The sequence below is a fragment of the Theobroma cacao genome, chromosome 7, assembly GCF_053813885.1.
Source record: "Theobroma cacao isolate CCN51 chromosome 7, ASM5381388v1, whole genome shotgun sequence".
NCBI classification, from domain to species: domain Eukaryota; kingdom Viridiplantae; phylum Streptophyta; class Magnoliopsida; order Malvales; family Malvaceae; genus Theobroma; species Theobroma cacao.
The window spans coordinates 8,634,007-8,778,185 of NC_142645.1; the positions used below are offsets into that span (position 1 = coordinate 8,634,007).

The following is a 144,179-nucleotide window of genomic DNA, read 5'->3' on the forward strand; positions in this document are numbered from 1 at the left end:
TATTGTTGACCAAGATCTCGATGTGTTAAACCATCCCATCTTTTTAAAAGACCAAATTATCATTTGGCTCATCCAAAATCATTTCAAACAGTAATCATCAATTTTTAAGAGATTTAAACATCACATGTTTTTTCCAACTTAGATATTTTATCACTTCAACAAGAAAAGTGTGGAAGTGATCCATTCCTGCTCCAACATTCAGCTACTTTGATCATGAAAATAATTGCATGGGGCAATTTTGTTATGATTTTATCAAAATCAAGATGTCTTTGAAAACAAAAGAAAAATAAGAGTCTTTACGATCTTTGTGAGGAAAATACTTCAATCATTTTTTAAAAAACAATGTGAGGAAGAGCTTTCATGATCAAAAGGCATGGAAGCATTAAAACCCAATTTGAATTGGTGATCTTTTGTCGACAAGGAAATTGGCAACTGCACAAGAACGTCGTCAAAATATGCAAAGCCAAGAATAATGATCTTCCAAGTGAGGAATGTGTGGTGCAAAACAAAGGGAAGCAATGCATCATTTGTCCATCATTCAATCATGTATACATGTCCAATCATGCACATGACCATGCATCATCAAAATTAAAAATTTTCAAACAAATGTCAAGACTAATGCATTCAAGCAATTAAGTAAAGAAAGATTTGAGTTTTAAGCCCAATTTAGCTGACATCCAAGATGTTTAAGCCTAGTTATATTGGCACTGAGATGTTTAAGCCCAATTTAGCGGGCATCCAAAATGTTTAAGCTTAGTTATATTAGCACAAAGATGTTTAAGCCCAATTTACCTGGCATCCAAGATGTTTAAGCCTAGGTATACTGGCACCAAGATATTTAAGCCCAATTTAGCTGGCATCCAAGATGTTTAAGCCCAGTTATACTAGCACCGAGATGTTTAAGCCCAATTTAGCTAGCATTCAAGATGTTTAAGCCCAGTTATTTTGGCATCGAGATGCTTAAGCCCAATCTAGCTGGCATCTAAGATGTTTAAGATCAGTTATATTGGCATTGAGATGTTTAAGCCCAATTTAGCTAGCATCCAAGATGTTTAAGCCTAGTTATATTGGCACAAAGATGTTTAAGCCAAGTTATACTGGCACCGAGATGTTTAAGCTCAATTTAGCTAGCATCCAAGATGTTTAAGCCTGGTTATATTGGCACTGAGATGTTAAGCCCAATTTAGTTGGCATCCAAGATGTTTAAACCCAATTATATTGGCACAAAAGATGATTAAGCCCAATTTAGCTGGCATCCAAAATGTTTAAACCCAGTTATATTGGCATAAAGATGTTTAAGCCCAATTTAGCTAGCATCAAAGACGTTTAAGCCCAATTATCTTGGCACAAAAGAATTTAAGTTACGTAGCCTCATTTTGAGATGAGGAACAACCTTTTCTTCTAAAACCTTAGGGTACATCTTCAAGACCTCCGGGTAATTAGTTTTAAGATTTCTTCAAAGTTACACTGCCTCATTTTGAAATGAGGAACAACCTTTTCTTCTAAAACCTCTAGGTATATTTTTAAAACCTCCAAGTTCATTCCCAAAAACTTCGGGTAATTAATTTCAAGATTTCTTCAAAGTTACAGTCTCATTTTGAGATGAGGAACAACCTTTTCTTCTAAAATCTTCAGGTATATTTTCAAAACCTCTGGGTACATTCCCAAAACCTCTGGGTAATTAGTTTTAAAATTTCTTCAAAGTTACGTGACCTCATTTTGAGATAAGGAATAACTTTTTCTTCTACAACCTCCGAGTAATTAGCTTCAAGATTCTTTTTAAGTTACATAGCCTTGTTTTGAGATAAGGAGCTTTTCTGATTATTTTAAAAGAAAACAGAAACTTAATCTGATCCAAGGAAGGTGTCTACATTTTTGCACTATTCTTGATTCTGAAGAATGTACAAAGAGGGGCAACTGTAGACAACCATTCAAAATTAACCAAAAAAATAAATAATAATATAATATAATAATAATAAAAAAAACAAAGAGGCCTCCATTGTCAAACCGCCTTCGAAGCATTCAATGCTCTCTAAGGCAACTGATTTGGGGGTCACCTCCTAGTGTTTTTCTTTGACTTGAAGGTCGCCCATCCGAAAATCATGCTGAGGAGAGCATGATTGCTTATGACAATTGGTTCTATAAAAACCCTTGTAAACACTAAAAAAAAATCAATAAAATAAAATAAATAAATATAAAATAAAATAATAATAAAAAAAGGAATGGCTGGGTGTACGCCCAACCATCCCTTCCCCCAACCACCTTGAATGATGGGGGTTCTGACTACCAACTCCTTGGTGCCAGAACCCCATTATCGGGTTGTCCAAATTTTTGGACAACTTGGCTTTTAAAGATTGACAACCTTCAAAAAGAAAAATAGGGGAGGGGGAATCAAAAAACCCTAGCAGCAGAAAAACAAATAGCAACCAAAAATCCTTAGTCTCTAACAGCCAACAATCTCTATCTACAATAGCCAAAAATAAAAAAAAAACCAGCATTCAAAAACCCTAGAAAAAATCCCCAGGCAGCCAAGAAACCACAATCGGCAATCCTAAAAAACCCCAGTAACCTGCAAAAATCCTAGTTCTCTAGCAGCCAGAAACAATCCACAAAAAATCAAAAAAATACTAAACAATACCCAAAAATACAAAAAAAAATGTGTGCAGTGAGAATGGGTTGCGCCGCCGGTTGGGGAGTAAACTATAGAGAAAGATTTGGGTCTTTGGGTTGGCCTAATCGGCGTCGAAGAGAGAGAATGGGCCAAAGATCGATCGGCTTCCAAAAGGGAAGCCGAAGGGTAGTCGGTTGGGGTGTCGCCGGCTGTAGAACTCGGATCCGGCATTGGGGAAGCCAAATTCGATTTTTGGGAAACCTGAATCATAGGTGAATCGCCGGTATTGAGGAGAAAAAAATTTAGAGAGGGAGAAGAAAGAAACTGGAATAGCGGTGAGAGAGAGAGAAAAGATTTGGCCGACGAAGGGAGGTCCGGTGTGGGGTAACGGTTGGCGGTAAGAAGAGAGAGGCAAAGAGAGTCCCGTTTTGAGGTGGTCGACAATTTGGTAGAGAGAAGGGAGAGAGTTTAGGTTTTAGAGAGAGAAACAAGAGGGAAGAAATGAAGAAAGAATGGAGGGAAGAGAGTTTAAATACCTAGGGTTAGAAGCATTAAACGACGTCGTTTTGGGCAATAGGTGGACAGTAGGCCTTGGAGCGGATCCGCGGGCTTCTAGTGACGGGTTGGCTAAAGTGGTTTGGTCATTTGGGCCAGTTTAGCCCAATCAGGTAAAAATTTTAACCTTTTTATGGAAATGTTTGTGTTTTAGGCAGACCCATTTTATATGTTTTTAGGAATATTAGGCAGAATTAATTAATTATTATAGTGTAATGTTCTAAATTTTTAGATGATATTTTAAACTAGGAAATTTATACAGATATGAGAATATGGAAATAATAAAGCGTAAAAAAAATAAAAAATTAAATAAGAAAAGAATAAAAAATAATATATATATAATATTTTAGTAAATGTTTAGTTTTACAAAGAACTTATGTTTAGGAAAATATTTATTACAAATGTATAATAAAAATATAAAAAAATAATGATAAAAAAATGGGCAAATGATAATAATATTCCATGACATTAACTATAAGTACTATGAACCGATGATGGGATGATTGGTCGGGACGCGAGAAGTCGCAATTCCGAGCTAATTTTCCCTAGGTTCGAAATCTGAATTAAGGCTCCACCAATATGATGGGAGGGCCTTGATTTTGAGGTTTCGAGATTTTTAATTTTAAATAAATAAAAAATATATATAATGAAAAAATAAAAAAAAATTAATAAAATAAATAATAAAATAAAAATAAACTTCAAAAGCATATCATATATTTCTATTGAATCATGCATATCATTGCATATAGATATTTTTGTTTGCGAGCATAAGTCCCGATGATGGGATTTTTCGGAGATCTTGCGAAGGTGAGTTTCTCTGGGAAAGATCCCTAGGTGAAAGGATGTTCTCGGGTCCCACCAGTATGATGGAAGGGCTCGGAAAACATCTTTAATAAAAGGCTTTCACTCGTATTAGGTTCATTATTCACGAAAACATTATTTTTTAAAGAAAAATGTATGATAACCCCGATGATGGGATTTATTCGTCGAATTTACAAAGGCGAGTTTCTCGGATAATTCCTTAAGTGAGAGAACACCCCAGATCCCACTAGTATGATGGGCGGATTCGAGAGAATATCCTCGATAAAAGGTTACTCGTCCGACATTTTTATCTCACGCCATACATTTCATCTTGCTTCACATTTACATTCCATTTTAGGTTGAATAGGAGAAAAAAATAAGTGAATAATAGCTAAGGAAATAAAATGAACTTAAAAAATAAAGCCTAATAGAATAATCTAAAAATGGTATTGTTCATGAAACGGGCGTTCCGGGGGTGCTAATCCTTCCTCGGGAGTGACCGTACTCCAGAACCTAGATCCCGAAAAACGTAGACCAGTTTAAAATTCTTTCGACGGGTTTAAATCTAATTAAGATTTTGTCCATTAGAATCGAGTCAATAGGTGGCCAATCACACCTAGTAAAAAATATTGATGGCGACTCCTAGTTTTTAGAGTTTCACTCGTGTCTGGCAGTCCGGTTCTCGGACCCGCACGTTACGACAACCCTAAAACTCTAGTTCAAAAGGTGGATTTTGTGGGAAAAGCCAAGAAACAACCCAGAAAACCTAATCTTTCAAAAGAAACCAGATAAAAAAAAAAAACAACCAAACTATCCCATTCTCTAAACCAACAAAACCACAAAATCAGATAAAAAAAAAAACTACCAGCCGACTACCTAGCCACAATAAAAAAATCACAACCAAAAAAAGAAACCAAAACACTCAAAGAAAACCAAAAATGAGAAATGGGCTTTTTGGGTTTTGAGAGAGAGTAGGAGAAGGCTGAAAGTTTGAGGGAGAAAAAGGAAGATCTGAAAAAGAAACGAGAATAGAGAAGAAGGAGAGGGGAAGAGAAAGGAAAAGTCACCGGCAGTGAGAGAAGACGCCGGTGAGGAAGAAAGAGGAAGAGAGTAGAAGAAAGAGGGAAAAAAAAAGAAAAAAGAAAAAGGGGAAGAAAGGACAATCGGGAAGAGAGAGAATGAAAAAAGAAAAAGAAAAGAAAGAAGTGATTGGAAGAGAAAGAGGAATAAGAAAAGTAAAAAAAAAAATAAAAAAATTAGCTTGGGAGAGCACCTAAACGGTGCCATTTCAAAGGAAGAAAATGTTTCCTTTTAGGCCTCCCACGATGCAACCTGCAGAGTAAGCTTGATGGGCTGTGCACAGATTATTTGGGTCATTATTAGAACCCAAGTAAGGTAAAAATCCAATCCTTTTCTTTATGGACTCATTATGGATTCTGTTGTTTAGATTTAGTCCAACTCATTGGGTTGAATATGTAATTAGATGATATAAAATTAAATTAGATTACTTAGTATAGTGTCCTAAAATTTTTAAATAATTTTTTTTTTAAATATGGAAGTTAGTGTAAACAAGAAACATAAAGGTGAATGTTGATAGTGAAAATAATATAAAATGTTCTAAATAGTTTGTTAGTCATAAAAAATTAGGATTTAGAAGAACATATATATATGTAAAAATAAGTAAATAAATAGTAAGAAAACCAATAATAGATTTAGTTTAGTTAAAAAAATCATAATAATAATAAGTGAATGATAAGAATAAGATAAAAAAAAAGAAAGAAATGTTTATATTTTAAATATATTTAAATACTTGTCAATATAATATATATAAAAAACTATTGCATGACACAACTATAAAATTATAAGAAAAATGAAATGATTATTTGAGAGATTCCACTTAAGAAGGGCAAAGAGTTGCCTCTTTCTGGTGGATTTCTTAGGTGCAGAGTTCGAGACAGATTTTCACCGAAGCGTCGGATAAATCCGAATTCTAAACTCCAATACCCGTTAACTCAAATAATCGTTGTCAAAATATAATAAATAATAAAATACATGATGTAAATATAATTATTATAAAAAATAATGAAATGATTATTTTGAGTGATCCGAGGATAGAATTTCACCTAAAAAGGGGCAAAGAGTTGCCTCTTTTGGGTTGATTTCTTAGATGCGAAGTCTCACAAACCAAATATCGGGCCATGACCGGTGCATGGGCCCAATAGGCATAGCCCAGTAAGCCCAAGCAAGCCTTTTTATGCAAACCCTATCATCATTCCCAACCATCATTTCTAAAACCACAGATTGAAATTCTGAACTAAAAATATTTCAGTAATATTCTATAGTGACCAAAAACTCACAATTTTATTATGTCAAAATAATGTCACCTGTTTGCCAACTCATAGTGGCATCAATAATCAAATATGCATAATCGACTTATAATATGGATCCTAGCGGATTACATTACATATACGTGTTCACAGGTAACAGACCCTGACCGTCAGCGGAGTGACCTGGATGAAGGTATAGCTATTGAGATGCCATAGTACCTACCAAGAAGGTGAGCATACGTGGACAACTCAATCTAAGTCCCAACTGCCTCCAAATATGAAAACATGAAGTTTAAAAACGTGAGTATAAAACTCAGTGAGTGAACATAAGATGGGAACAAGCAATCGATAGGAAGAATTTGGAAATCATGATGCACTTGTTTCAAAAACAATGCAATTGATTTAATTTCTTACTAAAAAACCCCTCCTTTCAAACTTTGATTAATGACCTCATAGTGTTGCAAAAATCCATGATCATTCCATGAAGTTAAATGGGTGAAAAATATGTCAAAATCAAGCAAGGTGGCAAGCATGTTAGCAAGTTTCTCGCTGCGGTGAGAAATAGTGTCAGTTTGCATATGTTTCAGTTTTTCTATTATATGTCCCACTACAGAAGTCTAATTGACCTGATTTTTTACCATTAGAAAGATAAGAGGCAGGGCTACAACTTTGATGTTTACCACTTTTCCCAGTTCAGATGGAAAGGTGGTCAAAATCTTTATCAAAATGAAAGCACTGTACCAGAACCTGAAAGTTTCTCGCTGCAGCGAGAACCAAGCCAGTGTAACCCTCCTCCAACCCGAGAGTTTCTCGCTGCAGTAAAAATGAATCTCGCTGTAGCAAGAAACAGAGCATTTTAATGAAAATTGGTCTTGTTACATCAAAAGCCATTTTCTTGTTGAAATGAAAACTAATTTGGGAGCAATTAATAATGCCAACACACAACAAAATCATAATTATTTTCACAAACTTTCTATAACATAAATATATATACATATTTGTATATACATACATCAGCATGCATATCATCCCGCCACACTCAGCTCATGTGCATCCCCCCACATCGTGCACATAGCTAGAGTCATCGTGTGCATCCCCCCACATCGTGCACAAGTAATATTATTGTGTGCATCCCCCCACATCATGCACAAGCAATATCATCATCACACTCCCATACCTCGTCATCACTGGCATGTGCATCCCCCCACATCGTGCACACACACAGTTATAATTATCACACAATATCCAATATCAATGCATAACATATATATATATATATATACCAACATAATGTAGTAGTACATGAAGCCATAACAGCCACATGTCACAACATAGAGAAAATTTATTAAGGGCTTGTTCCCATGCATAATTTAATGAAAAGTCAAGTAAAATCATTTAAATGCTTCATCCCAACACATATGTATTCCCCAAAAATATTTTGATGCAAGTTCACTCACCGGTCTTGTGGATTCTTTTGCTTGACTCTAACCTCAACTAATACTCCAAATGGACATGTGAGGCCTTGTTGGAACCTATACACACACAACATCACAACCAACCCAAATTGGCATTAATATAATCCAAAAGCTCTTTCCTAATCAAGTTCCACTAGTTATTCCTAGCTAGCTTCCAATTGCCATTAAATGGCTAGTTGTTCACACTACTCTAGTCACTTTAAGAGTGAATAAACAACCTCAATGATAAAACACTCAAAACCCTATTGTTAGCCATTATCAACAACTAAAGAAATTTACCCCTCACTTATACTCACCTTGATGGTCTTTGTAGTTGAATTCTCTTTCAAAATTCTTCAAGCTAACAAGGGAAATCACTCTCTCCCTCTACATGTCTAGCTAGTGAGAGGAAGATGAAGTAAGACTTTTTAAGGGTTTTAAGGTGAGAGAGTGAAAGAGCACCAAGGGTTCTATGAAAAAAATGCTCAAAAGCATGAAATTGAAGCTAGAGAAAGAAAGTTATGGAAGCTTTAAGGGAGGCTCCCATGGAAGAAACGTGAGAGGGGAAAGGAAGAAGAAATGGCTGGAAGCTATTGAAAATTGCTAGAGCTTTAGATATTTATATCTAAAGTTTATCCATTTCTCACATAACTTACCAAAATGCCCTTAACATGGTGACTTTGTCTTTCTCTCATCCTTTGTGCAACCTTTTACTCTTTTGACACTAGGGCAAGGTCCATAATAGTCTAGAAATACTCGAGTTCACAAAAACATAAAAATTTAGACCCGAGATGCAAAATGACCATTTTGCCCCTATCATGGAAATTATCATTATTTTGATCTTCTTCATTTATTTACCATCATAAACATCATTTATTCATTCCTTAGGCCTATTTAAAGCTTAGTAGCATAAAACAAACCCACTCGTAAGAGCTTACCAAGAGAAATTACGAAATTACCCCTGGTCCACATTATCACGTCTACTTCTAGTTATGTGTCTATGGAGATCAAGATTTCACAAGTTCACTTCTGAATTACCCTTTTTAACTCTGTAATTAACCTCAATTGGCATCCGTAAACTTTATTAGCCACCGTATCAAAATACGGGATACTACACGGAGTTCAAGACGGATTTTCACCGAAACGTCGGGATAAATTCGAACTCCATACTCCAATATTCATTAACTCAAATAATCGTTGTTTAAAATATACATTAGAAGAAAAATAAAGTTGCATAATATTGCATTTAAACCTAAATTAATATAGCTAGTTAATTAGCTTAAATAAACATCATTAAATAAAATTAATTTAACCAATAAAAAATAAATTAATGGTTTGATAAACTATATAATTCAGTAAAATACTAATCAATAATGTTAATTAAAGAATATAGATTTAAATGGAAAACTATAAGAAAACAATAAATTAGAAATTAATTAAACCAAGTTTAAGCATGTACATGTAGATATCATCGATAATTTTATTCTGTCATAGCATGCCACATTTATCTTGTTAATAGGGTGGGAATTTCGATGATGGGATTTCCTCGAAGAGCTCGTAGAGACGAGTCTTTCCCGGGATATCCCTAGGTGAGGAAAACTTTGAGACTTCACCAAAGCGTTGGGATGGTCTACGAATGATTTTCCAATAAAAGATTGCCAACCTCATCATTTAAAATTGGACAAATCATAACATCATTTTACTACTGTATCCCATGCATCCGCGAAACCAACTAAAAGATTCAATCAGATAACATAATAAAGAATTAATTAATAAGAAGGATTAAGGAAATATAGGAATAAATCAAGGTAGGCTACAATAGGATAACTTAAGATTAAATAGTACCATTCGTGGAACGGGCGTCACGAAGATGCTAACCCTTCTCCGTGCGTAACCGCACTCCCAAACCTATCTCTGAAAAACGTGACCAATTCTCGTTCTGTCAACAGACTTAAAATTAATTTAAGACTTCGTTGATTAGAATCGGGTTAATAGGTGGCTAATCACATCTAAATAAAAAAAATATTGTTGGCGACTCCAAGATATTTTATTTTCACCGAAGTCTAGCGATCGGTTCCTGGACTCGGCACGTTACGACACTTGCAAAGTACAGATAGCTAGCAGGGAAACTACTCTACATAACATTCACAAGACCTGACATATCTTATGCAGTGCACACCTAAGCTCAGTTCATGGACAAACCATCCAATGAACATTATATGGCAACCTTAAAAGTGTTGAAGTATTTGAAGGCAGCACCAGGCCAAGGGATACTTATGAAAGCAGATTCCAATTTAGAGATCTCAACATACTGTGACAATGACTAGGCTAGATGTGCAGACACCAGAAAGTTAGTTACTGGTTCTTGCATATTCATTGGATAATCATTGGTAAGCAGAAAGTCAAAGAAGCAACAAATAGGGGCACGAAGTTCAATTGAGGCAGAGTAAAGGTCTATGGCAGCTACATGCCATGAAGTCATCTTGATAAAAGGCTTACTGGCTGACTTTGGAATTAAGCATCAGAATGCTATAAGACTCTACTGTGATAACCGATCATCAATCTACATCATCAAAAATCCAGTCTTTCATGAAAGGACAAAACATATAGAGATTGATTGTCATTTTATTCGTGAAAAGATACTAAATGGTATGATTGAGCCTGTTCACATATCAACAGAAGTCTAAGTTGCTGATGTATTTACAAAAGCTATGCAGCCTGGACAATTTCAGAAGTTCTTATCGAAGATGAACATTCATAACGTTCATGGTTCATCTTGAGGGAGAGTGTTAAGCACAGGAATTGATTGAAGTTACAGTTAGCAAATAGCAAAGTAGGAGGAATAAGTGAAGCAGAGATGTCTGCATACATGGAGGAAAAGGGTACTTGTAAGTAAGAAAGGGAATAAATATTGAAACGCATCGTTTCAGTATTGTTTGAGCAAGAAAAAGAGAAAGGCACAAAGTGCACCGTTTCATTAAAAGGATGATGTGGAGAAGCTTGCCGCTTGTTACTGTTAAGTATTTTTTTAATTTGTAGTTAGTTAGTTAATACTGTAATTAGTTACATCTCTTTTGTCCTTTTCTTATTCCTTTGTAAAGGCAAAGTATAAAAGGCCTTCTTTTCTGTACAGTTTTCCTTTAAGGTGAATAGAATGAATCATTCCCCAAAACATTCTCCGTACCACTCTTCACTGTTCATCAACAAGTGTATTTCTTTCAAATTATAAAATTTTGGATCTAAGATGATATTGTTTTCCAGCCCCCACTATTTTTCTCCATGTTTATAAAATTTAACGATGCCAAATGAGCTTCAGATCATGTAAGAAGGTAAAGTGGTTGACTAAATTGAAAGTTCAGGCGAGGCTATTCAACCAAGCTGAAGGCTATTGGTCTCAGCCCATGTCATTCGTAAAAGCTTTTTAGATAATGGAAGAATTTTCAAAAGCTTGCCGGCCAGCCTTTGCAAAATTCCTAGGTCCAGACACTCGAGCAAACTTAGTCTCTAGGCGAATAATCAACAATTTTCTCTCTAATCGTTGTACAAGTTACAATTTTTTATTATTGATTATTTTCTTTTATATTCATTTTCTAGCTGGTCTCTGCTTTCATTAGCTTCCACCAAACTGTTGAAAAAATATTCCTAAGAAAATTATTCCAACACGCGGATTAATTTCAAATAATATTAAAAAGGAATATAAAAAAATAAAAATGAAAGCAAGTAACTATACAAAAATAAATAAAATAAGAAGAAATTAAATTTTGAATAACTTATAGAATGTATCACTATATATTTGTTTACATCATATGCATTTTAATTATACAAGTAAATAAAAATCTTACCAATGATAAAATTTCAAGAAAACTGTAAAAGGTCTTTTTTTAAAAAAAAATTTAAAGGAGGAGATATTTTAAAATTCCACCATTTTAAAAAATTTTCAATAGATAAATTTTCATTTGCTGCTAAACAAATTGACAAGTGTACAACAAAAGAAACAAAGAAATAATAAAAGGGGAATAAAATAACCAAGGATAAGAAAGCTAAGATGAAAATTAAAATTGTCACATAAAATCTTAAAACGAGAAAAATATAAAATAAAAGTAGGAAAATAATACCTTTACATTATGCTTAATTAAAATTATTACATTTAAGTGTTGATGATGATTCACTATATCATGCTTAGTTTTATATTTTATAATTCATCGATGTACAAAAGTCTTGAAAGGGTTTCAAATATTTATTTGAAATCCACAAAAGTATTCGATAAAGAAAGTCTTGAAAGGAATATAAGCGTTCTAAACCTAATAGATTTCCAATCGTGTGAGATACATTTGACTATGGGGAAAAAGAATGGTAATTTTCATACCTTTATATGCATGGGAAGTAACTTTCAAAAAGGGGCTGCCATTTTTCTCCTTTGACACTAATTCATCTCTTAACTTTCTATCACTTTATTCATTAATTTAATAGCCAGTTACTATGAATTCCAATTTCTTAGCAATTTAAAAAAGATGACTTCCACTGACTGGGTCCTTTCAATTAGACTTTGTTAGACTTGGACAGCTTAGGGCTTGTTTTTCTTGGCAAGACACACAAGTGTAAACACTGGGAAAATGGAAGCATTCAAATATTATTAAGTACTTCATCAGCTCATTGCCCACTCTTGTACAGAAGAAGAGAACGTTAGTCTTCGGTCTTTGTCAATGTTGGAAATTGGCAATGAAGAGGGGAAAAAAATATAAGATTCTTATAGGAATTAATTCTTTAAAACACATATAATAAAGCTTGGATAAAAATTAAAATTATTAAATAAAATCTTAAAAAGGAGAAAAAATATAAAAAAATGAAAATGATACATTTACATAATGCTTAATTAAAATTATTACATTCTACGTGGTGATGATGATTCACTATATTATGTTCTTTTATAATTCATTAATACATAAAATTTGACCACACCTTGAAACAATGCCCAAAAATTTAAAATCCACAAAAACATTTGATAGAGAAAGTTTTGAAAGGAATATAAGGATTTTTGATTTAGTAGGCTTTCAATCGTGTGGGATACTTTTGACTATGAGGGAAAAACATGTAATTTTCATACCTTTATATACACGGCAAGTAACTTCCATAAAGAGGTTCAAATACTATTAAGATTTAAAATCCACATAACTATCTGATAAAGAAAGTCTTGAAAGGAATATAAGCATTGTAGACTTAGTAGGTCTCCAATCGTGTGCAATACTTTAGACTACGAGGGATAAATGTAATTTTCGTACCTTTATATACACAGTAAGTAACTTCCATAAAAGGGGCTCAAATACTAGGAAGACTTAAAATGCACATAAATATCTAATAAAGAAAGTCTTAAAAGGAATATAAGTGTTATAGACTTAATAGGTCTCCAATCGTGTGCAATAATTTTGACTATGAGGGACAAAAATAATTTCCACACCTTTATATACAATGTAAATAATTTTCTTAAAAGGGGCTCAAATACTAGTAAGACTTAAGATCCACATAAATATTTGATAAAGAAAGTCTTGAAAGGAGTTTAAATGTTATGGACTTAGTAGGTCTCCAACCGTGTGCAATACTTTAGACTATGAGGAAAAATGTAATTTCGTACCTTTATATACACTATAAGTAACTTCCATAAAGGGGACTCAAATACTAGTAAGACTTAAAATCCACATAAATATCTAATAAAGAAAGTCTTGAAAGGAATATAAGCGTTATAGACTTAATAGGTCTCCAATCGTGTGCAATAATTTTGACTATGAGGGATAAATGTAATTTTCGTACCTTTATATAAAATGTAAGTAATTTTCATAAAAGGGGTTCAAATACTAGTAAGACTTAAGATCCACATAAATATTTGATAAAGAAAGTCTTGAAAGGAGTATAAGCGTTATAGACTTAATAGGTCTCCAACCATGGGCAATACTTTGGACTATGAGGAAAAAATGTAATTTGCGTACCTTTATGTACACAGTAAGTAACTTCCATAGAAGGGGTTCAAATAGTAGTAAGACTTAAAATCCACATAAATATCTAATAAAGAAAGTCTTCAGAGGAATATAAGCATTATAGAGTTAGTGGGTCTCCAATCGTGTGCAATAATTTTGACTATGAGGGACAAATGTAATTTTTGTATCTTTATATACAATGTAAGTAATTTTCATAAAGAGGGCTCAAATACTAGTAGGACTTAAAATACACATAAATATATAATAAAAAAAATCTTGAAAGGAATGCAAGCTTTATAGACTTAGTAGATCTCCAACTCTGTGCAATACTTTAGACTGTGAGGGAATGATAAATAACTTCCATAAAAGGGGCTCAAATACTAATCAGATTTAAAATCTACATGAATATCTGATAAAGAAAGTCTTTAAAGGAATATACGCGTTATAGATTTAGTAAGTATCCAATCGTGTGTAATAATTTTGACTATGAGAGACAAATGTATGACTTCCACTAACTGTGTCCTTTCAATTAGACTTTGTTAGACTCGGACAGCTTAGGGCTTGTTTTCCTTGGCAAGACACACAAGTGTAAACACTGGAACAAAGGAAGCATTCAAATTTTGTTAATTACTTTATCAGCTCATTGCCTACTCTTGTACCGAAGAAGAGAACATTAGTCTTCGGCTTCTTCGGTCTTTGTCAATGTTGGAAATTGGCAATGAAGAGGAAAAATATGTAAGATTCTTAAATTACTTTATCAGCCCATTGCCCACTCTTGTACCGAAGAGAAACTTTATTTTTGTTAGTCTTTGGTCTTTGTAAATGAAGAGGAAAAAAATATAAGATTCTTGTAAGTATTAATTCTTTAATTAACAATGCTCATTATAACCTAGTACTTTTACCTTTATTATTTTTCTCTTTGACAATTTCAGAAGTTACAAAAGAGTTGCTTATGGATTGGTTGAGCTAAACAAGATTACCAGTTTCAAGTGATTTATACAAATTAGAATATACTTTGAGTTAAATCTAAAAATTCAATTTAATTCTAACTTAATTATTAAATATTTATTTTTAATATGAGTTCTTAAAATGTAAAAGTTTTAATTTGTTACATGAAAAAGGCAGTCAATTGGAATATTTTTCCCTTTTTTTCCCATTTTTCATCATCAATTTGATGATATATGGGTAGAGGGGGCCCTCAAAAGGTTACTTTTAAGATCTATTCATTAATATAGAATTTGGTAAAAGAAAAAGTATTAATATAGAAATAAAAAATCAAATGGATGCAATAAGTATAAAACTTGATAAAATGTGGAACACTTATAATTTTGTTCAATTGGTTGACAAAAAAGCTTAAATTCTTGCCTACAAAGCTCACTTGCATTGATTATATTTAAAGGTGCTAGAATTAGTCTAAAGCCCATTGTACTAGTCCATTATAGATATTAAATTAATCTTTCCTAATATAAAAATGAGAATCAATTCATGTTTTAAAGGTTTCGTTTGGTTTGGTGTTTTTATTATCTGTCTTTAATTATTTATTTATTTTATTAATTTCTATAATAATTTTAAAAAAAAAAACAGAAAGCGAAAATATTAACCAAAAGAGCTTAATTAAGCTCCCAAACATGAACTAGAGGGCATGCTTCACGCTTTTCCTCTCGGATACGGCTATCTGTCCATTCTGCTTTTTGCTTTTCTTGATTTGTAGGAACTTTTTACAATCCAAAATCTATAAAAATATATTTCATTAGGTGTAATTTTCAATGAGATTATGATAAATTAATGTTTAGATTTTCTGTAATGACTTGATTTGAGGTGAAGTTTATTGAAAGATGGATGTTAGATTGAAATTAATTAGTTGATATTGTTACCTATTATTCATTTTAATAAAAATGAACTAGGAGGGACATAGTCACATAGTATTTAAGTTTCATTTTTGGACAATCTAGGAATTTGAGTCTGAATTATTTGAATAGGAAATGTACACTTACTTTTGAATCAAATGCTTAAACACTAATACAGAATTTAACTTTTAATCACCTCATCTTATACCAAAAAATTTTATAAGAAAGAAACAAACAACGATAAGTGTATTTCTTTCAAATTATAAACTTATAGATGTATGTCTTTAATTATAAAATTTTAATGATAAAATTTTCCTGCCCTTCCAGCCCCCACCAGTTTTCTTGATGTTTATTGGCATTGTGGATCCCAATTATATTATCAGTAATTATGAGACCAATAAATTATTAAGTTCCCATGACTTAATTCAACCAAGCTGGGTACTACTGTTCTCTGCCCATGTAATACGAAAAAGCTTTTTAAATAATAGAAGAATTTTCAAAAGCTTACCAGCCAGCCTTTGGAAAATTCCTAAGTCTAGACGTGATATTTGCTTGCATTATGCTTACAATTATGCAATTATATGAAAATCTTATCAATGATAGAATTTCAAGACAATTGTAAACAATAATTTTTTAAAAAAAATTTAAGGGAGGTGTTTTTTTTTAAATTCCACAAATGTGTTGAGCGAATTCAAAAAAATTCAATAAATTGACTAGCGTTCAACAAAAGAAATAAAGAGATAATAAAAAGGGAATCAAATATAACAAGGATAATAAAGCTTGGATAAAAATTAAAATTATTAAATAAAATCTTTAAAAGGAGAAAAAATATAAGAAAGTAAGAAAATAATACATTTACATTATACTTAATTAAAATGATTACATTTTACGTGCTGATGATGATTCACTTTATCTAATGTTTAATTTTATATTTTTATAATTCATTGATAAATATAAATTGACCACACCTCAAAATGGTGCCCAAAGATTTAAAATCCACAAAAATATTTGATAAGGAAAGTTTTGAAGGGAATATAAGCGTTCTAGATTTAGTAGGCTTTCAATCATGTGGGATACTTTTGACTATGAGGGGAAAAATGTAATTTTGATATTCACGATAAGTAACTTCCACAGAGAGGCTCAAATACTAGTAAGATTTAAAATCCACATAAATATCTAATAAAAAAAGTCTTGAAAGGAATATGAACCTTATAGATTTAGTAGGTCTCCAATTATGTGTAATACTTCGGACTATGAGGGACAAAAGTAATTTTCATACCTTTATATATACAGTAAGTAACTTTCATAAAGGGGGCTCAAATACTAGTTAGACTTAAAATCCACATCAATATCTAATAAAGAAAGTTTTAAAAGGAATATAAGCATTATAAACTCAGTGGGTCTCCAATCGTTTGCAATAATTTTAACTATGAGGGAAAAATGTAATTTTCATACCTTGACATACAATGCAAGTAATTTTCATAAAAGGGGCTCAAATACTAGTAAGACTTGTAAACTTAGTAAGTCTCCAACCGTGTGCAATACTTTGGACTATGAGGAAAAAATGTAATTTTCATACCTTTAAAAACACGGTAAGTAACTTCTATAAAGGGGGTTCAAATACTAGTAAGACTTAAAATTCACATAAATATCTAATGAAAAAGTCTCCAAACGAATACAAGTGTTATAGACTTAGTGAGTCTCCGATCGTGTGCAATAATTTTGACTATGAGAGACAAATGTAATTTGTCCCAGTACGCACCGTTTGGTGCCTGTATGTCCACTCCAGATGGTGCCGTTTGGGTTTATTTTTATGAAAATAAATTTATTACAATCGAGTTTTTAATCAAAAGTCAAGTCGTCGACCGAATTGAAAGTTCATAGGAGCCTATTCAACCAAGCTAAAGACCCTTTGGTCTCTGCCCATTTCACACACAAAAGCCTTTTAAATAATGGAAGAATTTTTCAAAAGCTTAATTGCCAACCAGCCTTTGCAAAATTCCCAAGTTCACATACTTCAGCAAACATAGTCTCTATCACTAACCGAGGGAATAATAATCAAAAGTGTAATAATCAAAATATTTATATGTTTCTTTTCTTAATTTGCAGGGCCTTTCTACAGTGCCAAAATCTATAAAAATATTGTCTTACATGGACTCATCCGCATAGCAGCGTAAAGAATGCTTCAACCAATTGCGAAACATGCATGTACTAGTATTTTAAGACTAGTATTTTAAGAGCATCAACCAACACAATGATGCAACACACTCAGTTGTTTCTTTCTTAAAGTGCCTCAACCAAAAATATAACCTTATGGGAAACACTAGCTTCCTTCTCCCTCTCATGGTATTTGTGGCGGTGTTGTGCAACTTTGTGGTTGCTTTGTCAGCAGAATCACCCAACATCACCACTGACCAATTGGCTCTTCTTGCACTAAAAGCCCATGTCACTCATGACCCTCAAAACATATTGGCAACCAACTGGTCTACCACTACCTCCGTTTGCAATTGGATTGGTGTCACTTGCAGATCCGATCATCAAAGAGTCGTCACTCTTAATCTTTCAGACATGGGTCTTATAGGCACCATCCCACCTCACTTGGGAAATCTCTCTTTTCTTACTAAGCTTAACATCCCAAACAACAATTTTCAAGGCTCGTTACCCATGGAGTTGGCTAATTTGTCTTCCTTGCAATATATAAACTTTGATAACAACAGTTTCAGTGGGGAAATCCCATCATGGTTTGATTCCTTCACTCAACTTCAGAGTTTGTCTCTATACGGTAACAACTTCTTTGGTGTTATCCCGTCTTCTTTGGGTTCTTTGTCAAACCTTAAGGAGTTATTCTTATATGACAACGATCTGAAAGGGCATATTCCTGTAGCAATCGGAAATCTTTCTAACTTGAAATATTTGCGTTTGGGACAAAATCAACTTTCAGGTCACATATCTTTCTCAACCTTCAATATATCTTTATTGCGAATATTGATTTCAACACTAACAATCTCATTGTAGGTCAACTAGCATAGGCTATATTTGATCAACTTTCTAAATTACAATCTCTAATTTTGGGATTAAACAACCTTTCAGGTAGAATTCCAACCAGTTTATTCAAGTGCAAAGAGTTAGAAGTTTTATTCTTATATGATACTGCCTTGGAGGGAAGTGTGCCTGAGGAAATTGAGAATTTGACAAGATTAAGCGACTTAGCCCTCAATGGGAATGATCTAACAGGTATGCTTTCTGTTGGCTTTTCTTTAGACAAATTAAAAAGATTAGTTAGCAAATTATTTTTATTCATGAGTTTAAACTTTTTATTTTAGTTTTAATTATACGAGTAAATGAAAATATTATGAATGATATACAAAAACCAACCACATTACTAAACAGGATTCAAACACTAGTAAGATTGAAAATTCACAAAAATATCTGATAAAGAAAGTCTTGAAACGAAGTTTTAGAGGTAGTAGGTTATCAAAAAAAATCTGATAAAAAAATATTTGTATATTTGTTGAATTTCTTCTCAGGATATCTAAATGATATATAATATCATGAATTGATGATAATTAAGTTAGGAATGATATAGTATTAACTATGGAATTTAACTTTGGTTATAATATTATATAAAATTTTTATTTTATATAGTCATTTATGTTGTTATCTATTTAAAAATCTACTTTTCTTTCTTTCCTCAGTACTCAATGATTTTTAATTTTTAATTTATACTTTAATTATGATTTTTGAATTCTTTTTTGGGATAAGTAAAAGTTTTATTTATCCAGAAAAGCAGAGAAAGCACTACTCCAAAGATAAAATCTTGTTGTTTAACAAGAACAAGATAAGAGAAATGGGCCTAATCATTGACATTAGATTAAGGAAATCAATTAATGCACCTCTGAAAAGGAAAAGATTTGTTGAAGAGACAAAAGTATATACTTTCTCTCTTTTCTTTACCCCAGAGGACTAGCATCACCAAACAATTAAAATCTTGTGTACTCAATGCTGAATGGGGCCATATTACCATCAAGCATTTGAGAAGGAATAAAAGAATGTGTAGAAGGTAATAATATCTATTAGTGATTCCATCCTCCTATATGCACCGTATAGACTGCAGAGAACATGTTCGACTGCATCTCGTAGATAGGAATTAAGACATATCTTGGTGAATTTTGCCGATTAATTCCAAACAAGAAAAGGAAGAGAACCTTATACCTTACAACTGTATGTTGTGTCAAGCAACTCAATTTAATGGGTTTATGTTTATCAATTATTTAATCTATCTAATTCATTAGGTATAGTTTTCAACGAGATTATGAGATTATTAAATCTTTATTCAAGTATTGCCATTGAAAATCATAATAAATCTTTCTTTATTTTTATGATTGAAAATAAATAATTACAATCGAGTTCTTGATCAAAAGTCAAGTCGTCGACGGAACTGAAGGTTCAAACGAGCCTATTCAACCAAGTCTTGGATCAAAAGTCAAGTCGTTGACCGAACTGAAAGTTCATAGGAGCCTATTCAACCAACCTGCAAACCTTTTGGTCTGTGCCCATCTCATACGTAAAAGGCTTTTCGTAGCTAAGTGAATTCCAATTTCGTCCCTCTGACACTCTCTGTCAAGCCTTAACATTTGAAATTAGACTTTTTAAGACTTGGACAGCTTAAAGTTTGTTTCTGTTGGCACGACACAGAAGCGTAAAGAATGGAACAAAGCAAGCATTCCTGGCACGTTTATTATACTCTGTCTTTTTGGCTAAGAGAGAAGTGTAAACACTGGACCAGTTTCTGCAATCGCAGGAGCATTGTACAGATTTTCATGTGCAATAATGCCAAGCAGATGCTCTTTGTGAAATACAGCCAATATGTGTTTGGTGTCCCACCTCACTTGGGAAATCTCTCTTTTCTTAGTCAGCTTAACATCCGAAGCAACAAGTTTCAAGGCTCATTACCCATGGGGTTGGCTAATTTGCCTTGGTTGCAGTATATAACTTTTGGTAACAGTTTTAGCGGAGAAATCCCATCATAGTGTGATTCTTTCAATCAACATCAGAGGTTGTTTGTACAATAACAACTTCTTTAGGTGTTATCCTGCTTTGTTCGGGTTCTATGTCAATTCTTAAAAGAGTTGTTCGTATATGACAATGATTGTAGCAATTAGAAATCTTCCTAGCCTGAAATATTTATATGTGGTACAAAATCAACTTTCAGGTCACATACCTTTCTCAACCTTCAATATATCTTTATTGCGAATATTGATTTCAACACTAACAATCTCATTGTAAGTCAACTTGCATAGGCTATATTTGATCAACTTCCTAAATTACAATTTCTAATTTTGGAATTAAATAACCTTTCAGGTAGAATTCCAACCAGTTTATTCAAGTGCAAAGAGTTACAAGTTTTAATTTTATCTAGTAATGCCTTGGAGGGAAGTGTGCCTGAAGAAATCGGGAATTTGACGAGATTAAGCTACTTGTCCCTCTATAGGAACAACCTAACAGGTATGTTTTCTGCTGGCTTTTCTTTAGACAAATTAAAATGATTAGTTAACAAATTATTTTTATTCGTAAGTTTAAATTTTTTATTTTAGTTTTAATTATACAAGTAAATGAAAATATTATGAATGATATACAAAAACCGACCACATTACTAAACAGGATCCAAACACTAGTAAGATTTAAAATTTACAAAAATATCTGATAAAAAGAAAGTCTTGAAACGAAGTTTTAGAGGTAGTAGGTTTTCAAGCGTGTGGGATACTTTTGAATATGAGAAAAAGAATGTAATTTTTATACCTTTATATACACGATATGTAACTTCCATAAATGGGCTCCCATTCTTCTTCCTTTGACACACTTTATGGCTTATGTTTCTATCACTTCATCCATTGCCCCTCTACATTGATTTGATAGCCGGTTGCTATATGAATTCCAATTTGTTAGCTCCAGCCTTTCTTACTGTCTCTGTGTCATGCCTTAACATAACATTTGGAAAAATATGACTTCCGCTAACTGGGTCCTCTTAGACTTGGACAGCTTAGGGCTTTTTTTTTTTTTTTTTTGTAAGATACAGAAGTGTAAGCCTTGGAACATGAAAAGTTTATTATACTTTGTTTTTGGCTAAGAGAAAAGTGAACAATGGACTAATTTTTGAGATTGGAGGAACATTGCCCAGATTTTCCTTTGCAATAATGTAAAGTAGACATGTCAATCACACATGGTAGAAAGAAACTAAATGTCGATTTAAGTGATTCAACGAACACTTCATGCAATTTCATTGAATTTTCTCACTATATTTTTAATTTTGTTGATTTTTCGACAATAAGTAATGGAATTTACTAAAATTTGTCACTTACATTGTCGTAACGTGTGAGTCCAATAGCTCAACCATTCGACGTAAAAAAGAATCACTATCAATTTTTGTTTTTTTATTTAGGTGCAATCGACTACCTAAATGAATCTATCTTTCTTACTGATATCTTAGACTTGACTTAGGTTCATTAAAAAGATAGGTTATAATTTACAAAACAGATTGAGTTCAAGAGTACAAGGACATGTGAGGAAGGTGTTAGCACTTTCACAACTGGTACATGGGAGTATGGGTACATGTGAGGAAGCTTTAGAGCATGAGTTGAATGGTTTGTGTTTTGTGAAGTTTTAGCATAGCCTTGACACTTATCAAACTATCAAATTCAGAATTTTTTATGGGACTGCCTTATTAATTGGTTTTTTCGAAAGGAATCTAGCAACTTAACATTTTATTTCATTGATCATTACCTAGACAAAAATTATCAACTTTTGGTATCATGAAATTTCAGAACTTTTTCTTTCTTTTGGATTTAGGTGCTTGATTGGCCTAGGGTGTGAGAGTGTTTGGAGAGTTGGTTTGGGGTATTTATTAGAATGTGTTCATTCCAAATAGTAACCATCAATTTTTTTGAAATCATTTTCATCATTTTTTTTAAAGAAAAAACATCTTTTTTTGTCACTTGATTTCTTATTCCCAAAATCTAAAATTTAAATTTTCAAACAAAATCTTACACATGCATATGTAAAAAATGTAAACTTAAAAGAGTTTAAAAATTCTCCCATATTCTTTCAAATAAATTGTTTGAGGCTTGAGGCTTTCATTGCAATTTCTCTTCTTCAACCAAAGGTTCAATCTATGATAAAGTAGATTTCTTGCACATACTTTTACCCTCGCGTTATGTTGGGGAGATATTGTTGTACTGTAAGTTTTAATGAAAGCAATACGAAAAAATTTTTACATATCATAATAATGGTATGAAAATATTTTTAACATTAAAATCTTAATAAATATATTTACAAACAAAAACAGCTGATGCATTCACAAATGCAACCTACAAATGTAATGGTTAACATATATTCTCAAAGGAGTATTCTAATGTTGGTTGGAATGGAAGCTTTACAATAAATTTCAAAGTGTTTAGGAGTGCAGATAAATTTTGAACTCCAATATATATACATCACTATTATAAAAAATTAATATTATAAGAAAATATTATAGGAGCTATGAGTGTGTTTAGGAGTGCTAATTTTTCCGAAAAATTTACAAACAATCTTAATGGGGAGTTGACAATAAGTAGTGTTTCTTGTCAACAACCCATAAGAGAAGAAAAGTAAAAGAAAACCAATAAAGCGAGAAAAAGGAGCTGCAAAAGAGAGAAGAAAGACACGAAAGTGAAAAAAAGAGAAGAGATCTTCAGAACTCTAAGACGATGGAAAGGACCAAAAGAGCATGGACATATATTAAAAATCCGAAAATGCCCTCAAGAGGAAAAGAAAACTTATCATGAAGAGGCAAAATGGCCCCAAAAATTCCACAATCACCCAAAAAACCATTAAAAAATCTATTGTTCACAAACCCTTTAAACCTTGCAAATACCTAACATGTCCCGGATAGGTGTGAACCGACCACCTGCTTCGGGACAGTTTTAATACAGTGTTATAGATATTTTAAACTACATTAAATCAATTTTTTTCTCAGGAATGTTTTTTCTAGCCTTTTTGTCTCCCTGCCTGAAATCAATCCAAAAAAGGATACCCAACAATTATCCTCAATAAAAAAAATACCATATATGTCCCAATCAAATTAAGCCACCTTGTGTTAACCAATTGAGCATTCCAATACAACTCCTCCCAACCCAGTTAATCAGCACGTGTCACTCAATTACACTCACCACATGGCTCTCAAATGAACTCCTTCGGGGATAATTTTAATATATAGGTATAGATGGTTGAGGTATCGGCTTTTGATTAGTAGAGTCAAAAGATTAGGAATTGGTCTTCGGATTTGGAAATGGTTGACACATACATGAAGATTGGTTGTGAAACCAACTGATAAGAGTATGGATTTTTTTTTCTCAGCCATAAAAATTTGTATTAATAATCACTGAAAGTTATATAGTGAGTTCAGCTTAAAGGCTCGGGATAATCTGCTATTACATAGAAAATACAACATAACCAGAATGTAACACATTACATAAAATGATCAACATATCAAATCATAGGGACATAGAGCGAAACACTACACAAAAAGTGACAACCAAAGATTTAAGAGAAATGAAGCCTGATGCAGGGCAAATTATAACATGCATTCAGTGTTACCACCAAGCAGAGAAAAAGAATGATTTGTAACTTGAAATGGTTGTATTTGGAAAATAATCAGATTTCAGGTTGCCTATCTTTCTCAAGCATCAACCTTATCTTATCGCAAATATTCATTTCAACACTAATAATTTCATTGTAGATCAACTTACATCGACTATGTTAAGTACTGTCTAATTAGGTTTTGTTTGAGCTGTAAATTTGAGATTCATCCTCGTAATAACCATTTTGAGCTATTTAACAAGGATCTTGGAAAAATACCAGGCAAAAGTACGATTTAAAGAAGATAAAAACAGGAAAATGAGAGCACCCTGTTTTGTCAAAAAATAAAGATAAATAAAATAGATGCCTAGTGCTCAACAAAGAAAGGGATAGGTAAAATTTTAACTTAGTTTGAGGGATTAAATTTTATGTTTCTGGTGAAATTCCATCAGTTGTTGGAAGCCTGACTTCTATTATGCACCTTGATCTTTCGGAAAACAACTTGACAGGTATAGTATTATCTTTCTTCTCCTTTATATGATATATTTATAATATATATATATATATATATAGCATGTGTGGGTTTTTATTTTTCATTTCAAATACTTAAAAAGGATAGCAGATTGATATGAATAGGATCTTCGTAAAATTCCATGCAAAAGTACGATTTAAAGAAGACAAAAAAGGGTAATGAGAGCACCTGTTTTGTTGAATAACAAAGATAAATAAAATATATGCCTAGTGCTCAACAAAGAAAGGGCTAGGTAAAATTTCAACTTAAATTGAGGGCTTGAATTTTATGTTTCAGGTGAAATTCCATCAGCTATTGGAAGCCTGACTTCTATTATACGCCTTGATCTTTCGAATAACAGCTTGACAGGTATAGTATCATCTTTTTTCTCCTTTTTCATATGATACGTGCATATTAATCTGCTATCCTCTTAAGCATTTGAAATGAAAATTAAAAACACACACACGCATAATTTATATTAAAGATCTTCGTAAAATTCCACACAAAAGTATGATTTAAAGAAGACAAAAACAGGAATATGACAATACCTGTTTTGTTGAAAAATAAAGATAAATAAAATATTTGCCTAGTGCTCAACAAAGAAAGGATCTAGTACAACTTTAAATTAAGGGCTTGAATTTTATGTTTCAGGTGAAATTCCATCAGCTGTTGGAAACCTGTCTTCTATTCAGCATATTGATTTTCGGATTAACAACTTGGCAGGTATAATATCATCTTTCTTCTCCATTTCATCTAATACATGCATATCAATCCGCCATCCTCTTAAGGTATTTGAAATGAAAATTAAATACACAAATAATATATATATATAGGAGAGGATCTAGGAATTTTTTGAGTGGTGTCAAAATTACTTTTAAGAAGGTCATTGCGGATCTAAAGAGTAGGACTTGAATTTTTTAAGAGTGAGAGTAGTTTAGGTTTTGACTTTTTTAATAAAATCTTAAATTATAGAAGAAATTTTTTTGTCTTTCCATGTAGTATTTAAATATTAGTATATAAATTAGTTTTTGATAAATTTAGTTTGATTTGGGGTCTTTAACCCTACTCCCTACAAAATTGTAAAAAAATTTGTGGGTTCATTAATATCATTAATTATATAAAGCTCTAACATATGTAATATAACAAATACAAATATTTGACACTTCAATGAATGAGTGGTGTCATGTGACACCACTTTTCTTAATGTAGGTCCCATGTATATGTATGTATGTATGCATATATGTATTTATATTATACTTTCTTAATTGTAAAAATTATTAATTACTACAATGCTTTGACACATAATTTAAGAAAAGCGTTTTTCACATTAAGATTTTTTATTAACTGATTTTTAATACGACAATATAACAGAAAAATGAAAAATTAATATCAAATACAAAAAAAAATTAAGAATTGTAGTTATTCATAAAAATAAGAAAGAGCCTAAATTTAGAACATTTAAAAAATGTGAAAGTAAAGACTCAATCTAGCAAGAACTTTGGGCCTGCCACTACCCTACTCACTTCTTTTGAAATTTTTAGAATACAACTATTGCCTTTTTGTTGTAACGTACGGGTCTAGAAACTTGACTCCTAAATGTGAAAAATTTAGAGAGTAGCCACCAATCTTTTTCATCTAGGTTCGATTGACCATATATTAAATTTGTTCTTCTTGACGAAGTCTTAATTAATTTTAACATTGCTTAAAGAACAAGACTTGCCCTATGTATTTCAGAGTTGGGTTCAGGAGTACAATTACGCATGGGTAAAGAGTAGCACCCTTGTGATGCTCGTTCCACTAACATTAGCACTTAATCATATGTTATTCTATTAACATCAACTTTTTAATTTTATTCTTATGTTTTCCTAATCCTTGTTTATTTATTTTATCTTTTATTTTATTCACAATTTAAAACATTTTATTTGGTTTTACGGGTGAGACATGCACATGATGCAATTGTGAAATGCATGGCATAAAATCTAGATAATACCAAATGAAAACCATCTATTAAGTGTACTTCTGAATACACCCATCATACTAGTGGGATCCGACACTATTCTCTCACCTAAGGAAATACTCGAAAAACTCACATTCGTAAGTTTAACGAGTAAATCCCATCATCGGAGTAATCATTAACATTTGAAAATAATATTTTTTGTGAATGCTTACAAGCAGAAGCCCTTATTAAAGACATTCTCTGAGCCCTCCCATCGTACTGGTGGGACTTAGAAGTATCTTTTTACCTAGGAAATTTTTTGAAGGAACTCACCTTCGCAAGCTCTTTCAGAAAGTCCCATCATCGGGGCTTTGACTCGTGCACACAGTACATCTATATGCCATGACATTTAATAAAGCAATAATGATGCGTGATGTGCTACAAACCCCAATGTCCACTACGGATTATTCTCTATATTCATTATTATTATTATCTTACCATCTATAAGAAAGTTTTATTATCATTATTTATTTATTTATTATCATGAGTATCCTTATTCTTCATGATATTATATATTCTTGAAACTATAAATATATATACCATTTATTCTCTTGTATTTATTATTGTTACTATTATATTTATTATTTTCATTATTTCTTTACTTCTTTTGTTTTTATATTTTGCTTAATTAATAATTAGGTTAACATATTTTCATTTATTTAAGATTAGAAACATAGAGATTCAATATTGAGACCTTCCCATTGTATTGGTGAGATCTTAATCGAAATCCCTAACCTAGGAAAATTCATTCGGAATTGCGACTTCTAGCATTCTAGATGAACATCCCATCATCGATATAATTTGATATTCTCTTCATTAGTAATATTATACTTGTACATACATTTTTTTTTTTTACATACACATATGTTCTACTTTCGTACCTATAGACTAAGTGTTATTTATCCTTCTCTATTTTATTTTTTTCTATGCCTATTTTCTATAACTAAATATTTACTCTTATATTTTAATTGGATTCATGATTGTTATCTTAGAACTAAATAATTTTTATATTATATATTTCTATTTTTTTACCCACTAAATGCATTTCCCTTGCAACTAAATATTTATCCCATTATTCTTCACTTACCTAGGAGCTAATTTTTTAGATACATTTTCTTCTCTCTTTTTTTAATATATTTTCTGCTTTTTTCTTCTTAAACCTGTTTTTATATTGAGATGTATTTTTTTCTATTTATTATTCTTTCTATCTATTTCACATGAGGGCCTATTTTGCTCCCATTTGACCACATTATTTTATGCCTATATATATATATATATTTCCTTATTTTGATAACTTCATTTCCCCTATTTCTAATATTCATACTACAAATACATTTTTCCCTATTTATTATTTCATAAATACATATTTATCATGCAAAACTATATTAAAAATGCTCATAAAATAAATACTAACATCAATATACAAGCCCAAATAATCAAAGGTCCAAAACATACCCAAAACTTTGGACCCTAGATAGCCCAAATCAGATCAAACCACAAGAGAGCCCACGAGCTTGCTTCAAGAAGCCTAACTCCCTCTTGTGAAATGTACCGTTTGAGGGCCCAAATGAGTGGTCTCACTCTCTTTAAAATGGTGCCGTTTTAAGCCTCCCTTCAAACTTAACTACTTTGGCCAAAACGGTGCCATTTTGTGCCCTATCCCTCACAACCCTAGGTATTTAAACTCTCTTTTTTGCCTCTCGCTTCATTTCTCCTTTCCATTTTCTCTTTAGCCGCCAATGTTCTCTCCTCTCTTTACCCGATTCTTCCCTTCACTCTTTCTTCAAAACCCTAACTATTCTTTCTCTCTAATCCTCTTTTCTTGATCATCGCTTCTCACCGTTGAACCATGGGTCCTTCACACCAATGACACCCCACACATTTCAAACCCCAAAAATTTCAAGACTTACCTCATTAAGCCTAAAACTCAAAACCCGAAACCCTTTTCTTTTCCTTTCATTTTTGTGCCTTTGTTTTTATTTTTTCTTGGTGATTTCCTTTGGGTATTTTACCAGTTGCTAGAAAAGGTGAAACTAGGGGTTTTAGAAAGGTTTCTTTGTTTTTTTTTTTTTGTGGTATTTTGTCGGCTAGTAGGATAGGAAAGTTAGGATTTTTGGCTTTTGGGTTTTTTTGTTAACACGGATTCTTGGGATTTTCAATAGGCTTTCTAGGATTTTTTTTCGAGACCTGGCTACTGCTAAAATTTTTTCTCTCCTCCTTTTTTTGACATCTGGCCTCCTTTATGGTCCTCACCCATTAGAAGCTTTAACTAGACTAGGTTCAATTTGAGTGGGAGTTTTCACTAGCCTATACGAAGGTTATCACCTCGCAAGAGCATAGCTACTAAACTTCCTCCTAATAAAAGATAGAGCCCAAGCTAAAGGCTTATACATGAATGCAGAATGTGTCGTGTGTGTGAAGGAACGTACCAACCTTTGATAGACAATCTCACATCCCTCTATCTTAAATTCCTTAAAATTAATAAAAACAATAAAATAACGACGATAAAACATAGTACATAAAACAAATGCTCAAATTTAATGGAAACACTAAATTATTTAAGGCTTAGGATAACCTATGATTAATTACGGCTCGACTTTCATTCATCCCTAGTGGAGTCACCAAGCTGTCATAATATGCGAGTTCGAGAATTTGACCGCTAGACGTGGAAAACTTAAGAGCCACAACCAATCTTTTTGGTCTAGGTGTGATTGGCTACTTGTTAAATTGGTTCTATTTGACGAAGCCTTAAATTGATTTTAAGTTCGTTTAGAAAGCAATAAGCTAGTTTGCAAATTTTTAGAGTGGGGTTTGGAAGTACGGTTATGCATGGGGAAAGATTAGCGCCCTCTATGATGCCTGTTCTACAAACGGTACCATTTAATCATATGTTATCCTATTATAGCCTAAATTATTGATTTTATTCTTATATTTCCCTAATTATTATTTATTTACTTTATTCTTTATTTTACTAGCAAAGTAAACATTTTATTCGATTTTATGAGTGTGACGTGCACATGATGCAATTGTGAAATGCACGGCATAAAATCTAGATAATGACAAACGAAAGCCATTTATTGAGTTTATTTCTTGAATCTGCCCATCACATTACTGGGATCCGAGAGTATTCTCTCACCTAGGAAAATACTTGAGAAACTCGCCTTCATAAGTCTAATGAGTAAATCTCATCATCAGGGTAATCATTCACATTTGAAAATAATATTTTTAGCGAATGCAAACTTATTATGAGTAGAAGCTTTTATTAAAGACAATCTCAGAGCCTTCCCATCGTACTGGTGGGACTCAGAAGTATCCTTTCACCTAGAGAATTTTTCAAAGGAAGTCGCCTTTGCAAGCTCTTTCGAAAAGTCTCATCATCGGGGCTTTGACTAGTGCACACAATACGTCTACATGCCATGATATTTAACAATGCAATAATGAGGTGTAATATACTCGTAAATTTCAATATTTGTTTATTAACCTTCCTACAACTCTTTCATCATTTCTTTGAAATTTCTTTTTATTATTTTTCTTTGTATGCATATATATCATGGATAAATATTTTATATTTATTATTTTCATCTAACTATATTTTATTTTATTATATATTTTTTATATTTAAGTATTTATCTATTTTTGTTATATAAATTCTCTTTTTAGCTAAATGCTATTTTTTAATCAAATATTTTATTTCAGAATTATTATTATTTATATATATTTTAATGACTCAACTTCTTTCCTAAATTTTTGATTAACCTCTCCTAGTTTTCTTTTTGACTAACTATTCTGTTATTTATATATATATATTACTAATATTATTATTTTTATCGAGACTCAAAATTAAAACCCTCCAATCATACTAGTGGGGTTTAATCGAAATCATTTATCTAGAAAAATTTATTAGGAATCGTGAATTCTCCCTCTCCGCAAGAATATTCCATTATCATTATAATTTATATGATTTTCGCAGTTATTAATATTATAACATTTTTGAATCCAAACCTAGGTATTTTCTTACCTATTAATATTGATCCTAAATATATATATATATATATATATATATTATTCTCTACCTTTTTGGGAATAAATATTTTTTCTACTTTTTTTAAATATTCTCTTTTTACTTATTTTTCTAACCTATTTTTTTATGACTAAACATTTCATTACTTTTCATATTTTCCATCGATCTAAATTTATTTCTCTACAACTACATATTTTTCTATTCTTTCCTATTTAAATATTTTTTTTGCTAAATTGTTATTTATTTTTATAACTTTCTACCTAAACCTATTACCATTTATTTTCTTTTTGTATATTTTACCTATCTAAACCTAAACATTTATAGCTAAATATTTATTTACCTTTTTCATTTTCAGATTTATATTTAATATTATTATTTATATCCTTTTTACTATTTCTTTGATTCTTATTCAAATAATACTTTACATATATATTTTTGTTCCTACATCATTTATTAATATGCACAACCAACAAAAATGCAAACAAGCCCCAGCACATGAAAAATAAGAAAGGATGAAAGGAGCCCATACCAAGTGAACACAAATAGGCCCAAAGTCAGCAAACTGTATTAATACTTACGTGGGCTAGTTGCAACCCACCTCTTCCAGCCCTCTCCCTTTTTTTTTTTTTATGTTATGCTCCAAACGGTACTGTTTAGCACTTTGCTCTTTACAACCCTAACTATAAATTCCTTTTCTCTCTCTCTCTTTCTCATTTTTCATTTTCTCTCTCTAATGGCTACAAAACTCTTCCTTTTCTCTAGCCAAACACTCTCTCTTCTTCCTCAATTGAAAACCTTAGCCTTAAAACCTTCAACCTCTTTTTTTCACTTTCTCAACCCACGGCTCCTCCCTTCTTTAAAACCCAAAAATTGAACCTTAAACCCTATCTGCTCTCCTTTTTAAAATCCAACTCTGTTCATATATTTTTTTTGTTGCTTTTTGGTGATTTTTGCTTTTATTTTCCGATTGGGATTGTGGTATTTCACCAGTTGGTAAAGGCTAGGTTTTTTTGGTTCTTAGGGTTTTTAGCCTAAGGATTTTTTAGATTTTTTAGGCTTTTTTGGATACTTTTTTTTCTTTGATTGAGATTGTGGTGTTTGGGCTGCTAGAAACTAGGATTTTTTTATGGTACTAGGTTTTCAAAAAATAAGAAAAGTTTTTAGGATTTCTGTTTTGGGCTCTTGGCTGTTAAGGATTTTTAGGTTGGTTGCTAGGGTTTTTTTCCTTTTTTGTTTTTACCGATTCTACTCTTTAGGTTTTTGCACTCTGGACTCCTTCATATAATAAAAAATTTTGAGGGTTCCTATAAAACTCGATTGTCCAAGTTCTTGGACAACCAGAAAGTGAAATCATGCTCTTTTGAGCATGATTTCACAAGTGAGGGCTTTTAAGTCAAAGAAATTTCTGGGTGGTAGTTGAAGGTGGCCTAAATCTAGTTGTCCAAGGGGCATTGAATGCTCTATGCAAGTTGGTTCCTAAAGTTGACTATGGAGGCCACGCGTCTCAATTTTTTCTTCATTGTGATTTATTTATTATTATTATTTTTATTTGAAAAAAAATAAGTCTATAGCTCTCCAGAGTTCTTTTCTTTTAATTTTTGAAAGCTATTTCCGTTTTCTATTATTATCATCCCCTATTATAGCCTCCTCTACCTTAGTTATTTCCTTTTCAATCCCAACTATCCTCTTCTTAAAAGCTCCAAATTCTCTCTGTTGCCATTCTCTAATAATAGCTTTACACCTTTTCCTTTCTCTTATTCTCCTTCTCTGAGCTTTCCGAAGTAGCCCTAAACATAGCATGAAAAGATTTTTCATCTAACCAGTGATTAAAAATCTAAAAGGTTTAGGGCCCCAATCTAGGTCAACTTCACCCAAAACAATAGGTTGTCATCTTAGATCAAAACTAGTAGCCTTTTTTGCCTTCATTCTTTAAGCTTACTCAAATAGTCCCCTACAACCAAGAATCTATCAAGCTTGCTAAACGCCTCCTTTTCTTTGAAGTTTTTATAAGTGAAGGCTCCTCTAACTAAAGGAAGATTCTATAACTTATAGCTGTCAATAAACTCTTTGAAAGTTACCACAAAGCTTTGGTTGCTACTCCTACCTATTCTTTCCTCTGTAATCTTAGTGACATTGAAATCACTGTCTAGACACCATGGGACATCCTCAAAACTCATCACTCTACCAAGCTTCTCAGAAAGAATCTGACACTCATTATCTAATTAGAAGCGTACCCATTTCCAAGGCCACATTTGAAGTTATGGCTTTTGATCACACCCACTATCAAGATGAAATTTCTATCTACATACAATTTATCGAACTGGGAAAAATCTTTCTTCCACATACTCAACAACCCACCTGATGGACCAACTGACAATACTGCTCTATGTTCACACACCCCATTCCCCCACACTGATCTAATTGTCCTGCTCTCAATTGTTTTAGCTTAGTTTCCTGAATATGAATAATATCTTGTTTTTCCTGCCCCACTAATTGCCTAACTACTTTCTTTTAATTGAAGCTCCCTTAACCTCTAACGTTCCAAAAGATCTTCATTAACAAATCAAAACACTAAAGGTAAAGCAAACGTGCTTGACCTTTAAATTGGGTACGTGCTACTATTGGTAGCATTGCTCCTCTTTCTCTCTTCATCCACCTTTTCAAAGTCCACTAACTTTTGAATTACAACTTCCTCATTCTTATGGAATGACTATCTTAGCCTTTTCATCAATTTCAGAATTTCTTCTGCTTCATCTCTGATTGTTGAGTCCTTTAAATGCATATTTGAATAGAAGATGATATCCATATCATGTAGGTTAAAATCAACGTCCATCAACCCTTTTTCTTCCTCTTCCTCCATTTGATCTTTTAGGTTTCTCTTCCTTCCACTTGAATCCCTCCCCTTTGGTGTTGAAGCCTAAACCTTGACAACTTTTTTTCTAGATTTCCTACTAGTCTTCTTTTTGTTTGAGCTATTCTACCCTAATCTCTAGTCAGGCGAATATTTCTTGAAAGAATTTCTTCGTCTCTTACTTCTGTGGGACAGATACGGTGTACCTTCATCCTTTTCAAGTGACCTATTGTCACTTTAGACTCTATTCCTTTCACTTTGATCAGACACCTTGAAAGTTACCCTTCCTTTGCCTTTCAAGCCAGCAAAGATATCGGCTCTCTTTTCTCTCAATAAATTTTCAATCTTGGTTTGTCGTTGCACTTGGGCTTTCGTCTTCTACTTAGGAGTTGAACATTTTCTTTTGCTGCCATTAACAATATCATTGTCTAAGCAAAACTAGGGATAAAATTCTACATTCCTATTTTGGGTTTCTATTTCTACGAGTTCCCTTTCTATTGACTTATTTTACTCTTCAATAGGCCCATCTTCAATTAGCCTATACTCCATTCCAGACCAGCTCATTATGTTTTCATCAAGTTCAACCCAATCCTTTTTCTCTAGCCCATAATTGAATTGTGGTCTACCCAAACTAATGGGTTAACCTTAGTTAGTGATTAAAGGCCAACCCTTAAACTGGGTCTTCACGAGCTTACTCTTCTCAAGGATTTTATTCTCTCTTAGACCTGAAACCATATCCCTAATTTCCTCCCTTGGTAACCTAGTTTGACGTTCTGACAAGTCTCTATCCATCATCGACGTTTCAACTCTTTATGACTTTCTCCTCTGTTTAAGGTCTACCACTTGCCTATTGCTATGATTCCCATCAATTTGGCATGCTCCTTTGTTGCCTTTTTTAACTACCAGATCTTCAACCCCTTTGTCAATTGGATCTTGTTTTCCTTTTTTCTTTCATTCCTAGCTAAAAGTGTCATAAAATCCCATTTCCATTCCTTTTATCCTTGACACCAAGTTGCTTCCACTTCCTTTATACAGCATTTTTAAAAAAAAAAAAATTGTAAACACTTTAGTCTTCCTCGTGCCTTGGTCCCTTTGTGGACTGTTCCCCATCACCTCTGTTTGCAGTTCCTTTACCGAATCACCACCAAGAGCCTCCAGGTTATCGTCGTTCATCTCTTTAACTAGGCTCTCAAATTTGATTTCAAGATTTACTTCTTTATCTTTGGAATAAACCTTTAATTTTTCATTGTCTTCATTTCCTACGATATTGACACAGACCTTAAAAAGATTACCCCTTTTCTTAATTTCCACATAATTGGGAATTAAAAACCTACTCTTAACCTTAACCATAATATGTGCCTAGTTAAATTTTCCCATAATACATGTGCTTTTATCAACACCAAGCACTTCACTTTAACATTCACCAATAGCTTTAAATGTATTGGAATGCCATAAATGTAGAGGTATTTCTGAGAGTTTCACCCAAAGTCTTATGTCCCTTTCATATCTAGCAATATCAATCGGGATTAGTGATTCAAAGAACATGTCAAACAGCTCCCAGTAATTTTCCAATAAGGTTATCATTTTATCACAATCTCCTAATGAAAAAACTATTGTCAGACCTTCAAGTATTCTTACTTGAACATGAATCCCCTCCTGCTAGACACTATCTTGGATAAAGCTACATGGCACAATTGCTCTCAGCCTGCCTATCACACTGCACTTAACCCAATCTTGCTCCTCATCCGTTATAACTATTTTTATTATAGTCTTTCTAACTTCTTTCTGATCCACCTCATTCCTTTCAATGTTTTCGGTAATAGTCTTACAAGCTGAGGGTCCATGAGATATGCTTAAAGCTTCATCCTTACCATTCAACTTGGGTAATTCTCCCTATGGATTCCCATGAGAAGAGATTCATTCCTTAGGCCCTTCCTTATCCCGATGGCTAATGTTACTAGCAACCACATCTTTATAAGTTCATTTATTTAAACGTGTGGGTTGAGTTCTATTATGTTGCTCCTGTCCATCCTATTTTTTCTCAATCCTGCTTTGTCTTTGTAATGGTTGCACTATCCTAACTATGATCTATTTTCCATCCATCCACTAGTGATTACCCCGCTTCAGTGCATTCTTCAATTCTTTCTTTTCCCTATAGCAAATGAAGGCAAAGTTTGCTCTTCTATTCTTATCTAGAGTGGCTTTGCTAAGGATGAAGACATCCATGACTCTGTCGAACTCTTCAAAAGCCCCTCGGATAGCTTCCCATGACAACCTTCTACTAAGATTATCAATAAAAACAAAGTGCAAACCGTTGAGCCACCATCATCCACCTTTGGCAATGTCGTCTTTCCTCTTACTCCTCGACCTTCCTTTCATTGTTCTTCTCCTTCTGTCCAAAGAGAAATCAATCTAGAGATCCCTTAGTGGGAACAACTAAACAAGCATGCTTCTAGTGGGTCTTTAGATAAACTAAAATGTTTGATTAGTAGGAAAATTTATTCTTATATGTGATTTCAAATTTATTGTTTTTGCAATCTATTTTAATTAGTTTTCATTTACATTGCATTGGGAAAAAAATCAGCTTTTAGGTTGCATATCTTTTTTGTTGGTCAATATATCTTTATTGCAAATATTAATTTTAACATTAATAATCTCATTGTATGTCAACTTTCGTCGATTATATTTGATCAGCTTCCTGAATTAAACCATCTAGATTTGGGAATCAACCATCTTTCAGGTAGAATTCCAACCAGTTTATTCAAGTGCCAAGACTTAGTATTTCTAAGTTTATATAGAAATACCTTGGAGGGAAGTGTGCCTCAAGAAATTGGGAATTTGACTGGATTAAAATACTTTTCTCTCGGAGAGAACAACCTACAAGGTATGTTTATTGTGGGCCTTTCTTTAGACAAATTGATATGATTAGTTAGCAATTTATATTTATTCATAGGTTCATATTTTGGATTTCGTTGTTTAGATTGAACTTGAAAACTTGAATTTATAAGAAAAGATTTAAAATACAAATTTACTGTAAATGTAAGTGATATAACTTATGAAAACATGACGTTTTTTTATTATTTTGAACTCGTTGGATTTGTGAGATCTCCATTTAGTGGTGAGGGTGAACTATGATTTAGACAATTTGATATTCAATTATTTATACCCTCTCAAATATTTGTATTGAATTTTAACAATATTTTAGGTAATTAGTGTTTGATCACCGTCCTAATTTATAACTGCTTGATTTGAATCGGAATTTCAACAAGTTTATTTAAATGCAAAGAGTTACAATAAATACACTTGTTTCGTAATCAATTGGAGGGGACTGTGCCTTTAAAAGTCGGGAATTTGACTTGCTAATATATTGTTTTGGTGTGGCTAAAAAGAAACTGACATAATAAGTAAGTGGCATCCATGATTAGTTAAAAATTTATACCCCTTTTGTAATTTTAGATTTTTTTCTTTTAAATTTCAACTTTCCTTTAAGAATTTGTAACAAAAACTTTAACATTTTCACTTATAAACTTGAGATTTGTCCTCATAACAACCATATTGAACCATTTAATTATAAAAAAAAAAACCATATTGAACCATTTAACAAGGATTTTCGTAAAATACCATGCAAAACTACGATTTAAAGAACAAGAAAATAAGAGCACCTGCTTTGTTGAAAATAAAGATAAATGAAATAGATGCCTAGTGCTCAAGGAAGAAAGGAACTTGATTTGAGGGATTGAATTTCATGTGTCAGGTGAAATTCCATCAGCTATTGGAAGCCTAACTTCTATTAAGGAGCTTGAGTTTTCGCATAACAACTTGACAGGTATAATATCATCTTTCTTCTCATTTTCATACATATTAATCTGCAATCCTTTTTAAGTATTTGAAATGAAAATTAAACACTTCATAAAATACCACGAAAAGCTACGATTTAAAGAAGATACAAAAGGAAAACGCGAGCACTTGTTTTGCTGCTCCAAGAAAGGTCTAGGTAAAATTTTAACTTAATTTGAGGAATTGAATTTAATGTTTCAGGTGAAATTCCATCAGCTGTTGGAAACATGACTTCTATTGTGAATCTTGATTTTTCGCATAACAACTTGACAGGTATGATATCATCTTTCTTCTCCTTTTCTTCTGATATATACATATCACCCTAAACACACACACACACACACACATAAAAAAGAAGCCAAAAAACAAAACAATAATATTTTTTGCTACTATACTTTCATAATATGCTTGTTTTACATTTCTGCTTGAATTCCTTTGATTATGTTATCGCTAGTGCTTTTATCGTTCTTTATTATTTCTCTTTTTTTCAGTTTCGACTTAATATGAAAATTTTTTAAAAAATGTTTTAGTTTTAGTGTATTTAATATTGATATATTATAATTTTTAATGACAAAAAGTAGAAAAAGTTAATAAAATAGTCAAGTACCTTAGTAGTCCTTATACTTATGCATTTTCTTCACTTTAGTCTCTTTACCCAAAATCGTAACAATTTAATCTTTTAATTTTGAAAATTGTTTCAATTTAATCCCTTTTAACACTTTTCTTCCAAAATTACCCTTCACAAAATGGACATGGCATGTGAGGTGGATTGCCTTGTGTCTTTTCATTGTTTTCTCCAAAAATATTAAGTACTTGTTGAGTTTTGAACCCCAAAACTCATGCAAACATGACAAACTTTGTACTACTTACTCGAAGCCCTTACTTATTTTCTTTTCTTCTTTACTTTCCTCTTTTCCTTTTTTTTTCTTTTTTTCTCCATTTTTTTTCTTTCCCTTTCTCCTCTCACCTCCTCCCTTAAGGACCAATAACTAATTGTTGGTCGATGGTCATCAGTCACAATCATGGCATGGCATGTCCAATGACCGTCGCTCGACCATCGACATCCGATAACAGGCAACTGATGATCAACGATGATGTTCGGTGATTGGTGGTCGGTCCTTAAGGAAGAAGGTGAAAAGAGGGAGAGAAAGAAAAAAAAAAGAAAAAAAGAAAAAAGAAAAAGAGGAAAGAAAGGAAAAAAAGAAAAAAAAAGTAATATATAATTAAAGGTGAGGGCTTAAAGTAAGTGGTAAAGAGTTTGTTGTGCAAAACTCAGCAAGCATATAATATTTTTAGAGAAAACAAGGAAAAGACACAAGGCGTCGTCTTGACACGCCACATGTTGCTTTCTTGTCATGACACATGGTGCTTTCCTTGAAGTGCCACGTGGCATGTCTACGTCAGCATGTTAGTGCCACGTGGCACTGTCAAATCTCAAAGTGATATGGCACTATCGAGTCAACATTTTCAGTCCACCTCAAAGACACAAGGCGCATGTTAGTATCACATGGCATTGTCACATCTCAAAGTAATATGGCACTATTGGGTCAACATTTTCAATCCACCTCACATACCAAGTCAACAAGCAATGACATCAATTCTATGAAGGGTAATTTTGAAAGAAAAATGTTAGAGGAACTAAATTAAAAAGCACCTTCCTAACACGTCAAATATTACTTTCTTATCATGCTACGTGTCAACCTCTAGACATGCCATGTGGCATGATATGGATGGGTGTTGAAATAGAGTGTGACACATGGTGCCTTCCCTAACATGCCACGTGGCATATCTACATCAGTATGTTAGTGCCACATGGCACTGTCACATTAGCATGTCAAAATGATATGGCATTACCGCGTCAGCATTTTTGCTCCACCTAACATACCAAGTCAACAAGTGGTGCCATGTCAATGCCAAGTCAGCAATGACGTCAGTTCTAAGAAGGGTAATTTCGTAAGAAAAACATTAAAAGAACTAAATTGAAGCAATTCTCAAAATCTTTCACCCTCATCATTAGGCATATACATATTCCCCTCATCATCATCAACATTAAGACCTTTAAGTTTTCCAATCATCAAAATGTACCAGCTATCAATAATGAAGTGCTCCATAAACAAAAGAATTCTCGCATCAACATGTGATCAAATACCAACCAACCCCCCACCCCTCCCTCTCCAAGGCACCAACAGCCCCCCGCCCCTCAAGGCACTAACAAATAGCATCTGAAGACTACCATTTACACATCCTTCTTCCCCGTAAACTTTCCACTAGTCTTGAATTGGCCTCCCTTAGCTTAAGTCTTTTGCAAGAGAAGAAAACGTTGTTTAAACTTCATCGATAAATTTTTTACGGCCCTTTTCTTCTCTGGTATCCCCAGCCCTCTCACATTTTAATTAATTGCAATCATATTAAACATAATCAACACATAAAAATGATTGCAAAACGCCTTTACCAAGCCCAACCATAGCTCGACTATACCTATCCCATGTTTGTCTTCTTCTTCCACTGGACAAAGACCTCCACCATATCTCTGTCATCCAGATCAAATACCATCCTAACATTCCCCACCACCTCCAACGTACTCTTCACTTCTTTTAACAACATCGCATTCCTTTTAGCAATATCGTTGTCCGTAATCAAATTCCCAATAATTTCCTACTGTAATCTTTGCTCCTTTCTATTATTTTTGACAGCTTTCTCACTAGGCTTCCTTTCTCTCCTCTTTTTAACCCCCACGGACCCATCCTGTTGTGTGGGTTGCTTCAAGATGGGAGTCTTCTAAATGCTGTCACTCTATTGCTCCATGGTCCCTCTTATCTTCTCAATCAATCCCTTATCCCTTGCTTTATTGCTCACTTGCTTCGAGATTTGCTCCTCTGCATCAAGCCTTTGCTGAGTGTATACTGCCTTCACCAAGCCACAACTCAACTGTTCTCTGACACATTTCGGCCATAGCAAGAGTATCATGTAATCGCCCAAGCTCTTTAATCTTACCAAATGAAGAAACTTCTTTAATCTCTTTTCCTGGTACACCTTGGAAGACTACAGTAGTATTGATACATGATGTCACCCTCAAAATCCTATATTCAACCACATCTATGAGAGCTCTGTGTCCATTCTCTCCTGATACTTCTGCTCAGGATAAATCAAGCCTAGGTCTAGACTCTTCAAACTACCTGTCAACATTACAAAGCCAAAAATCAACAATCATACCTTCCCATGGCCCATTAAACTTGGGTCAAGATATTCCACTCATGGAATGCCCTTTAATTATAAGTCCAACCTTAGCATTCTCAAAGTGGGCGTGATTCCCATTTTCAATTTTAATCTCTTCCAATGGCCCACTTGGCTCATCCCCACTTAAATGTTTCCCTTGACTTAACCCAAGCCCGAAAGAAGACCCAAAACCATCTTGCAATAGCTGATTGACAGACCGCTGCTCATCACAAGAAAACTCCTTAAGCCTCGACGTCCTACCCATCCTGCCCCTCGCGGATGGCACGTTGCTCAGAGGAGACCGTTGACCCTTTTCGAATTCACCCATTTAAAAAGGCGAAACTGTCCCTTTCCCTTCCACGTATTCTGACCTCAAAAAAGCCACACCCACCTACTTCGAATCACCTCCCAACATATAATTCTCATTCTCTGCCTTGCTCTCTGACGAGCTATTCTTGCTCTTCTTACTCTCAAGCTCTCACTCCAATTTTTCTTCAATAGAGAATTTCAACGCCAGTTTATTCTCATTAATAACCATCTCTTGCCATTGAAGTATCTTCATGCCAGGATCTAATGAAACCAACATATGAGCAAAATCAAATCTCTCCAATCTACTCGTAACCATAAATAAATTGCTTTTCCTCATGTGCTTTCTACGAGAGTGAAAACTGTCACATTCTAGAGATGGACTAAAAGATTCTCAATTTTGACCTACACAAACATGACATTCCTTTCCAGCACCTTCGCAAAAGGAATAATTGAGTCGAAGCAAAGCGAAAACATCTCAGGATATCTTTCCAGTAAAACTTTTATCTCCTGCTCATCACTAAAAGTTATCAATGCCTCTTAACTCTCACCAAAGTTCCTTTCCTGAATTAACTAGATTGAATTCCACTCAAGGAGAAAATCTCCTTCATATTGGCAACAGCACTTCTCCTTACGCATTCGAGTTCACTGTCAGGTATCACATCATTAACGACCACCACTCGCTTCTCCTTATTCATTCCACCCTCATTGCTGTTCCTACAATCCTTCTCCTCAAGCCAATCACTTCTTGCATTAACCAGGGCTTCCTTATATGACCATTTAGGCAACCTTTGCCTCTGGTCGCGAAGCAACACATCCCACCTCTATTCCTCCCATTCTCCTTTCCACCATTAAAAGCCCTATTAACAACAATTTTGCGCCCATCCAACACTCTCATGTTCCCCCTAGCGATGTCTTTTTGCATTTCCTCCAAAGAATCATACTTGACAAGGCCAAAACTAGCCTTGACCCTATTCATTTCCTTCTTGGATCTAGCAATAAATGCATCAACCACAACCTTGCACTTTTGAATCGCGTCTTAGAGGCCTTTCCACGTGATTCTCAGGCTTAAATTTCCAATGAAAACGGAATGAAGCCTCTCTCTCCATCGACAAATATCATCGTTGAAAGAGAAACCCTTTTTCTGCGATCCACCATCGTCCTCCTTCTACCCCACCTGTCGTCCGTTCGTATTCTTCCTCTCTCTGCCTAACATTCTCTCTCCACTAATATTTTTGTTTGAAGTCTAAAATGTTATAAAAGAAGTCGTGAGAAATGACCAATTTCATAAGATCAATTTAAAATTTGTTTTTAATATAAAGTTAATTATTTTTAACAATTTGCATTTCGATTTCGAGATAATTCCAAACATTGATGAATTGAAAAATTAAGAGGCGGTGGATGACTATGGCTTACCCCCTGATTTGTCGAGAACGTTGGAACAGGAAGAAAGGGAGATTTTACCTCATCAGGAACTCACAGAAATGATTAACCTCGGAAATGGGAAAGAAAAGAAAGAGGTTAAGATTGGCACCTCGTTATCATCTGATGAACGACAGAAGCTAGAAGAACTGCTCCGTGAATATGTGGATGTGTTTGCTTGGTCATATCAGGATATGCCAGGTCTCAATACTGACATTGTCATCCATAAGTTGCCTTTGAGATCAGACAGCAAGCCTATTAAACAGAAATTGAGAAGAATGAAGCCAGAAATGTTACTGAAGATTAAAGAAGAAGTAAAGAAGCAATTTGATGCTGGATTCTTAGAGGGGGCTAAATATCCTAAATGGGTGGCTAATATAGTTCCAATTTCTAAGAAAGATGGAAAAGTTCGAATGTGCATCGATTACAGGGATTTGAACAAAGCGAGTCCGAAGGATAGCTTCCCTTTGTCACATATTGATACTCTTGTGGATAACACAGCAAAGCATGTTTTGTTCTCATTTATGGATGGTTTTTCTGGTTACAATCAGATCAAGATGGCACCCGAAGATATGGAAAAAACAACATTCGTAACCATGTGGGGAACGTTTTGTTACAAAGTAATGCCATTTGGATTGAAGAATGCAGGTGCCACCTACCAAAGGGCAATGGTAGCTTTGTTTCACTATATGATGCATAAAGAGATAGAGGTATATGTGGATGACATGATTGCAAAATCTCATACAGAAAGGGATCATACTATCAATCTCAAGAAGCTATTCGAGAGATTGCGAAAGTTTCAGCTCAAGTTGAATCTTGAAAATGCACTTTTGGTGTAACTTCTAGGAAATTGTTGGGGTTCATAGTAAGTGAAAAAGGAATTGAAGTGGACCCAAATAAAATATGAGCTATTCAAGAGCTGCCACCTCTCAAAACGCAAAAAGAAGTGAGAGAATTTTTAAGGAGGTTGAATTACATTGCTCGATTTATATCCCAACTCACCTGCAAATGTGATCCAATCTTCAAGCTGCTTCGAAAACAAGACCCAGGAGAGTGGAATGAAGAATGCCAAATAGCCTTTGATAAAATCAAAGAATATCTCACAAATCCACCGGTGTTGGTGCCACCGACGGTTAGAAAACCTCTTCTTTTGTATTTGACTATGAACAAGAATTCTATGGGATATGTATTAGGACAACATGATGGAACTGGGAAGAAAGAACAGGTCGTATATTACTTGAGCAAAAAATTCACGGAGTATGAGTCCAAATACTCTGGCTCGAAAAGATGTGTTGTGCGCTAGCATGGCCCGCCCAGAAGCTCAAATAATATATGTTGTATCACACAACATGGTTGGTGACAAAATTAGATCCCATCAAGTATATTTTTGAAAAACCCTTCTTGTCTGGAAGAATAGCTCGATGGCAAGTGCTATTGTCTGAGTATAATATTGTGTATGTGTTCCAAAAGTCAATCAAAGGGAGCGTCATCGCTGATTTCCTCGTAGATTGAGCTAATAAGGATTATGAATCTGTAAGTTTCGATTTTCCAGATGAGGATTTGATGGCCGTCTTGCACATAGAAAAGGACATTTCCAATGAATTTAATCCATAAAAGATGTATTTTGATGGAGCATCCAATGCTTTGGGGCACGGAATTGGGGCAGTGTCGGTTTCTCCAAATAGAAAGTACTATCCAACCACGGCGATATTAAATTTCAATTGTACTAATAATATAGCGGAGTATGAGGCGTTAGTAATGGGATTACAAGCAGCAATCGAGATAAAGGTCGGCGCGATAGATATTAACGGAGATTCGGCTTTGGTGATATGTCAAATGAGAGGTGAATGGGAAACTAGAGATTCTAAACTAGTTCTATATAAAAAGCTGGTTACAGAATTAAGCAAACAGTTCAAAGAAATCAGCTTCAACCATTTGCCTCAAGAAGAGAATCAGATTGCTGATGCTTTGCCCACTCTCACAGTAATGTTTAAAATAAAAGAAGCGACTGATGTACGCCCTTTTGATTTAGAAGTCCGTGAAGTCTTCGCACACTGCTTGAATGTTGAGGAAGAGGTTGATGGTAAGCCGTGGTATCATGATATCATGCAATACATCAAGCACCAGGCATATCTTGAGAATGTCACGAACAATGACAAGCAAACTCTTAGAAAATTAGCAATAGGTTTCTTCTTTAGCGGATAAGTGCTCTACAAAAAGAGTCGAGATCAAGTACTTTTGAGATGTGTGAATGTTACGGAAGCCAACAAAATAATGAAAGAAGTCCACAAAGGAACTTGTGGAGCTCATGCTAATGGACATATATTGGCTAGATAAATTATGAGAGCTGGTTATTATTGGTTGACATTGAAATCAGACTGCGTAAACTTTGCTCGAAAATGCCACAAGTGTCAAGTTTATGCAGATAGAATCCATGCTCTACCAGCCCCATTGCACGTTTTCATAGCGCCTTGGCCATTTTCAATTTGGGGAATGGATGTGATTGGGCTTATTACGCCAAAAGCCTCTAATGGACACCAATTCATATTGGTGGCCATTGATTATTTCACGAAATGGGTAAAAGCAGCTTCCTATGCCAATGTGACACAAAAGGTGGTGTGCAGGTTCATCCAAAGGGAGATCATATGTCAGTATGGGCTTGCAGAAAGAATCATTACTGATAACGTAAGCAATTTGAATGGTGCGATGGTGAAGGAGGTTTGTGCTAAATTCAAGATCAAGCACCATAAATCAACAACTTACCATCCGAAGATGAACGGAGCGGTTGAGGCAGCCAACAAAAATATCAAAAAGATTGTTGAAAAGACAACTGAAGTTTATAAAGACTGGCATGAGAAACTTCCTTTTTCCTTGCATGCATATCAAACTTCTATGCGTACCTCCACCAGGGTAACTCCGTACTCATTAATATATGGTACAAAAGCAATTCTACTTGTTGAAGTAGAAATCCCATCATTGAAGGTGTTCATGGAAATAGAATTGGAAGATGTTGAGTGGGTCCGCTCCCGCTACGAGCAATTGAATCTGATTGAGGAGAAAAGGCTTGCGATTCTTTGTCATGGCCAGATGTACCAACGAAGGATGATGCAGGCATACGAGAAAAAAGTTCGTCCCAGGCAGTTTCGAGAAGGAGAGTTGGTTCTCAAGAAAATTCTCCCTAATCATATCGATTTTCAGGGAAAATGGATGCCAAATTGGGAAGGGCCATATGTGGTAAAAAAAGGTTTTTTAGGAGGAGCTTTGATTTTGGCTGACATAGATGGGGAGGATTTGCCTAATCCGATAAATACGGATGCGGTAAAGAAGTACTATACTTAAAAAAAAAACGGAAGGGGTTCGTGCTGAAAACTTGAAAAGGATAACTCGTACCTAAAGGAGAAGGCTCATGCCGAAAACCCGAAAAGGGCGGTTTGAGGTAGAAAAGCAGGAAGTTAGATTGAAATTTAAATATGTCAGCCTAAATGGAATACAAGATTGAGGTAGAAATACACTATGAATGGAGCTCCACAATTTCGCAAAACAAGGGAAGTCAGGGAGTCTGTGATCTACAGATTTGCTCAAAGCACCAATCAAGGACAATTCTTGAAATCGAATATCAGATTGTTTTCTCTGAATGGTCTGAGTGTTCATCACTTAAAGATCTAATGTTTGCTCTATAAGTTCTCTTTGCCTTGAATTATTTGACTTCTCATATATGAAATTCTCCTTCGCCTCTTTATTTTAACCATTTTGTTATTTACCATCTCATGATTCACATAGTGATTGTCATAGAAATGAATGATGACTGGTAAAAGAAATAAACTAATTAAGCAAGAAATTACACTCATTGCTCAGCAAAAGGCTTAATGATGAGGAAAAGGAATGGTAGAGCCTTGAACTTGAAGCAAAGTCAAATGTCAAAAAAAAGGGTGCTTAGGGAAAATACGGAGTTACCTAAAGCCTCCAGAAGGGAAGTAAACAGGCAAAGAAGATCAAAAGTTGCAATGAAAAATCGGATGAAGCAAGAGAAGGGTCTTAGAACCTTAATGAATCATAAACATGAAAACACTTCATCATTTCAATCATGCATACATGCCTAGCCATACACGGTCATTTTCAAAACAAGAATCCAAATTAATTCATGTCTCAAGCTTCAAAAGTAGGAATCCACCTGGCCTAAAATGTTGAGGTTGTAGAACTTTGATAAAAAGATTTGAGTTTTTCATTGTGAAGTTAATCCAATTAAGTTGGCATTTATGAATTAAATTGAACCTGTTTTGAAATGGGTCGAGTCTAGATTAAGTTTGAGAATTTTAATTTTTAAATCGAACCTGTTTGTGAGATAGGTCGTGCCTAAATTAAGTTTAGGAATTTCAATTTTGTTCAAATCGAACCTGTTGTGAGATAGGTCGAGCTTAGATTAAGCTTAGAAATTTCAATTTTAAATTGAACCTGTTGTGAGATAGGTCGAGCCTAAATTAAGTTTAGGAATTTCAATTTTATTTAAATCGAACCTGTTGTGAAATAAGTCGAGCCTAGATTAAGTTTAGGAATTTTAATTTTTAAATCGAACCTGTTTGTGAGATGGGTCGAGCCTAGATTAAGTTTAGGAATTTTAATTTTTAAATTGAACATGTTGTGAGATAGGTCGAGCCTAAATTAAGTTTAGGAATTTCAGTTTTGTTTAAATCGAACCTGTTGCGAGATAGGTCGAGCCTAGATTAAGCCTAGGAATTTTAATTTTAAATTGAACCTGTTGTGAGATAGGTCGAGCCTAAATTAAGTTTAGGAATTTTAATTTTGTTTAAATCGAACCTGTTGTGAAATAGGTCGAGTCTAGATTAAGTTTAGGAATTTTAATTTTTAAATCGAACCTATTTGTGAGATGGGTCGAGCCTAAATTAAGTTTAGGAATTTTAATTTTTAAATTGAACCTGTTGTGAGATAGGTCGAGCCTAAATTAAGTTTAGAAATTTCAGTTTTGTTTAAATCGAACCTGTTGTGAGATAGGTCGAGCCTAGATTAAGTCTGTGAATTTTTATCGAATTTGTTCTAATATGGGTCAAGCCTAGATCAAGTCTAAAAATTTTAATTTTGTTTAAATCGAACTTATTTTGAGATAAGTCGAGCCTAGATCGAATTGATTAAATCAACTGGCTTCGAGATAAGTCAAATGTGGTGTCTACGTCTTTGCACTATTCTTGATTCTCAATAATGTACAAAGAGGGGCAACTGTAGACACCTTTAAAATAAAAAATAATAATAAAATATAAAATAAAAAATAAAAAGAGAAAGGAATGGCTGGGCGTATGCCCAGCCATCCCTTCCCCAACCATCATGAGTGATGGGGCTCTGATTACCAACTCCTTGGTGCCAGAACCCCATTGCCGGGTTGTCCAAATTTTTGGACAACCTAGCTTTTAAGGATTGACCACCTGCAAAAAAACGGAAGGAGAAAAAAAAAACGTTTTCAAAACAAAAAACCTAAAATCTCTATCAGCCAGAAACAGCCACAATCAACAGAAAATAAGAAATCACAACAAAAAAAAAAACAAAAAGAAGAAACGAAAATCTGAGAGACCCAGGGAGTGTGGATCTATTCAGCGAGGGAAGGAGAGATAGGGGGTGAGTGGTGCCGGATCTTAGCTGCGCACAAAAGGTTTAGGAAGCCGCCGACTTAAAGGGGGAGAGAAAAAAGGGTGAGAGCAGTACCAGCGCCAGATCCGACGATAGTGAAGGTGGGGCTACCACCGGTTGGTTAGATTTGAAAAAGAAAGAGGAATAAAGAAGAGAAAGCCGAAGGAGAGGGAAAGAGAGGGATCTGTCGACCATAGGAAAAGTTAAAGAGAGAAAGAAACCAAAAAGAAGAGATAGAGAAAAAGAAAATTTTAAAGAGAAGGAAGAGGGTGACCGACTAGAGAGAGAATGAGAAAGGTGAAAATAAGGAAGAAAAAAAAAAGCTTTTATACTAAACAGAGGAGAGCAAAACGATGTCGTTTTAGTGGAGTGGGGGAATTGAAAGGTCAAGGCCTAAACGGTGCCGTTTCGAGTGGCTCTACAAGCACCAAACGGTGTGTTTTGAATTCTGCCTTGTGGGCCTCAGGAAGCAGATCGGGTGTAGCAGATTTGGGCTTCTGCGGGCCATTGAGCTGGGCTAATCTGAGCCTAGAAAGGTATAACCCTTCTCTTTAGTTTGGGCTTATTTCAATTGATTTTGGGTTAGCTCATTTTGTTAAATAAATTACATTTTTTTGTTGTTATGATTTAAATCATATTAGGAAAAGTTATTTATATATACGTATATATATATTATGAATGCTTCTTTAAATGCTAGAAAAATAAAAAAAATAATGATAGTAGTAATAAAAAATAATAGTAAAGATGCATAGTTTAGAAGAATATATATATATATATATATATATATATATATATATATATATAAAATAATAAGTAAATAGATAGCAAGAAAATTCATAATGGATTTAGTTTTTTTAAAAAATATATATATAGTAATAGTAATAAATAAATGAGAAGAATAAAAAAAAATGAAATGATTATTTGAGAAATTCCACCTAAGAAATGTAAAGAGTTGCCTCTTTTAAGTGGAATTTTTTTGAATACGAAGTTCGAGACGGATTTTCACCGAAGCGTCAAGATAAATCCGAACTCTAAACTTCAATACCCGTTAAGTCAAATTATCGTCGTAAAAAAATAAATTTACATAATGTTGCATTTGAACTTAAATTAATATAATTAGTTAATCAGCTTAAATAAATACTACTAAATAGAGTTAATTTAATCGTTAAAAAATAGATTAATTAATTGTTTATTTGATAAGTTATATAATCAAGTAAAATATTAATCAAAAACGTTAATTAAAGGATATGGATCTAAATAGAAAACAAAAAAAATAAAATAAACAAATAATCCACAAAAAAATAATAAATAGCAATAAACGTATAAATAAGGTGATAAATTATTAAACACATAATTGGATGAATTATGAACCACGTAAGTCAATAAACGCGTGCATGTAGACATCATCATTTTATCCTGTCATAGCATACCACATTTATCTTGCAAATGGTGCGGGAGTTTCGATGATGGGATTTCCCCGAAATGCTTGTAGAGACGAGTTCTTCCGAGGATATCTCTAGGTGAAAAAAATTTCGAGACTTCACCAAAGCGTTGGGATGGTCTTCGAATGATTTTTCAATAAAAGATTGCCGACCCCATTATTTAAAATAAACAAGTCATGACATCATTTTACGCTTGCATCATGTGCATACGTAAAACCCAATAAAAAAATCAGTTGGCCAATTTAATAAAAAATTAGTTAATAAGCAGGGATTAAATCAAAAGTAGGCTATAATAGGATAACTTAAGATTAAATGGTACCGTTCGTGGAACGGGCGCCACGGAGGTGCTAACCCTTCTCCGTGTGTAACGGCACTCCCGAACCCATCTAAAAAACGTGGATCAGTTCTCGTTCTTTCAACAGACCTAAAATTAATTTAAGACTTCGTTAATTAGAATCGGATTAATAGGTAACCAATCACACCTAGATAAAAAAGATTGGTGGCGACTCCTAAACAACATTTAATTTTCGCCGGCGTCTGGCGGTCGGGTTCCCGAACCCGCACGTTATGACACTTTCAGGCATGCCCACCTCTTTCTTGGTAGGTAAAATAGCAGAAAAACCAAAGGATGACATGTCCTTCAGGGAATAGCTAGCTAAGAGTAGAGAACAAGAAAGAAGAAAGATGCTAATACAATTTAGTGAGAGAAAAAGAAAGGAGCACAAGGACAAGCAATGGAACTTTAGTTGTTCAGCTTTAAAGATGATGAATTTCTATTGAAAAATGTCTGCATTGTTGAATGCGCATAAAGAGAATAAGCTATTTAGCAATGTCTAAACCAATGTCTCGTTACGTTGTAACAGTATGGCATTTCACCAAAGACGCTTCAGGATAATCAAAATCTATCCAGCTTCTTCAAGATTTTAACAAGCACAGATGAAAATAACAAGGTCCTGAACTTTACCATCAGTAACTGATGTTTACTATGCCATGGGACATGCCTAACTTAATTTATCTCATTACCTTTTATGGTTGCTTTAAGAATCCTTATTTCTGTAAGAGTGTTAATAACAGGTCTACGTCTCCACTGCACAAGCGCATGATTATCCTGTCACTGCCTTCCAGTGGCATCCAGAGGTACTTCTTTTAATGTGCTTCCCGATCATCTTCATGTTTATGCCTCCCAAAATTCATGGTTTTCTGTTAGATATTTTACAAGTACATGTTGATTTGCTGGATATTACTTCAATGGAAAGAGTTCTGATAAATGAATGAATCTGTTTCAAAATGAAATGATCTCTAATGTTCACACACTTGAGTACCAACCATGACTGCTGAAAACTAAAGTTTGCTTCTACATTTTTGAAAAGCTGTCAACAGCTTCCTATTAGACTTCCTTTCTTTATGCATGTTTGACACAACAATCCTCAATCAAATGCTACAATAGTTGTTTCCACTGGATGCTTGACTCTTTCAGAAACCTCCTAAGTTTGCTTACTAGGAATATTTCTCGTATTCTTTGAATTTCTGGAAATATGATTTTCTTGATCCCCCTCCCTTGTGGCAACCTTCTATTCCATCTTAATGGTTTTTATCCCATAGTCAAGAACACTAATAGCTATCCAGTTGGAGCTCAAGCTGCCAGTTTTCCCCTTGAGAATCTCCTTCTGTTGCTTCCCAGATTTCCAAGGAAGTAAAATAAAGAAAATGCATATACTCAGTCTACACCATTTAGTACAGAAAGGATCTCCCTAATTTGTTTGCCCATCAGTTATCCAAATCACATATTTGTTACTCATGGAAAACCGTGTGGGAGTCCTTGGAGACACAAAGGTAAATAGGATTAAATTTTTTTTACAGATGAAGTACTATATTCATTCCTTGCTTTTGATGACTGCATGCATGTATTTGGTAAAGGAATGGATTCAATGAAAAGCATACAACTATAATTCACATCTTTAAAATCTTTGAAAGGATACAATCAGAGTAAGAATGGGTTTTTGGGGCATGCCTCTGCAGGGTACTTGGAATGTTTTATTTAGTATAATTGTTTTATTTCGACTTTTCCTTTAGGAGAAAATGCTGTAATTGGTTTGAGTAATTTCTGCCATTTACTCAATTTTGGTATGAGATTTGACTTCCACTGTCTTCCAGTAACTTTTTTTGTTTCTCGTGCTCATATCTCTCTTGGTCTCACTTTGTTTGCAAATGTATTGCTTCATACTTTGACCCAGCAATATTACTCCTGACCACATAAATTGCAGAAAAATGCTTTTGAATGGGGATCGAAAATGATTCCACACTCAGAAGATGCCGTTCAAGTGACACAACACGTTGCGAACTTTTTAATCAGGTAAGGAATGTGAAGAACGGGAGTTTTTAATAGTTTGTTCTCTATATTGTTTCTATTCAGTTATCAGCAAATTGAATTTGTGACACCATGCATGGAGTGAGGCACAGGCGAACTTCAAATTTCAACGTTAAAGACTGCAAGTAACATTCTGGCCGAAAAAGAAATGCCAGTAGTTTTTCGAACATAGGAATGATGAAAGGAGAAGAAGTCATGGAGTACTAAATTCAAATCTAAGAAGCTAAATCAAGTTTTGGTATTGAGTTATTATCATTTACCCGGTGCAGTGAGGCTAGTAAGTCATTAAACAGGCCACCTGTTCGAAAAGTGCTTGATAACCTCATTTATAATTACAGCCCTACCTATTGTGGGAAGGCTGGGTAAGCTGACACTACCCTTTTGAGACTATTAACAGCTAGCCTCATATTTGAATGTTAAAGCTACGAACATGTTCCTTGTATTTGACTGCACGCAGGAAGGGATACGATCAGGTCTACATCTTTACGCAGCCTCAACCTTTGCAATCAGGTCCACGTCTTTACGCAGCCTCAACCTCTGCAACACGTTCCTTGAATTTGACTGCAGGAAGGGATACGATCAGGTCAGGTCTACATCTTCACACAGCTTCAACCTTGAATTTGAAAGGGTTGCGCCGGGTACATAGCCATTGTTATCTGATGTGACAGATGTATGTTGTGTAGAAATATATATACGTTGATCTTATGTAAATATTTTGTGTCACCTGTTCGAGCTCTGAATCTGAATGTTCCCTTCATGTCTTTAAGATTGAGCTGTGCTCAGGAACAATCTTTTATCAGACATGAAGGGCTATTGAATGATTGTCATCCCTCAGCATGTAACATATATAATCGTAAGCTACATGTACTGCTGCCACTTTATTTGGGTTTTTTAGAAAATATTTAGTAATTTAATTGTATTAGTGCGAATTACAATTAAAAAAGAATTTCATTATATTTTAAGACTATTCAACAAATTAAACACGTTGCACAACATAAATGATAAGGGTAAAATAAACCTAAATGAGGGTGACATTTTGCAGCACATATTGAAGTCATTTAACAACACAACTTTGGGTTTCCCTTTGAATTGCAAGAAAAACCATTCACTTCAACTTAGAGATGTATATAACATTGAAAATAGCCCTTTTCTTTTTATTAATCCAAATTCAAATGAACACAATCGTAAAACTATATAATATATAGTCGTGACTCGTGACTTTCCATAGCAATGTTGCTTAACATATAAACTTCAATATGTAAGGCTAAGGCCAAAAACAATGACTAGAAAATATATATATATATATATATATATAAATTCAAGGTGACATTTTCAAAGTATATGTGAATATATATATTCTAAGATTGCGGCAAGCTTTGAACTTATATGATACATCTTTGAATTAAGTTTCAAATATAATCTGTTCTTTTACCATTCTCTACATAAAAACTTTACAAATATCCTTTTTTTTCCATAAGTATTTAATACTGTAAGAAATTATATATTTTATATATTTTTTCATTGCATAATATGTAGTGGCGGCTCAAGAGTAAAGCCACCAAAGCGGTCGTTTTAGGCCCCAAATTATATTAAAAATATACAAAAATTAAGATAATTATTAAAATATTTACCTATCTCTTAGGCCTAATAAATATTTATTTTCTCTCCATTTCACATACTTATTTATTCTCAACTATTTAACTCATTTTTCATGTAAAAGTCAAGATAATTAATAAAATAATATATTTTTTTACTTTTTTAATTATGTGCTTAATAAATCTAAATTTTTTATCACTTCTCAATTCTTATAATACTATTAATTCTCAATTATTTCTCCTATTTCCAATCAAGTAATGGTAATATATATTTAATGATCTTGAATGGCTTTTTTTTCTCAACTATTTCCTCTATTTACAATCAATTAATACTAATATGTATTTAATGATCTCCAACAATTATCTTTTTCATATATATAAAACCAATTATCTTTTTTTATTCAATTTATAATATCTACTTTTAAATTTTTTTTTCTTCATTTGCTTTATCTTCTTTTACCTTCAATTTTTTTTCAAAAAATACACAGAAAGTCTGTTATATTATTATCTTTATAATAAACCGTAAGCTTCATTTACTGTTTACAATAAACATTCAATAATTAGGTATTATCATTTTAATATTTACAAACTTTTTAACTTTAATTTAAAATTTATATTATATTGTTATATTGTCTCTATTTTATGTGATAGTTAATTTATTGAATTATAAATTTAATTAAAAATTTTAATAATTTTTTTTAATTTTAATAAAAAAATTTTATTTAAATATTTAACTTTATACTTTCAAAGTTATTGAGCCGCCCCTAATAATATGCAATGGTGCCAATAAATCAAATGTGCAAATGAATCATTCAAGCTTGACTTTGTAAATAATTGAACTTAATTCACACACTTAATTTGTTTTTGAACATTTTATTTGAGTTTTAAATTCGAAATCAAAATTAAATTGAACTTCGAAATTAAATCGAGTTAGGGTAGCTAGGCCCATAGCCCATAGCCCCTAAGTTACTGCTTTAACCGTCAGTACCAGAAATTAGTATATTCACGCCAACGGTTAAAAGCTCCCTCCGTTTCTGCGCCGTACCAAGCTTTATAAGAATCCTTCGTTTCCTTTTCCTTTCCTTAACTTTCTCTCTCCATGTCACTTCCCCAAAATGCCCTCCCTCTTTCTCTCTAACCCCTCCTCGCCCTCTTCCTCCTCCGACCCTCCAAACGACGCCGTCCCTTCCCCTTCCGCTTCTTCTTCCTCCTCCTCCGACATGTGGAATTACCTTATTGTACCCATCCTCTTCTACCTCTCCAAAGACCTTTCCCTCGCTAAAGCTGAAACCTCCACTCCACTCCTCCTCCCGAGTCAACGCAGAGACAACTCCTCCGCTGAAACACTGAGTTCCGCTTCTAGTTGCACGACTCTTGACCCGAAGCTCTATTATCGGCCGGTGATCGGGATACTGAGTCATCCGGGGGACGGCGCGTCGGGGAGGCTGAACAATGATACGAACGCGTCGTATATAGCGGCGTCGTATGTGAAGTTCGTGGAAGCGGCTGGGGCTCGAGTGATCCCTCTTATTTATAATGAGCCTGAGGAGATTCTTTTTGAGGTAAACACTCTAGTATATGTTCCTTTTTAAAAGAAAAGGAATGTTTATTTCAGCTGTACAAATGCTGAACTATGACTTAGGTTTTTTGGGGTTTTAACTTTTAAGTTAAGTTTAAGAAATTAGACACTTTGTCTTGGAAGATGAGCTAAGATTAATATATTTTTGGTAAATCTTATTTTTGGGTCATAACTTTTACTAATGGTAATAAATTTGCTAGATTAATAAATACTAATAATTTCTCTTGTTTTTGTTAATAAATTAGTTAGTTATGACTCTTCATTTAGTCTTGATTCTCTTGCATGATGTGCAATTTAGTTAATAATGGCAAATGCTAGAGAGTGTGCAAGGGCACTTGTTTATTTTTAGTACATTTAATGTAGTGAAATGTGATGATTTTCCACTTTATAAGTGCCCTTGGGGCATTCTTAGCAACACCCTATTACACTCTCTCATTGTTTTCCATTTTAGCAATGATACGGGTTGTGATTTTGTAAATGTGTCAGGATGGTGGGATGGTGGGTTGCATTTTTGTGGATGTTCTTCTGGATATATCGTCTAGGTTCTTAATATTTGAAAAGTTATTTTGATTCCCTTGTTGATCGCTATGCATTTCATTTTATTGCTTTGGTTTGCTATGATTAGACACTGGTATGATGCTACGATACCTGCTTTAGCATTCTTGTTGTCTTCCTTTTCTGGAAAAAATTGTCATCTTGCTAAGTCTCATCACTGTTGTATTACAGAAGCTTGAATTAGTCAATGGCGTGCTTTTTACAGGAGGGTGGGCTAAAGCCGGCTTGTACTATGAGATTGCTCAAAAAATTTTTAAGGTAATTCATATTTATTTCCCTGTTGATTTTTTTTTTTTTTAACAAAATTCAGATGAAATCAACACAAATATAGACAAGAGATTGATTTTACCAAGTGAGGTTATTATTTCTTCATGCTAAATGTTCTATTTCCATGCATTAATTACAAAGAAAAATAAATCAAGTTGCTTGTTCCCCCTACACATTAATGATCTCACTCTAAGAATTCTTCACTTTATACAAAATCTTCATTTCACTGTTTCTTGCAGAAAGTTCTAGAGAAGAATGATGCCAGAGACCATTTTCCATTGTATGCCATTTGCTTGGGTTTTGAACTTTTAACAATGATTATCAGCGAAGTAAGCATCCCTTTCATTATCTTACCTCTTTTTTTTTTTTTATATAAAGGGAAAAACAATTTACTCTTCCTAGGATTTTTATTATTAATAAGGATTTTCTTAATGGAGTTAACCTTGCTCCTCTATGTTGTAATTGGTATGCCGTACTTATATTCATTCATTTATCATGGCAAAATGACAAAATAAGATGTTTTTTTTTTTTTATTTTAAGCACTTTGTTATGTGTTTTTGTGAGAGATTACTCTCAGCCTCACATGTCTAAACATGGCCAACTCTTGCCTGTTCACCTTATTGTGAAAACTGCAGTATTTAATCGGTTAGGATTTCATGATTACCTTCTTGGTGGCAACCAAATCAATGGTTGACCTTGTTGAGTATTTCATAATGAATTTGAAATCATCCAAATCTCATCTCATCACTTTATTATCTTCGGCCCTATGGTTAACTATTTCTCTCTTATGCAATCACTTCATTATAAATTAGCTTAATGCTAGCCATGTCTACTTTGTCAGACAAACTATTTTAGTTTGGGATTTTTTTTGGTTAAATTGTAAACAATTTAACAAAGTCTTAATTTAATCAAGACATCAACTTTTTCTTCTTGATGATAGGACAGAAATATTCTTGAATCATTTAGTGCAGCAGATCAGGCATCTAGTCTCCAATTTGTGAAAAACATTAATATCGAAGGAACAGTATTTCAAAGGTACGAAAGAAAATTTATCATTCAAGGTCCATTCATATTGTTTTGTTTTGGTGTCATTACTTTTTATGATATCAATGCTACATATTATATATAATTATCCTAACTGGGTAAAATATTTGTGATTCCTAATGTGTTTTGCTGGTAGTCATTAGATGCTCAATAGGAAAGTTCAAAACAGTTAAACTGTGGATGCAATAAAGGCCAATGCATTTGCATTGCTAAGAAGGCAAAGAGTTTAATTGTACATATGCGTTTAACACTCTGTCTGAATGGTCTAGCAATTTCATGTTAAGGCTATGGGCCTGCCGCTTTTGTCCTTGTTATGTTAGGCTTAGACCGTGAGACACATGGCAATAAGATGGTGCCAGTACCAGCCAATGCTGAAGCATGTAGTCAAGCACCACTAGCACTATTAAAACCTTGTTAGGAAGAGAATAAATGTGTGCTTCTTTAGTTGCCTCGTTAGTAACATTGAATCTGATGTCCTTAGCCTACTAGGCTAGTTTTGAAATAGATTTTGAGTATATCCTTTTTTGAACTTCAGGTTCACACCTTTGATGAATAACAATAGCTAAGAAAGCTAATAATAAACTTTTAAGCACTTATTGATAAATAACAATAGCTACAATAATATCCTGTTGTCTTTGCATTAGAGGGTTTTATGCTTGTTGTTGGTATATATGTTTATGATATTTAACCTTTCAATCATTGGGTGGATATGAAGTGATTTTCAGCCAATAATTTGTTATTTGGTACGAGTTAATTGCTATTACATTTTGAATGACTAAAAAGATAGGGATTGTCCCAAACTTTCTATTTTAGCCCAACCTGACTGAGATCTATTTTGATGAGAGCTTATGTAATTTCTTATAGTTGGTGTAATTATATGTTAATATGTTAATCTCATTGATCACAGCTTTACAGCTCGAAATTTACATTCTTTTTACAGATTTCCGCCAGATTTGCTGGAAAAGCTAGGTGCAGATTGCCTAGTCATGCAAAACCATCATGTGAGTTTCATGGCTCCTTTTTTTTTTTATTGTTTAAATTATTCATGCAATGTATTATTTTTAGTTTTTTCTTCTCTAACATGGCCTTCATGGTTAATTGCTAAAAGCGAAAACTAATAATCAAGCATCTACATTCAAATTTATTTTGATGTTTTCTAATCAATATTTTCTTATTTGATTCTGTTCCTGGTTGCCTGGTTTCCTCTAATTGGCAATTTTAACAGCTTCCTACTTGACATCTTATGCATATTAGCATATATGAGAGATGAAATGAATTTTAAATTATAACTTTACAAACTAATTTGTTCATGCCTTTTGTTTTCTTAATCTTTAATTTGATTTCCTTGAAGGAAAAAATTTGCTGGGGTTTCAGGCATGTCCACCTCTTTCTTGGTAGGTAAAATAGCAGAAAAATCAAAGGACAAGATGTCCTTCAGGGAATAGCTAGCTAAGAGTAGAGGCCTAAGAAAGAAAAAAGATGCTAATGCAATTTAGAGAGGGAAAAAGAAAGGAGCACAAGGACAAGCAATGGGACTTTAGTTGTTCAGCTTTAAAGATAATGAATTTCGATTGAAAAATGGCTGCCATTGATGAATGCGCATAAAGAGAACCTCTGCCCCCCTCTCTACTGGCACATTGTCAGTGTTATGCTTAGATCTACAAGCTAATTATCAATGTCTAAACCAATGTCTCATTATGTTGTAACAGTATGGCATTTCACCAGAGAGACTTCGGAATAATCCAAATCTATCCAGCTTCTTCAAGATTTTAACAACAAGCACAGATGATAATAACGAGGTACTGAACTTTACTATCAGTTGCTGGTGTTTACTATGCCATAGGACTTGTCTAACTTGATTTATCTCTTTACCTTTTATGGTTGCTTTAAGAATCCTTATTTCTGTAAAAGTGTTAATAACAGGTCTATGTCTCCACTGTACAAGCGCATGGGTATCCTGTCACTGCCTTCCAGTGGCATCCAGAGGTACTTTTTTTAATATGCTTTCCGATCATCTAGCTTCATGTTTATGCCTCCCAAAATTCATGGTTTTCTGTTAGATAGTTTACCATTAAATGTTGCTTTGCTGGATGTAACTTCAAAGGAAGGAGGTCTGATAAATGGATGAAATTTATTTCAAAAAGAAATTATCTCTAATGTTGACACACTTGAGTACAAACCATGACTGCTGAAAACTAAAGTTTACTTGTATATTTTTGAAAAGCCTGTCCAACAACTTCCTATGAGCCTTCCTTTCTTTATGTTTGTTTGACACATAAATACTCAATCAAAGATTACAATAGTTGTTTCCACTGGATGATTGAATCTTCCAGAAACCTCCTAAGTTTGCTTAGTAGGAATATTTTTCGTATTCTTTGAATTTATAGAAATGATGATATTCTTTATTCCCCTCCCTTGTGGCAACCTTCTGTTTCATCTTAACGGTTTTTATCCCATACTAAAGAATATTAATAGCTGTCCGGTGTGAGCTCAAGTGACTAGTTTTCCCCTTGAGAGTCTCTTTTTGTTGCTTCCCTGATCTACAAGGTAGTAAATAATGAAAATGCATATACTCAGTCTACACCAATTAGTACAGAAAGGCTCTCTCTAATTTGTTTGCTCACCAGTTATCCAAAAAACATAATTTTTTACTCATGGAAAAACCATGTGGGAGTTATTGGAGACACAACAGCAAATTGGATTAAATTTTCCTTATAGGTGAAGTACTATTCGTTACTTGCTTTTGATGACTGCATGCATGTATTTGGTAAAGGAATGGAGTTCACTTTGGAGGTGCCTCTTTATTCAATGAAAAGCATACTACTATAATTCACATCTAAAATCTCTTGAAGGATGCAATCAGGGTAAGAATGTGTTTTTGGAGCATGCTTCAGCAGGGTACTTGGGATGTTTTATTTAGTATAATTGTTTTATTTCAACTTTTCCTCATAGGAGCAAATGCTGCAGTTGGTTTGAGTAATTTCTGCCATGTACTCAATTTTGGCATGAGATTTTGACTTCCACATAATTTTTCTTGTAAAATAATAGTCAAATGTATGACCCATTATAAAGAATCAGTGTCTCCTTTTTCTTCTTATAACTTTTGTTGTTTCTCCTGCCCATGTTTCTCTTGGTCATTTGACTTTGTTTGCAAATTTATTGCTTTATACTTTGATCCAGCAATATTACTCCATTTCAAGCTGAATAGCCTGACCACATAACTTGCAGAAAAATGCTTTTGAATGGGGCTCAACAATGATTCCACACTCCGAAGATGCCATTCAAGTGACCCAACATGTTGCTAACTTTTTAATCAGGTTAGGAATGTTAACAACAGGAGAAATTAATAGTTTGTTCTCTATATTCTTTCAATGCAGTGAGTAGTAAATTTAATATATGACTCGATGGAGTGAGGCACAATCTTGCACTTCACACACATCATAGAGTGTTGTGTAATTGTTCCTATGTGGATATGCTCTGCTTCATGCTATGGCATACGTATGGAAGAAATATTCAAAGGAAAATTTGATGAAATTTAGTTTAATAAGGTATAAGAAGTAAATTGTTTATTATGAAAGAAAAGGAAAGAAAATAGGTGAACTTCAATTTTCAACATGCAAGACTGCAAGTAATATTCTGGCCGAAAAAGAAAATCCGGTGGTCTTTTGAATATAAGAATGATGAAAGGAAAAAGGAAGTGTATTTCTAAATTAGGTACAAACCAGCTGATTTAAAAGATACCAAGCCATTGTGGAGTAGTAAATGCAAATCTAAGAAGCTAAATCAAGTTTTGGTAGTGAGTATTTTTGACTACTACTTGTAGTACTACATTATTTGTTTGCAATTGAGTTAATATCATTTTCCTGGTGCAGCGAGGCTAGGAAGTCACTAAACAGGCCACCTCCTCGAAAAGTGCTTGATAACCTCATTTATAATTATAGCCCTACCTATTGTGGGAAGGCTGGGTATGCTGATACTATCCTTATGAGACTATTAACAGCTTCATATTTGATTGTAAGGCTACCAACGTGTTCCTTGTATTTGACTGCAGGAAGGGATTCGATGAGGTCTACATCTTTACACAGCTTCAACCTCGAATTTGAAAGGGTTGCGCCGGTATCTGATGTTACAGATATGTTGTGTAGAAATATGTATACATTGTTCTTATGTAAGTGTTTTGGGCCACCTGTTCTGAGTTCTGAATCTGAATGTTCCCTTCATGTCTTAATATCAAGCTGTGCTCAGGAACAATCTTTTATCAGACTTGAAGGGATATTGAATTATTGTCATCAGTCAGCATATAACATATTCATAAGCTACATGTACTGCTGCCACCTTATGTTTCAGTTTTCCTCTTCACTAAGTGAGGAAGTCTATACATTCAGTGGCTAATATCACATGCTTATCTATTTATTTATTTTATTATCCAAAAAAGAAAAAGGAGAACAGAAAAGATAACAACAATCAAGAGGGAGCACTAAAAAAAAGACAGAAAATTCTACAAATCACATGTTTTCAGACAGTCCCACTAAGATGCTTGACTACAAACTTGAGAAAGTAAGAATGAGAAATAAAATCCAATCTCTGACTATTTCTGTTAGTATCGATGATTATTTTTTTTTTTTAGCAAGATTGAAAATATTATTATACATGTTACAGTAAATGTGTCTATTTTAATAGGTACTTGAACATTTAATTCAATGATAAGTGAATGCATTTTCTTTCATATTTGAATCTTCCAAAGATACCTTATAATCGTATATCTTGTATTATTCAAGATTACGATAAGGTTTGGATAGTAAAACCATTACCTATCACGGGTTTGAATATATATATATATATATATATTATTTTTTGTTTGTAAATTTTTATAATTAGTGTAATATTAAAATTAATTAATTATTATAAATATGATTTTAAACTTAAGTTATTTTTTATGAATTAATTTTAATTTGCTAATTCAATTTTCAGTGAAACTATACTTAAAAATTGATTTTAAATTTATTTTAATTAAGTATTTAACTGAGTAGATAATACATAAAATATTAAGATATAAGATCGGACAGTAATTAAAAATTTAATCTGATATTTATAAGATTCGGATACCCTATCAAATAATCAAATTCAGATTAAAGTACCTCAAACTTGGTTTTTTTCCCCTTCCTTCCCATGATTTATAAAAGTTTATTTTGACATATTGATTAAGAAAGTAATATTTAAAAAGAAATTCCAAAAACTCTACTTTGAACCCAAAAAAGGTCCATTAAGTAACAAAGTGGGTCCATCAGAATCAATATCCTAGGCCCCATTAAAACTTTCACACTTAGCCCAAGGCCTACAATCCAGAGTCATGAGCCCATTGTGTCCAATTTGGTCCTCCATAGTCACGTGCAAACCCCAATCGTCACGTGCGAACAACAGCCATTCGTCCATCCCTATTCCCCTAGCCCTTTATATAGTCCCCCGTACCCATATGGAATGGCGGGAAAGTCAGTGTCCTTCGTAGAGGGAAAATCTCCCAAAGCTGACTTCAAAACCCTTCCAAAATAAGGACAATGTCCCAAATTGAAACCCTAGGTATTCTCGAAGAGATCCAAGCTCTCGTCTCCGATAAACTTCAAGTAGTAAGTTTTATTTATGTTGGATTTTATTTGAATTTAGATATTGACTTAATTCTTCTATTTTTTTCTGGTTCCTGTTTATTTTTCTCTTTTTCTTCTGCTAATTTGAATTTTTGCTTTTATTTCATGGCCTTAATCTTTATGGGTTCTGTCCAATTTTCTTGCTTTTTACTGAGTTTATTGATAAATTGATTTCTGGGTAGTGGCTACAATGGAGCCTCTTTTTTATTACTTAGTAAACTAGAGGGATAATTTATTCCTCTCTACCCTCTTAATGTTTTATTTCTTCTTTTTTTTTTTGTCAAAAATGAAATTTACGATTTTTATAATGCAATAATTCTCTTTCAAGGTGGAATTGTGTAGTATAAAGTTTTTAGTACAAAATTTTCAGTCTTTAGCAGCTTGAATGATGTTTTTGATAAAAATGATGTCAGAACAGGATAACAATTTGCCTGCCCTTGTATTATCTTCCTGAATTTTATGCTCAAAGAAATTGCTTTTCTTTTTGAGTTATAAGCTAGAAATATCATTCAAGGCTGGGACTTTGTATAAAGTTCTCATTGTTCAAAATGGTTTTTCTTTTCAGGTGTCCTACAAGTGGCTGAGTCGTAATTTTCTGGTGTCATCCAATGTAGCGAAAAGGTAAGAATTCCCTGCCAAGAATGTAGTTAAAGTTTGTTTTCATGTATATAGCCATGTGCATTCACAGACACATACAGAGATAATATATAACAACTTACTGATAATTGTACATGTACTTAGATTGCTTGCTGAGTTTGTTGAGAGACATGGAAGTGGGTTAGAAGTTGTATATAGTTTGTCTGGCTGGTTGAAGAACACTCCATCAAACTATCATATACAGCTTGTGTCAGGGCCTAAACTTGCAGGTTAGACTTTCCATGACAATTTCATCTTTCCACTTATTTTTATATTTTTACGGTTAAGGGTATATACAACTTCACACCTGTGCTTGTGTACAGCAGGCAGGACCATTCTTGGGATGGATGACCTATGCATAATAGAATATTCATGGTAAATTAGATGGAAGTTCATTGATCTGTGGATCTCCATTGTAGCTAGAATGCTAACTTGTAATATATTTTATGAGAAATCCTTATTCAGTTGACTGACTGACCTGTTTTTACTTTTTTATAATTAAGACTCACAAAGGGGGATTTAAAATTGTACAATGGAAATTTAAATGCAATTATATACAATGAATGAGAGAGATTGCCTTTTTAATCTATTTTAACTTCCAAATTTTCAATATTGCTGCTAAAATTTCCTCTTTATCAGTTTCTTTTTACTTAGGAAGTTATCTTATGGGTTCTCATTTCTGGATTTTTCACTATAAGTTATTGAAATATGTGCAATGCTCTCCAGTTTGTGCATTAAATCAACCCAACGACTTCTCCATCTGAATAGACTTAATACAGCTGAGTACACTAACTTTTTAAGATGTGTTTGGTGGTTTTGAGTATCTTATCTATCTCTAACTGTTTTGCCATAATTGTATTTATGTTGTTTAGCTATTAAAAATAGGTAACAGAGATTAACGGCAATTCTCTTTCCTAACTTTCTTGCAGAAGCCAAGCAAGAATATGATGGCAATTGCAGAGTTCATGTGTACAGTGTGCAAGCTTGCATCCCAAAGGACCCAGCTGCACTTTGGAATACTGAATTTATACAAGCTGAAGAGCTCTTCAAGCAGCCCACCACAGCAGATAATTGCTTGAGAGATAACAGGTATCCTTCTATAAAGTGATCGTTGCAGCACAGGAACAGAAATAGATTTCATGTTGTGTTGGTAGGTCCTTCATACTAAGGAAAAAAAAAGGCCTTTTTTTTTTCTGGGGTTGGGGGGCTGGGTTCATGATATAAGTCTACTCATTCTCTGGATAAACTCTTGCCGGAATTTCACATGCTAGTTTCTTAATCAGATAAACATATAGAAAACTCTGAGTAATGTGTACATGTCCTTAATGTTTTCATCAGGTTCTGTGGGATATTAACTTCATTTGTCAAACGCAACGTCAATGGAACTTCCGTAAGGGTTGCAGCTGTACAGCCAAAGAGTGTAGGAATCTCAGGACCGCCCAAACATAATTCTGCTCAAAACAATGCAGCTTTACCATCTCAACAAAATAAAGTTCAGCAATCAAGCTTAAAAGTTGCTCAGCAGCCTCCCAGTGTGGTAAAAGATGTTAAAAGCAACAGTACTGACATAGGAGTCCATGATCCGGCCAGCAAGCCTTCTGCTGATAAAGAACAAATTTCTTCCTTGTCTTCTAATAAAAAGAAAGACCAGAATGATAAAAGCTCCACTGCAAGTGGAGGTTCATTAGCAAATTTATGGGGTCGTGCATCTACAAAACCGAAGCCTAGTTGTGTGCCGGCAGATGATAGTGATTCCATCCAAAATCGCAATGGTTTGTTTCCATTTGATTTGTTTCTAGAGTTACCTTGGTATATCATTTTTTTTATATATAAATTGAAAAGTAAACTTATATTCAACAAATCTATGGCTCACATTACTTAGATGGTTCTGATATTTGATTTTTTTCATTTCTACAACATGGTTTTTATATTCTTAGCTGACTCTTTATCTTGTTTCTATAATTTGTTTTTAATTATTAGTGAGTGCAGATGCACAAATTTGTGCTCGTGAAGCAGTAGAGGATGAGAACAGTGACGATGGTGCTCAAGATGTTAATTTTAGGAGAGCTTCTAATGGTGAAGGCAATAGAAAACGGAGGGTAGTTTTTGATTTCTCAGATGAGGATGAGTATGAAGATGCTGTCAATCTAGCTTCACCTGATCCCCCTAAAGGGAAATCATCTTTTGATTCTGAACAAAATTCTAAAACTTTGGTTCCAAAGATACCCAATTTGATTGTAGACGAGCCAAAAAAAGATGAAATAAAGGTCAAGGAAGAGAAAACTACTAATAGAGAACCCAAAAGCTCAAGCAAAAGCACAACTGGTGGACATTCCTCTTTGGTTAAGGTTGAAAACCAGCTTCCTGAAACTGATGCGAAGGATAAAGTGATTGATGCCGCTCCAAATTCACCTAAAAGGAGAAAAGTGATGAAGACACGAATTGATGACCGAGGAAGAGAAGGTAAATCCAATACCTAGCCTCTCTCTAAGAGTGCTTTGTTTTCTTTGTCAGTGAATCATCCAATTTTGAAAATTTTGTCACCTGCTCTTTCTTAGGTCAATTGGGATTTGAAATACTGAAGACAAAGTTTAATCTTGGTTTATATTTACTTTTTTATCTGTCATCATGCAACATTTCTTACTTTTTTATCTGTCATCATGCAACATTTCTTACTTCATGCTAGAGGTATGCTCTTGTGAAGTTCCTCCAATGCCTACAGTTTTACTCATCCAATTAATTTTTTTATGGATACTCCAAATTTAAACTTGACCACTGGAAACCTATAATTGAATATTTTTATCCATCTTGCTTTCTATGAGAGATGTGGACATTGGTGTTCGTGCATATGCATCCTTAATGCACTAAATTGGAGCAAACAGTGTTCGTAGTGCTAAATTCAACAGATTCTATCTTCTCATATTAATATTTTTCTCCCATTTTTGTTAATATTAGTAACTGAGGTAGTCTGGGAAGGTGAGGAGACAGAGGTGAAAGTTGAAAGTGACATGCCCAGGAAAGTCGGAAGTGGAACACCCAATGCTGACAACAATACTGTCACAAATACTAATAACAGGTTAATGCTATTTTCTCTTCATTGATTTTTGCTAGTTACTCATTTTTCCCAGCAGAAGTGCACTTTCACAGTTGCTTACCATGTCTAACGAAACACTTTCGTGTCTGAGAAATGGCCAGCTGTTTGGTTTATTTGTTTTTGCCTGCTATAAACACTCTGTTTAGTTGTACTGATTCCTATGCCTGGAAAATGATTCCAGGATACCTAATTCTCTGCTGCTGCACTCAGGAAAAGGACAAAAATAAAAATTATAAGTAAAAATTTATCTCTTATAAAATCCCTCTAAATGAGAGAAAAAGAAATGCCTTCTATATTCTTGTATAATGTGCTCTCTTTGTCATTATAATATTAGTACATTCTGCTTTTGATTTTTATGGTAATTCAGTTGGCATCCTAGTTATTTGAAACTCACCATGCCAAAATATGAATTTATTTTTTTCAGGATTCTCACTTTGGATAACCCATTACCTGTATAACCTTTCCTTCTTCTCTCTTTCCTCCTGCCAGGCATGAGTAAAACGAAAGCCCAACAGTTATTTGCTAAAATACTAGGTCCTATGAGGGAGGGTTAACAATTGTCACCAGAATAACAAAAGAGGACAGTAGGGCAGAGTGGGATTTGTGTTGCACTTTTAACTTTTGAGGATATTCATAGTTAACACACATCTTGAAGTGGATGGTAATCCTCTAAAATTGTGTACCCTAACTGTAAGGAGGGAAGAAAAGAGAGAGAGAAAGGGGGAAGTTGTATATAGCTCCTTACTGCAATGACCTAAATATTTTGGGTGCTTGTGTTTCATGCCTTCAAGCTATTGAAACATTGATAGGTTTCTAAGCTATGTGCATGTCACTGAGGCCAATGTTTGTGCCAATTATTTAGATCTTTTATTTTAATTTTTCTGTTTTAGTAGAAAATTAGTAGCTAGGGCATCAGTGCCATCTAACTATTTGATTTGTTGATGCAGGCCTCCTGCAGCCAAGAAGTCTCCTGCACTTGGAAACACTGCACCATCTAATCCAGGAGGTAAAGCTGGAAACAAGAAAGCTGGAAATGCAAAGGATCCTAAGCAAGGGAACATTCTATCGTTCTTCAAAAGGGTTTGATCAGATTGATGCCAAGCGGCTTTGCTTTTTCTTCCCATTTTGTATGAGCTTTGCAGTAATGAAAGGTTGCTTTAACAGACATCAGTATATGTTCATGTATATTCTCATGGACTTTTATGAAGTTATATTTCTCAATTTGCACCTTCATCTTCTGGTTATGAGAATTTGCTGGCATTGTTCAAGTAATCTGCTAGTTTCAAAAGGGAATCTTTCGAGTTCGATTCATCGAACTTTAGAATCATCAGGTCAGATGCTGCTCCAGGATGAGATATCATGCCAATGCATACTCTGATTCAACTCAGTTATTTTAGTTTTACTTTGGAAAACCAGAATCATATTGGTTTTGTATGCTATCTGCTTGGCTTTGGGTAAAATAATTCAGTCAACAACTATTCTATTCATGGAAATATATATATAGAATCTTCAAGTTGGGACAAGGATCAAAGTTCAAACAACAATTATCCCCACATAACAGCCTGACAAATAACCTTTGCCTAGCAAGCCCAGAGAAAAACTGAGACAACTTACCAAATTCAAAACCAATGTTTTATGCCCTTGATCGATTCATCAAAGAAACTTACAGCAACCTAGTGAATGTCCATGGTCAAACATAAAAGTTGGAAAAAAACCAAAAAGGCATAAATGCCGGCACTGAGTTTATCAAGTGTTTCCAAAGAACATGAGAGCATAATATACATGATTTACATTCATTCTTGCACACACAGCACTCAGAATTCTCTCTATTTTCAACTATCTCGGATTAAGTTGGTCGGCTCACTCAAAACATACTTTGGTAGTTCATACTTAGCACCTGCAAACAAGAGTTCGTATAAGGCATGTTAGCAGGAATTTCTCAAGCCAGAGAAAGCAACACTTTCTAAGTTAAATTATTTGCAATAAATTACTGGAAATACACCATTCCATACTAGATAGCACCAGTTTTAGTTCTAAATTTGTTAGAAATTCAGTGGCATCAACATCACCCTACTAAAACTTGTGTGTTCGGCTTTAAAAAACATTTTTCATTTTCTATTTTCCAATTTATTGACCATGTGTTTTATATATCAAAATGAAAAACTATTTCTAAACGTAAAAACAATGAATACGTATTTGGTATTGTATTTTGTCAATATGTATTATATAACTGCTATTAATGTTCTCAATATGTATCATATACATATACATCATTGAGTAAAGATCAACTTAATTTGATATACACAAATATTCAATTTAGTGCATGTTTGGCCTAGCTTTTTTTCAGCTTATCTACCTCTTAAAAGTAAAAGTCAGGCCAAATATGATTTTTTGAGAAACTCTTAAAAAAAAAGTAGCTTTTTTTTCAAGAACAAAATTTTTAAAATAAGAGCTTAAAAAAAAGCTCCAAGGAGGAGCTTTTTCTTCTCTTCTTTTAAAAATGTAAGAGAATTTTTATTTTTGTTCAAAAAATATCCTCATTTATTAAAAATAATTACAATATTACCCTTTCAAAAAAAAAATACCTTCTATGATAATTTTAACAAAAATTATAACTTACAAAAAAAACTTATAAAAAGAAATTTACCAAACATCTTTAGCTGAATTTTAAAAACTATTATTTTTCATAAGAGCTTCATAATAGCTTTTAAGTTAAAAAAAAGTCAGACTAAACAGGCTCTTAAGACAAATAATATATAATTAAATGTTACAATTTTACCTAAATCTTTTGTTTAATTTTTCATCCACCTAACACTTGAATGTACTTGATCAGACAAAGCAAATATATACCTTGAAATTAGAAAGATAAAATAAAATGAAAATGAAAATGAAAATGAAAACATAAAAAGCCTGTCTTTTCTTAAACCAAACAGAGTCCTAATTATTTCCTGGGAGGTTGAATCTTGGCGCTATTAAAAGGAGGCTCAAATAGTCATCAAAATCTGATGCAGCAAAGGTGTTTTACCTCTTTCATCATAGCAGATGGTTAAATCAGCGTTTTGCACTATGACCCCTGCACTGTCCACAATAGCTTGAGCAAGGGTTAGATCAGCTTCAGCAGCAGCTCGAAGTGCATCCCAGATCTCTAGTGTCCAGGAAGTTGAAGTACATTTCAGGTCCATGCCAAAAATAACCAATTTATTTTCATGTATGCAGAGTCAAAGGAAAAAGTTATATTGGAAGTAGAAGGCTATCAAGAAAACCATACTTGTTCAATTTAGTTTCAATCAGTTACTTCTAATGTTCTATTCTACAGTAAAACTAGATTGCACTTGTACAATGTAATGGATTTCTTGTCAAGACCAGACTTCTATATCATAGACAAAAAATGGTTTTATATACCACCTCAAGTTAGAAATATAACCTTCACTCTTCAAAAAAAAAAGTTAGAAATATAATCTTCAACTGAATCTTTGATGCAGAACCACCTTGGTGATATATTTGGAACTTGGAATTATGTTGAAGTTTTATGCCTTGTATTTATATAATTTGGTTGGTTATTTTTCATTCAGCTTTGAGTTACTGAGACTTGAGAATTGATGTCTACCCCTTGGTTCTCTCTTTTCCTTCCCTCATTTCTTCTAATTCTATCCTATGTTCCTCTGGTTCTTTTTCCTCTTTGATAGTCATGTAATTTCTGTTTCTCTCTTTCCCACCCTTGGTTCATCTTACAACCATATTACTATTCAGTATTCGAATTCTAAAGTGCCAACTACTGGCACTAAGTATTAAGAGTTTGTAGGCTTAATCTAGTGATTTGCAAAAATCATTGTAGGCTTTCAGTGAGACGTGATTTTGATTAAAATAAGTGTAGCTAAAATGGCTATTCTCCTAAATCATAAGTGTCATAAAACAGTGATCATCTTTTACTCAGTACAACTTGGCCTGTCTTTGTATTTAAGTAGCGTTAAATACTGTTATTAAAACTCCTAAATATCAATGTTTAATTTGACAGTCATGTCCATGGAGAACCTTCTAATGAAACCTTTAGTTCTCATTAGTAACTTTACTCTGGTCAATCAAACATTAAATCTAAGTCATCAGCAATGTGTAGGTCAGCCATCTCAGAATTCAAGTTGTGGGTAGACTGTCAACGTGTTTTAAGGCTGATCTAAATTTCACATTGTAAAAAAATTAAACCTAAAGCCATCCTGTCAGCAATGTCCTTAGTTATCATCATTCACAAGAAGATTGCTAAGGGGAACCTAAAGCCAACTCTACATTCATGCCTGTGTCAGTTTTTCTTTTCTTTTCTTTTTGAGCTATAAAACTTTAAATTAGTCTGATCAGTGAAAGAGTTGGGCTGGCTAGTTTACACTTACCATTTTCAGTTAATCCGTATGCATGCTTAAGTAATTTACACGCATAATCCAAGATCCTAATTTTATATTGCACAGGGGATCTGGAACTTAACTGATTAACATGAAAATACCTTCCTACATGAATCTGAGTATCTAAGTACAACCATTTCATTTTTACAGTTCTAGGTCTAACTTCAGAACCAACCAAAATTTGAAATAGATCAACTCAGTCTGATTCAGTTTTCCATAAAAAAGGATTCACCACATAACTAGGTCTGCATATTGGTGGTGTTAGCTGCCATTATTAGACTAACTCATAGAGAGAAGAAACGCTTTTGATATGGCCAACTCAAGATCAACAAAATTTCTTCTCACAAACAAAATTGGGAACATCTACATACAAATATTCACAATCTTATCCATGTTAACCTAACAGTTGATTTAGATTAACAAAATCCTTGGTGATTATAAGTCATAGGTAACTACCTTTCCTGCCACCATAATGAGGAGCAGTGTCCCAAAACTCTTCACGCATCTGCACAAGTTGAGACTTTGTAATTGGCTGAGGGTGTTTCCAGGGTTTTGGCTTCCTGATCTTTTTCACATTCCCTGTTGAAGCCAAAAAAGTTGACTGTATTACTTTTAGACTATAGTACATATAATATTCGACTGTGAATCTAAAAGCATGAGTTCATACTGCACTTTTACCAGGAGTTAGTTAGCACAAGGTGAAAAGAAACTAACAACCCAAATACTCAAATACTACCTCTTTTGAATATAGCATGCTTGGAGCTCAAACTTCACGGTGTTATAATGAAAATGTCATATATGAATTGTGCTAAGATCCATTAAAATACCCATTACATGAATGAATTTATAGCCGATTTCATGCAGCCGAGGGATTAGTCCTTTTGTTTTCATTAAATTTCAAGACAAAAGCATATATATAAATAAATAAATAAATATTGTTGCAACTCCTAAAATGCCATTTTTCTTCATTGAAAAGTAAATCAACAAAACAGTTCAAAAGCAAATGACTACTAATTGCAAGCTAGTAAGTAAAGATTCAAATCTTCATCCTAAATTTAGCAAATCCTTTTCAACTGACCAGCCACTTTTTTCTTTATTTATTTATTTATTTATTTTTGACAATTCGTTAAAGAAGAACAATTTAATCACATAATTGAATAACGAAAAATGCTGATAATCTCTAACATTCAACGCAATAAAAAAAACTAAAAAGTGGACAAAAATAAAAAAAAATAAACGAAATTCAAGCGGCTGCCTTTTAGTTGCTTAGAAGATATCGGAAACTTTTGCTAGTCAATCTACCATTTGACTATCTTAGCTCAACGTTTTTCTTAAGTTGAAACAATTCAAATATGTTGCCATTGTTCCATAAGCTTCCAATTTTCCCTACGATTTTCCCAGGAACCAAACAGAAATTCCGCAAACAGAAGAAGAGAAAAGACTAAAGTCAAAAGCCTGACCGTCTCCCTTGGCCGGCGTCGATCCAGCACAGCCCATTCTGCTTTTCTTCTAAAGCCCAAAAGCTCACAATTTTCAAAGCCCAAAAAAAACAGGGGAAACACAAAAGTTTGCTCCTTTTATATATTTTCAGAACAAACTCTCGTAGTGTTGTTGTTCATTGAAATTGAAGTCAAAGCTTCTTTAAAGAAGAGAGGGAGAAGGAGATGGAAACGTTTCTCCGGTGAAAAAGGCCCTGCAGTTTTTCCGGTGAATTAAATTAAATTATGAAAGGAAAAAAAGAAAGGAGGAAAATGATGATTTGATGATGATTGGGTAAATAAATAAATAATATAATATAATATTAATAATCTCAATAAAAAGAGAGCAATCGTGAATCGATTGTGATTGGTGGTTGGCTGTCATGTTCCTCGTTCGTGAGTTTCTTTATTCAATCTTTCTAACTTTTTTCCTTTTGGGGGGGACTGCCAATAATTTATCCTCCATTTTAGCAAATTTTACATTTATCCTTATAACTTTAATGACTCTACCAATTAAGCCCTTGAGAACCTTATCATTAAATATCTTACATTATCCTATATTTTATAATCGGGTTCGAGTAATAATTAAGCCTTTGAGAGTCTACTGTTTGAGTCTTCAATTCGGAAATCTCAATGTTCGAATATTGAGAAGCGAAAATTTTAATTTTTTAAAAGTCAAATTAGTGTACAAAGAAATTGAATCTAATATCTAAATATTTTCATGAGTAATTTGTTATCTATTTTTTTAATTCAAATATGAGCTTCGAACTCATCCTCTTAAGATTCAAATTGTAGCATACATCTCTAAAATAAAATGTTTAAACTTTTTTTTTCATTTATTGGAGGTTAGGAATTGGGATTAGTCTCTAAACTCTTGTTCTTGTTGAGTAATGATCTCAATTTTTATTTAATTTGAATCTTAAATATAATATTTCTTTAGAATATATTAATAACTATTTTAAAATGATGAAATTCCCTATTCATTCATGTGATCACGTATGTTATTTGTTTGATTATATAATTTAAAATTTTAAAATTTTTCAATATCTTTTCAAAAAAAATATAAATATTTTTAATAAAATAATATTTTACCTTGAGATTGAAATTCAAAATCCTCACTTGACCATATGGGAACTCACAACACGTGTAATCTCGTATAAAAGTTTAAAAATATAGATTTTTTTAATTTCTAATGCAGATCAATAGGACTTAATTGTAAGGTTTTAAATTATAGGAACGAAATTGGTATTTAACAAACCTTAAGGGATAAAAATGGGTATTCACCTAAAAGGAGGGTGCGGTGAAGTCTATGGAATCTTCATGACACGGCAACGTTTATTGACTTGTGAGAATTTGCCATGTCAGCAGTGGATGAAGATTTGGACCTTCTGTAGGACCCACTTTTTAAGTGTCCTATTATTGAAGATAATTGGGCCCGCCATTGGCGGCTTTGGGCAAATCTATTGGTCTCGGGAGTGTGATGACATTTCCGTTGATGATTATGAAACTGTATTTTCTTTTTCTTTTTCATGGAATTTCCATATTTTCCTAATTTTTCAAATAATAGATTTAATCCTTCACTAACCAATAAATTAAATACTCAAATACAATATTTTAGAATTACTTTTAAAATTGTAATTCATAATTAATCACAAAAAAATCTCGAAAAAGATAATAAATTTAAACTTCAAACCTTAACCCTCAAAAAAATAATAATAACTAAACTAAACTTTACTTGTAAACATAAGATTAATTTGAGGGAATAATCTTTCTCAATGTCAACAAAGATTGTAATTTATTGAATTATACATTGAATCTCTCTCTCTCTCTTTAATTGTTTTGGTTATCTAAACAAACCTACTAAAACCCAAAGAGGTTTTTCTGGTGAAGGTTTTAGTAGTGTGTAAAGCTGTTGTTAATGCCTTGTGGTGGAGTGGGATTGTTGATTCCACTGCACCCACTTATGCTCCAAAGGCCTCCAGGACCCTCAAGAATTATAAAAGCTCAATTCACTCTACAGGAGTGGGATTGCTGTTTGCAGTAAAATTATTGGTAATGCATTTTAAGAATACTTTGGCAAGTTCATTGATATTTGCTTCTGCAGGGTTGACTGCATTGACACAAAAACAAGTATACACAACATATATCATCCGCATAGCAATGGCTTTCTTAACAACTAAGCTTTTAACATATGATCAGTTTCCTCCCAAATGCCATAGCAAGTTGACACAATGCTTCATATTAATCGGTTATGCAGGGATTATAGAACCTTGCATATGTTACAGCATCTGGCCAAGAAATAACCTGTGCTAGGTCGCTATTCTCACGCTTGAAAGGTACAAATTCCTGCTAATACATATCTGATTCGGTTACAGACTAGCTTAAGAAGAAATATGGTGATCCATATTCAAGATGGATAGTGTAGATTCAAGAAAGGAGGGTGAAAATCAGCAGCTGGACAAGCTTGTCATCAATAGTTGTAATTAGTTCAGAAACGGAATGAATCACTGGATCCATACTTGCTCCTCATATTGTAATGGTCAAACTTTGAGTTATCATAGACCACTGGCTTGGTCTCCACAGGTTTTTGATCTGTCCCAGCTGTTCCAAAAACCACCTCTCCTGTTTTATCACGTTGGCGATGTCTCGTTCTTTCTTTCTGGATCTTAGACCTGCTGTAAGGAGGAACCTCAGCTGACCCATAGAATTCTGCAAATTCTTGTCGTTTGGAGGAACGATGCTTGCTAGACAAAGAAGGATCCTTGAAGCTGCTTGATTTTATTATCTTTGAAGGCTTCATTTCTGAATGCTTATCACTTGTATTAGTTGTATGTGTCTGCCGGGTTTCGGACACCGGAGCTGGAGTGGTCTGCCTTTGAACTAACGGAGGTGGGGCTTCATCTTCAGGCATCCTAAGAGAATCCTTCATTGGTGTAAGACCTTTCTTGGAGCCCCTTGATCGGAAACGAGAGGGAACAAAATAAAGGAACATTGTGGCCATTGCTTCAAGTGCAAGCTTGGATAGATCCATGACAAGTTGGCCGAAAGATGGCCACCCGGGTTCCTCCTTCACACTTTCCACAATAGGAGTGGGCTTCTGCTTGCGTGGTTGTTCTTTGAATTCACTCTCTGTAGGTTGCTGCTGCAACAGTTTACACATCAGATGAAGCCAATAGAGCAACAATCCATGAAAAACAAATTAAAGGCCATGAAAAACAAATTATTTTGGGGCAACAAAGTATAAGATGCTTTGACCTCCCAATACCATTATAAAGGAAATCAACAACAACAATACTGAAATAGATATAGCAATGAGGCAGACATGGTGCTTGTTAGCACACTTCCCTACAAAGACAACTTGAAGCCACAACTAAAACAGCAGCAGAGCTTATTGGTACATGTGTGAGAAAATTAATATGGAATATATCTTTGCAGCAAGGGTGGCAGAGTAATTTAAAGTTCATGAGACTGAATTTGCTCACCAAAAAGAGATGAAAAAATAAATAACAGTCAGAGTGCTGTCAAGGTTGTTATAATTGTCATGTTACGTTGTTGAGATGAAAAGTAAGAGTTATACCATTCTTGGGAAGAAAGAAGATCCAAATCCCTGCTGAAGCAAGCATGTAGCATATCCAACCAAGACTGCACCAACAACCATCAGGATATCTGCGAAAAGGCCAAAGTGTGAAAGTAAGTAAGTACTTTGACGTAACAAGACTACAGATGCACAATTGTTAATGTCAAAATTGTCCAGATGACCACTTGTTCAAAAGGACTTATTTCATCCTGGCTAAAAGCCTGTACTACAAATATTAATAAGGTAGCTATGATTTACTTCAACTGTCACACTTATCACTATAGGTTATCCTCAGTAAAATGGCTGTCCCAGCCCAGATTATGGGCAACAATATTCCAAATTTAAGGGCCAGACTTGTTCCCTGTTTTATCAACTTTGAAGTTCTGCTAGAAATCTTCCTGGATGGGTTGATTCTTTTATTCTCAGAGGTAGGCTTATATGTGGTCATCTTGATGAGACAATTCATTCACCAAAAAGAAAAAACATTAGATCCATTATATTGTTGCTCAAGAGAGTAAACTAATATCTAACCAATAAGAAAATTAATTTCTCAAATAATCAGATTGGTGTTTTTCTTTAGCAGGGGGGGGGGGGGGCAGGGGCGGCAGTACTGTAACAGAAAATTGACTATGCAACAAGAAGAATTGAAGGTAAAAAAGGCTATGCACATTGTGATGCATATAGATAGGAGTACAACCTGTGGGAGAAACAGAACTATACTGATAATCACAATCGTCTTGGTTGAGGGAGATTTGCCGAAGGGCAGCATTTCCTCTATCAATAACTAACAAAGAACAAGTGGGCTGAACATACGCTACATCAAAATCGTTTGAGAACTGTGCATCCTCACTGGGTCCATCCCTATATCCCGCAACATTTGATTTTCCTCCAGCAATAGTTGTGACACCTGCTAATAATTACCAGACTCAACATCCTTTTCCCTTAGAAATTAATCTACAATAGGGGCTGACAACTTCGATGAAGATACATTATTTTTCCCCATAATGAAAGCAAAAATAAAGGATTTCAATCGACGCAGCTTCAATAGTTCTGATATATCACTACAGTAGAGTCATTTCATTATTTAACGCTGTTTAACATCTGCATAGATGGATGACTTTTATTTGAATTTTTATCAATTAACAAATTTTATGAAGACAATTCAACCTCAGTTCTAAGTTTATTTTTTTCAGTTAAATATATCCTTCATCATTATCTGCATATACCTGCATCTCCTATCTTTCTGATAGCAAGATTCATGGTATCAGCAACATACACATTTCCTTTATCATCCATGGTTACACCTTTGGGATGATTGAAACGAGCTTCACTTGGCTTTCCATCCACATGCCCTGTGTAACCCTGAAATGACCCAGCAACCAATCTTCCCCGGCTATCTGCAGCAATCAGTAATCATAAAAAATAAGACAAAGCACATATTTATCACCAAATTAATAAATCAAAACAAATAATTCCGACAAACCCTTAGCATAAAACGTTCCTATTTGATTCACTAAATAAACAGCATAAAAAAATAGAGAAAAATAAACATTTATAGTTCTCATATTCACTGAGCAAAAAAAACTTCTCTCATTCAAAAAGATTGAACACATACATTGTGATAATGGTGGAGTAATCTTAACAATGTTACTATTAACTTCATCAACAGCAAATAATTCGCCATCCTCAGAGACGCGAATTTTGTAAGGAACAACTCCAATCTCATTGCCTTCAACCACAGTCTCAACTAAGTATCCATTCTCAAATTGAAGAACATTTCCATCTGTAAAAGTAAAAAATGGAAACCCATTAAAATATTAAAATTCATACAAAACACAGAATTAAACATTAGAAAAAATCATATGTTTACCTGATTGGGGGGTTTTGGTGGAAGACCTGGTCCATTTAAGTAAAGAAGAGAAGTGCTTTATCAACGGCCCTAAGTAAATCACATTACATTTGAGTAAAACGTTAGAACCAACAAATAAGACCCAGAAAAAGGGTTTAACTAAAAACAACAAGAAAGCCCATTTGAGCAAATTCTAGATCAAAAGAATTAAAAGCCAACAGCTTTACACTAACATGTGCAAAAGATGAAGCAAAGAAGCACAGAAAAAAAAATGTAACATTAACTGAAAGCAGAAACAAGTAAATAGAAAAAATTAAATTAAAAAAACACCCATTAAACCAAAAAGATGAATAGAATCCAAGATCATCAAAAAAAAATTTCAGAAAAACAAAAGAAAAGGGTACCAGCAGGGGCAGCATGAGCTTGGAAATGAAGGGTGTAAGGAACTAAAAGAAGTATTAGTGTGAAAAAGAGATGGGATTCTCTCATTTTCCTCTAACTAAGCTTAGGAAGCTAGTCCTTCTCCTACGGCCAGTAAGGAGAGAGAGTGAGAGAGACAGAGAGAGAGAAATTTTGGGGCGTTAAAGGTAAAGTAAAAGGTCAAAGTAACATTGTATTTTGTTGAACTTTTTTTTAAAGAGTTTTTTTGAGGGAGAGAACAAAGTGTACTTTAAACAAAAATCTTCAAGTTTTGCAGTCCCAAGTGAGTAGCATTTGTCTACTATTTGGAATGGGATAACATTCAGGTGCTTTCAAAATGGATTTTTTATAAGTTAAGTGTCAGATTCTGCCTCAAAAGAGTTCTTTTTTATTGATTAGAAATACTGAAGTAGAATTTATCCACAGTGGGTGCAACTTACAACTTAATCATGCTTAGAGTTTTAGATTGCTAGAACAGGGTGCAAAACACACAAAAGTATGTTGGTATATTAAAAGGCCATGACTATGTTCACCTACACCCATTTAATTGCTTTGGGTAAATGGGGTCCAATGCAAAGGACAAAGTAACAACTAGTCGACTATGATCTCAATTGAGACTATCGGCAGGGGTACGGTTAAAACTTTTAAAAGCTATATGTGAGTTCACTTTCTAATTTATTAGGTTAAATAAAAAAAACAAATATCTATTAATACTTTATTATCTCAAGCTAAATCTATACCTAAAAAATAATCCTATTCAGCACTAATCTCGTGAATCTGAGGGACAGGTCTAAAGAGGAACCTGAAGCCAAGCCAATGGGACATCACATGAGCTGATGGGCAGAGACAGAGACAGGGCCTAAGGGGCTGCGGGGGATGGCCGCCTTTGTCACCTCTTAGGTTTTGATGATTCCTTTGAAATGCTATATTTTCTCAGCAAGAAAAATGGGGCAAAACTCTTTGATTAAAACGTTCATAATCCTGCTAATTTTTGGCACTTGGATGCTTTATTACAACATTAAGTGTTTATTCAATCTTTTATGTTTTATGTGTACATAATACAATTTAAATTATATAATAAATAAATATGAATATTTTTTTTAAAATTGAGATAAAGAAATTCAAAATCTATTCTTTCAATAAAAAAATCATGAACTAAACATTCAAATGCAATAACTATGAGTGTTGACCTTAATCACAACCTAAGCATTCGTGCATGCATGAAACATTGAGTATGGGGCAAGACTATATACATCGAAGTGGTTGCAGTTTAAGAAATTATTGCGGTACACACTTCTAGCATTATGTACAAGAATATAAATATTTGTCTTTAACTTGGATCTCCATCTCAAAGAGTGCAAATTAACCAGCAAAGAAGATTCATTATGTGGCTATTCTCAGCATATGTCTTCCTCTCTCTTTCTCAACTCACTCTTTCCTTGTTATCTGCACGGGCGTCACTCTGCCATGGAGATGAGCGTCTTGCCTTGTTGCAATTCAAGGAAAGCTTTATCACTTATAAGAATGTTTCTGCTGATCGATGTGTTCTTCCCAAGGTTGATCAATGGGAATTTCAAGGTGCTGATTGCTGCTCATGGGAAGGCATCGAGTGTGATCACATCACTGGCCATGTCATCAGCCTTAACCTCAGTAAAAGCTGTCTTCATGGATCTATCAATTCCAGCAGTGGCCTGTTTCGTCTTGTTCATCTTCAAAAGCTGAACCTGGCTTTCAATAACTTTAGTTACTCCGAGATACCATCAGCATTGGGCAATCTTTCGAGGTTAACATATCTGAACCTTTCTTTTTCTTTATGTTTTGGTCAGATTCCATTTGCAATTTCAAAAGCTTTCCAAGTTATCTACTCTCGACCTGTCTCTTAATTTTGCTGCTGGTAATCCTTACGGAGGATTGTTGGAACTTAAAAGGCCTGATATGAAGAACTTAGTACAGAATTTAACCTGCTTGACATACCTTGATCTTTCTTTGGTAGACGTATATTCTCCACTACCAAGTGTCTTGGCAAATTTGTCCTCATCAACATCTCTTAGTTGCCACAATTGTAAATTGTTTGGCAAATTCCCAGCAGCTATTTTCCAACTACCCAATCTTGAGCTCCTTGAGGTGTCCAAAAATACGGATCTTGCTGGTTATTTGCCAGAATTTTACTTCAGCAGTCAGCTTAAGGTATTGTCAATTTGGAACACAAGTTTTTCTGGTGAAGTACCTGCCTCAATTGCGAATCTTCATTCTTTGGAATTCCTGGCACTTAGCCATTGCAAGTTCGCAGGATCGGTGCCCCCTTCACTCAGTAATCTCACAAAGCTCACTCATTTAGGCCTTGAAAATAATTCTTTTACAGGTGAGATATCTTCTTTTTTGTCAAACTTCACCAACCTGATTTTTCTCTCACTTCGCCACAATAAATTTCATACTTCTGAGATCCCTTCCTCTTTCGAAAAACTGATTCATCTGGAGAGGTTGGACCTGGCTGAAGGTTCGTTTAGTGGTTGTTTCCAAATTTGGCTCACAAACTTGGCCCAACTAAGATATCTAGACCTTGGGTTCAATGAATTACAAGGCCAACTTCCAAGCTCAATTTCAAAACTCAAGAACCTTCAGTATTTCGACAGGGCCTCGAACAATTTGAGTGGTGTAGTGGAGATGGAATCATTACTAGGGCTCAAAAATTTGGAGATTTTAACTTTATCCTTCAATAATTTGTCAGTGCTCACCAAATCTAGTGCGAACGCCACTCTCCCCAAGCTTGGGAAATTACGATTGGCTTCATGCAATGTAACAGAATTTGAAGACTTTCTACGCAACCAAGAAGGACTCAGGACTCCAGACCTTTCCTTCAACCACATTCATGGCCATATACCAGAGTGGCTATTGAACATGAGTAGAAAAACTTTGCTCCTGATAAACCTTTCGCATAACTTTCTAACTAGCTTCGAGGAGTCTCCGTTAATTCTTCCTTGGACAAGCCTAGTTCTTCTAGACATCCGCAATAACATGCTCCAGGGCTCACTTCCAATTCCGCCACTCTCCACTATTGTATATTTAGTCTCCAACAATTTACTCACAGGAGAAATCCCCCGTGTTATGCAACGTTAGCTCTCTTCAAGTTCTTGATCTGTCTTACAATAATTTGAGTGGCATGATCCCCCAATGTTTGGCCAACTTCAACAAATCTTTGTCGATATTGAATTTGCATGCCAACAAGTTTTACGGGCCAATTCCACAAACTGGGAAAGTCGGAAACAAATTACAGTATATTAACTTGGGCTGTAACAAGTTTCACGGACAAGTTCCAAGATCATTGACCCGTTGCAGGATGCTACAGTATCTTGATCTTGGGGACAATCGAATCAAAGACACTTTCCCATCCTGGTTGGGAACTCTTCTAAACTTGAAAGTTCTCATTTTGCGTTCTAATGAATTTCATTGTGCAATTGGGACTCCAGAGTCTGGTCTTGCATTTCCTAAGTTGCATATCGTTGATCTCTCCTACAATGAGTTCACCGTTGTTTTGCCTTTAAATTGCTTGAAAACATGGAATGCTATGAAAAGTCTCAGTGCGGAGCCCTTGAAGTATATGCATGCCACTAACATACTTGTGTATCATCTCGTCTATAAATATCACAATTTCTATAATTACTCAATGACATTTACCAACAAAGGTATAATAATGGAGTTTGCGCTCATTGCAAACAAGGTTATTGACTCACTTAAAAAGGGTAATGAGGGGGGGTTTCTTCTTAAAGTCGACTTCGAAAAGGCCTATGACAATGTTGATTGGAGATTCCTTAACTTTATGATGACTAACATGGGGTTTGGGGTGAGATGGAGAAGATGGATAGGTGGATGCATTTCGAATGCTAAAGTGTCTATTCTCGTCAATGGGGTGCCCACAAAGCCTTTCAAAATGAGACGTGGGTTACGACAGGGATGTCCGTTATCTCCTTTCCTCTTCAACATAACTGCTGAAGCCTTTAGCATGATGATGAGTAAGGCGGAGGAGATTGGGTTATGCCAGGGCGTCCCAATTGGGAGTAATGGATTGACAATTTCACACCTCTAATTTGCAGATGATACTATGATTTTCTGTCGATCGGAGATGGAGAACCTTCGAAATGTTAAAAAAGTGCTTAAGTGTTTACAAGTAGTGTCAGGGCTGAAAATCAATTTCCACAAGAGCTGTTTTATGAGGGTTGGGTTGGAGGAGCAAGTAATGGCGAGGGGAGTCGATAGTATTGCTTGTCAAGAGGGTGATTTACCAACGACTTATTTGGGACTTCTATTGGGAGCTAATCAACACTCAGTGAGAACTTGGAAGTCGGTTATTGAAAAATTCGAGGCACGTTTAGCTGGCTGGAAATCAAAAGTGTTGTCCATTAGAGGTAGGGTTACCCTACTAAGGTCAGTTTTAGCTAGCCTTCCCATCTTCTTCATGTCCTTATTTCAAATTCCCAAAGGGGTGGTGAAAGAGTTAGAGAAAATTGAGAGGAGATTTTTGTGGGAAGGTACAGAGGAGAAACGTAAGTTGCACCTTGTGGGGTGGGAAAAGGTGAATAACTATAAGGAAAATGGGGGACTGGATATCATTAGTCTTGAATTAAAAAACAGAGCTTTGTTGAATAAGTGGATTTGGAGGTTTGGAAGTGAGAGGAATAGTTTGTGGAGAGAGGTGATCGTGCAGAAAGTAGGTGGGAACCCTTCTAATTTACTGCCTGAGCCAAACAATAATAGGAGAACTTCTCGAGTGTGGTCTAACATCCTCAAACCCTTATCCCCCTCTAATGACTATTTTTTGCAGATAAAATCTAACTTACAGATAGTGATTGGTGATGGAAGCAACATACGCTTTTGGAGTGATAGTTGGGTGGAGAGGGGAGTGCTGAAAGATCTTTTCCCAAGAATGTACGCCTTTGCTAAAAATAAGGAAGGTCGTGTTGGTGAGTTTGGTACTTGGGTCAACGATAGATGGTCATGGGATGTGGAACTAAGAAGGAGGCCTCTCGGGTGGGAAAAACTACAGTGGAAAGAGCGCAAAGCTACCATTGAGGAGTTCCACCTGTGTAGGGATCTTAGAGATACTGTGGCATGGAAAGGTTCGGCTACAGGGGCTTACAGTGCCAGATCTTTCTGTAAACAGGTTTTCCAAAAAGATTGTTTGGAGGATAGGACATGGAGAAATATTTGGAAAACCTAGTGCCTCACCGTATTGAGATCTTTTGTTGGCAGGTGATGCACGAGAGGGTCGCGGTCAAGCAAGAGCTGGTGAAAAGGAACTTAATGGACCAGGCAGGAGCGGTGTGTGGACTCTGCAAGAGTGAACCTGAATCGATAAGACACTTGTTTCTCCACTGTCTTGAGGTTTGGTATGTGTGGATGAGATGGTGCAGAGAATGGGGGGTCACCTGGGTTATCCCAAAGGATTTAATTAACTCATTTAATACTTGGAATGCTGGTTTGGAAGGGAAAGAATAGGTCAAAATCTGGTGCATGGCTTTTTTTGCTATTTTATGGTCTGTGTGGCTGTATAGAAACGATACGATCTTTAGAGGAGTCACTTGGAATGCTGATCAGGTTTTTGATCTTGTTAAAATTAGAGTTGCCATGTGGGCTCAAGCTAAGTGGCCTCTTGAGTATGGTGTGGTTTTAGATACGTATAGATTTCCAGCTGAGGGTGCGATGGTTAAGAAAAAAGAGAGAACCAGAACTGCGGAAGAGTGGAGTAAACCACACAAAGGGGAGATGAAATACAACGTAGATGGGGCAGCTCAAGGTTGCCCGGGGGAGGCAAGGATTGGACGCATCATGAGAGACGATGAAGGGAACATCAAAATTGTTTTCTCAAAAGCGATAGGAGTGGATGATGCTAGTGCAGCTGAAGTTAGAGCGATTAGGGAGGCTTTTTAAACTTTCGTAGGGTCAAAATGGGGAGCCACACATTCTTTGATTATCGAAAGCGACTCAAAAAATGTTGTCAAATGGACTAACAACCCTTTTAAAGCTCCCTGGAGGCTTAGGAAGTGGATTTTGCACATTGAAAGGCTGAAGAATGAGGTAAGGAAATGGGATATCAAACACATCTACAGAGAAACTAATCAACTAGCTGATAGTTTATCTAAAGGAGGTGTGTAGCGTCAGGTTGAGTTGTTGAATGTCTATGATTAATTTCTGGTGTTTGAGCTCGTGTCTTGGTTGGCTTTCCGGTTGAGTCTGGTGATTCTTGATAGTAACTATGAGGGTTCTAAGTTTTTTGAATTGTGGTGGATGTCGAGGAAGTTCTGTGGCTAAGTTCTTGTGTTTCTACTAAAAGGATGATTGAAGATTCGCTTCTAGACATGAAAAGGATAGGGTGACACTGAAGCTTCTGCTTTTTGTAACTGGGGGTCAATGGTGGATATGGTCTATATATGTTTTGAAGATGCTGATGGCTCTCCTCTTGAAGGGATCCCACAATTTGTGTATGCTTCAGCCCAGGGGTTCTTTTTTGTTGCAGCCACTTGGGGAATGAGGTAGGCTAAGGGGTAAGCTTGTATTGTGTGGCTACCCCATTATCCTGTTAGGTCGTTAGGGAGTAGTTGTTATGGAATACTGTATACAGTTTTTGTTCCTGTCCACCTAGTAATTTTTTAGGGTGGTGGGAGTTGCTTCGGTTTTCCTTTGGAAAGGTACAAGAATGACTGTTTTTTTTTTTTTTCTGGGGAGGGTCTGTTGGTTTGTGTGTATGTGATCTATTTGGATGCTCCTTTTGTGATTGGCTTTATTGTGATTAAGGGTTGTTATCCCCAAATAGGTGAGTAACAGACTTTAATCATGATTGTCGTCTCCTAGAGGTGAACCTTTAGTATCCTCTATTATGGAATGAACAACAACTTTTTTTTTAAAAAAAATGAAGTTTACGCATGTCTCAAAAGTGTTAATTGTTATTGATCTTTCATGTAATAGATTTCAAGGTCAAATTTCGGAGTCAGTTGGGAATCTAAAAGGGCTTCAATTGCTCAATCTCCCCAATAACCTTCTCGTTGGCCAAATCCCACCAGTCATAGGATCCCTGTCAAACCTTGAAGCATTGGATCTTTCTTGCAACAAATTGGTCGGGAGAATCCCTTGGCAACTAACGCAGCTCAATTTCCTTGCAGTTTTCAATGTCTCTGACAACAATCTCACAGGGCGTATTCCACAAGGTCGACAATTTGATACATTTGACAATAGTTCATTTGATGGGAATTTGGGGTTATGTGGAAATTCACTATCAAAAAAATGTGAGGATTCTGACACTCCATCACTTCCATCATCGAAAGAAGAAGAAGACTGGGTATCAATTTTCCACTTTGGTTGGAAAGTAGTGTTGATTGGTTATGGCTTTGGCATGGTGGTTGGGTTGATCATAGGGAACATCACAATCACGAGAAAAGATGATTGGTTCATGAAGACTTTTGGAAAGAAGCGATGGAGGAGGCCTATCAAAAGCCTAGCAAGGTGGTAAAAGAAGAGTGCAAGTGGCAAGACAATGAAACCTATCAAAGCCAGCATGCCTTGAGCTATCATAGGTGAAGTAGGCTAGCTTTTACTCGTTCAAAAATCTCCAGCTTATGTAATAGCAGTAACTCTTAATCTTTTTAAGTTTTTGTAATTTGTAATTATTAGATGTTGCCGAGAATATTCATAGATGCTGTTCATTTCTAAATGGAATGTAACTTCTATAAAATGGAGACAGCAAACATTAGATTAAGAAGCTCAATCCACTCACTACTACACAAGAAATGGACAACGAAGGCTACAAAAAGATCCTCACCACGGGCAACATAAATAACATACAAAGCCTTGAAACCCAACGAGACTTTATCTCAATGGCAATAAAGACTTTTGATCCTTTTAAATCCCAAGTTGGAATACCGTCATTTGGGATTAATTTGATTTTATATAAATTTGTTGATTTTTTTTATAAGTGAAAAGAAATTTATTAAATAATGTAGAGATTACAAAGTTAACAAAATATAGAATCAAGGAAAGAAATTACACATTATAAGAAAAAACAAAAAAAAAGATCGTACTAAAAATCCAAAATAAAAAAAAAAACCCTAAAACTACAGTTTATGAATTTATTCTTCTTCATTTGTTATAGTTGTATTAAGAATTAATAATTTGATCGTGGTATAATGTTTACTTGTATATATATATACAATCTCATTTAAAAACAAAATCATATTCGTCATGAACTATATATTGCATATGGATTATTACTTATAAAGAATATTAGAATTCTTAGATACATGTTAGTTTTTATAATTTGAGGAGAATTATTTGCAATATCTTTACACATATTTTTTTCCCTTTTATTTATAAAAATGGTGAAATTATGTACAATGAAGTTAAGACACTTTGAGGTGATCCGTTGGAAAATTTTTTATAGAAAATTTTTATACAATGAAGTTAAGACAACGGAAAATTTTCTGTTGGAAATCCGTCGGATAGTTCTAGGATTAAAAATATTGAAAACCCGGTTGAAGTTTCCAACGAAAATTCAGTTAGAACAAGTTATTCCCAATGGAATTTTTCCAAAGGAATATTTCGTTGGAAAATTTCGTTGGTAATAATAATTTTTTATTTTCTTTAAAATATTTCTAAATTTTTATAACTTTTATTATTCTTTATTAAAAAATCGATATTATTAAACTCAAATATATTCATATGTGAAGTTTATAATATTTAAAAGTTTAATGATGTTTTATTTTGCTAATTTTTTTACTTGTTTTAAACTTTATTGAATCATAAATTATAAATTAATAATTTCAAATTAATTGATTCTATAATATTAAAAAATTGATAAAAAGAAAATAATAAATATTTAAATTTTAAAAAAACACATGATAAGATCTAATAAGAAATTTTTAAAAAATACTAATACTTTATGTATGTTTTAGGATTAATTAGTTAATATATATAAATTAAGAAGATAGATATATAATGAACTTATTAATTTAATATATTTAAAATATATTAATTTATTATATCTATGTATACAAATTAGAATGATAGCTATATTAGAGTATAGATATAAACCTGCATTATTAAAAGGAAAAAACTTATTGTATTAATATTAAATTACAAGTTATATTCTTTAACTTATATAACTTTATAAGTTAATATATATATATATATATGTATGTATGTGAGATATTTAAATATCCTACATAAATATATATTAATATGTTTTATATGTAAGCTCATAGTAATTTTAGTTATATGAGTATAGTTATTAGTTTTATTAGTTATTATCATATTTTTCATAAAATTATATTGATTAGCAATTATACAATTTTTTTAATATATTTCAAATTATATTACATAATATTTGCATCATTAATATATATAATAAATGTAGTAATATACCATTATGTTTTATATTGAGTAATTTTTAAACATTAATTTATTGATAAAATTCTAAATATTTGAAATTTAAATTTGTGTTGAAAGGGTGACTTGAACCTTTGCCCTAATGAAAAATGAGTTAAACTTTAACCAAGTCTACCACCCATCCATTCTGATTTTAAAAGGCAGCGTTTGGTGCTTATGCAGCAATTTAGAAGAACTGTCAAAACTACGCCATTTTGACGCTAGAAACCCTAAGTATAAAAACATATTCTCCTCTCCCTTCATTTTCTTCTTTCCTTTTCTCTCTCTACCCGCAGCCACCCTCTGACTTCTCTCTAAACTCTTCCCTCCGCCGACCGCTTTCTCCTCCTCTCTCACCTTCCCCTCCACCGATGGCTTAAAGCTCGATCACCCAAAACCCTAAATATCTCTTCCTTCCACCAGCAATCCCTCCCTTCATTTGCTTCTTTCCTTTTCTCTCTCTACCCGCAACCACCCTCTAAGTTTGGAACACACAGCAATGTAGCAACATCTGAGTCTACATGTGGCCCTATGCCCTTAAACGTTACTAGTCTCGCAATTGCATTGGAAGAGAAAGTAGAAAATTTTTCAGAAAACTTGAGTAAGATACGTGATGAATTACGTGGAGAAATAAGTGAAGAAATTAAAAATGCAATGGCGGAAAGCATGAGTGAGTTTATGGCACGTATGGAAAGCATGATCATGACTAATGCACTTTCAAAACAAGGAAATGCGAGACCTTCAAGCTAGCATCTGCACAAGTAAGATCACATTTCATGATATGATGTCAATGTTTCACTGCTACATTGAGATACTTTTTAGTATAGCTGTTTAATAACAATTTTAGCTTTATAATCATATGTGTTTAACTTTTCTTAGATGTTGTGTGTTTGGGTAATTTTGAATTATATGAGTTTCACTTTGAATTTCAGTTTTTAATATTTGTTTCTTTTATATAATATGAAATTCAAATGTCGATGTGAATGGATATTTTATTAGCGAAATAGAAATTTGTTTTTTTTTGTAAAACAATTTTTGGTAATTTTTTGGGAAATTGATAATCTAATAAAATAATTTCCGTTGGAAAAGCATTTTCAACAGAAAATTCCATTGCAAATGCTTTTTTGAATATAAAACAATTCCGTTGGAAATTATTTCCAACGGAATTTTCGTTGGAAATTTCCAACGGAAATCTTGTCGAGTTCCCTGCAATAAGCTCATTTTTCCAACGAAAATTTTCAGTAGAATTTTCCGTTGGAAATTTTCAACGGATTTTCAATAGAAAGTATTACCTACGAGGCTTTTTTCTACCCGCAACCACCCTCTAAGTTTGGAACACACAGCAATGTAGCAACATCTGAGTCTACATGTGGCCCTATGCCCTTAAACGTTACTAGTCTCGCAATTGCATTGGAAGAGAAAGTAGAAAATTTTTCAGAAAACTTGAGTAAGATACGTGATGAATTACGTGGAGAAATAAGTGAAGAAATTAAAAATGCAATGGCGGAAAGCATGAGTGAGTTTATGGCACGTATGGAAAGCATGATCATGACTAATGCACTTTCAAAACAAGGAAATGCGAGACCTTCAAGCTAGCATCTGCACAAGTAAGATCACATTTCATGATATGATGTCAATGTTTCACTGCTACATTGAGATACTTTTTAGTATAGCTGTTTAATAACAATTTTAGCTTTATAATCATATGTGTTTAACTTTTCTTAGATGTTGTGTGTTTGGGTAATTTTGAATTATATGAGTTTCACTTTGAATTTCAGTTTTTAATATTTGTTTCTTTTATATAATATGAAATTCAAATGTCGATGTGAATGGATATTTTATTAGCGAAATAGAAATTTGTTTTTTTTTGTAAAACAATTTTTGGTAATTTTTTGGGAAATTGATAATCTAATAAAATAATTTCCGTTGGAAAAGCATTTTCAACAGAAAATTCCATTGCAAATGCTTTTTTGAATATAAAACAATTCCGTTGGAAATTATTTCCAACGGAATTTTCGTTGGAAATTTCCAACGGAAATCTTGTCGAGTTCCCTGCAATAAGCTCATTTTTCCAACGGAAATTTTCAGTAGAATTTTCCGTTGGAAATTTTCAACGGATTTTCAATAGAAAGTATTACCTACGAGGCTTTTTTTTATGAAATTTTCAACGGAATTTTATCTTTTTTCAACAAAAAATTTTGTTGGAAAATGCTGATTTTTTTGTAGTGCTCATTTATTGGTTGTTTTCCAACTTGGCTCACCAACTTGACCCAACTAAGATTTTTGGACTTGGGATTCAATGAATTACAAGGCCAACTTCCAAGCTCAATTTCAAGACTTAAGAACCTTCAGTATTTTGACATGGCCTCAAACAATTTGAGCGGTGTAGTAAAGCTAGACACATTTCTAGAGCTTAAAAATTTAGAGTTCTTGCGTTTATCCAACAATAAGTTGTCAGTGTTGTCCAAAACTAGTCCCAACGCCTCTCCTCCAAGACTTATCAAATTAAGACTGGTTTCACGCAATCTAACAAGTTTTCCCGACTTTCTTCGGAACCAAGAAGGACTTCAGATTCTAGACCTTTCCTTCAACCACCTTCATGGTCTTATACCCAAGTGGCTGTGGGAAATGAGCAAGAAGACTTTGTTGCTTATAAACCTTTCGCATAACTCTCTAACGAGCTTTGAGGAGCCTCCGTTGATTCTTCCTTGCACTAATCTAATCCGGTTAAACATCGGCAACAACATGCTCCGAGGTTCACTTCCAATTCCGCCATTATCCACAGTTATATATTTAGTCTCCAACAATTCACTAGAAGGGGAAATTTCACCACTGTTATGCAACGTTAGTTTTCTTCAAGTTCTTGATGTGTCTTACAATAATTTGAGTGGCATGATCCCCCAATGTTTCACCAACTTCAGAAAATCTTTGGCGATATTGGATTTGTATGCCAACAACTTCTCTGGACCAATCCCTCGAATATGGAGAAGTGGAAACAAATTGCATTTGATCAACTTGGGCCGTAACAAGTTTTATGGACAAGTTCCAAGATCAATTGCAAGGTGTACATTGCTACAATACCTTGATCTTGGAGACAATCAAATCCAAGACACTTTCCCTTCTTGGTTGGGAGTTCTTCAGAACTTGAGGGTTCTCATATTACGTTCTAATGGATTTCATGGTACAATAGGAGCTCCAAGATCTGATTCTGTGTTTCCTGAGTTACATATTATTGATCTCTCGAGTAATATGTTTACTGGTTTGTTGCCTTCAAAGTACTTTAAAATATGGAATGCTATGAGAAATCTCAGTGCAGAGTCCTTGACATACATGCATTTCATTAGCACTGTGTTTGCTGTCGAGTACAACTACAAATATAGAATGGTGTACAATTACTCGATGACATTGACCAACAAAGGTGTAAGGACGAAGTTTACCCAAGTCTCAGAAGTGTTCACTGTTATTGATTTTTCATGTAACAGATTCCAAGGAGAAATTCCAGACTCAATCGGGAATCTAAAAGGGCTTCAAGTGCTCAATCTCTCCAATAACCTTCTCGTCGGTCAAATCCCACTAGTCATAGGATCCTTATCAAAACTCGAAGCATTGGATCTTTCTTGCAACAAGTTGGTGGGAAGAATTCCTTGGCAACTAAAGCAGCTCAATATCCTTGCAGTCTTCAACGTGTCCCACAACCATCTGACGGGGCCTATACCACAAGGTGGGCAATTTAATACCTTTGAGAGTAGTTCATTTCATGGGAATTTGGGATTGTGTGGAAATTTATTGTCGACAAAATGTGAAGATTCTGAGGCCTCATCACCTTCGTCATCAACCTCGGAAGAACATGAAGACTTGGTACCAATTTCCCATTTTGGTTGGAAAGTAGTGTTGATGGGCTATGGCTTCGTCATGGTGATTGGAGTGATCATAAGCCAGATCACAATCAAAAGAAAACCCCATTGGTTCATAAAGATTTTTGGAGTGAAGCAATGGAAAAGGCCTATCAAAAGCTTAGCAAGGTGGTAAAAAAATAATTGGCAACATGCCTTAAGCTGTCAGAGGTGAAATTAGCTTTACTCTTTTGGAAAATCTCTGCTAAAAGTAGTAATGATTTTTTTTTATTAGAAGAAGGAGGATTTTCGAATCTTACTTTTTAAATAAAAATGTAAATGTGCAAGTTATTTAATCAAATGTTTAAATATTATTAATCATGAAATTAGTATCCGGGATATTTAACATGTTTTATGGAAGTACAAGTATCATTTCAATATACTCTTAGCTGCCTAGCTATATATAAAGAAATTGAACAAAATATTGTACTATATACTAAAATTAAAAAGATTGGAATTATTCCCATAATATTGCTAACTTCTTTTCCTTCAATTTTTTAATTTATTATGTAAATTAAATTTTTATCTTTCTAATTGCCTTCTCTACTTATTTACTTCTCATTTTTTAAAACACTTTAAGCTTAACTTTTTATTTATTACTTATTTGATTTCTTTTTTTATCTTAAAGTTAAAATTTTAACTCAATGTCTTGACCTTAGAAGCCAACTGAAAACATGTCATGCATCATTTATCAATTCATTATTTCTCTTTTAGAGATGTTTTCTTTTTTTTTTTCTTTTTGAAATTAATCATTTATTACTGTTCATAGTCCTAAATTAAGACAGTTTAGTGGCTTATTAAGTACAAAAAGAACATGAAAGAGAAAACAAACCCATAGTATCTAAAGAATCTAGACTTGAGATGTCTCTTATGGTAAATTACAACTAGCTAACGATGTTGTTTGAATGTGGACAATCACTTAAGTCTCAACAAGCTAGAATCTCAATTTTCTCATCAACACAATATATCCTATGGTAGATAGTTAATAGCATAGTGTTCCATCACCACTCAATTTAAAGAGAGTATCACTCTCATACAACTTTATCTCTACTTCACACTAACATTTCAGCTTAGAGATTTTCAATTCCATCCAAATATATCACCCCTCACCAACTTAATCAAATTGAATTGCTCAAAAGTCCTCCTCCATTCGAATTCTGAATTGCAACCTCTGAGTCAATCAAAAGACCATGTTCAAGCATCTACAAGAATTAAGTATGTATATTGCATCATCATATCTACAAGAATTGTCTTGTATATTTCATCATCATATCAACCCCTCACTACTGTTCGACCTATCAAACACCGCTAACCACCACTATATACATTAAAAACTCCACCTACAACCATGACTTCTGCAGTTTTGCCCACTCATTACCACTATTTAATTAATTACGATAATTACCATGCACTAAGTAAATTAATCTAACACTTATAGCAACTCAGTAGCTCTTTGAACAACCTCCTTTGCGAGCATGTCAGCATCACTATTAGCATCTTGTAAAACATAGGTTATCTTCCATTATCTTACTATGTGTTGCAAATTTTCCATATCCACTAACCATTTTCTTATTCTCCAAAGAACTTCTTTGGAGTTGTTCGTCCACCTAATTGCAATTTTCGAGTCACAAATTAATGAAAATTCATTGAAAAGGATGTTTTATTGTTTGCCATCGGCACCAAATTTGATGAAAATTTTTGGCTTCGTTGACGTGCAGAGGCCTAGCATTCAATTGCTTTTGGTAAGTAGTCTGCAATCCAATGAACAAAGTAAGAACAGGAGCCTTCCAAGCCCAAGTCTTGGAAAGGGGTATTACTTGAGCTGATGAGCTTCCAATTCTTCGCCCATTGGCCCTTAACTCATGTTTTTCAATCAGAAATCTATTCAATATGGAAAACAGTAGCAGCACTTGGTTGAATTTTCAGGGAACAATGAAAAGGGACGACAATGACCACCTTAAATTCATGAAGACATAGCTATGCTTGGGGTAGGGGAGGGGGGAAAGAGGTCTTAATTCAATCCTAAAGCTGACCTAAATGCAGCACACACACAAACACTTTGAGGCAATTGACTGGACAACTTCTCAGTTCTTAATGCAACAATTTTATAAGCAATTTTAAATATTTGATGCATTTGCATTACAATTATAAACAAAAGAAATCACTAGGTTAACATAAGCACTTATGTATATATATAGATGTCAATTATTTAAATGCATTCATGGAAATTTAAAATTTGTATTATTAAATAGACACTTTTTAGATATTGAGATATTTGGTTATATAGAGATTTTTTTATGTTGTTGTGTGGAAAATGTCTTATATCCATGAGGGCATAAAACAATTTACGTGTTCATCCGGATGTTTTTTCCGTTAACATGTAAATTATTTTATAAATATTTTCTCTTCCAAACAATGAACTCATGATATGAAAAAAGAAAAGAAGAAAATTTCTTCATACCAAACAAAGCCTTAAGGCAAATGGGCTGGGTTTTGATTGAATTGGAGAAATCAAAAAAAAAAAAAAGAAAAATCCCAGAATTTGGGATAATATTATCCAAAAATGTATGAACGTGCCAAGTAATGCAATTCCAATCAAAAGTCAAACCGGTCAAACCTGGAGTCTCCGCGTCCACGTAACTCTCATAATCCACGTTTACCGTCTTCATTCGCCCGACCTCGTGTCCTTTTATACAAACGCTGAACTTTCGTCTTAAAAACCAAGCCTTACCACAACAGCTTCCCCTCATAATTCACCGTCTCCCCCACGGTTCCTTCAGTTTCCGGTGTGTACGGTTAGTCTTCGTTTCATTCTTAGATCTTTCTTAGCTTCCTATGGTAATTGGATTGTCTTTTCTTTTTTCTTTTCCTGGTAAAGATATGATATTGCTGATGGATTTGATATAGTGTTTCTGTTATTGAGGTTGCTTAACTATTGTGTTTTAACCTCTTCATCATATCATGTTGTTATGCGCCTTTCCATTTAGGAATTTATCCCAAGTCAATTGCACGTTGTTTGTGATTCATTGCTTAATGTGTTAGAAGTACAAACTCGAGTGGTTTATTTGCTATGTCTATATAGAGTTCTATCGGGTTTGTTGATTTATTTATATCTATGAATGGTTTGTGCAGGTTGCGGTGGTTTAGTATCTGAGTTGCCTGAAACAAAATGGATGGTGGGTTTAGAGTGCTTCATCTTGTGAGACCGTTTCTTTCGTTTCTGCCTGAAGTGCAGAGTGCTGACAGGAAAGTTCCCTTTAGAGAGAAGGTCATATACACTGTGATCTCTCTTTTCATTTTCTTAGTTTGTAGCCAGCTCCCTCTGTATGGGATACATTCTGCAACTGGTGCAGATCCATTCTATTGGCTGCGTGTTATTCTTGCTTCTAATCGTGGGACTGTTATGGAGCTTGGAATCACTCCCATTTTGACATCTGGAATGATAATGCAACTCCTTGCCAGTTCGAAGATCATTGAAGTGGACAACAATGTTCGTGAAGATCGTGCCCTGTTGTAAGTATCTTTTCAGCATAAATTTTGTTTTGATTTATAGTCAGTGACTGAAGATTGATTACTTTTCTATTGCAAGCTTTCTTTTTCTCAATATTGGATGGTTTCATGAGTTCCATTAGAGTTTTAGTTTATATGTTTCTATTGATTATAGCTTTATCTTTTCAAAAAAATTGATTATAGCTTTAGAAGTGATGCTTTTGGTGTGCATTGTGTGCATTAATCATGCATGCATACACCTTTCTTTATTGCCAGGCAATAAAGGGGCTTGTTTATTTTTTTTAAGCTGCAACTGCTTCTTTGGTTTCCACGATGTATATTGTATATGACGAATCCTTTTCTTTTTCCAGAAATGGTGCACAAAAGTTGTTGGGCATCTTGATAGCCATTGGCGAAGCAGTTGTCTATGTTCTCTCAGGGATGTATGGTAGTGTCGGCCAGCTTGGAGTGGGAAATGCCATTCTCATCATCCTTCAGCTTTGCTTTGCTAGTATCATTGTTATATGTCTGGATGAACTTCTTCAGAAAGGATATGGTCTGGGCTCTGGAATTTCCCTTTTCATAGCAACCAATATCTGGTGAGTTTTTGTAGCTTTTTATTTTTATTTTTCTTTGCTTTCTGGATCTATTGCATAAGTGTGATAAGGATTCTTATTGTCTCACAATTACCCTGCAGCTGAGTGTGATTACATGATGTAAACGTAGGTAGCTTACAATTGCTAGCACTGAAAATAGATTTGGTTTATTTGCAGTGAAAGCATAATCTGGAAGGCATTAAGCCCCACAACCATCAACAGCGGCAGAGGTGCTGAATTTGAAGGATCTGTTATTGCTATGTTCCATATGCTTTTAACTCGAGAAAACAAGATTCGTGCTCTCCGAGAAGCCTTTTATCGGCAGAATCTTCCAAATGTGACAAATCTGCTTGCTACAGTCTTGGTTTTCCTGATTGTTATCTACTTCCAAGGTTTCCGAGTGGTTTTGCCTGTGAGGTCAAAGAATGCCCGTGGGCAGCAGGGCTCATATCCTATCAAGCTGTTCTACACCTCTAACATGCCCATCATTCTACATTCTGCTCTGGTTTCCAACCTCTACATGATCTCTCAGGTACTGGAGTTTACTTGTATTGTACACATATGGTTGTCTATGTCTGTTGATTTGTTATATAATTCATCTAATCATTTGTCCCTCTGCAGTGGCTGTACCGGTGGTACAGTGGAAACTTTTTTGTGAATCTCTTGGGCCAGTGGAAGGAATCTGAATATGGAAATGGTCAATCTGTTCCTGTGGGTGGCCTTGCATATTATGTCACTGCTCCATCAAGGTGATTATAACCTTTCCTGTTTCCAACAAATATTTTTCCAGCATGGTCTCTAATGCTGGCGCTTTGGTTGGTTGAATCAATAACTGTCATTTGGAATGTGATTGTATCCTTCTTTATCTACCCATGCTGACACTTCTGGCTATGTTATCTTGCAGCTTAGCTGACATGGCAACCCATCCTTTTCATGCACTGTTCTATCTTGTGTTTATATTGTCAGCCTGTGCATTATTCTCAAAAGCTTGGATTGAAGTTTCAGGATCATCTGCTAGAGATGTTGCCAAGCAGCTCAGGGTATGTCATCTGTCCATATTTAGGTTGACTTTGTTTTTGTGAACTTGCTTGCGTTTTTACTTCCTATTGTGTAGGTTTTGGTTGACCCATGAGCTTCATAATTTCAAAACTAGGAGTATTTTGCACTTAATTGTGTGGTTACATGAATTTTAATTTGGGAAAAAAAATTAAGATTGCTGTAATTTTAATAATTATATTCTGAATATCCTTTAAATTACATAATTGGTAGTTGTTTGTGGGATTTATGTGATAGATATCCAATGCTAGGTGGACTCAGGTTCAAGTTTTGGAAGTGGATACTTGCCCACATAGGTTCATTCAATTTTTACCAGTTTTTACTTGAGCTTCAAAGGTTATACCTCATAGCAAAGTTGACTTCAAAGTGTCTGGGATGAGTACATTAGGAAAATGAAGAGTCATTGGCATAGCTGAAATTGTTCATTGATTGAATTTCAATTATGAGCTAAATGTCTGCTTGGGATTGGACTTGAGCTACCTTAATTTTGGCACTATAGATGGAGCTGATAAATGTCTGCATATATGCTACCTCAATTTTTGTATATCATCAGCTGAACAGTTAGCAATTGGTAAACCATTTTTGTTTTGCTGTTATGCAGGAACAACAAATGGTAATGCCCGGCCACCGTGAGGCAAGCTTACAGAAAGAGTTGAACCGTTACATACCCACTGCAGCTGCATTCGGAGGCATGTGCATTGGTGCACTTACAGTATTGGCAGATTGTATGGGAGCAATTGGGTCGGGAACTGGCATTCTTCTTGCAGTCACAATCATTTATCAATACTTTGAGATTTTTGAGAAGGAGAAGGCCGGTGAGCTTGGCTTCTTTGGATTCTGAGACTTGGGGTTTGACTCGAGGGATGGTTGTGCTTACAAGCCTCCAACAATTTCGGGTGAGCTGAGAGATGTATTTAAGGCCGCCCTTTGATACCAAAGGTTAGAGTTTTAGGTAGTTCAATATGTTTTCTTAACTCATATACTTTTAGGAAGGATTGTTATGCGTAGAGGGTTCTTACAATCTGTTTGATGAATATGGAAGGAAGGGAATATATGAAGAGATGAGGTTTCGAAACCCAAAATCTCCATTGTTTTTCTTTTTCCATATTCATCATTCTAAATTTGACTTTCTGGATCTATTGAAATTTTCAATTTAATCCAAGGTTGGTTTTCGGATCTATTGAATCCGAGTTTCTTAACTGAAATTGAGAATTACAAGCATCAACAAAAGGAAAGAAGAAAGAGGATACCATCATTAAATTTCAACAGGCAAAACAAAATCAAACAACTCAATTTGCAGGATATATTGCCACTGGATTCCATGTCATAGTGGCTGCACATTTAAGTGGCAACAAAGAAAGTAGAAAAAAAAAAAAGCTGGGAAAACTCTAATAAGCTTAATTGTTGTCTCATTAATATCAGGCCTATATTTGTTGAGAGAGGGCATATTGTCCTTTAAAAGTGTTGCGTGAATCTTAAAAGTTTTCGGAAAGATAGGGTAGGAGATTGTAGCCTAGAGTTGATAGATCCAGGCCAATCAATAAGGGAATATTACTAGTATTATAATATCAACTTTGAATGAAATTTCTGGGTTCAGGCTTCTGCACAACATTATACAGCATTCAGAAGAACAATAATGTTATTCACTAACTCTTGGATCAACTGTCTTAATTTTCTCCTTTTTTTGGGTTCAATGCACTATGTTCTGACCAGGTCCTAATTCTGCTTTCCTCGGTCTCTGCTGTTATAGACCATCGTATATTCTAGATGAGTGCTAAGCGAGACTTTATTGGTAAAGAAAAACTATGTCCTGTTAATAAGTCGAAGCAAATAGCCTAGGAAATCAACGAAGTAAGATAATCCCCACAGTCACACTTGCATCTAAAATGTTTGCTTTCAAGATTTTCCATAATAGAAGTGAAGAAAAATAAAGAAAAAAAAAGCCAGCAAAAAGCAGGAATTATAGTGGCATATAACAACCTCCATACCCACAACGTGTCATAATTAGAAGCAATGGGCTATCAGGAGATGATATCATCAAAATTACATGCACAAGCCAAGACAATATGATATCATCAAAATTACATGCACAAGACAAGACAATCAAGGTAGCTTCACTTGCGTATCAGGGTACCTTTAACTCCTCTAAGTTTCTCATAACAATTAAATTTTGCCAATAATTGGATATAGACATTGTAGTACTTTGAAAAAAAAGGGCAATACTAGAGGCATTTAATATGTCGCAATCATTTCAAATTTCCAATTATAGAGCCACTTCCTTAGGGAAACAACAGAAGAAGTTTTTCCAAACAAAACTAACAGTGAACAAGCTATCTACTCACTTGACAATAGAATAAAGGCTTCACTAAGCTAATTTCACATGCTAGAACAAATAAATACTGGGACACAAGGCAACAGCAAGATCCTCACTAGTAGAAGAAATAATATACACGTCATGAACTACTGATTGACTATTATTTTGCCACCAAGGCAAAATGTTCAGAAAGAAAGAGAAAAGAGGCTTGATTGTAAGTTAGAGGATCCACGTATCATTTGCAAGTATGATGACTTAAAGAAAATAGAAAATTTGCCAATCTAATGTATCATCTCATCTTAAAAATGAAAGATCTGTTTCAATCTAGAGAAATGAGGTTGATAAATCAATATAACCTTCCACTATGCTAAAAAGTGTATCAAGTATACAAAATACATGCTGTATAGAAATTGCTCTTCACAAAAAGTGGTTGGAGGCAGAAAAAATTATCATAGAGTAAAGCGCTCCTTACATTGGGGAAAGCCGTCCGAGAAAATAAACAGCTCTGCTAACCTCCATGTTGGTTGGTAGGAAACTTTCGAAACGGGTGAAGAATGATGCGTTTATATCAAAACAAAAAAAAATGTAACAAACCAATCTATCTGCTTAATGGCTCTAACTGAACTTCCATTAGTCCGGAATTCTGTGAACCTTTTTGTGTCAGAGCCCTGTTAGGGCTTAAAAGATCCACAGAATCTTCTTCTTCTTCAACGTTACCCAAGACCCAGTTGCCCCTTCCTATTAGTCTGTTCCTCCTCCGCTGTCTTTCACGATACTCCAAATAAATGATCATCAATGCACCTATCATGAACCATATAATCAAAGCCCAGCTAAGTCCATGAACATTTTCCCCCCCATATCTTTCTCCTAAATGCTTCATTCCACTGTAAAGTGCTGCGATTCCTACAACAATAGCACCTCTGCCAACAATTACATGGAAATACTCCCAAAGAAGCCTCTTTGAGGAAGCCTCCTCCCCATTAGCAGGTTTCTCAGGCCTGAGAAATGCATTTACTGGTTGCACACAGGCCAAAAATATGGCAGCAATCCCAAATTTAACATGTAACGAGCTGACATAGAAACCTCGAAGTTCAACAACCGCAAAAAGAAGGGCAAGTAGGACAATTGCTAATCCTGAATACTGTAGGTAAACGTGAATTTGGTACCATCCATCACCTTTTACATGTTTTAAATATCTAGCTGCCAATATTCCACCAGGAAGCAAAATACCCCAAGCGAGGAACATCATATATCCATGTACAGTTAAGACTGGTCGTAGATCTTGCTCAGCCTCTGAAGAACCACGCATAAGCAGCACCCGCACAGGCCTTTGACTTGTGACAGAATGCATATTTCTTTCACTAAGATGTTCATCAGTCCACTTGGCACCCATTGCCCATATTACTCTAAGAGGAGTTGTTGGATCAACAATGTTCTTGCACTCTGGTCCATTATTATGACTGCATGATGGCTTCAAGGGACGTGTGAATTCCAAAGTAATGATGCCATTTTCTGACCTGCACCTCACATGAGTCAAATTCTCATTCGTTGGATGCACATTCGAGGCATCTTTTCCATCAATCCAATATGTATTTACACGCCCTTTTCCAATATTGTCAATCCAGCCCACATAAGCATAGCTATTGACCATCCCACTACCAAAACCTATTGCAAGATAGCCACTCTTCTTTACACCACGGGCAGCAATAGATATCAAATCCTCAGACAATGTCCAAAAGAAAGTAACTTGTTGATCATCTAAAAACACACTGCTATTATACATATCAGATAGACCACCATCAACAACTTGAACTCTCCACCCCATCTTCTGCTGGTACAAAGACTGATAATACACTTGATCTGGGGTATTCCTATCAGGAGCCCAAACCAATTCAAAAGGGCTTGCTAAAACTCCTTCTGCTTCTGGCCCTCCAGCATAAATAGTCTCAGTTGCATTCCTTGATGTCGCATTCCCACCTAGAGAATCTGAAGTAATATATAATGCAACATCATGCCCTGCCTGTACTGAAAACTTCACCGGCACCCCTCTTTCCACTCTCAGCACAGGAGCTTCCTTCTTATTAATATACAAAACCTTAGTCGGATTTGGCGGATTCGGATAATGCAATGCCTCCCATGCTGTAACAATGAGTGGAACATTTGCATCAGCAATAATCAAATCTTGATCCTCCTTATCATCAGCATCCAATGGCCCTAAACAATCATCAACCTTCTCTGAGACATTAAGCACCAAATGTCCATAGGTAACCTTCCTCGGACCCCCATGATTTTGGGGCAAATAATTAGGCCGAATACTATCTGGTGGTTTCATCAACCCTAATGCCCAAATAACCGTCATCTCCTCTGTAGGATTCACAGGCAAATCGTATTTCTCATCAGGCGATTTCAACGGTTTCCTAAACCTAACAAAAGAAACCCCATCTCTCCTATGTCCATAAATCAACCTAGTATTATTTACCAACATGTCATTCTCTGAGTTCTCATATACTACATCAGGACAAACACCTATTGCTAAGCCATCCGTAGCATTCAACATGCATTCACTATATGTCGTAATGTAAAAATCATCAACAAACGGCCTGCCTTCCTCGGTGAAACCCGCCACTGCGACGTCAGCTCCCGACATTAGCTCCGTCGTCCTATTCGGATTCGCCCATCCAAAAGCCATGTAATTCATCATCCCCGTCGCCGCTTCTAACCCGATCTCGATCCAATTTTCCTCCACATTCAAACTCCACCTAACCCTATACTTATCCGACAAGCTCTTGCAGTTATCCAACATTGTGTGTACCCGAACCGGTTCTGAATCCGACCCGTTGAGGGGGAGGGTGACGTGGCCGAAGTCTGAGTTGGTTATGCGGTCCCAGACGGAGAGAACGTTGATCTGGTTCCAAGTGAGATTGGAGAGTAATTGGAGCGAAAATGACGCGTTTTTGTAAGTTGTTTGGTTGAGACGGTGATCGGAGATGGGGAACCCACGGGTGAGGTTAGAGAAATCGAGGGAGACGGCGCCCCAGAAAACGACGTCGGCTGACCCGGATAACATGTCGAATCGGGTGACTTGAAAAGAGCAGTCGTCGAGAATTTTGAGATGGCCTCGGAGTTGGTGCTGGACCATCGTGAAGTTCGATTCGAACTCGATTAGGGAGCTCGTATTGGAGCATTTCCGACCCGAATCCGCATTGGAAAAGAAGAGGAAATTGGTTAGTAAGAGTAGGATTGGAAGGCAAGATTCCGAATTGTACATTCGGATCGGATCGCAGGTAACTAGAGGATCTAACTTGGGTGAAAAGGGATATAAATATTTAAAAGAAAAGGAAGGAGCGAGTTAGGTGATGGTGGTGGTGACTCGATGGAGAGCGAGTGGGCTCGTCATCTTATCGGAGGTTTTTTTGTTTGTTTTATTTTTTTCTGGTTTTTTTTTTTTTTTTGAAGGGGAGGGGTTGGAACTGTGGCAGAGAGAAGACGAGGGGGACGATGGGCAGTGACTGAGGGGCAGGTTCGTCATTTAAGTAAATATTTTGTCCAAAGTTCCTATGCCTGCCTTTGAAACCTTCACGTCAGCGTATGATATATAATATAGATGTCCAAATTTTTTTTTAAAATTAGATAACTAATCATTTATATTTTATGAAAGTGGTGAATTTAATTTTATGTACTAATTTATAAAAATTAAATTTATTTATTTTTTAAAATTGATAATATATCTGTTAAATTTTTTATTATTTATGTTAATATAACATTTGATTGTATTAATATGATTTTTTTTATTAATGTTACATTGAATTTAATGATATGATAATAATAAAGTGATATTTTTTGAATGATATAATTAAGTATTTACGTAAAATTTATCAATATGGATATAAAATTATTTAATTTGAATTAATAATTTTAAACAAAATTGAAAAAGAAATATATTAAAAAATAAATTTATGGATTAAAGAAAAAAATTATTTGAAATAGAGGAAATTGAATATTTATGTTTAATAATTTAAAATAATGAAAAAAAATTATAAAATAAATAAAAAAATCACAGGACTAAATTTATATCACAATAATAAAAAATATTTTATTAATATAAATAATAAAAATTTTAATATTATTAAATCCAATACTTTATGGAAGTGTAGTATTAATTTCATAATTTAACTTTTTTTTCTATTGGAGTTAGCAAACAAAATTAAAGGAATTTTCACCCCATCCAGTACGGTTCGTTCAATTTCCATTGCGTACGGTTAGTCTTCGTTTCATTACAAGATCTTTCATTTCCCAATACATAATTTTCATTTTATTTTAAATCTTTTTCTTAGCTTCAGATGGTAATTGAATCGTCTTTTCTTCTTTTTTCTTTTTTTGGTAGAGGTCTGATTTTGCTGATGAATTTGATTAGGAATGCAAGTTTTTTTTTTTCTGAATTTTTCGTTTTGCTATATTTTTCGTTGAAAATTTGAATAATCTTTGCTAAATTTAAGGCTAAATTGTTCTTAGCAGGTGGGATTTTAATGAAGTATAGGAGTTTAGATCGCCTTTCGATGATAGAGTTTACGTTATTGAGGTTCCTTACAGCTGCGAAAACAGTTTGTATTTCTCAAATAAAATTATGTTAAGGGTTTCAGATGTATTTGGATCATTCTCTTTTTTGCTTCCAAATAGGAGTAAACTTTGCTAGAGACTGGAGTGTTGACCTCTTGATCATATCACGTTATTATGCTCCTTTCCATTTAGGAATGTCCACAATGTTGTTCGCTTTTAACTAATACATGCTTTACAATTTCTTTAAACTTTTTCATGGTTGCCCTTGCCCTTTTAAGACGATTTTTAAAAGGCTGTTTTAAGGTCTGGAAACTATTCGATCGTCTGGGGGTTTCAAGTCCTTCACTCAAATTTTGGATAATCAAGACGAGTTTCAATTCTTTTCCCCTTTCGTTATACAATTTGGATGTAAAATATTTTCTCTCTTTTCAACTCCCATTGTTAATGAGATGTATAGAATTCCTATTCTAGCTTTTCGAAAGTTGGGCACGGTATAAACTGGCAGGGGGCTAATTGGCCAAACTTGTAAATTATCCCGCATCAATTTCATGTTTTTCGTGATTCATTCCTTAAAAATGTTCGAAGTAAAACTCCAATGTGGAACAGTTTCTGTGTGGAGTATGGGGTGTATTTGCTATGTCTATGTAGAGGTCTATCTTGTTTATTGATTTGTTTATACCTATGAATGGTTCGTGCAGGTTGCAGTAGTTTAGTTTCTGAGATGGATGAAACAAAATGGAGGTGGGTTTAGAGTGCTTCATCTTGCGAGCCCATTTCTTTGGTTTCTACCTGAAGTTCAGAGTGCTGACAGGAAAGTTCCCTTCAGAGAGAAGGTCGTATACGCTGTGATCTCTCTTTTCATTTTCTTAGTTTGTAGCCAACTCCCACTGTAGGGCATACATTCTACAACTGGTGCAGATCCATTCTATTGGATGCATCTTATTTTTGCATCTAATCGTGGGACTGTTATGGAGCTTGGAATCACTCCCATTGTGACATCTGGATTAGTGATGCAACTCCTTGCTGGTTCAAAGATTATTGAAGTGGACAACAATGTTTGTGAAGATATTGCCCTGTTGTAAGTATCTTTTTAGGGTAAATTTTGTTTTGATTTCTTGCATTATTCAAGTAATTATAGTCAGAGACTGAAGATTAATTACTTTTTTATTGCAAGTTTCTGTTTTTCAATATTGGATGGTATTATGAGTTCCATTAGAGTTTTAGTTTTATGGTTTTTAGTGATTATAGCTTTAGAAGTGATGCTTTTGGTGTGCATTATGTGCAGTAATTATGCATGTTTACACATTTCTTTATTGCTAGGCAATAGAGTGGCTTGTATATTTTTTTAAGCTGCAACTGCTTCTTTGGTTTCCATAATGTATATTGTATATAGGGTGAATCATTTTTTTTTTTTTCTAAAATGGTGCACAAAAGTTGTTAGGCATCTTGATCGCCATTGGCGAAGCAGTTGCCTCTGTTCTCTCAGGGATGCACAGCATTGTCAGCCAGCTTGGAGTAGGAAATGCCATGCTTATCATCCTTCAGCTTTGCTTTGCTGGTATCATTGTTATGTGTCTGGATGAACTTCTTCAGAAAGGATATGGTCTGGCTCTGGAATTTCCCTTTTCATAGCAACCAATATCTGGTTAGTTTTTGTAGCTTTTTATTTTTATTTTTCTCTGCTTTTTGGATCTATTGCATAAGTGTATAAGGATTCTTATTGTCTCACGATTACCTTGTAGCTGAGTGTGATTCCATGATGTAAACTTTGGTAGATTACAATTGCTAGCACTGAAAATAGATTTGGTTTATTTGCAGTGAAAACACAATCTGGAAGGCATTTAACCCCACAACTGTCAACAGCAACAGAGGTGCTGAATTTGAAGGATCTGTTATTGCTTTATTCCATATGCTTTTTACTTGAGAAAACAAGATTTGTGGTCTCCAAGAAGCCTTTTATGGGCAGAATCTTCCAAAGGTGACAAATCTGCTTGCTACAGTCTTGGTTTTCCTGATTGTTTTCTACTTCCAAGGTTTCCGTGTGGTTTTGCCTGTGAGGTCAAAGAATGTCCGTGGGCAGCAGGGCTCATATCCTATCAAGCTGTTCTACACTTCTAACATGCACATCATTCTCCATTCTGCTCTTGTTTCCAACCTCTACATGATTTCTCAGGTACTGGAGTTTACTTGTATTGTACACATATGGTTATCTATATCTGTTGGTTTGTTATATAATTTATCTAATCACTTGTCCCTTTGCAGTTGCTGTACAGGAGGTACGGTGGAAACATTTTTGTGAATCTCTTGGGCCAGTGGGAGGAATCTGAATATTCAAATGGTCAATCCATTCTTGTTGTGGCCTTGCATATTACATCACTGCTCCATCAAGGTGGTTATAACCTTTCCTATTTCAAACAAATATTTTTCCAGCATGGTCTCTAATGCCAGCGCTTTTGTTGGTTGAATCAATAACTTTTTCATTTGGAATGTGTTTGTCTTTTTCCTTATCAACCTATGCTGACACTTCTGGCTATGTTATCTTGCAGCTTAGATATGGCGGCCCATCCTTTTCATGCACTGTTCTATCTTGTGTTTATGCTGTCTGCCTGTGCATTGTTCTCTAAAACTTGGATTGAAGTTTTGGGGTCATCTGCTAGAGATGTTGACAAGCAGCTCAGGGTATGTCATCTTCTACACAAGTCCATCTTTAGGTTTACTTTGTTTCTGTGAACTTGCTTTTGTATTTTTACTTCCTATTGTGTCAGTTTAGGTTTACCCATGAGCTTCCAAATTTAAAAACTTACGGTGTTTTGTATTTAAATTATGTGGTTACATGAGTTTTTAATTTGGGAAAAGTATATTAAGATTGCTATAATTTTAATAATTTAATTATCATCATATTCTGAAAAACCTTTACATTACATAATCGGTAGTTGTTTGGAGGATTTATTTAAGTCCGTAGCAAGCATGGTTGTTAATGTTATATGATAGATATCTAATGCTAGGTGGACTCAGGTTCAAGTTTTGGAAGTGAATACTTGCCCACATAGGTGCATTCAATTTTTTATTAGTTTTTACTGAAGCTTCAAAGGTTATACCTCATAGCAAAGTTGACTTCAAAGTGTCTGGGATGAGTACATTAGGAAAGTGGAGTCAGTGACATAGCTGAAATTGTTCTTTCATTGTATTTCAGTTATGAGCTAAATGCCTGCTTGGGATTGGACTTGAGCTACCTTAATTTTGGCACTATAGATGGAGCTGATATTAGAGCACCCGTTGTTGTCATTGTGTGTATTTGTCTTCTGTTCAAAGTGCCAATCCAACTTTTTATGAATACATTTACAGTCTAGCAGAGAGTGATTCATAAATTATATGGTATGGTGCACAAGCTTACATGCTGAGATAGTATCTAAACTTACCCCTCTAGATGGTAACTATGCACCTGAAAGAAGCTAACACATTCATTACCTGTCAACAAGTGACTTGTTTTTTCTAGCCAGCCTGGAACTGTTGATTCCACTGACTACTGATCCTACCTTGTAGATGCCTTTCTAGGAAATTATTATTTATTGATTATGTGTTCAACCACTATATGATGAATTGAGAGGATGAAATGAGTAAGCTATTTTTGTATATCATCAGCTGAACGGTACCAGGCGTTGGTTAGCAATTGGTAAACTATTTTTGATTTAGCTGTTACGCAGGAACAACAAATGGTAATGCCCGGCAGAGCTGAGCCGTTACGTACCCACTGTAGCTGCATTGGGAGGCATGTGCATTGGTGCAGTTACAGTATTGGCAGATTGATTGCATGGGAGAATATATGCATAGAGGGTTCTCACAATCTGTTTGATGAAAATGAAAGGAAGAGAATATATGCAGGGACGAGCGTTTGAAGCCCAAAATCTCCATTGTTTTCTTTTTCCCATATCCATCATTGTAAATTTGATCTTATGAAAAAGGCTGCCATCATATCAAATTTCAACAGGCAAAACAAAGTCAAACAGCTCTCAAATTGCCATTGGATTCCATGTCATTAGTGGCTGCACATTTAAGTGGCAACAGAGAAAGCAGAAAAAGAAAAGGCTGGGGAAATCTAAAAATATCTGAATCATTAAATCAGGCCTTTGTTAGTCTGGAGGGCATATTGTTCTTCAAAACTGTTGCTTGAGTCTTGAAAGCCTTCTCAAAAGTAGCCTAGAGTTGACAGATCCCGGCCAGTGAATATGGGAATATTGCTAGTATTATAATATCAACTTTGAATGAAATTTCTGGCTTCAGCTTTCTGCACAACCATTTATACATCTTTCAGAACAACAATAATGTTAGTCACTTGCTCTTGTGCACAACTGTCTTCATGATCTCTTCTTCTTTTGGTTTTTTGGGGTTCAATGCACTATGTCAATTATATAATGTTTTAACCCTAAATTGCATGAGAATCATGCATATATAGAAGATAAATAAAATTTGATAAATCCAAACATTTTAAGGTTTAAAAGAAAAAAAAAACTAAAGAATAATTTTATTGTTCAGTATATATATTAGAAAATTTTAACGACTAGGAGAATTTTATTAAATCATCGATCTTAACCCTCATCGAAAAGGTTATAATCGATAAAATCAAAATTTGGCCATTAATTCTTCATTTACAAGTTGTATAATTTTTTTAAAAAATAAGTATATAAATTTAGCCAGAGAAATTATTAGTCTTTTATTTTGTTTTTTTTTTATAAAAAAAAATCAAAGAATAAGAAAAATCAGTCACAATCATGTAGGGGCAAAATTATGTTAACCCCATGTGTTTTGCATCTCTATGATTGTGTATGTTCAACATTTTCATACCGTGAGTGGCGCCAAAATGGCCCATTTTATTTTATTTTTAAGACAAATTCCATTATTTCGGCTGCAACATCTCTTTTTCCTAATAATCCAGAAGAAAAATTAAATAAATTAATTATATTCTCCATCATTGTTTTCAGCCTCTTTTCCATAGTTTTTTTAATTTTTCTCTATTTTTGCTTCTATTATTCTTGTTGCACATAAAGAGGTTATTAGTCATAAAAATGTCCACTCTTGTTAGGGAGATATTGGAATTTCAAAATTTTCTATAACGTTATATCCATGTACATTATTTCCTTTTTATATACAAAAAAGAAAAGTTAGATATTAAATTAAGACAAGTCAAAATTTTACACCACAAAAAAATTTATGGAAAATAAAATTGACAAAATACTCCAAATTATAAAGGTAGATTGTGATAAAGTATGTAACAAAAAATTATTTTATTTTCAAATGGTAGGGCTTCACAATTTACTTAACTCTTAATAAGCCATATGAGTGCAAGACTAAGAGCTTGTTTGGTCTGACTTTTTTCTAATTTAAAAATTATTATAAAATTTTTATGAAAAATAATAATTTTTAAAATTAAGTTAAAGTTGTTTGGTAAATTTTTTTTTATAAGTTTTTTTTATAAGTTATAATTTTTGTTAAAATTATCATAGAAGGTATTTTTTTTTAGAGGGTAATATTGTAATTATTTTTAATAAATGAAGATATTTTTGGAACAAAAATAAAATTTTTTTTATATTTTTAAAAGAAGAGAAGAAAAAGCTGTTTCTTGAAGCTTTTTTTTAAGCTCTTTTTTCAAAAATTTTGTTCTTAAAAAAAAAAGTTACTTTTTTTTTAAGAGCTTATCAAAAAATCATGTTTGGCCTGGCTTTTACTTTTAAGAGATAGATAAGCTGAAAAAAAGCTAGGCCAAACATGCACTAAGTAGATTAATGCATCATCTAAAACATTTAAGGCAATTTATCTATTATTCTTTTATTAGAAATTGAGACAAAAGCTCTCTCTTTTTATTTGATTTTATTCTAACTCATTTAATCAAATATGTCAACATTTTCATGGCATGTTTAATTCGTAAAATAAAATAAATGAGAAATAAGATGACTATTCTATAAGAATAGAATAAGTTAAAAATAATTATTATATGATTTGATTCATAAAATGAATTTATTATTATGACAAATATTATAAATAAAATAAAAATTAAAAAGTGTTTATTTTCTGCAGAGTACTTGTGCACTATTCAGTTTAAAAAAGTTTGACCTAACAAACATTTCCTTTATATATTTGATTGTTAGGTTTCCACATTCTCATCTAAAAAGAAAATTTTGATAGGAGACAAGTATGGCCAAGTCATGAAACATGATGATACACCCTATGGATTAAATAGCCTCAACATATATATATATATATATAGCCAGGTTATGTAATTTTTATTAATATCTACATTCCTTTTTTAATTTATCATTATTATTATTATTATTATTATTATTATTATTATTATTATTATTATTATTATTGAGGTAGTTTTTATTTAATAAAAAAAAGGATGAGAAAACAATGAATAATTATATATGTGCAACATTTTTTTCATTTAGTAGATATATAAAAATAAAGTAATAATCTGTTTTGGTTTAATTTTTCTAGCTTTGCTGTGGAATGGTTGTAAAGCATAATCTGTCATGATTGTATAATTTGGACTCCATCTTGTGATAGAAACATTTGCATGAGGAAATGTTTTGTTTGTAGCAAAAGTGTCTTAGATATTGAATAATTGGTGATTAGATTACTTACTTAAAATGTTTTTCCATTTCTTTCATAGCCAACTAATAGTCATTCCCATGTGCATAATGTCTTTGTTGTTGTTGTTGGGGAAAATGACATTTTCTCAATACATTTATTTCTTTATTAGTTTATAAATTCTTTCTTTCAAAAATCCCAAAATAAAATTAAAATTAATTTAATTACAAGGAATCACTCCCTAAACAATATGTGATCCAATTCATCCACTCTTGTATGCAATATATCACTTTCATCATGGATGGCTCTCTAATGTCATATTCTCATAAAACACATTTTCTTTGGAGGGGGCCATGGGTTTTGTTCATATTATAAGAACAAGAAGGAAGATAGAGTCAAAACCCTCAAAACCCAAATAAATAGATCTTCTACTTCCTTGATTTGGCCTTGGATGTCATTTTCAATGGAAAAATTTTTTTCAATTGTATTCTAAGATTGAGACTAAATACAAAATTTCTTTAGGAAAAATCTAAAAAGAAATGGCCAAAGTATATGCTCTTATCTTTGGCTTTAAATATCTTGGGGCCCTCTATGATGTGAGAGACTTGCCATTTTCCTTTTTCTAACATGACAACCACATAATAGATTTGTGGTTTTTGGTTGACCACAACCTAATCATCATCAAGGATTAAAGCAAAAGGATCTTATATTTATTTATTTTTACCCATGATTTGAAGTTTTAAAGCATGTTTCAAGGGGCCATAAGAAAAAATATGCAGAGATATAGAGTATGATTAATACACCAAAGGTGAACCTAAATTATGTTTAGTTAATCTCATTGAAAATGACATTATTTCTGCTAGCCCTATGCTTGACAAGACATGGATATGTCTTTACTTGATTTTTGGGGGGAGAGAAATTACAGTCTCTCTACTACTGTTGGGGTTATGGACTTGGAACAATAATTAATTTTTGGTGCTTTGCTCTTTTGTCTGTTTAATTTATTTTCATTATTCAATTTTGAAAAGTAAATTTTTTAATTATCAACATTTATAAATGTTATTATTTTATTCACTCAACCGACAATAAAAGATTTTTCAAGTAACAAACCCCCTTTATTGTACCTTATCCACTAATTTTATCATTCAACAATTAATTTTGTTTTTGAAAAAATTTATTAACATATAAACATGTCACGTGATAATGAAATTGACATAGATTCGTCACTTGACGAAATTTGACCACGTCAAATGTTATATAAGATAATCTTTTTATTTTTTAACGATTGAATGATTAATAATAAATATTTGTGATGAAAAAATTAAATTGGTGAATTCTAGCACTTGAAATTTTAAACATTTTATGCTGTCAACCTCAATGCATGAAATTGACATGTTTCATGTTCAAAATCATAGTCTAAACATCATATTAAGGTGAGTCATCAAAACTTATTAATTCCAAAACAATATCTATTTTTTTTCCAACAGAAACTTGTTAATGCCTAAGCTTTTCCATTCTTATATCTACTTTTATGAAAATAGAAAATATTGTTTAGTGGATTAGATTTGATAAACAAACATTGTATTAGAAAACTTATATATGGTGAATTGGACTGATAACAAACATGGTTAGACTTAAGACCAACCCAAGTTTATTTTATAGTTTTAAATTAAGCCTTTATAATGTTACATTTCACCTACCAAATCCCAAAGATATCCATCTACACCCTAACTCTCCTTTCTCATTTTCAAGAGTTTCCATTGCAGAGGTAGTAATTAGTACTAGTTTAGTTTACTAATAATTTCTTCCTTTCCCCTGTTTTTTAACAAATGGGTAGATAGGGAAAGAGAAGGAAAAAGTAGATGATTTATAAGAGTTAGTTCCTTTCTTGTTTTTCCAATTTTAAAATATTCTGGTTACTTACACTCTCACTTTTCTAAAAATAGTAACCTTTTCTTAAGATAAAGAGAAAATAGTAACCTAAATTACTGCCAAGTAATTGGTTCTTGATGCTAAAATGTAATGTTACAATGGATTCTTGTATGATATAATGTTTTAAAATTTTTTTAAATTATTTATGAAAATTTGAATAAAATTTTATTTTTTTATTGAAATCGATTAAATTTTTATATTTTTATTTTAAATAAAATAAATTTTTATAATTCATGATTAATTTATTGTTATTAATCAAAATAATTATTTATTATTTTATTCTCATATAATGTTGATGTGATGTTAATATGAAAAATAAAAATATTATATGTATATGTTATCATGTCACATTAATATATCATGTCATCATTTAATATTACATGTCCACATACCATGTTAATACCACGTGATATATAATGACAAATAATATTTTTATTAACGATAGTTAGTAAATTGTTAATTATAAAGATTTATTTGATATAAAGTAAAAGTAAAAATACTAAATTAAATGTAATACAAAAATAAAAAATTATTTAAATTTTTTAAAATAATTTTGTTCATACACTTTGAAATATGCACAAAAGGTTGAATTACAAAATTGTTTGTACATGTAAAAACAAAATTATTTTCTTGTACTTTACATGACCCTGGAGTCATAAATTTGTGTTGTCAATTTTCATATACCTACCTTCTCCAACCACAACCACAATACAAAGAGAACAAAAATAACTCTCTTTTATGGACTTTTAAAATAATTTTTAAAATGTGAGAAAATAAGTGTGTTTTTGTTAAATTTATGGAAAGTTCAATTGAATAAATTTTAATAAGATTAAATTTTTAATCCCTCATATAAAAAAATACAAAATGTTTCCTGATTTTTAATTGTACTTAACGAAAAAGAGAAGATTAAAAATTTGAAAACATGATTAATCTAAGAAACTATTAGAGATTAAACAAAAAGTTTAATAAAAAGAAGATCGAGATGCCTATTTTTCAAATATGAAATGATAATTAATCTTTGTTTTTTGGATTATAATTGGAGTTAACTTGTCATTGTGATTGCATAATTACACCCTATTTAATTTTCGAGATTCAAATATGAAATCTTGAAATTGAGATTTTAAATATAGATAATAACATTAAAGAAAATTAATTGTAATTTTTTTAATTTCGTAAAAATACGATCAAAAGCAGCTATTCGACAAATCTAAATGGGAACACAACACTTCACGACTCTCAAGAATCAGATTGCCAGTTGGACCCATTTGATCTGTCCAAGAATCTGCCGCCCTTGGGCCCACCTAAACTTCCCCTTCTTCCCTCTACTCGCAACGTGGCATTCATCTAACACACTCTCACTCATTCCAAAACTCCAAGAACTAACACCCAAACCAATCCCCCCAACTCCGAATCCCCACCGTTCAGTTCCCTTTTCAAAAAAAATATCATACGTACGTCAGATGTAGGTAGCTTAATTCCCAACATTACCCCTCCCGGGTTTTACAATCTCCTTGCCCTTACCAATCCTAACGGATATGTGATATCGGACAAAAGAAGGGGTAAAAAAGTAATATAGTAAATCCCCGAAAATGACCCACGCTTGGGTAGGTTTTTAATCCCAATGCCTCCCGTGTCTAGACAGAACCCCTTTTGTTTTGGTCCCTTTTTGTCTTTTCACTTCCATCCCTACCAGGCTCCCATCTTCTCTTCCCGCAACATCAAATAAAAAATTTGATACCAGCTCAAAGAAGGAAAATTTCGATCACCAATTTGAAGAAAGATTTTGTTTGCATTGGAGACGTTTCGTTGTTGGTTTTAATCATTTAAAGTTAAAGAAGAGAGATTTTTTCTTTTCTATGTTCCTTTCTGTTTGCTAATTGTATGATAAACGGGACTTCTGTTTAAGGTAAGTTGGAAATTTTTAATAAAGACTTTTACTTTTATGGGTTCTTTTTATTGTGTTTCCATTTTTTGGTTGATGTTCTTTCCATTTTTTGTTTATTTTGTTTTTCCAATTCAAGCGAGGAAGTTTCAAAGTTGGGTTGTTCACAATATTACTATATATAAAGGTTTGTGCTTGTATTGTTATTAGATTTTTTTTGGTTATATAAAATCTGAATATTTGGGGGTTTCAATTTATTCATCTTTTCTTCATTGGAGAGCTCCTGGTTAGTACTTTTTGTTTTCCCCAGGTTCTCACTCTGTTTTGAATGTTAAAGAACGGCCTTTGAAGTTTTTTCTTTTTTATTTAGAAATTTTTTTGATTCAATTTTTACTTCTTTTGTTCCCGTTTTCCTGCTTCTAATCTGGGTTTCAGTTGCTTTTATTTGACCTTCTTGAATTTCTTTTCCATTTTCTGTTTGTTTATCAGGTCTCAGCTTCTGGGTTTTCTTCATTTCCATTTTTCTTCCATAATTTTCTTTTGTTTCCTCAATAGTCAATATTCTCTATTTCTGGCTTTTTTTGAGACTTTTCAATTCCCTTTTGATTTTCCTGCAAATTCGACGTCATTTTTGATTAATTGTCTTTTTCTTTTGATGAATATTACAGGATTTTGCTATGTTTTCTTTTTAGAAAGAGTGTGTGACGATTAGAGGGAAGGATCAATTGTCATATCGTTTCTGTTTACTTGAGATTTACGTAAACAAAACAATGGAGAGGTGACGAAGGCGACAGACTCGTACGATATCTCGTGACTTTTTTCTTGTGTTTCCTTTCTAGGTACTTCTCGCGCTATTTTCTGGCTGGAGAATATCTATCACAAAATAATAATACCAGTACTATATATATATATATATATATTTTGATTGATTTATGTACCTATTTTTTTTAGCCTTTCGAGTTTGATGATCTCTCTAGATATGGATTTGTCAGTGTCGTTGCATAAGCATGGTGGCTCATAGCTGTCCCCATTGTGATTTTAATTCCCACATTGGTAGGTAGGTTGGGCTCTGATGCATCCAGTGCAATATATATTTAATATCTGTACTGTTCATTTTGACCATTGATTTTTCCCAATTTTCTATATATATTTCCTTGAAAAGTTCTGGTTCACTCAGTAAAGGGTAATGAGAAAGATATATATATCTTCTATATTTGACAAATATTATTCTCTACTTAGTTGTGCCTTTTTAGTGATTCTGTAATATTGTATGATATTTAGGTGCTTAATGGTTGCTTAAACATGCGAAAAGATGTAGATTTTGATCTTAATAATTGCACGTGTATTGCACAAAAGAGACTGAAACTAGATTTAGATGAAGATTGGCAAGGAGTATTGATTGTAAGACAAATAGGCTCGGATCTCAGTAAATCTAAAAGCGGTGCAGAAATCCAACGGATGTTTGAAGCTGCTGCTGCTGCTGCACTGCAAAAACAACTTTTCAGTGTATTGTTTGTGTTAGGGCAGTTCTCTTCTTTTTTATATTGACGTGATCTATGAGTAGTAGAAGTGATGATGAGAAATACTTACTAAAAAGTCATTGCATTACAGTGCACTCATTGGATGGCCACGTGAATATGTAAAGTTCATGAATATGCAGTTATTGTTCCCATATCAGTTTTTCACTTTGGTGGGTCCCTAATAAACCTAGCGTACTTTCATTTGAGGAGGGTTTTTTTAGGGTGTGAATAGATAGACCCTAAGGTATCCTATGAGTTGATAAACTGTTAATTCTTCACTTTTTAGGGTTTTTTATTTTTTTATAAATTTTTCGAAGTTTTGCTTTTTAGGAAAAATGTTTCAGTGATTGGATTGCAGCCTGGGAGGAGTGAAGGGGTATGGGATTTTTAATGTTGTGGGGTCAAATATGGCAAGGTGTAAATAAAATATGTGGAACATGGTTGGAATGTTAAGTGGTTCCATGGACCACAGTGGGGCTTTTGTCAGCTTTTGCCCAAATGGAACAAAAATTTCATGTATGTTTGTTGTTTCTTCATGGATCTTAGAAAAATACAGCACATCTTGGTTTGGATTTGTGCTGCAAAATTTTAAGTGTTCTTTACCATTTTAGAGGAACTTTGTATGGAATGTTTTTAGATCATCTTCTATACTTTTACTTTTTGGATTTAATGCTTTTGGTCTGTTTCTCTCTTTGCAAAAAAGCCTTTCATACCAAATGCTTTGCCATGCATTATTTTTCCTAGACATTTTTCTGATTCTTCCAAGTGGGTGGGACTGACCTCTTCCCTTGCTCATTTTCTGAGTCTTCGAAGTATATTTCCAGGAAAAAAACATAAAAGTTGTAGGCAAAATTCTTGTCAAGCATTAAAAATTCAGCATGGAATGTATTAAAATAATATATGCGGTTGGAAATCTGCTTTATTTTTTGGGCAAGTGGGTTGTTATGTAAAAGATTATTGAATAGTATATTAGTATGAATGTTTTGACCCCATCTGAACTGTGCAACATATATAGAGAAGGAACATATCAGGCAGGTTCCATGGGATGCTTTATTCCTCTATATGCTTTCTCCACCGCCAGATTTTCCTCCTTACATAGAATATTATTATTGCTCCAAATGAAGGTGCTTGTGTCGGATATGCAGGCTTTTTGAACTATGTGAACGTTGAACGCGTCTTTTGAGCATGTCGTGAATGATTTCCATCCATTATGATCTTACCCTCTTCTTGTTCTTCCTGGTCCTCTTTATTTGTCTGTTCTCTGTTTTCCCTCGTTAAAAAAGTCTTCCTCTTTTTTACTCTGGCAAAAGAAGGTTAATTAGAAACTTACAAAAGTGAATGACCTTAACAAAAAGAAAATTCCTCCTTCATTAAATGCCTCGGTCTAAGTGTTAAAGCATTCTGCTTTTACCCTTTTCATCAACACGCTCATCATCGTTATTATCATCTTAGATCTTTGTTGCCTCCCCAACTCTCGCCTTTATTCATTCTTTTGTTCACTTATTGGTGTCCGTTAAAGTTCCATTGGAGAAATCCTCTTATAGACTTGTAGCCGTTGTTAACATTTGTGATAATTTGCAGATGGAAGCTGTGAAGCCATCGGCTGTTACTCCATCAAAGAGTAAATGGGTTCGGACCTTATCCAAAGTTCTTCACCTGCATGCTGCTGGAGCTGGGATTGTCCCTGATGATGGGGTTCAGAAGGAGCCTAAAGAAGCCGATGAGTGGAATGACGGTAAGACGACCAAGAGATTATCTCAGAAATTTGACAGATTACATAATGAAGAGCTTGAAAGAAGGGTTGCCTCGGAAGCGCTTATTGCAAAGATCTTTGCTACCATTTCAGCAATTAAGGCCGGATATGCTCAGTTGCAGCACGCTCAGTCTCCTTATGATGCTGAGGGGATTCAAACTGCTGATCGATTGATAGTTTCTGACTTGAAGAAATTGTCAGAATTGAAGCAATGCTTCTTGAAGAAACAGTATGATCCTTCCCCAGAACATTCAATGCTTTTAGCTGAAATTCAGGAACAGAAAAGTCTTTCAAAGACGTTTGAAATCATGGGGAAGAAACTGGAATCTCAGCTGAGACTCAAAGAGTCTGAGATCATATTTCTTCGAGAAAGTTTGGATGAATCAAATAAGCAAAACAAGTTGCTGGAAAAGAGATTGAATCAAAGTGGTCAGTTATTTGTGCTTGACAATCTTCACCTTTCGGGCTTAGGTCCTAGCCATTTTATGACAGTTCTCCGGCAAACTGTCAAGTCCATTAGAAGTTTTGTCAAGCTGATGATTGACCAAATGAAGTCTGCTGACTGGGATATTAATTCAGCAGCTAATTCAATAGAACGAGCTGTAATTTATTGGAAAGCAGATGACAAATGTTTTGCATTCGAGTCCTTCATTTGCAGGGAAATGTTCAAGGCCTTCCACCATCCTTACTTCTTTCTTCTTGGTGACTCTGTGCCTGAGGGAAAGAAACATCCACAAGTCTTCTTTGAGAGATTTATGGAATTGAAATCTACGAAAGCTAAGGAGTATCTAGCCACGAAGCCTAAGTCAACATTTGCAAAATTTTGCCGGATCAAGTACTTGCAAGTTGTTCATCCTAAGATGGAATCATCCTTTTTTGGCAATTTGAGCATTAGAGACATGGTGAGTTCCTATCAATTCCCGGACACCACTTTTTTCACCTTATTTGCTGACATGGCGAAGCGGGTTTGGCTCTTGCACTGCTTAGCTTTTTCTTTTGTGCCTGAGGCATCAATCTTTCAAATAAGCAAAGGGTGTAGATTTTCTGAAGTATACATGGAAAGTGTTGCTGAGGAAGCATTCCTTTCATCGGAGATTAAACCGCAATCAGAACCACGAGTGGCTTTTACGGTTGTTCCTGGATTTAGGATTGGTAAAACTATAATACAGTGCCAGGTCTATCTCTCTCAACTCAAAACAAGGTAACTTGTTGATCCTCTGTTAGTCACAGAGAATTTGACAGGTACATTTGGACCCATAACATAGTAGATTAAACTGGATGGCCATTCTCTTGAAATTTTTTGAGTTAATTAAATTAGAGAAATGGCTTTTGCTTGGTTGCCGTGTATGTTGTGGAAATTCGAAACATGGTTGCCTGGGCAATTTGTCTTCTTGTGTTTGTGGCCTTAATGATAATGAAAGGCTCATTTACCCTAGTTTATTTGTAAAGGCATCTCCCAATTTTGTTAATATTAGGCCAATGATGTTCTAGCTGTTTTGCATTATTGCCTTATGTTGATGCTTTAATATGTATATAATTTATAGGTTTGGAAACTTCAATATTCATTATCTGTATGTATAGCCTTGGGTGCCATGCCAAGTATTGCCAGAAGGGTCGTCTATTTTGTCTCTATGTTGTCTCGATGCCACCAAAATCTCTGATCCACTCCCTTTTAAGCTTTGGTTAGGAGTTGCTTGTTCTTTGCTGCCTCTCAGCCTTCTTACAACAACTTGAGGTGAACCTGAACTGCAAACCCGTTACCTTTAAAAGGAAATTAATTGTTGGAACAGAAGGACAAACTAAACTAAGAGAGCCGAAAATCAATACAGGGGTAAGGGGTGGTAAGGGTGAGGTGGGATCAGGGGTAAAGTAAGAATGAGGGGAGATTGGGGTTTGTGTACCAAACAAAGAAACTGGCCCAACTTATAAATACCAGTGAAGTAATCCCTGGATTGACTGGAAGCTTGTTACCAAACCCCTTCTGTCTGGAAGCTTTGAAGAAATCAAAACCTTCTAGATATCATCAAAAAGCGTGAATTGGACTGCAAAAACACAAACTTTGAATGGCAAGGGAGGAAGAATAGAATAGTTGGTTTATAATTAAATGTGGTCGGTTGTGTAGGGGCGTTGGGATGACAAAACATTTGCCCACCTCCGCTTAAAATGAAAGAACAGAAAGAATGGGATTGTCTAATTGGTTGCTATCACCTAACAGTGGGGATCTGTCTGAAGAAGAAGAAGAAGAAGAAGAAAAAAAAAAAAAATCAGTCTCGATTTCAAAATGATATGGAACCACATCAGATTGTCAGGAGTGGGAAAAGGACTGCATAAAATTGGATGGTTGTGTGCATTGAATTGAGGAGACATCTTTCTCTGAAGAAAATGATTTTTGTGGTCCAATTTCGTATTCATGATCAATTACGTGCTTTTTGGTTCATGCATGAATGGTTTTAAAATCTCCTTCTCATTTCCTTAACAGTTTTTGCGTCTCCAAGTGATTTGGAGGATTGGGTTTTAGAAGATTGTGTGGTTTTAGGACAGGTAGCAAAGGTTGGTTTTAAATCAAAATCACCAAAAAGTCTGGTTTGATATTTCAGTCACCAAAGGATCTCTCACATCAGGGTAGGATCCCTGGCCATGGAGAAGTTGCTGGATGATTTTGTTACCTCGTGCTTGTTTTCCTCATAATTCTATTTAGCCATCCTCACAGCAATGATTGGTTCAATGATGATTGATGTGGGTTGGGCTGCTTTCACATATTTGCTCTGAAATGGTAGGACTTCGATCAGTTCCTATTCTAGTTTGGTCCGTTTTGGAATAAGCCTGGGCTTATCATGTTGGTCTTGACAGCCGTGCCCTCACTTGGTTGCACCAACCCATCTAATTTATTGGTTAGATAATGAGAAGAGTGCTAAACCAGGGTGTCTTTTTTGCTTTAAAAATCTCTAATTTACATCACCAAATAATTAAACACACGACTGTCAGTCGGAGGATGCAAGTTGGATGATCATCACGAAATTGAACAACATCGATCAAAGATCAAAGCTCCTTCCCATGTAATTAGACACATTTCTGGAAGATCCTTGGTGGACTTCACCAATGGCATTAACCACGTGCTTCTTGGGTTATAGTCCCACAAAGACGAGCATGTGTACCATATAAATATTGAGAATTCTTGGGGGAAGATCAGTATCATATATAGATGGCAATGATTGTCTTAGTTTATTTGACAAGAAAAAGAATACTGCATAATTCATTTGTCTGTCTTGAGTAATATTACTGACCTTTCCCCTTTATCTGTCAAGGTTTGTTTTTTCCTTTCTATGTGATCCCCACTTCCCATTGATAATGGTGGCCTGCTTCTCCAACTTAAGCCATATGGCGAGTTACTGTAAGGACTAGCAATGGGAGACATTATAAACCGAAATAAAGAAAAAAAAATAGAAAGAATAAAGCAGAACTCATTTTCTTTGACTGAAGCAGAATTTAAATAGACAAAGTAGGAACATAAGTAATAAACTGTGTCTAGAGTTAAATTTCTAATGACAATAAGAACAGAGTGAAGATCATCTTGTTGCACACTACTGGGGATTATAGAATATTGTTTACTTTTCTTAATTTCTTTTTTTTTTTTTAAACTTGACACCATGCTGATTTCTTCAAAGTGTCTAGCTGCTAACATAGTTGATGCTTGACCAGTTCATCCATCCTTGTCTTGTTGAGCAATTAGGTCAACTGATCAGTTCTCAGAACTATTTATTTATTTCAACAGAACTAGAATATAGCGTTAAATTATAAACATTTCAAATTTGCAGGCCGGTAGTCTGTCCTGATAGCAATCCAAATGGAAATCAATTTGGAGCATTAATATTAAATAGAATGAAAGAAGTCAGTCAATCCTCTTGAATCTAAAAAAGACATTGTTCTAAGGAAGAGAGAATCTTTTTCATATAAGAGGTACAGTAGAGAAATAGGGAGATCCCTACTGAGTTTCAATGGCTTGTCTTAAGTGGATGGTTCAGTATTTTTTTCTTATCTTCTGTAGCACCCTAAATAGTGTCATTTCGCAACGCTTCCCTTCAACTCGTCCCCCTGGAATATGGAAAAACAACCCAAGTAATAGAAGCTGGAATTTTAATGATGGAACTCAAGTAAGACCCATCCTAGCCCAGTACAGCTATGGCAGGCCAAATTTTGGATTTGGTTTTTTCAAAAATGGAAGTACCAATGCCTTCTATCTAGTCGTAATTAAATTCCGAGCTGGAGCCACTTTAGCTACAAGTGAATACGATCCTCCTCCAATACTAGTTTGGTTTGCCAATAGAAATGATCCAGTTGGAGAAAACGCCACACTAGAACTAACTGCAAGTGGGAACATGGTATTGAAAGAGAGTGATGGCAGCCGTGTATGGTCTACAAACACCATTTCGAAATATTCTACCAGCATATCTTTGAATGGAAAAGGAGACTTGAGACTTGAAAACAGTGTGCAAGGTTTTCTCTGGCATTCCTTTGCCAATCCAACTGATGCATGGCTCGTGGGGCAGCACTTTCGTTTACCAAAACAACTGAGCTCCGGTGTCTCAAGCACCAATTTCTCTATAGGTATGTTCCATCTTGCTATTGGTGATGGTGGCCTTCAGGCATTTTTTGCTTCTGATCCACCACAAATGTACCGTGCCATGTTTCCTTTTCAAAGGGACTACCTGTTATACAATTTTAGCTGTGGTTTTCTCAATTACACCGATGGACATGTGTACTACGGGTCAGAAAGAGGAGATTTTCAGTACATAAGATTGGAATCAAATGGCCACCTCAATGTTTACCTACTTGTTGATGGGTACAAGGAGACGCTAATGGCTAATCTTCTGGAAGATAAGCAGCTTGGGGACTGTATATTTCCAACAGTATGTGGCAGATATGGAATTTGCAGTGATGGAAGATGCACTTGTCCTGGACCAAGCAGAGAAAACGTAAGCTATTTTAGGCCATTAGATGCCACTCATCCCAGTTCTGGATGTGCAGAAATCAATCCTCCCTCTTGCTTAGACACCAAACTTCACACCTTTCAAGAACTTGGGAATGTCACTTACTTCAGTTTTGAACCTCAGTTATATCATACAGATATAGACAGGTGCAAGAAGGAATGTTTGAGTGATTGCCATTGCAAAGCAGCTTTCTTCAAATATGAAGTCAATATGTCAGATGGGAATTGTTCATTGCTAACAGAGCTCTTCTCTCTGATGGCTGTGGGAAAGTCAGCTTCAACTGATAATAACTTTGCGTTTATCAAAGTACAGAGCCCATCAGATCGAAAGAAGTCATTTTTGGTTTTGACATTGGCATCCTCTCTATCGAGTCTCCTAATTTTCACTGTACTTTTCATTGGATCATACTATCGTTATGCAAAGTGGAGAAATAAATTTTTCTTTGGGAGGCAGAGGGAGGAGAATTTTACAGATGAATCTTCACTTGATGTATCCACTGTGTTGAAGAAATACTCTTTTGAAGATATGATATCTGCAACAAAAAATTTCAATTTGATGCTTGGTAAAGGAGGATTTGGGACAGTATCCCAAGGTACTTTGGAAAATGGTGAGAAAGTTGCTGTGAAACAATTAGGTTCTAATGTGCGGCAAGGCAAAAAGGAATTTGTTGCTGAGGTCAAGACAGTTGGCAGTATCCACCATTTTAATCTGGTTAGGTTGATGGGATACTGTGCAGAGAGATTTAACAGGCTTCTTGTTTACGAGTATATGTGCAATGGCTCTTTGGATAAATGGATTTTCGATCAAAGCAAAGCACAAGCTCTGACTTGGGAGATTAGGCAGAAGATCATTGTTGGAATAGCCAAGGGACTTGAGTATTTGCATCATTATTGCAATAAAAATATTATTCATTTCGACATTAAGCCTCAAAATATTCTCTTGGACAAAGATTTTAATGCAAAGATTTCTGATTTTGGCTTAGCAAGGCTGTTTGACAAGAATCAAAGCCACGTGTCTTCTTTGCCAAGGGGAACTCCCGGATATATTGCCCCTGAGTTGATTAGGGGCCATGATATCACAGCCAAGATTGATGTCTACAGTCTTGGAGTTGTGATCTTGGAAATTATTTGTGGACGGAGGAATTCAGATTCGCCAGGTGATTATCTGATTGATATTGTGAAGATGAAGGTCGAACAAGATCGACTTGCTGATCTTGTTGATGACTGTAACAATGATTTGCAAGTCCATAAAGAAGAAGCTGTTAAGGTGATGCAGATTGCAATCTCATGTCTACAGACAAATCTCTATAGAAGGCCCACTGCTTTAAAAGTGGTGAAGTTTTTGGAAGGTTCAATGGACATACAACCTATATCTGATTATAGTTTCTTAACTATCATCCATGGTGAAGCACCAGTAGCTATAGTTGATAGAATTGATTCATCTTTGCCCATGGCCTCTATTCTATCAGGACCTAGGTAAAGATGTATTCATGTATGTATATCTTGTCTTTGTGTTTTGTCTGTCTAAATGTTGAGAAAATGATCTTTTATCTGGAAGTTGAGTAGTAGTTAGCTTTGGAGGGAATCAACTGTTATTTGAAAAGCTTGAAGGAGGGTGCTGTGCAGTCTAAACAGTGCCGCAATTGCCTTTACCAAATTGAGTCTTGTCAAGTGGTGGTTTCCAGTGTCGTTTTATCTTGCTTCTGTTAGTTGTATTCAAACAATCTCTTATTGTGTCGGTTTTTATATTTTCTTGTGTAATGGTTTTTCGACGTATACTTGTGTCATGTAACCAAGTGTTTGTTGCTTCCTTCTACGCGCCTCCTTGTTGTCATTTTAGCTTCTTTTGTAAGGCTGTTAAGCCATTTGAGTTTGTTATATGAGATAGCCGTTTTTGTGCACAGAAAACAGTGTATAGTTTTTTATGCTTAGCTAACTTGTGGTGATTTTCACATCTCTAGGAAGAATCTATGGTTGTTTACTTATCTTTCTTGTTATTGTAAAGCATATAAAAGCTGAATGAAAATATAACTAGTGACCTTGTTACCATTTTAATGACTGTTAGTCTGTTTCATCTTTCCCAAAGTTTTCCTCTGTTCTTCGATTGTTCTTCATTTATTTGGAAATATTTTCTCTCTAAAATTCTTCATGGTATCAAAGTTGTTTTCTTGAGGGACCTGTGATTCGATTATCCTTTTAAAACCTTCTTTAGATTTCTCTTTATTCTCAATTCAAATGGAAACAACTGATTTTTCAACTTCAACTCCTCCTATTTTTTCTATTTCGAATTATCAAATTTAGGCTGTGAAGATGCAATCATACTTGAAGGCATTTGATCTATGAGAGGTGGTTGAGCTTGGGGGGGATCCTCAAGTCCAACGATATGCTAATCTGACACTGGTGCAAATCAAGCAGCACAGTGAAAAAGTTGTAAAGAGGTATAAAGCTCTCTCATGTCTTCAATATGCAGTTTCATATTCAATATTTACTAGAATTATAAACTTTGATGATTCCAAGCAAGTTTGGGATATCTTGAGAGAGGAATTTCAAGGTAATGACTGTACCAAACAAATATAGATTCTTAATTTGTCTAGGGAGGTTGAGTTGTTGAGGATGAAGAAGAATGAAGGAATTCAAGACTACTTTGATAAGGTTTTGAAAATAGTTAATCAAATCAAGTTATTGGGAGAAGAAGTAATAGAGAGAAGAATGGTGATAAAATTTATGATAAGTTTACTAGAGAGGCTTGAAGCATAAATTTCTTCTCTGGAAGACTTAAAGGATCTTACCAGAATTCCAATGGGTAAACTGATTAATGCTTTACTTGCTTAAGAACAGAGAAGAGCTTTTAGGAATGGAGATTTTGTAGAAAATATTTTGGTAGCTAAGACCAAAGGCTTGAGAATCTAAGAGAGTGGTTCTAAGACGTCTAAGTGCAAGGGGAGCAAATTTGGTAATGGGAAGTAAGGAAGAAATCAAAGAAATACCTTACTTGGCTGCATTGTAAGAAAAGAAATCACACAACTAAATACTATTGGTATAGGCCAAATGCTAAGTGTAGAACTTGTAACTAATAAGGACATTTAGAACAAGTCTGCAAAGCAAAGAAGAATGGTGGAGAAGACAAGATTGCTAGTGCTGTAATTCAACAAAATGATGAGTAAGAGGAATTGTTATTCATGGCAAAGTTGGAAGATGATCTAGTAATGAAAAATATCTAGTTGATTGACAACGGGTGTTCTAACCATTTTACTAGTAATGAAAATCTATTCACTAACCTTGATAAAAGTTTCAAGGCTAGAGTGAAGATTGCAAATGGTGTGTTTCTGAAGATTCTTGGCAATGGCATAGTGGCAGTTGAGACTTGTTCAAGCACAACATATATTTCTAATGTTCATTTTGTTCTAGAAGCTAAGCAAAACTTACTAAATGTCGGTTAGCTAGCAAATAATCATTATGCCCTTTTATTTAAAGATAAACACTGCACCATCTTTGATCTACTGGTTTTGAGTTGTTAACTGTGAAGATGAAAAACAAATGCTACCCTTTAAATTTGTTGGTTACTGAACATGTTGCACTGCATACTGAGCATGATGTTTCTAATTTGTGGCATAAACAGATAGGACATGTGAATTATAACTCATTGATGAAGATGCCTGAATGAGGCTTAGTTAAGGGACTTCCTAGTATTTTTAAGTTAGATAAGTTGTGTGAAATTTGTCAATTTGGTAAACAATGTAAAAAGCCATTTCCAAAGGAAAAAGTGGAGGGCTAAGGTAAAATTGGAGCTGATTCATACCGATATTAGTGGTCCTATGAAGACCTTGTCTCTAAATGGAAGTAAATACTACATATTGTTTATAGATGACTTAACTAGGTTTTGTTGGGCGTACTTCCTAAAATAGAAGTTTGAAGCTTTAATGACTTTTATATGGTTTAAAGCTCTAGTTCAGAATCAATCCAATTAGAGTATCAAAACTCTTAGGAGTAATCATGGTATTGAGTACACAGTTGCTAAACTTGAGAAGTTTTGTGGTTGACTTTGGTATACTGCACAAAGACATTGTTGCTTATAGTCCACACCAGAATGGTGTTTCTAAAATAAAAACCAAAACCCTTATTGAGATGGGCAGATGCTTTCTATACTAGATGAACTTACCAAAACAGTTATGGGCAAAAGTAGTGAACACTACTAATTACATATTAAATAGGACTTATACCAGGTCTCCAACTCAGAAAACTCCTTTTGAAATGTGGTTTGAGCACAAACCATTTATTTCACACTTAAAGAACCTTTGGTTGTGTGTGCTTTACTAAGGTTTTTGATGAAAAAAGGTCCAAATTTGACTTGAAGTCTGTTATAGCAATACATATTGGCTATAGTGATGTTTATAAAGTTTATAAACTTTATGGTTCAGAATAAAAAAAGAATTTCATCAAAAGAGATGTAAACTTTAATGAAGGGTAAAAATGAAACTGGGAAAAAAAAGCTTGTTGAAAGCTCAAAAAGTGTGATTTTGTTTGACAAGAATTACTTGCAGATTGATAATGATGAGTTTATTGATATAAATGATAAAGACCATGCAATAAGAGGGATTGGGACCTCGGAAGACATTTACAGTAGATGTAATGTGGCTATATCAGAACCTACCAATTTTATAGAAGCCAATTCTGATGAAAATTAGAAAGCTACAACGGATGCAGAGATGAATATAATTGCTAAGAATGGAACTTGGATTTTAGAAGATAAACAAGCAGATAAGAATGTAATTGGGGTTAAATGGATATTCAGAACTAAACTGAATCCAGATGGATCAGTGAACAAGTTTAAAGCTAGACTGGTGGTTAAAGGGTATGCATAGGTGTATGGGACAGACTACTTGGAACTTTTGCTCTAGTTTTAAGACATGATACAATTAGAATGTTAGTTTTTTTGTCTACCAGGGAAGGGTGGAGAATTCATCATTTTGATTTCAAATATGCTTTTCTTAATGGTCTTCTATTTGAAGAAATCTTTATTGAACATCTTGAAGGCTATGAAGTGAAGGGGATAAAAGGTAAAATTTGTAAATTGATAAAAGCTCTTTATGGTCTCGGATAGGCTCCTAGAGCTTGATATGAGAGAATTGATAATCACTTTAAAAGTCTTAGCTTTATTGGAAGTGTAACTGAACCAACTTTGTATGTGAAAAGTTCAAATGGTATGGTTACGTTCATAATGGCTTTATACGTAGATGACTTACTAATTATTAGACCTAATGAAGAGTATTTGAGAGTTTTTAAAGATCAGATGATGAATGTCTCTGAGATGACAGACTTGGGGTTAGTGACCTACATTTTGGGAATGGAAATTCTTCAATCTCAAAACCAAATTATTGTGCATCAAACTAAATATGCTCAAGATGTGTTGAAAAAGTTTCATATGAGTTCATGTAAAGTTGTGAGTACACCATTTGCTAGTAGAACTAAATATAACAAAGAAGATGGTTTGCTGAGGCAAATGGATAATTGTACAAGAGTATTATTGGTTCTCTCTTGTATTTGTTTGCCACATGACTTGATATTATGTATGCTACAAGTCTGTTATGAAGATTTATGTAAACTCCTTTAATATTGCATTTCACAGCTACAAAAAAGATCATTAGGTATGTCAAAGGAACATTGGATTATGGTTTAAAGTACTTGACACAAGAGAGCAGTGAGCTTCAAGGTTACTGTGATAGCGATTGGGCTGGCTCTGTAGATGATTCCAAGATCATAGGAGGTTTTTGCTTTTTTTTTTTTTTTGTAGTGCTGTTTTTGCATGGAATTCAAAAAAGCAAGAGGTTGTACCATAATCCTTTGTTGAAGCTGAGTACAGTACCATCGTAACTACAGTTAACCATGCTCAATGGCTAAGGAAAGTGGTGATTGATATGGGATTCACGCAAATTAAAGGCATATTGCTTTATATGAAAAATCAATAAGCAATTGCAATAGAAAGGAATCTAGTTTAACATAGGTGAACGAAACACATCAAGGTTAAGTATCATGCATTGGGAGAGGTTATAAAAGAGAAAGATATTGAGCTCAAGTAATGCAATTTTGATGCTTAATTGACAGAAGTTTTTACAAAGGGTTTGAATACACAAATATTTGAAACCTTAATTTCTTGGCTAGGTGTTTTCCAAATCAAAGATCATGAGGGTGTGTTGAGAAAATGATCTTCTATCTGGAAGTTAAATAGCAGTTAGCTTTGGAGGGAATCAACTGTTATTTCAAAAGCTTGAAGAAAGGTGCTGTGCAGTCTAAACGGTGCCGTTATTACCTTTACCAAATTGAGTCTTGTCAAATGGTGGTTTTTAGTGTTGTTTTATCTTTCCTCTGCTAGTTGTATTCAAAAAATCTCTTATTGTGTTGTCTTTAATGTTTCCTTGTGTAAGGTTATATGACATCTACTTGTGTTGTTTAACCAAGTGTTTGTTGCTTCCTTTTATACTTCTTATTGTCATTTTAGCTCTTTTTGTAAAGCTGTTAAGCTATTTAAGTTTGTTATAAGAGGTTGTCGTTGCTGTGCACAAAAAACAATGTATAGTTTTCTATGCTCAGTTAACTTGTGGTGATTTTCACATCCCTAGGCAGAATCTGTAGTTGTTTACTCATATTTCTTGTTATTGTAAAGCATATAAAAGCTTGAATGAAAGTATAAACAGTGATCTTGTTACCATTTTAATGATTGTTAGTCTTTTTAATCATTCCCAAAATTTTCCCCTGTTCTTCGATTGTTCTTCATTTATCTGAAAATATTTTTTTCTCTAAAAGTCTTCACTAAAAGATTGCAATGCTGCTATCCTATAGTGTTCGAGCAACAATGTTTAAAATCTTGTCAAATTAGTGATCAATGGTTAGTTAATGCCATGTCAAACTTCAAACCTATTTTTGATATATTTATAATATATTCTGAGATATAAAATTACTTTTTTTTTGTTGTGTCGGTGACATGGAGAAATTGTAATCAAGGGTTCGAAAGATGATGATGAATTTTTTTTTGAACTTTTGTCTTGCCTACTATGGTTCATGCTTAAAGGCAACACTCATATCAAATAAGGTCTTAATACATGTAGACCATGACCAACACCCCTTGCTGAATTGCCCAATTAGAGGAGAATTTTGTAACGTGCACCTTATTACAAGGTGCTTAGGGTACCTTACTCGATTATATAAGGTTAAGGTACCTTACAATCAGGTTTGGGACGAGTTTGGGTGGTAATTTTACTACTTGTATCGAGTTCGTGTTGTAAGACTCAAGTGCTACCATTTCACCTAAAACTAATTGGTGATAGAAAAGCCGCATACTTAATCGTTATAATGCATTCAGCACATAAGCATCCATGACATTAGATTGTGATTCGATGAACACCTAGACCTCTACCACAGAACAATTGTTACCAATACCTTGGCCAACAATCTCTTCCTCAACAATTGCTCTCGTTGAAAATCGAACTTGTGACCTTGACTCTGATTCCATTTGTGAGACCTTAAGCATTACCATTTTGCCTAAAACCAATTGATGATAAGGAAGGCATATACGTTAACTTTGTAGTGCATTTAGCATATTGTGACTCAACCAACACTCGGACCTCCACCATGGGACACTTGCTGCTAATACCTTAGCCAACAATTGCCCCTTAGCAATTGTTCCTGTTAAAAATCGAACCGGTGACCTTGGCTTTGATATCACGTATAAAACCTCAAGTACTATCACTTTGTCTAAAACCAATTGGTGATAGGGACGGCGTATACCCTAACCTTATAGTGTATTCAACACGTAACATCCACAACATTTGATTGTGACTCGACTAACACCTAGACCTCTGTCACGGGATAATTACTACTAATATCCTGACTAACAATTTCTCCCTCAACATTTGCTCCCACTAAGAATCGAATCCATGACCTAGACTTTGATACTTGTTGGTTTTAAAAGGAGTGCTAGAGGGGGTGAATAACACTAAACAAAATTTGAAAGAAATCCTTAGAATTAATAACCTTTTAAAAGAAATGAGATGGAAGGTTTAAAAATTGGTTGAGGTTAGCGAACACCAAGCAAAAAAAGGTTAAGAGAAGTGGACAAAACTTAGTATTTATTGTGGTTTGATCTACTTGACCTACATCCACTACTTTGATATTTCCTATCAAGGATTTTCAATACAACTTCACTAAAACTAGTAGAATTAACAACTTTAACCAAGTTTTTATAAGGTGAGTTTCTAACCTATGGTCTAAACCCTTACAAAAACCCTTAGAATATCTCGCACACTCTAATCAAACAAGAAATAAGAGAAAGATAATGTACAAATGATCACCTAACTAATCTAAGAAGTACAAGTTCATGGTCAAACATTTTTACAAAGGATGAGAGCAAAATACAAGTATAAAATAAGAGGCTTTTCCTTTTCAAAGCTCTTTCAAACTCTTGGTAGCTTATCTATGTCATTTATAACTATTAGAGATCCTTTAATACTTGAGAGACACATTTTGACCATTAGAGATAGTTTCTAGCTGTTACTAGTTGTTGTTTTGTCTCTTAGCGATTAAATTCAAATGTTCTAATAGTGAACCTTTAACCGGTTAAAGATAGGCTTGAACCGATTAGGCCCTTTCTAACTTGGAGTTTGTTTCTCTATGTTAACTAGTTAATAGTAGCTTTAACTTATTAGAAACTTTCTGTTTTCAAGTAACATTCTTCACTAACCTTCTTTCAACTGACTAGTTTTCCCTTTAACTGATTGAGGCTTTTTTTCCTTCAATCTTAACTAATTGAAATAGACTCAAATTGATTAAGAATTCTTCTACTTTGAATTTCTTCGTTTGATTCCCTTTGACGGTCATCCACATTTTGAATTTGGATTTGACACTTTTTGATACTTCAAGCTTGATCTTTAATTAATTAACTCTTTTGGTTAATCGATTAAAAGGCTTTTGTTTAGCACTCAATATATTCTTAATTAGTTATGCCTTGTGCTAACTGATTAAGTCTTTTCTTCATTTCTTTGATGTAGTGCTCTGAATAGCCTTAATTGATTAAGGCTCCATGTTAACTAGTTAACATTATTCTGACTTTACTTAGCCTTTTGTTCTTTACTTTTTTAATTGATTAACCATTCTTGTAACACAATAAGCTTCTTGACTTGCTTTCAAACAACATTTCTATTAAGGGATTTAAACTTTGTCCTACACACTTAAATAATGTAATTAGACATTAATGAATGAGGAATGTTTTGTTATCATAAAAAATATATGAAGTCAACATAAGTAGGGTTCATGCACCACCCTTTGGGTTCCCGCTACCCAAACCCTATTATGTTGATATCTGGGTTTAGGTGGGTGCTTGCTCTGAACCCAAACCTTATACCCATTTATATAATATTTTATTATTATTTATATAATATATATTAGATAATTAAATTAAATATGTAAAATACTTGTGTAAGGATGAGAAATATTCCACATTTTTACCAACTTTGTGAATAATTCATTTTGATAGAAATTGATAGATATATTAATGATATATGATTGTTAGTCAAATTATTAATGTGATGTCATTAATATATTTAAAATAATATTTAAATAATATGAATATCATATCATATTACTAGGAATATAATTACTATTATATATATTTTTAATATAAACATATTTACTTTCTATTTTGTATTTTACAAACATTATAATTTATAAAATTATTAGTTATAATATATATACTTTTGTTTATGTAAACTTATAATTATATATATGTCTAAAAAGAGGTTGTGAGATTAAAATAGTTTGCCACTTATTATTTTTAATTTCTTATAATTAAGGACAAACTTATAAAGTTATTTAAATTAATTCATGAAAGTATGATTATCGATAAACTTGTAATGTCTTTTAATATATATGCTTTATATATTGTGTTAATTTATAATGAATATAATTACTATTATATATATACTTTTAATATAAACATATTTACTTTTTTTATAGTGTTAATGTTATAAAAATTATAACTTAAAAAATTATTAATTATAAATATATATACTTTTGTTTACATAAATTTATAATATATATACACTTAAAAAGAGGTTGTGAGATTAGAATATAATTATTGTTTGTTTGCTTTTATAAATTTAAATTAAAAAATAATTGTTGTCAACTTGTAATTTTATTGTTTGTTTGCTTTGTTTAAATTTCATTATTAGTGAATTGTATGGAATATGAAAATGAATTGTAAAATATAATTTAATTGTATGTAGATAAGGGTTTGGATTTGATTTTGGGTAATTGGGTAGCCATGAAGAGTTAAATAAACTTTTTAAAGATAATTGGGTTTTCAAATAGATTCGAGTAATTATCGAGTAGTGGATATGCATTAGGGTTCAGGTTAGGGTAGTAAATTTAAAAAATATCCAGGTAATTATAGATTTCGGGTACCTTGCAACTTAATAGGGTTCAAGTTTGGGTATCTCAAAATTAATGGGTACCTTACCCGTTGACATCCATGTGTGTAGTTCAATAGATTTGGAAGTCAACTTTGTAAAATTGAAATTAAGATCAATTCTAAGTGTATGTTTCTATATGGTTCATCACATCAAATGTGAAGTGTAAACAACTAATAAAGCTCCTCTTCTTATTTCTAAATTTGTAATTTTTTTCTTAAAAAAACTTATATTTTTCATGTGATATATTTATTATTTGTTATAATTTATTTATTTTTTGTAATTTTATTGATTAAATTAATGTCATTTAACTTGTAATAACAAAATAGATAAAACAATTTGTAGATAGTTTAAATTAAATATACCAATTTGATTGATATCATATTGCCTAATGAAGCACATTTTTGGACATTAAAAAATGTCATGCATTTACTATAATTTTTTATTTATAATAGCAATTGAATTAATATTACATGACTTGTGATATATTTACTATGATTTTTTTAATTTCAACAATGAAATTAGTATTACTTAATTTGTGATACTAAAGTTAGTGAAATTTTATATTATGTTAATAACAAAAATACCAAATTGATTGATATATACCAGTGTTACAAAGGACATTTTCACAATGTTATTAAAAAATGTGATATATATATATAACCTTTTATTTATTTGGCAGCCAGAGAGTAATAGGTTCCAGGAGCTTTTGCGTGCAAGCTGGGGCATACCAATCTGCTAGAAGGTTTGGAACATTCTAGATTCAGAGTGTGTTGACAACACATTATAAATCTTGAACAGTATTTCTAAATGATTCGTTGATAGAGTTCAAACCAAAAGCTTGTAGAAGGTTTAGAACCATCCAATGTAAAAAGCTTTCCTTATATAAAGGGCCTCATTCATTTGTACAGTCATTGATTTTTACCCAAGCAACACACGCTAGCATTCATTTATTCCCTTGCATTGCATTTTCATTTATGCTTTAGTGTGAGTTGCATCTATCTTATTTCTTTAATTTCATTAAGAAGGGGAGTTTCGAATGTTGACTTAGTCCCCTAAGACTAGGCTATAAACCATGTTTAAAGATTGTATAGAATCCATCAAGATAATTTGGGACTTGATTCTTGAATATGTATCATTTAAGTCATTTAAAAATCTGAAAGTCATATCCTTTTGGTACTGTTCAGAGTATTTCCTAATGTAATTTGAATTACATTTTTCACATTCACACCTTGGTAGGGGTTGGAAATTTCTCATTTCTTCCCATATGCCTTTCAACTTAATGAAATAGGCATGTACATCTTTGGTACTATGAGTAACATTGCCTAGTGTATATTGCAAATTGCACGCCTTAGTATCATTCTGTTGTGCAAAATTTTGTTTTAAAGTATTCCAGATTTCCATAATGTTGTCCATATAAAAGATTGTTGAGGCTAATGGTAGAGTAACAGACTCTAATATCCAAGCTATAGTTAAGTCATTACACTTTTCTAATATCCAAGCCACAATTAAGTCATTACACCTTTTCCATTTTTCAAATAGATAATTTGTAGGTTTCGGTTTCAACATTGACAAAACCAAGTTATTTATGACAGACAATGCAAGTAAGAATGATCTACACTAAGGTATGTAATTATCTGCAGACAACTTAGGGTTATCATTAATGATTTAAGATGATCATTGTGATGCAGATAAAATGGTGATTAAGGATTCTTAACTGATGAAACACTATTTCTTAGATTTGTTGTGTTTGCCATTGGTAAATCTTTAGAAGAAGACAAGTTAGATTTATCATTCACCATTGATACCAAAACTTAAGAAGCAACAAATCAAGAATGAACAAGAATCTCTAAATCTGTAACTAAGGTTCGATACCAATTCAAAATCAAGTAATGTAAAGTACTTGCCTAAACCAAAGTCAATCACTGCAAGATCGAATGCTCTGATACCATGTTGAAGAGTTGAAGAAGAGAAACTGAAAAATGAGAAACTGATGTATCAAGAGATGAAAGAATGAAGAGTAGTTAAAGATTTTGTAGAATCGTTATTAAGCAGAACTATTTATAAATAAACTATTTATAATTGTTTGTTGGAAAAGAAAAGTAAAATTAACATCCGACTAATTGAGTAATTACAAGACTAACTAATTAATTACTATTGTAGCAACAGTAACTCAGTAAAAGATAAAACTTTATAGTAAATAAAAAATGGGTCATGTGACTTCTATTTGACTTCCTTTCATTTTCAGTCTTCATTAGCTTTAAACTTTGGACTTCAACAATTTCAGCCCTTCATCTTATTATTAAATTTTAGCTCTTTATATCTTTATATACAAACTCAATGTTTAATACTCCCCTTCAAGATGAAATGTGTTTATTGTGCACATTCATCTTGTTGAGTAGACAAAGGAAATCCTTTAGTGATAAAGCCTAGGTGACAAAATCTGCAAGTTGTGTTTCTATTGAAACATATGCTGGTTCTACAATACCTACAAGTATCTTTTCCCTAACAAAATGACATTCTAGCTCAATGTGTTTTGTACGTTCATGAAACATGGGATTTCTACTAATGTAGATTGCAAATTGACTGTCACAGTACAACCTTACTTTATGTTTGTGACAAATTCCAAAATCTTCCAGCAAAGCTTTCAACCATATAATTTCATAAGATGTAGTTGCCAAGGCACGATATTCAGACTCAATAGAGCTACGAGCAACAATGGACTGTTTTTTAGATTTCCAACTAACCATGGAATTCCGAATGAAAACAACATAGCTTGTGACAGATTTGCGAGTATTTAGATAGCCTCCTCAATCATTTTCTAAATAAGCATGAATTTCTATAGTAAATTGTGAGCTTATCAAGATTCCTTGTCCAGGAGCCCTTTTCAAATACCTTAATACTCAAAATGTTGCTAAAAGATGTTCCTGTGAAGGCTTATTCATGAACTGTGATAGTACTTGAACAACATAATTGATATATGGCCTTGTAAATGTCAGATACAGTAGTTTTCCTACCAACTTTCTATAAATTGTAGGATCTGATAGCTTATCTTCTTTTGTAGCCTTTTGCAACTCATGGTTAGAATCCATAAGAGTTGATATTAGTTTAGTGCCCAGCATACCATGCTTCTCAAGCATATCCAAAGTATGTTTACATTGACAAATTGATATTCCTTCAGGTAACCTAGCAACTTTTAGCCTCAAGAAATATTTGACTATGCCAAGATCCTTTAATTTGAATTGTGGGCTCAAATATTCCTTTACACTATCAACCAATTGATTTGATGTACTACTAGTAACTATGTCATTTACATAGACAAGCAATGGTACAAAATTTCCATTTGCAGTTGACATAGTGAACAAGAAATAATTTGAAATAGATTGCTTGAAGCCATACCTTAAAAGAAAAGTAGTAAACTTGGCATTCCATTGCCTAGAAGCTTGCCTGAGTCCATATAGGGATTCGTGCAACTTACAAAGTACCTTTGAATAAGATGAATATGAGTGCTCCCCTTGTATTGAATAACCTAGAGGTATTTCCATATAAATTTCTTCTTTATAAACTTCATGAAGAAAAGCATTATTGACATCAAGCTGTCTTAAACACTACCTTTGTGTTGCTACAATAGCCATACGAACTTTAACTGTAGTTTGCTTAGCAATGGGACCGAAGCTCTCTTGATAATCAAAATTTTCAATTTGACTATAGCCCTTTGCTACCAAACGAGCTTTATATCTTTCTACACTTCCATCAACCTTCATCTTCACTTTATATACCCATCTACAACTAATGGTATGACAATTTGGGGGCAAAGCTACAACTGACAATGTTTTGTTGTCTTTTAAGGCTTGTAATTCAAAGCCGTAGCATCTCTTTAATGAGAATGCTGAATTGCTTGATGATATGAGTCAGGTTCCTGAATTTGGGACAAGGAAAAGACAAATGTCTTATGAAAAGATGATAATTTATGAGCTAACAAGTAGTCTGATATTAGATGTGAAGTAGAACAATTTAAGCTTGAGGGTAAATTAGCGTGATACACTTCTAAGTATTTAGGAACATGTTTAACTCGAGAGCTTTTTCTTGTTAAAGTGGCAATATCATGTGAGACATGAGTAGGATTGACTTGAGCATGTTCAGTAGTGTCAACAGAAGAATTTTCAATAAGAATAGGACTATTTTGAACATGCTTAACATTATTAGAAGATGAGATGAATAGTTTTAGAGTCAAATGATTCTTTAAAGAAATATCATTAGAATTTGAAGGAGATGGAACTTGTGAGGACACTAACTTACTTAAAGTATCAGAATTAACAAAGAAATGATCAAGAGTAAAGGTAGGTGTTTGATGAAATGAAGAAATATGATCATCAAGATTCAAATTCAAAAAAAGGTAACACATGTTCAAAGAAAATGACATTCCTGGATATTAAAACTTTATGAGCATCAACATCATATACCTTGTACCCTTTTAATACCAGTAGGATATCTCAAGAAGATACATTTGGTAGCTCTTTTATCAAATTTCTTTTTATGTTGAGACAAAGTGGAACCAAAACACAGACAACCAAACACTTTAAGATGATTATTTGTTGGCAAGGTATGATACAACAACTCAAATGATGTTTTGTTTGAAAGAATCTTAGAAGGCATTTTGTTTATAATATGTATTGCAATCAAAACAGCATCATCCTAGAACTTTAAAGTTAAATGTGACTGACGAATTATAGACCTAGCCATTACCAGAATGTGTTGATGTTTTCTTTCCAATAACCCATTCTGCTCAGGTGTTTCATTATAAGATGGATGATTCTTGTTTCTGCATAAAAATCATTCAATCTAAATTCCCGTCCATTATCCGATCTCAAAACTTTAATTGATGTTTGAAATTGATTTTGAACTAACTTTCGAAAAAAAGGAATAATACTTGACACATTTGATTTGTATCTCATCAAAAATATCCAAGTAAACTGAGAAAAATCATCAACAACGGTCAGAAAATATCTATGACCAGATAATGTAGCGGCATCATAGGGTCCCTAGATATCTACATGAATAAGATCAAAAGGATTCTTTAAACTTTGAACATGGATGGGAAATGGAAGTTTTGCTTCTTTTGCCATATGACATATTTCACAAAATAGATTGTTTGAACATTGCATATCTGAAAACTGTTTATGTAGTACATTTATTCTTTTCACAGGTGCATGACCTAACCTAAAATGACACAAATCAAAGGACTTTAAAGTTGAAGTACAAACATTATTTTGAAAAGCATTACAACCATTAATGATAGAAACAGCTAAAGATTTAACTAGTTTTTCAAGATTGAATTCGGATAAATCTTTTTCATCCTTGTTATTAAGAGAATCCACCTAAAGCCTATATATGGGTTTACACATTCGTTTTATGCTATTATGTTATTCCTGTAAAAAATATATAGTTTACTAATGTCAAACTTGATTTTTCGTTGCCGAACATCATTGCCAGTTTTGTCCTCAGCTCCCCGCTTCCTCAGTGTAATACCACTCCCAATGATAAATACACTGAAATATTACATATAATCTCAAATTTGACAAATAGGTTCCCTATTAATTTTTTTTGAAAAGTTGTTTTTATTGGTCCCATCACCATCATTCCATTTAAGTATTTAGCTTCAGTGGCAGAAGACTTTGATGGTATGAAAAAAATAGTAAGGGTGGAAGTAATTGTACAAATGTTAAAAGGACCTAACAACAACAAGAATCTCAACAGCGTCACGAACTAGGGGCAAATGAGTAGACTCACACCAAAACTCATGAGAGTAGGCAGTAAAATCACCCCTCGGCAGACAAAAACAAAAACTTTGTTGTTCAGAAATTAGAATTATCAAGAAAACAAGAAAGCACCTAGATAACCACAAGAATTGTGATGAAAAAACAACCAAGGTAAAGCCAACATCCAAAGGAGCCAGAGCACAAGGCTTTCCATTGGACAGAGGTGATCAAAGCCTGAAATGCAAACAGCCGTGAAAGAGAGAAAACCTGGAGCATAAACAAAGCTGCCCCTTGGGAACTCCTTAAACAATCACGCACAATAGAAAAGAAAACTGATCAAGGAGTGAGAAACCATAAAGAGCAAAGACGAAGGGCAAAATGCAAAAACAATCACAACAGGTCCCCAGTAGAGAGCAAAACATCAAAAAAGATCAGAACCACAACTCTTTAGCTCTTCCTCATAAATTACTTTATAAATAGTTGAACTTATAATAGAATATCTTTTATTTTAAAGGTTTATTAAAAAATTATTAACTAGAACTTGTTTAAACGTTGATTTGATACGACAGTTTCTTTTAGAGAGAAAACTCTCCTGAGTCAGTTTTCTTTCAAGAAGAAAATCCTAAGACAATAATGGAGGCTGGAAATTGAGAGAAAATCCTTTCCATTGAAGGATTAAGTTAAGATTCTGTGTTTATTTTATGAAACTCTTGTATTTTGTCTAGTTTTGCACAAAAAGTTTTTTTTTTTTTAAATTTCCATAGTATTCAAAAGAAATGGGAACTAAAGTTCATCTCTTTACATCAATTTTGCCTAGTATGCCCCGTACAAAATAAAGGGGTATACTCCTACAAAATCGTTTCCAACACCCAGGTGATCAAAAACCACACCTGCAAAAAGACCCCGTACACCAGCCTTAAATGAACAAAAGGAAAAACACAGCATAATCCAATCATCAACACAGGGTTCAAAGGCTTAAAGAAAAAAGATATGTTCCCCTGTTAAGCCAACAAATCAATTCAATTCTTGCAACCAAAAAAGAAAAAGATCACCACCCTTAAAGATAGATCCTCTGCCTCAACACCTGCAAGAAAAGGTGAGACAAAAGAAGACTCTCAACAGGCTCAATCATTGCACAAAAAGTTTAGTTATGTTTCTTCAATTTCCTTCAAATCTAGTACTGTTTCAATGATTTTCCGGTAACATGATGGGTAACAATGGAAAAGTCTTGAAAAGATCTAGTTTTTGTAACACTTCATTTGGTTAAGTGGTTAGGAACATATAAATTTTAGAAGTAGGCTAAAAATCTATTTTTGACAGTTTGGATGAACCAACTTTGGGTCACCAGAACACTACATTCCGGTACCGTTTTGAGTCAATTCTTTGGGGGATTTTGTAGTATGAATTGTGTTCTTCATTTTGGTTTCACTGGTTCTGTTAGAGGCTTTTTTTTTGTTAAGAGAATCGAAGGCTTAAAATTGCCTAGTTGAATTTAGAAACTCAAAAATCTAGGACTGTGTGATGATTTTCAAAATTTTGGTTGTTGGGACTTATGAATCTTGTAATCCTTTTCATCGAAACATATTCTAATGTTATAGTGTGACATAAATGCTCCAAATTGATCTTGTGTTTATCACTAGAAACAGTTCCAGGTAAGAGTTATAAGAGTTTAAAGTAGGCCAAATGGCCATCCAGATTCTAGAAATTTCAAATATTAAAAAAAATTCCTTTTTAATTTTTTCAAAATTAGATTTTAATTAAGGTTTGATAAATTTTGTTGTAAAGTTTCATAAAATTATGGATATGTGATTTTCTACTGTACTTTTATATCAAAAGATATATACACACACGCACACTTTATAAATTTATTTCTTATGTTAGTAAATTTTGTAAAAGTATCAAAATTAAGAAAAAAGTTACAAATATGATTTTTATATGAAATTATATTAGATTTCTATCAGAAATTAAAATCATTACTAGTTTTATATTTTAAGTTTAATTCTCTACTTTACTTGATTTTTTTATTTTTTTCTATGATAAAAAGGAAAAATAGTCTTACTAATTGAAAATGTTTCCTAATTGCAATGGAGGTTGCTACACACCCTTAGTGCTTAGGATGATTGGAAAGTCATTTTATCGAATTTGTTTGTAAATTTAGTTTTGATTTTTGCATATATTTTCTTGAAATATTAGGCAATTAGGAGAATTTTTGATTTGTTCCTTGACAATGAACTTGGCTAAACAGGTAAGTGATTGATATCCCTTTAGTGTTTTCACATCTTTTTAGCCTTAATGTGAATTTGTACTTGGTATATGTTATTTTATCTTATGGTTTATTAAATCGGGTGAGCATGTTGATATATATAAGTAAATATGCTCTGTTCTGGTTTTTGAAGTATGATCTCTATTCTAGTTTTGAAATGTGATTTTTGTTCAATGTATACATATATGTTTTTGTGAATACAAACATAAAATATTTAGTCGGCAATGAATATGCTTTTGATGTGCATCGGATGTGTTTTGGAAAAGTGAATATACTATTTTGTGAAATTAGTTAATCTAAAACTATATTTGTTTTGTCTCCTAGTATGACTATGTTCTAAACTTGCCAATAGGAGTTAAATATTGGCCATCTCGACATTTATTCTGTGATTAGAGATCAATCTCTAAATCGCACCATTCGTTATAAAATATTGGTTTTTGTGATATCTATTCAGAACAGTTAATAGTTACTTCTAATATACTTTTGACTCATGTCACTGAGGTTAATTGTAGTTCTGATTTTGACTTATGTCACATAGATTATGTGGTTGTAGCATGTCACAGGAGACTAATAAAATCTAAAAGTTATTTTGAAATTATGTTTTATTTTGTTATTTGAAAATTTTGGAATTATGACAATTTTGTTATTTGAAGTAAAATTATATTTACTTTTATTATCTAAAAATAAAATTTTGAAATAATATGATTTTGAATGAGATTACCCAAAATTTTGTTTTGATACTTAAATGTGTATTAGTAATTTTGGCTTAAATGTTTTGAGCATGCTTAATTCAACTGAAGAGATGTCAGTTACTTATTGAGTGGTTATACTCATTCCTATAATCTTCATCATTTTTATAGATTTTGACATTTTTGCATGTTTGGGAATTATACGTGCTTGTTGAGAGTTTTGATTAGTAAGATTAACATTGACCCTTGGATATTTATAAGCTTTGTTGTAAGTATTTTATTTTAATTTGAAAGAGATATCAGTTAGATAAGAAATTTGTATATTGTATTATTTGGATATTTGAAGTTTTGTAAAGTGTAAAATTTGAAGAGACTTTAGAGATATTGCATTTGATTTAATATGATACTATTATTTTTCATGCTTATAAAATTCGTCTTATAAGTATGTGGGTTTGTTGCATCCTAAAACTTTAAGTTTAGGACGTGACACTCAAATACTAACTCATCAACCTTCTACCACCTCTCCATTAGGGATAAATGTAAGATTAGTTAAAGTGAAAACTTGAACTGACCTTGAAAAGCAAAGAACAAAAAATGGATTGGCAAAAAAAGAATTTCAATTGATTTTACCATAGGTTAATGCAAAATTACTATGTCACTTCTGTCAACAACTTTTTTTTTGTTTTTATAATTGGGAGAGAGGGGATTCGAACTTTACTCTTTAAGCAGACATGTTTTTATCCTAGATTAAAATAGACCAATCAAAACCAACCAAAACATGTTTTTATACTAGATAACAATATGAAATTCATCTTCTTTCCAAAAAAAAAAAAAAACAATATATGTGTTCATACCTTTAATTTTGATATATATGTATCCCTGTTTCGAGAATTAAATAACTTTTTTGTTATGTCGGCAGGCTATAGAGGATGATGTCATTTAACTGATTTCATTTAACTTGTAATAACAAATCAATTAAATGTTTTATACATAGTTTAAATTAAACATACCAAATTGATTGATATCAAATAACGTTATAAGCACATTTTTGCAGCATTAAAAAAATATGATATATTTACTATAATTTTTTATTTATAATTTTGATGATTAATTTATGTTATTTATTTGATGATATTAAAGTTAATTAAATGATATATATATATATATAAAATACAAAATTGATTGATATATTAAATGGTCTTGCAAAACACATTTGGTTGCTTCCTCATACGTAGAGTACTATGAACGACAAAACATTTTGGTGTTAAAATATTCCTGATTCCAAAATTTTTCCTCTTTGATTATTAGTATATTACAGATTTTATAAACGCTAAATACCCAAATAAATTCATAATTATACAAGAAAAATCAATTAAATTTTTATATTTTTATTGCATTTAATTAAAAAATTTTATTTTTATTTTGAGTCAAATAAATCGTTTTCACTAATTGTTAACTAACTTTTATTAATCAGAGTAATAATTGTCAATTTAATATTATATCATCTGCCGTGTGATAAGTTGATGTGCCATTTTCTAAGAAGACATTGCCATTTGGCAATCAGCAGATGACATGACTAAAAAAAAATAAAATAACTTAATTGTTGACTTGATTTTAGCTTTTTTGTCTAATCACATGTTTGATTAGAAAATAATTGTTTTAATATTAGTTTTTTTTTGTTTTAAATGCCTAAACTAATGATTTTAAGACATATGATTGGAAGAAAAAAAGTTAAAAACAAGTTAATAATTAAAAAATCCAATCAACAATTAGGTTATTTTAATTTTTTGGCATCGTTATTCGCCACGCGGTAGTGTCATCTTAAAAAATGGCACGTCAACATACCATGCAGCAGATGATATGATATTAAATTAACAATTATTACTTTGATTAATGAAAGTTAGCCAATAATTAGTGAGAACGACTTATTTGATTTAAAATAAAAGTATATGAAACAATAGAGATAAGAAAGAGACAACGAAACATAAGTCATTTTGAGCAAAGTACAAACATGAAAGTAATTCACTCTGTTTAGACTAACAATTCTAAACATGAAGGTAAAGAATCGGTTCAACTCCTTCTCATTTCACATCCGATTGAAGAATATACACAAAGATAATGATATTTTTGCATCCAGCTAGTGTATAGTAGTATCAGTTTTTCCTTTTAGTGCAAACTTGTATATTGCTAATGAACATTGAAAATATACGCTTTATCAGGCATCTTATCCTCATCTCAATATTTCTGAACTTATGCAAGTCTTATTCATGTAAATGCCAACCAAACGAGAGCAGCCCCTTGATGAACTGAAATTAAAACCCTATGAGTAGGTTCATTCTCTAATAATTACTATTCTGGAGTTCGGAATACAGAGTCAGTGATGAAGTATGCAGAATAGTTATATATATATATTCTAGATTTTAAAAAATTGTTTTTCCTCCTAGGTTGTTCTGCAAAGACCAAGAACAAGTCTTCATATTCCAAAATAGGTGGCTGGATTAGATACAGATAAAGGGTCTAGATTGAAATGGCAAGTGTTTTTTGTTTTGAGTATACAATATATCCGTTTGCTATAGTTATTAGGACGAGAAACCGAGGGAAGCTGCCTGAGTAAGCCAAAATAAGAGTTTCCAGTGACATACTGTTTTTCTGATTTACAATGGATGCTGAGCCTATCAGTGACAACAACTTTTTAACCATAGTCCGTCCAGTAGATACTCAAACACTTCATTTTCTTCAAAGTTTCCTCTTCTTTCTCACAACAGATGATAAAGAAAACAAGTAATCAATTTACTTCATTAACTTGAATGCAAGTCAATTTGTCCAGAATCATGTACAGCATATATTTGAATCTTCAGCACTTGGTTTACCTTTGTTACCTCATAGTAATTGTTATTTTATCTTATTATTAACTTTCGAAGCTGTTGTTTCAAAATTATTCAGAATTGAATTCATACTTGGACTTATAACTTGCCTTGCCTTCTATAATTGAAATTAGATGATTATGAAGTATGTGATCCCCTTCATTCACTCTATTGTCATCATGAAGTAGCATGTGTCATCACAACCTTCATGTGAAGAGATTATCTAATGCAGATACCACTCGGACTGCAGCAAATGAACCC

At 33.8% G+C, this 144,179-nt stretch overlaps 10 protein-coding genes and 2 pseudogenes across 19 annotated transcripts; 9 read left to right on the top strand and 3 right to left on the bottom strand.

Moving 5' to 3' along the window:
* Positions 1–17,789: 17,789 nt before the first annotated feature.
* LOC18594340 (uncharacterized) lies at positions 17,790–51,998 on the top strand. The gene is made up of 10 exons (XM_088808434.1): positions 17,790–18,498; positions 18,648–18,798; positions 20,926–21,069; positions 24,986–25,057; positions 25,340–25,411; positions 36,297–36,440; positions 37,311–37,382; positions 37,595–37,666; positions 51,681–51,769; positions 51,877–51,998. The coding sequence occupies exons 1-9, from the start codon at positions 17,878–17,880 to the stop codon at positions 51,692–51,694; spliced, it is 1,362 nt and encodes a 453-aa protein (XP_088664560.1). The 5' UTR covers positions 17,790–17,877; the 3' UTR covers positions 51,695–51,769; positions 51,877–51,998.
* Positions 51,999–54,428: 2,430 nt separating this feature from the next.
* On the top strand, positions 54,429–61,221 carry LOC18594335 (gamma-glutamyl hydrolase 2-like). Its single transcript, XM_007021854.3, has 10 exons — positions 54,429–54,941; positions 55,685–55,771; positions 56,020–56,109; positions 56,721–56,815; positions 57,765–57,825; positions 58,534–58,623; positions 58,748–58,810; positions 60,053–60,141; positions 60,697–60,789; positions 60,876–61,221. Exons 1-10 carry the CDS (start codon positions 54,495–54,497, stop codon positions 60,925–60,927), a joined length of 1,167 nt encoding a protein of 388 aa, XP_007021916.3. The 5' UTR covers positions 54,429–54,494; the 3' UTR covers positions 60,928–61,221.
* A 1,072-nt stretch (positions 61,222–62,293) lies between these two features.
* On the top strand, positions 62,294–67,417 carry POLD3 (DNA-directed DNA polymerase). The gene is made up of 8 exons (XM_007021853.3): positions 62,294–62,448; positions 63,032–63,087; positions 63,208–63,332; positions 64,032–64,191; positions 64,441–64,874; positions 65,083–65,565; positions 66,058–66,178; positions 67,144–67,417. The coding sequence occupies exons 1-8, from the start codon at positions 62,380–62,382 to the stop codon at positions 67,280–67,282; spliced, it is 1,587 nt and encodes a 528-aa protein (XP_007021915.3). The 5' UTR covers positions 62,294–62,379; the 3' UTR covers positions 67,283–67,417.
* Positions 67,418–67,814: 397 nt separating this feature from the next.
* Positions 67,815–72,363, bottom strand: LOC18594333 (uncharacterized). The gene is made up of 4 exons (XM_007021852.3): positions 72,048–72,363; positions 71,044–71,166; positions 69,222–69,341; positions 67,815–68,093 (listed from the first exon to the last, which is right to left on the bottom strand). Exons 1-4 carry the CDS (start codon positions 72,082–72,084, stop codon positions 68,029–68,031), a joined length of 345 nt encoding a protein of 114 aa, XP_007021914.2. The 5' UTR covers positions 72,085–72,363; the 3' UTR covers positions 67,815–68,028.
* Positions 72,364–74,211: 1,848 nt separating this feature from the next.
* LOC18594332 (NHL domain-containing protein) lies at positions 74,212–78,097 on the bottom strand. 2 transcript variants are annotated; one of them, XM_018124876.2, is made up of 7 exons: positions 77,896–78,097; positions 77,513–77,581; positions 77,258–77,425; positions 76,869–77,039; positions 76,340–76,549; positions 75,643–75,731; positions 74,212–75,204 (listed from the first exon to the last, which is right to left on the bottom strand). In XM_018124876.2, exons 1-7 carry the CDS (start codon positions 77,978–77,980, stop codon positions 74,554–74,556), a joined length of 1,443 nt encoding a protein of 480 aa, XP_017980365.2. In that variant the 5' UTR covers positions 77,981–78,097; the 3' UTR covers positions 74,212–74,553. The 2 variants fall into 2 exon arrangements, with proteins under 2 accessions (XP_017980365.2, XP_017980364.2); XM_018124875.2 differs by having other exon boundaries at positions 74,212–75,207.
* A 1,199-nt stretch (positions 78,098–79,296) lies between these two features.
* Positions 79,297–85,412, top strand: LOC18594330 (uncharacterized). Its single transcript, XM_088808669.1, is given in 9 exon segments — positions 79,297–79,764; positions 79,766–80,420; positions 80,493–81,012; positions 81,014–81,921; positions 82,003–83,069; positions 83,159–83,271; positions 83,461–83,809; positions 84,278–84,438; positions 84,815–85,412. Coding segments are annotated over 9 exon segments (4,839 nt in total).
* A 4,271-nt stretch (positions 85,413–89,683) lies between these two features.
* LOC18594329 (receptor like protein 27 pseudogene) lies at positions 89,684–91,351 on the top strand (annotated as a pseudogene).
* A 2,487-nt stretch (positions 91,352–93,838) lies between these two features.
* LOC18594328 (uncharacterized) lies at positions 93,839–97,561 on the top strand. Of its 2 annotated transcripts, none has more exons than XM_018124877.2 (7): positions 93,839–94,001; positions 94,348–94,728; positions 95,076–95,303; positions 95,478–95,832; positions 95,922–96,049; positions 96,205–96,340; positions 96,958–97,561. In XM_018124877.2, the coding sequence occupies exons 2-7, from the start codon at positions 94,385–94,387 to the stop codon at positions 97,195–97,197; spliced, it is 1,431 nt and encodes a 476-aa protein (XP_017980366.2). In that variant the 5' UTR covers positions 93,839–94,001; positions 94,348–94,384; the 3' UTR covers positions 97,198–97,561. The 2 variants fall into 2 exon arrangements, with proteins under 2 accessions (XP_017980366.2, XP_007021907.3); XM_007021845.3 differs by having other exon boundaries at positions 93,841–94,010.
* Positions 97,562–99,008: 1,447 nt separating this feature from the next.
* On the bottom strand, positions 99,009–102,213 carry LOC18594327 (DOMON domain-containing protein / dopamine beta-monooxygenase N-terminal domain-containing protein). Its single transcript, XM_018124844.2, has one exon. The coding sequence runs from the start codon at positions 101,936–101,938 to the stop codon at positions 99,269–99,271; it is 2,670 nt and encodes an 889-aa protein (XP_017980333.2). The 5' UTR covers positions 101,939–102,213; the 3' UTR covers positions 99,009–99,268.
* Positions 102,214–104,195: 1,982 nt separating this feature from the next.
* LOC18594326 (uncharacterized) lies at positions 104,196–107,520 on the top strand (annotated as a pseudogene). The gene is made up of 6 exons (XR_016027641.1): positions 104,196–104,305; positions 104,646–104,872; positions 105,046–105,400; positions 105,490–105,616; positions 105,774–105,906; positions 106,932–107,520. The product of XR_016027641.1 is annotated as an uncharacterized LOC18594326 (transcript).
* A 5,852-nt stretch (positions 107,521–113,372) lies between these two features.
* On the top strand, positions 113,373–118,347 carry LOC18594325 (protein GRAVITROPIC IN THE LIGHT 1-like). Of its 7 annotated transcripts, XM_018124878.2 has the most exons (4): positions 113,374–113,650; positions 113,766–113,813; positions 114,295–114,465; positions 116,728–118,347. In XM_018124878.2, the coding sequence occupies exon 4, from the start codon at positions 116,728–116,730 to the stop codon at positions 118,102–118,104; it is 1,377 nt and encodes a 458-aa protein (XP_017980367.1). In that variant the 5' UTR covers positions 113,374–113,650; positions 113,766–113,813; positions 114,295–114,465; the 3' UTR covers positions 118,105–118,347. The 7 variants fall into 7 exon arrangements, with proteins under 7 accessions (XP_088664412.1, XP_088664411.1, XP_017980367.1 ...); XM_088808286.1 differs by lacking the exon at positions 114,295–114,465 and having other exon boundaries at positions 113,373–113,650; XM_088808285.1 differs by lacking the exon at positions 113,766–113,813 and having other exon boundaries at positions 113,373–113,650; positions 114,295–114,424.
* Positions 118,348–120,894: 2,547 nt separating this feature from the next.
* Positions 120,895–123,366, top strand: LOC18594324 (G-type lectin S-receptor-like serine/threonine-protein kinase SD2-5). Its single transcript, XM_018124315.2, has one exon. It carries the CDS (start codon positions 120,895–120,897, stop codon positions 123,364–123,366), a length of 2,472 nt encoding a protein of 823 aa, XP_017979804.2.
* Positions 123,367–144,179: the final 20,813 nt, after the last annotated feature.

Bases quoted from the DNA above. Each gene is read 5' to 3' on its own strand.
- POLD3 (XM_007021853.3), top strand. From the start codon at position 62,380: ATGTCCCAAATTGAAACCCTAGGTATTCTCGAAGAGATCCAAGCTCTC. The intron at 64,875-65,082 runs GTTTGTTTCCAT...TTTAATTATTAG, and splicing joins TTCCATCCAAAATCGCAATG to TGAGTGCAGATGCACAAATT. The intron at 65,566-66,057 runs GTAAATCCAATA...TGTTAATATTAG, and splicing joins TGATGACCGAGGAAGAGAAG to TAACTGAGGTAGTCTGGGAA.
- LOC18594328 (XM_018124877.2), top strand. From the start codon at position 94,385: ATGGATGGTGGGTTTAGAGTGCTTCATCTTGTGAGACCGTTTCTTTCG. The intron at 95,304-95,477 runs GTGAGTTTTTGT...GTTTATTTGCAG, and splicing joins TTCATAGCAACCAATATCTG to TGAAAGCATAATCTGGAAGG. The intron at 95,833-95,921 runs GTACTGGAGTTT...GTCCCTCTGCAG, and splicing joins ACCTCTACATGATCTCTCAG to TGGCTGTACCGGTGGTACAG.
- LOC18594333 (XM_007021852.3), bottom strand. From the start codon at position 72,084: ATGGGCTGTGCTGGATCGACGCCGGCCAAGGGAGACG. The intron at 71,167-72,047 runs GTCAGGCTTTTG...TGGCTTCAACAG, and splicing joins GACGCCGGCCAAGGGAGACG to GGAATGTGAAAAAGATCAGG. The intron at 69,342-71,043 runs GTAGTTACCTAT...CCTGGACACTAG, and splicing joins TCATTATGGTGGCAGGAAAG to AGATCTGGGATGCACTTCGA.
- LOC18594325 (XM_088808286.1), top strand. From the start codon at position 116,728: ATGGAAGCTGTGAAGCCATCGGCTGTTACTCCATCAAAGAGTAAATGG.
- LOC18594340 (XM_088808434.1), top strand. From the start codon at position 17,878: ATGGGAAACACTAGCTTCCTTCTCCCTCTCATGGTATTTGTGGCGGTG. The intron at 18,499-18,647 runs CTTTCAGGTCAC...GGATTAAACAAC, and splicing joins TGCGTTTGGGACAAAATCAA to CTTTCAGGTAGAATTCCAAC. The intron at 21,070-24,985 runs GTATGTTTTCTG...TTTATGTTTCAG, and splicing joins CTATAGGAACAACCTAACAG to GTGAAATTCCATCAGCTATT.
- LOC18594332 (XM_018124875.2), bottom strand. From the start codon at position 77,980: ATGAGAGAATCCCATCTCTTTTTCACACTAATACTTCTTTTAGTTCCT. The intron at 77,040-77,257 runs GTATGTGTTCAA...TGATTGCTGCAG, and splicing joins TACTCCACCATTATCACAAT to ATAGCCGGGGAAGATTGGTT. The intron at 76,550-76,868 runs GTATATGCAGAT...AATTATTAGCAG, and splicing joins CAGAAAGATAGGAGATGCAG to GTGTCACAACTATTGCTGGA.
- LOC18594335 (XM_007021854.3), top strand. From the start codon at position 54,495: ATGCCCTCCCTCTTTCTCTCTAACCCCTCCTCGCCCTCTTCCTCCTCC. The intron at 55,772-56,019 runs GTAATTCATATT...TGTTTCTTGCAG, and splicing joins TTGCTCAAAAAATTTTTAAG to AAAGTTCTAGAGAAGAATGA. The intron at 58,811-60,052 runs GTACTTTTTTTA...CATAACTTGCAG, and splicing joins CCTTCCAGTGGCATCCAGAG to AAAAATGCTTTTGAATGGGG.
- LOC18594324 (XM_018124315.2), top strand. From the start codon at position 120,895: ATGGCTTGTCTTAAGTGGATGGTTCAGTATTTTTTTCTTATCTTCTGT.
- LOC18594327 (XM_018124844.2), bottom strand. From the start codon at position 101,938: ATGTACAATTCGGAATCTTGCCTTCCAATCCTACTCTTACTAACCAAT.